The sequence below is a fragment of the Rhinolophus sinicus genome, chromosome 11 (genome assembly GCF_057876585.1).
Source record: "Rhinolophus sinicus isolate RSI-liver-muscle chromosome 11, RSI-T2T, whole genome shotgun sequence".
Classification (NCBI taxonomy): Eukaryota; Metazoa; Chordata; class Mammalia; order Chiroptera; family Rhinolophidae; genus Rhinolophus; species Rhinolophus sinicus.
In genome coordinates this window covers 2,773,476-2,888,992 of record NC_142511.1, presented here as the reverse complement: position 1 = coordinate 2,888,992, position 115,517 = coordinate 2,773,476, and the positions used below count along the sequence as shown (strand labels likewise).

The window sequence follows — 115,517 nt, the reverse complement described above, 5'->3', positions numbered from 1 at the left end:
TGTAACCTGCTCTTGAAAACGCTTATCCTTTACCAGTGACAGAACAGACAGCATCTAAGTGTCATCTGAACTCAAATAAGCTGTACTGGTTAGAAAGGGAAATAAAGAAAAGAATTTGACTGCTATCTTTTGCCCTCCCCCCAATTTCCCAGCAATTCCGAGCACATCACCGCTACACCGCGTAACTCTGTCCTTACACAGCCAGCAGAGTGAAACTAAATGAATCTCTCTTCCAAAGCCAGGACAACCAACAAGACTTCCTTCAGAAAAGGGGGAAGGTCAGAGGGAGGGAAGGGGGCAAGAGAAAAGGGACAAAGGTAAAGCTTTTCCAAATTGCAGCTTTTTGCTCCTGTTCAGAAAACAGGAGGACAAACAGTGACACAGCAGTGTCTTTGGTACCCAAACCAAATCCCACTTACGCCCTGTGAGGCGGCTCGCTTATTTGAAAACAGCCTTTCTGGAGATGGAGCCTATTTCAGAACTCAGGGAACCGCAAAGGCCTGCCCACGACGAGGGCATGAAGGGCTCTTCACTTCTCCTGAACAAGCGTCACTTCTCAGTCACACTCCCCTCCTCAATGTCACCAGCCAACCAGTCCCCACAGGTCACACCTCACCACAGGTGTGAGCGAGGCAAGCAGGTCGGCTCTCAACTTCTTGGTTTGGTTTTTCTTCTGTTGCATTTTTGGTCTGGACAGAAGTAGCCTCGGTAGGAGAAAAGCAAGTCAGGGTTTAAAATGCTGTGTTACTAGCACAACATTCAACAACATGACAGGGGGCAACAGGAGAACTGTTTGACTTTAGTTTTCCTAGATTGCGATGCATCAATCACACATCCCCCTTTCCTGTCCGAATTAAACGCTGCGTGTCTAGTTCTGCCTCTATTTCTCAATCACGCATCCAGACATCGCACATTCATTCTTTGCCTAAGCAGAAGCTCTTGCTACGTAAGAGGTAACAATCGTTAGGAGAGGCTGGCGGGTCTGGACAACCCATGTGTCTGTCGCCTGCGTGCCACCACACACTGCACTGCAGGGCAGAACACAGAGAGGCGAGCAAACCCAACCCAATCACAGGGACAATCAAGTTTCCTTTGGCAAGACAGATATAAGGAAAAACAAACACACACGGGCAACGATTTCCTTTTAACATAATCAATCACCTGTCCTCTTCCCTCACCCCAACCCTCCCTAACCCTATAAACTATCACCTATGAACAGGGTCCCAAATACAGCATGTCACGTTCATCAGTCATAATAAACATCAGTTCAACTAAGTGCTACAGCTAGAATTATTTCCACTATTTATAAAGTTTTCTCCTTTATTTATTTGGTTTTCAGTTTAAAACCAGTTCTGCAACAATGCTAAGCTATGCTGAGGTATTTTATGAAGGTGCCAGAAACTAGCTGTTACCCACCAGCGTTATTTATCCTCACGGATTAAGGAAGAGAGGAAAGGAGATCCAGATTATAGACTCAACGTAAGATTTGATCAAGGTCATTGCTTTTAGCAAACGTCACGGGTGGAAGAGCACAGACAAGGAAGTGCTTCATGACGATGACGACCAAGGAAAGCAAGTCACAACCCTCATGGAAATGTGGCTGTGAAGAGGGCAACTCTGAGAACCCCTGGCAACTCCTCCCTCCTGGCAGGAGCCTTTCAAACAGCTCACTGGGATCTCAGGGGTCCCACGGCCTCTCTTCGGATGAAGAAAGGACCGAGGCTGCACAGGAGCAGCGTCAGCCACGCAGGATGGACGCACCCTCTGCCCCACTGCTGGCCCGTGCACACCTGACCTCTGTACGCCTCTACGCAAACCTGTACACAACAGCGGGCCTCAGCGCTGCCTCTTACAGGAATGGCAAAGGAGTTTCTTCCTTCTCAAAAATGAAGGTAAATGCTAAGAAAGATTTACCACTTGATAAAGTGTCACCCTCAAAATGTTTTCAGACTGAAAATGACTTCAAAATGGCCCGGGCTACCTAGCATCACACCAACAATGACACACACTGAACGCTTTTCACACACGGATAAAAAGGAACTCCTAATGGTTAGGATCAAATTCACCCATTGATTTGCTCCCATTTGAATAATTTCAAATTTCAGGTCTTTGGTCTTTTCAAGTTTTTGGCTCTAATCAAATATGGTTTGAAAAATAAAACTTCAGATGCTGCCTCAGGGTGAAACTATGTGACCAACCTCTCACAACGGATGGCTCAGCAGGCACTCGGTTCCCATGAAACGGTGGGCTCTGCAGGTGCAGACCGACCCCTGGGCCGCGGCCGCAGCAGCCTGGAGGACCACACGGGTGGGGGGCACCCCGCCTTCTCTCACCCCCACCGGATGCTCAGGGCCCGCTGACTTCTCCCTGTCAACACTTCTCCCTTTTCTGCCTATCTCAACGATTTCACTTTTTTCTTGGGAAAGAAAGTTCTGCGAGGATGGCGTGCCTTGGGATGACACTGCACGGTGAAGTACGAAGAGTTTCTTCTGTAAGTCGTGTGTTTCTTACACACTAATTGCAATGCCGACTATCAGGATTTAGAACTTTGAAAAAAATCTACATGAATTTCCCATATTTGCAAATGCATCCAGCTTTCCCAGCAATTTAAATAGAAAATGTAATGTGAAAGATTGGACTGAATTTAAGTATTGTATCAAGCAAATATCTGTGCTTCTGGATAATACAGGCAAGGTTTCCCCTACCTTCCTTCCCAAAGAAATGAGGGATAACAGGACAAAATAACATTTAAAAAGGAGGTATAATTGTGCTTTTTTTCCCACGACAATGAATTATGTAGAACAAATTGGCAAGATAATCCCACTAAAAATATTTTAATTAGTCTTATTTTCCCTTTAAAAAAATTATTAATTTCTAATAATGCTACCATGAAGTACAAACAGGTAAGGTCCTACACAAAATGACAGCTGGATTCCTTTGGTTCCATTTCTCTAACAATAAGCTGAGTAAATTGGGATGGTACTGACCTTTCTTATCAAATAAATAAAAGGGAGTGTGTAATGGATATGAACAATCTATATAATTCTAAAGAGCTGCCTATATACCTTCAGAAACATTTAAACTAATACAGCACTCAACTTATTTCTTACATCAGGAACAATTACGGTTCCTGCGAGAAGCCCTTCCCTAGGTCTTTTTGCTCTGTCCTTCAGATTTACACAGGGCACAAGTCGAGTTCATGACCAAACCCACTGCCTGTGACAGCAGGATTCAAACATTACATTCACCACTCCCTAGGGAGGGCCCATCACCATGGGCAAATATAGTATGCTACAAATGCATTTAGGATTAGTCTTTGGTTTAATGTGTTAACCAAATTCAGGGATGAAATAAAACTTGCATAAACACACAGGGGGGGAAAAAAGAACGATACAATGAAATGTGATGACCTATCTGGCCCTTCTTCTTAGAAATGCAGAAAGCCTACCAAACGTCTCTTTTTGGTCAAATGGCCCCCCTTAACTTCCAGACTCCCACATGCATGTCTAAAAGCTAAGTCTGAGTGCCTAGCTTAGAAGATTCATTCGATTTAGAAAGCATTTCTTGAGATGATAAAAAAGATGACAGAAAGTAACAAAGGACTAAAGGCTGAGTCATGAGACCAGTAGAATGTCTAGGGATGGTGCCTGGGAGTCGATTTCCAGCTCCACACCATCAACAAGCTGTTTTAGTGTTTTGCGTGTACTTGTATGGATGTACCTTTCATTTCACAACTTGTTTTTAAGTAAGAGGAAAAAACGAAAAAAAAAAAAAATTAAAAGTTACCTTTGTCTAAGATTTATTTCTTTTAAATATAGGGTTTTTGTTTTATTTGTTTGTTTTGCTGGTTTCAGGTTTATCCTCATCAAGTGATCCCCAGGCAGAATCCCCTTATCCCAACTCGACAGGCAGGCTGGGAACAGAGGACCGAAGCACTGGCATTTAGGTTTAGTATCGTTTTAAACACTAAAGTCATTGGTGAATCTTACTTGGGAGAAGGAGCAACTTTTGAACCACACAGGGAAACAAACAAACTCAGCCTTTCCTCGCCCTTCCTCTTAATCCACTGGGTTTGAGTCCTTGGGACTCGACACTTCCTTTGGTAGCAATTTTGGGAAATTCATGCTAGAACCTCTAACCCAGTACGGTGGGTCTCAGCATTTCCCTCCCTGAATCCTGCCTCCGAACTCACCGCTCCCAAGGGAGGGACTCCTAACCGTGGGCAGCTGCAGTATGATTGACAGTCCTAAAACCATTCGCACAGACTCAAGTTAGAGATGTCAAGTCAGGATAAAAGATTAAATTCAACTACATCAAACAGCGGGATGGAGAAAAGTTAATAACTGACACTGCCATTCTATTTACACACCAAACTAAATAAACTACTTAAAATCAAGTTAATGTCTGCCCAGAGGATAGTACAATTTACCAACACAAAAGAGTAAAACAAGCAGCAACTTTTATATAAAATTAATAAAGACAATGAGAAAAGAAATTGTCAGTAGCATCTAACTCCTCAATGTGTCTGAACCGCACGTTATAAACTAGTCCATTAGTACAGCAGCTTGCTAGAAATTGACTTTGGTTCAAGCTTAGTTAAAAAAACAACATAAAAAAACACACCACACATTAAAAAGGTGGATGGACATTTGTTAGTCTCCCTGCTTGCAGTTCACTGATTTTGGAGGATTTGGGGGAAGGTGAAGAGTGAGAAGAGGACATTTAGGGTGGTAATTAAATACTCGGTCAAATAAAAGGGGAGGACAGAAGAAACACCAGAAACACCAAGGAGGGGACTAACGGCTTCTGGCCTTGGGACATGAATGGGCCTGTCTCCCGGTGGACGCCCACACACAGGTGCTCCCCCGCTGTGAAGACACACAACAGCACAGAACCAGCCGAGCCCCTGCAGCCGCCGCAGAGCAGTGAGAAAAGCAGGACCTGCGCTCTGGCAGCCCCCCCAGCACTCAGAGGGGAAGTGCAGCCTTGTGACCACCAGGGGGAGACAGGGAGACAGGGAGACGAGAGCAGGCACCCCCCACACCCAACCCGACAGGAACCTTCGACTCCAGATGGAAGGGGCTCAGAGGAGCTGCACTGCGGCGAGCCAGTCTTTGGGGACATTTTTGGTACAGAGACTATAATAATAGTCCATTGGCAAACGGGGATCTAATTTCCAAGTTACCCTCATTCTTCTTCTACTTTCATCAACTCTTCCTTCTCTGGGGCTCATTTACATGGTCTAGAAACGCCCTGGAAATAATCACAGAAGCTCCTCACGCTCTACTCTGACTGGAGATGCCCCACGTTCGGCCGACCTCACTAGCAGGAGCACCTCTCACAACCAAGGAGACACGTGAGGTGCGTGCCAACGTCCGGCTCCAAGGCTCTCCACACCCCTGGCCCCTAGTGAGGACCAGGGGCCTCAGGGCAAGAGGGGTGCAGAGGCCGCCTGGCGAAAAGGAAGTCTGTGGCCAGAGGGACAGGTAGGAACCGCAGACTCTTCGCATCACACCGCTTTTGGTGGTCAGGAACCCATGGGACAGCCCAGGGGAGTTCCTTTAGAAAACAAAGAAGGGAACCGTTTCCCAACTTCAACGAGTCGATTTGTTCTTTGTTCTTTGCCAAGTAAGTTATGGGAAGTCTGGATGAGAAACTTCCACCAAATGGAACAGACACACACACACACACCAACAGTAGGAGCATTTCTCAGGGTAAGAAGTAAGGAGAGCCACCAGGCAGGTGTCTGCAGTAGTCTTTGCTCTTCGGAGCCAAGCCCGGCCCACGGCGCGCAGGCCGGGGCCCAGGCCGGGCCGCAGGCCAGTCAGGGGTTAGGGTGAGACCTAGTTCAGCAGGGACTCCTCCCTACACAGAAGCGCTCTGAAGGCACCGCCTGATGGGGCGTGTGTGGAGTAGGGCTGTTTGCACACACTGCCTTCAGCTTCTGCAGCGAGCCTCTTGCATAAGTGGCAAAAGAAACTAATTTTCTAGCACCTCTGTAAGAGTCGTCGAGGATACGGAAACCAGCAAGAACATTCCCGCAGTTAAGAAGTTCAGTTCCCCCCATCCCCAAACCCCCCTCCCCACAGCGTGGGAGCTCACTGAAATAGGATCCAGGAGCAAGAGATAAACATGTCCAAACTCTCTCTATAAAAACAATAACAACAACAACAATAACAGAGATACAGTAATATGGGCCTGCCTACATTGTACCAGTTAAGAAAGGAACCCCCAACACAATTGAAACGATTATAAACACCTTCTTAGGACTTAATGGCCTGTACAACAGACCCATAAAAATGATTTTTTTAAGAAAAAAGGAATTGAGACAAACAAGAAATCCCCTTCCTATGTCAGAATTGGTAACCCACCTTGACTTGTCATCATGACTGCTGGAAATGATAAGTAGTCCTTTCACTTATTTTTTTGTTTTTGATTTTTTTGTTTCTGCTTTTTTTTTTTTTTTTAATTTTTGGTTAGAAAGTTCTCCAATCCATGAAGCAATCCTGAAAAGACAGTGTTTTATTACAAAATTAGGCAAACGTTGTCCCGTCTCCATCCTTCCTCTCGGCACGTGTCTGCCTTCTCTCCTGGTCTCCCTTGCTCCATGGCAAGAGGCAGCCAATGGCATCTTCAGTCTCGGCTCGGCCGGCCGCCAGCCCAGCCCTGCTCATTGTGCCTTGGAGGCGGTGGTGGTGGTGGAAGCCGCCCCGCTGGCAGAAGCCACCGTGAACAGAGAGTTCTGCATGGACTCTGTGGACGTGGAGCTGGCGTGAAGGCTGGCCACAGGCCCAGAGCTCCCCGCGGCGGCAGAGACCAAGCTGACCGGGTTGCTGGTGAGCAGAGAGAGGTTCTGAGGGTTCAGGAACAGAGGGGCAGTCACGATGTTGGGGGCTCCTCCCGCATTGGCAAATACCAGGTTCCCAGTTGCATCCAGTGATGTTATTGGAAGAGAGCCACCAGAAGCCAGAGCTACAGACAAAACCCCCAAAACAGGCAAGAAGAACATTAATATCATCCTGGAGAGGCCCCAAAACACATCTAATGTACCGAGTTTCCTACCGCCCAGCTGGAAAAAGGGCAGCCCCTCGTTCATTTTTCCCCCTTTATCACAGGACTGTACTGTCACCAACTGAAGTTGATTCATACATTTGAAAGAGCCTCAAGGACTGAAAAATATAACTAATGAGCATGAGCAGGATGGGGAGAGGGGAGTTAAGAACTAGCTAATGAATCGGTCACATTTCTATCTGAAATCTCAGTTTTATTTCGTTTACTCAGAAGTATTTGTTAAATTCATTAATTTTGTTTTTAATGAAGATTGCACATTTTCAACTTCATTCAAAAGACAAACTAGCTACATTGATTAAAGCACTAAGATGTGGTTAGCTTTTATCAAACCAATTGGCATAATTGAAAATTGGAGCACTTTATAGTATGATACACAGGATGAAAACTCTTGTCTTTCAAAAGGCTTTGGTTCTAAAATAATGTTACCAAATAAAGTATAAGGTGGGATTAATTTTTCACTTCCTGAGGCAAAACGCTCGATTTCCATGACATGTCCAGATGAGAGTGGCGAGTCTACAGTAGGAGAGCAGACGTGTGGTGATACAGGTGGCCCCAGGGGGGTTACCTCAGCTAGGACCTGCTTTAATGTGTGACAGTTTTTCTAAGACACTGTTGCTTCTCCACGGAAGGCATAACCAAATTGTCTTTAAAATAACTGGGCACTCTCCCATTATCTGACAACCCCCAACACCTCCCCACTCATATACAAGGTCAGACAATTAAGTTTGCGAACTTGTTACAATGATGTTGCTAACCATTTTTGATATCAGAGGGATTATTCATTATGAATTTGTACCAACTGGACAAACAGTTCACCAAGTTTACTATTTGGAAGTGCTGAAAATGCTGCATGACAAACTTAGACGACCTGAACTTTTCCCCAACAATTCATGGCTCTTGCATCACGACAATGCACCAGCTCACACGGCACTGTCTGTGAGGGAGTTTTTAGCCAGTAAATAAATAACTGTATTGGAACACCCTCCTTACTCATCTGATCTGACCTCCAATGACTTCTTTCTTTACCCGAAGATCAAGGAAATATTGAAAGGAAGACATTCTGTTGACATTGAGGACATTAGGGTAATATGACGACAGCTCTGATGGCCATTCCAGAAAAAGAGTTCCAAAATTGCTTTGAAGGGTGGACTAGGCACTGGGATCAGTGCATAGCTTCCCAAGGGGAGTGCTTTGAAGGTGACCATAGTGATAGTCAGCAATGAGGTAGGTAGCACTTTTTCTAGGATGAGTTTGCGAATTTAATTGTCAGACCTCGTAACCACACTCCTACACATAGATTTGAGGGTTTATCTAAATGGCTTAAAAAATTCGGTTGATTTCTTACATCAAAACCTAGATGAACCAAAGGGAATGGCCCTGACTTTGGACCCAATTTTACTGAGTACACAGCGGTGAGACGCGGTGCAGTCTGAGATTCTGAGCTTCTGGGCTGAGGGTCACAGCCGTTCTAGACCTGCCCTGAATTCCTGCACGACACCCAGTGGTGCCCTGGGCAAAGCATTTCGCCTTTGCTGCATTACTACAGCCCAGGACACACCCTACTGCAAGAGAAAAGTGATTTGCTGGTAACTGATATTCTCTGTAGCATGCTGTAGAAATACCATCCATGGACCATTAATCTTAACTTGGTTAACAGCTTACTTTTGGCCCCAAGAACTGTCACTTAAGAACGGACTATTTTAATTTTAAGAAAAAGCATTCTCTGATTGATACAGGCATGTCCCCCAGATCGCTTCCCAGCACCACACCACGGCACCTTCCGGCACAGATTCTGGAAGGGCACAGCCTTCTGTACCCGGAACGCATGGATTCAGACTCACTGCAGACGGGGGAGCATGCCAAGGCCAGAAGAGCCCATCGCGCTTGGACAGACATTAGAACCCAAAAGATGGGCTCTGCAATGACGGGGATACATCAAGGGCAGACCCGATGGGAATTAGAAATGCTCTGGAAGTCTGCGTGACGTGCTCTAATTCATTACAGGACCTTCTCATAGGTGGTTCCCAGGGTGGAGCTGTGATTAGGGAACTTTACTTGGTCAAGTGTCCCTAGTGGTGGGTCTTGGATGACTACTGGGACAAACTCAGCCGGGGGAGGAAATTCTGCCCCTAAGTGTAATCACATAAGACAGTCCCGGCTCCTTACAATACACCAACCACGGATACTTCCTGTTCTAACTCACAGACTCACACCTACACTGGTCTAGAAAGCTTTTTCACATGGACATTTTCTTGGTCCTCAAGTTACTCAGCATTATCAGTTCAACTATCTCTCCCCATCACCTTCACCTTGGGCAAAGCAGACTTCCTCTATTAAAAAACAAGAAAAGAGGAAAGTAAGGAAAATAATCCTACTGACCTTGAATGGTTGCCAGTGTACTGTTGCTCATCAGAGCTGGGCTCAGAGCACCGCCCAGGGTCCCTGGACTGAGACTGAGTAAGGCACCTCTGCAAAAGAGTGTCACCTTATTACCATGGGGACACATCTGTCGGTGTGACAACATACGCAAGAGATAAGAAAAAGGACAACACAGCTGTGGACGCAGAAGGAAACGTCCGCTCTCCTTATCCTCTTAACAGGGTTGGATGAGAGCCTCTGAGTTACTGCTTTCCCTGAAGGTCCCTGTACAGAGCCAGACAATGCTGCGCCCTGCACGTGCAGTCATTTCTGACTCTTTCTTGAGTTATTTCATTCTCTTTTTTTCAAAACAAAAGAAAAATGCCAGAGAAAGGAATAGATTTACAAAGTAATTCTTACATGTTTGATAATCCAAAATTGTGACTCTTATTACTGTCTCTCTCATTTATCCCTGAGAATGAGAAAGCAGTCAGCTGAGAGAGCTTAATGGGGGAAGTGTAACAAGAGCCAGGAATTCTGGGCTTTCTCCTGGCCCCATCCCTCAGGTATGATCAGTGTCTGGTGCTCGGTTTCTTCACCTGGAAATAAAGGTACGACTCACTGCCCTACTGGGGTGTTAAGACACTTACGTCCACTGTAACCAAGGTTCTTGAGCTACCAGAGAGCAACTCATTTCAAAGAGATTAAGGCTTGAAAGAGTTTGGTTTTATTTTTCACATTTAAGATGGTGACCCCAGGGATGCCCTCCCAGTGGTCTCTCGGGTGAACGAGATGAGAAGGCCCCTTACCCAGCGGCAAACTGTGAGGGCGCCATTAGGCCTGGGTTGAGTCCTGCGGCGGCGGCCATGGCAGCAAGACTGGCATTTGCTGGCAACTGGGCAGCTCCCTGGAGGGCGGCAGCTGCTGCTGTTTGCAACCCTGATGCTGTCACCATCACCTGGCTGGTCCCAAGAGCAGAGGGCAGAGGAGTGGAGGTGGTCTGTGTTGTGCTGGTCTCACTGGCACTCGATGCCTCGGAGGTCGAGGCCGAGGCAGAAGGGGAGGGACTCAGAGACGGGGACGTGACCGCTGAGGAAGCGGGCGGCGCTGTGGAAATCACGGTCGCAGTGTTGTTGGAGGTGGTGTCTGTAGTGCCTGCAATGGGACCGGATGAGAAAGGAGCTCCTGCAAAGGCGTTGGGAGAGATGGTGGCGCGGTTCACGGAATTAACGGACCAATGACTCCACCACCCAGTGCCCTCTAAATGGGCCCTTCTTTATTAACTTCGCTGTGTATTTCTATGGAATTAACCACAAAAACAAAGAGTTTAGAACCAAAGCTTAGAAAAGAATGAACTATAGTGTGTTGGGTTAGAATCGGAGATATCACTATGAACTCATGACTTTTAATAAAAGTAGACAGCTACCTAAAAACAATGTATACAGATGTGCTTGCATGTATACATGTGAACACACAAGTGTGTGTCTTACACACGTACCCACGTATGTACATGTGTATATGCACTGATTTCTGCTGCGATGCCCTACAAGCAACACATTGCCAAGAAGTAGGGCTAATGCCCGGACCTGGGTTCCGAAGGACCTGTCCTCACTGACAGGAGCTGGGGATCCTGGGAAACGGCTGCTTCCAGGCCCGAGGCAGAGAAATATTACATGAGCCTGAACGGCATGTGCCAAAAGATAAGGAACCGCTCAAAGAATGATAGGGGCATGTCAAAAGGGCACAGGAGCCAGCCTGAAGGGACTCTCACTGGCCAAATCTGGGACAGTTTGAACATTAAAATAAAAAATTATAGGATTCTAACTTGTTGAATGCAAAAGAATGTCTGAATTCATACTGATACAAATAGATAAAAGGAAAAGCTCAACCTTAAATTTAATAACTGTATATAAACATTTATTCACGTTTTATATCCTGGTTAGGTCACACAGCTGAAGACGTGTGGTGAATTTAAACATGGGTGCAGAAAATCCAATGCCCCAACTCTCGGTTAAATTCTGGCTTGACTGTGAACTATCACAAGTCCATCCAATGACTTACGAGCACATAATCAACCTGGTGAAGAATTTCAGAACGCCTCACACATTATGCGTCACTCAAACACTTATGATGACAATGCTCAATTATTTTAAGTGTACTTGGCAAATCTGCTATTTAAAGGAGGCCATGGGGGAAAACTTTATTCATTCATTTTACAATGAGTATGTCTGGCACGAGGCTAGGCATAGAGATTTCAAGAAGAATCTCTAAATCTCATGAAAAGTGCGAACTTTACCGGCAAAGACAGACGGTAAAAATCACGTCATTTATAACTCAGGGAGGTGGACATGAATAGTCTCCTGGGGAAGCTAAAGAATAATCCCAGGGAGGACGGATACCCGAGCAGGAGCAGCTCCATCTCTATCAGAAAGACACGCAGGCTGGAGTGGGGAGCTCTGAGGCTGTGCGGACGTTTACAAAGGTATGTCTGCCGAGGATGGGATACAGAAAGGCTAGTGGCAGACAGGGTCCAGGATGGAAACAATCTTCTATGAATTGAAGAGGAATTTAGATGTTTTCCCAAATGCAAAAAAGCTGTAGCTATTCAAGATTTTTAAGAAGAGGAGCTACTTGAAGAAACAGGTAACTGGGAATAATGGAGAACACAGGGTGAGGTGAGAAAGAACAAAAAGGCAAGAAAACCCTTATGTGAAAGTTTTCCTGGCAAAATTAATCATGCCTGATTTTTCCGGAGTTCAGGTTTTCACATGTAACTTTCAAACAAGCAATACCTCTTTACAGCTTGCATTCACAGTTCAGTGGCAGATCACCCAGGGCCCGCTCCTGGGCCTACCACGTGCCCACGAGCTGCCCAGCCGCCAGCTGCCTCTCACCTGTAACAGCGAGGTTGGTCACCGCAGCACTGGTCAGGGGCAGGACCGGGTTCACTGTGAGGGTAGTTGCTGCACTGCTCGTAACAAGGCTTGGCGTGGTCGCCACCTAGAGGTCAGAAATGAAAATATGCAAAAGCATTTAAAAACCAAAATTTAAAAATTGAAGTCCATATTGTAGATTTACTAGGCCTATAAAAATTTTAAATTCCAGAATAAAATTTAAATAGAATAAAAAACACAATAAAATAAATGGGCCTAAGACGAAAGGGTTTTAAAATTACTTTTGGATCTCGGAATTGAAAAAAATGGCATATGTTGAAAGGCTGCTATCAGAAAATTCTTTTTCACTAATATGACACAAGGCTTTGCCCAGGTTTTAAAAAGAAACAATTTAAAAATACCTGAATTGCAATAATGTTGAGTCAGATGTACTCTAAGGCCGTAAGAAATACTATACTATCAACTTAACCTAAACAAGAAAACTACTCAACAGGGTCAGCGAACCTCGATTCCTGTACTGTTTTATTTCTGTGGGTGCAAGATTGTCCTGGTTTTGTTTTTAATGAAATGATATAATGGAAAGAATGTAAAACAAATTTTTAAAAAAACTGACAGTTTCTCTTTGAAATAACAAAATATTTGTACAGTTTTGTAAGAAATACTGTCTTCTTTCTGCACAAAGAAATCCAAAACACAAGTCGGTTACCTCCACAGAACCACCACCGTTTTCCTAAAGACCATCGTGACTTTCATGACGAAAGACCCTCGTGTAGCCACCATCCCTTCCCTTAGCCTGGTACATGCTCTGACTGTTGACTTTCATTTGAAAAGCCTCCCAGTACAGAATGATATTAAAATAAAATAAAAACAAATTAACCAGAAAGGACCAGAAATGCAAACTCAACAATATTCCATCTCTGGCGTCCTGGTGGGAAACGTGGAGTCACATTTACCATCACCCTGAAGATCAAAGGGGTCACACAGCTCTCTGTCCATTCAGTCCAGGAGCACGATTCTAAGCAGACAGTGAGGTTCGAAGTGAAAGGCCACATGTCTGACAGTGAAGATCTGAGATGACCGTTTTAATACAAGTTCAGAGCCAGAGGTTGCCTGGGAATTGACTGTCACTTCTTCATGTAAGTGTAAGTTTGATCAATTGAGCTTTAGGACCCAATGTGAATAAAAAGCAACTACAGACTTTTTAGATAACTAGAACCAGCAAGTGTACTCCCACGGTTACAGAGTAACCGAATAAACTACCCCATAGAAGAGAACAATGGAAATGCCATGAAATGAGAAAGAATTTCAATTGTTCACTTTAAAAAAGAAAGATTGATCCGTTCTTGAGTTAACAACATGAGATTTAATTACTTTGGTAACATTTAAAACATAAATTTGTATTCAACATGAATGTATACGCAATAAAGTCTATTATGAAATAAACTGATTTAATAGGTCATCTGTAAAATTGCAAAAGCTTGCCCTTGAGCTTGCACCCCTACTTTTCGTCCTTACCAGTGAGGTTGGGCTGGGGAAAATTGCTTTGATAGGTGAGCTGCTGGTCCCTCCACTGCTGGGCGGGTTGATTCTTTTTTCCTTCTGCCGGCGGTTACAAAACCAAACGCGGATCACCTCCTTTTCCATACTGAGCTGATCAGCAATCATGGTGATCTCTTCCGAGGTAGGCTTTTGATTCTGAAGGGAAAATTGTCCTTCAGAATAATGTCTTGAAATATTGGCATACCCATGTCATTATATATATATATATATATATATATATATATATATATATATATATATATATATATATAAAATGGGGAGAGACAAGTCAGAGGATGAAGCTGGATGTAGACGACCATACTGTGTTTCCCCGAAAATAACACCCAGCCAATCAACTCTAATGCATCTTGTGGAGCAAAAATTAATGTAAGACCCAGAATTATATTACATTTTATTGTATTGCATTATATTATATTATACCCAGTCTTATATTACATAAGACCCGGTCTTATATTATATTATCTAAGACCTGGTATTGTATCGTATTATATTATATTATATATTATAGTATACTATACTATACTATATTATATTATGTTATGTTAAAGACTTGGTCTTATAATAAGACCGGGTTTTACATTAATTTTTGCTCCAAAAGACGCATTAGAGCTGATTGTCTGGCTAGGTCTTATTTTGGGGGGAACACGGTATTAGTCCACCTTTAACAAAGAACTTCCATAAACTGACATTCTAGTGAACACATGTGCATTAAATTTATTCATAGTAGCTTAGAATAAGTCATTCTTGAATATTTATATTTTTTCATTTAAGGGCTATTAATCTTGAGTAAAATGAACAATCAATACAGCCCTTGCAAGTCACTGGGAATTTAAGAGTTTCCTCCGGGTTTCAACGCACATGATCTCACTTGGACCATGTGAGGCCGGCATTAGGCCTGTGAGACAGGAAAGAAGGCATTTCCCAGGTAAAGGGACTTTAGCTTAAGAAATCAAGTTCATGAGTGGCAGAGCTGATAGATTCCTGATTCACTGCTCCTTCCACTGTGCTCAAGCCTTTTCTGAATCAGGTAAGTCAAAATATGTTGGAAGCTTTGATTATGATGTGCCCCGGTACGAACAAACAAACAGCCAAACATCCGTTGAATTAACTTGAACTTGACAGCCGAGTATTCTGGTCGCAGACGACCCTCTTAAGCACAGACACCACAACACAGCCAAAGCTAACTCCTGTGTGTGCCTGACGCACCTCACGGCCCTTCTCCCCGGATGCCTTTGCTCACGAGCCCTCCCCCCTATCCCCCCATCTTGGAAGTCCTGTGTCCTGTGGCAGCTGCCGCCTCTGTCACACTGAGTGCCCACATGCATGTGAGCCTGGCTTCTCCTGAACCCTCACGCACTCTCGTTCTCTTTCCTACGTTGTCTTATTTTCTCCACCTTGTTCTAAGCACCCAGAAGGGCTGAGATTGACCTGAGTAGCACACAAACAATCCCAAGGACATGAAAAGTGAAAACCTCACTGACCTCCAAGAAACTCTTCTCTAAGGCCACACGGATGTTGGTCTCTATGCTGGTGCGTTTCTTCCTCCTACGGTTCAAGCCCTCAGTTACCAGCCCTGGAGAATTCAGGGCACTTGGGCTGGAGAGAGACGAATCAGATGAGAGGTTCTCTGCAGAAGGAAGAAAACAAGGAATCAGAGTAACTGAGCCTGACTCATGCATGTAATACATATCTTAACAACAATGACAACAAAACTGACCCAAATATTTCAAGCTACAAGCAAGCATAAACAGGTTTTCATAACCTCCATTAAAATACTGTTTGCCATCACGGTCTCTCTACTGCTCTTACTGACGTTCTGTCTCAGGGTGGTTGGCTATACTGTCACCATTGCTCTTTGATTTCTGTTTCTGAGACTGCGTAAGTTTACTATTCCTCCCTTTAGACAGCTCCACCTCTTCTGAGTTCTGTTCTTATGTTTGGGTTTTGTTTGCCTATTTATTTATTAGCTCTAGGGATAAAAGGAAGAAAGCTTCATAGAAATTATTGAACGTTTAATATTTATCTTGCAAATGACCTCTCATTTTATTTATTATAATCCAGGGAAGCACCCCACCCCCAAAAAAACCCAAAGAAACAATGAAATACTTCTAAATTCTTTGAGGTTTAAACAGAGTTCTGTCACTCCACAGTGCCATGGCCCTGGCATCTCACTGCCACCTCGGAGCTTTGTTCCGCCAGGGAGCAGAGCAGAGCTTCTCACAGTGGAGCTTGGTCAGGGGGCAGGTGCCGAGCCCTCACAGAGTCACGGAATCAGACCGCCCAGGGCTGGGTGTTCAGGTTTGTCTTTTACAAAGGCCCGAGTCTTGCTCACGTCTACAATGAGAGCCACAGTCTAGGGCTTCCCCACAGTCCCTTGCAGCTCTCACAGTCTGTGATTCTGTGACGCCAAATCCAAATTTTCCAAAAGGAAACCTCAGCACAAAACGCGTAATTTCAAACTAGCCACTCAACTTTTTATGTATGAAATATGTGGTCATTTTTAGAAACAAAAGCAGAAATATTATCAAGAACAAATTTATGACAGTTCATCGAGGAAGAACCAATAAACTTCCGTTGCGACTTTATCTAAATACATAGGCTTTCTTATCCCCTCCCTTCAACAAGAAATATTTCAAGCCTAAAAATTACTGCTGACTGTGTGCACTGTAATTACTAGTTAAATAAACTAGTTCTCCGAGGTATGTAGCCACAATTTATGCACATCCTTCCAAGACAGGCGAGCCTCAATGTTCTGTAGTGCCAATAATGTGACAAGAAATATAAACCGCCATTTATACAACAGTCCTCCTGTACGATTCCCACGGCAATGAAGACACTTCTCACATATTCACCCACCGGCATCATTCAGCCACTTCTCCAAAAGTGGCTTCAACTTGCACATGTTCTTAAAGCTGAGGTTCAAGGCTTCAAAGCGAGAGATGGTGGTTTGGCTGAAGTCATTTCCATATAGTTTGCCCATCGCGAGCCCAACGTCGCCCTGCAGGGTAACAGGGGGGGTGAGAGAGAAGAGTCATCCGACTACTACTGCTCACCGCTGTCACGTGATGAGAGAAGAGTCATCTGACCACTACTGTTCACCGCTGTCACTCTACGGTGCCCCTCCAATAACCGCCCTTCACAAGGAATCAACAGTTACCCATTTGTAGGACCTCACAGAACACCCACCCCTACGCTGAGTACAGGATCCAGTGAGGAGTTAGGCTTTGACTGTAACAACACTCAGAACTGCCACACTCTCTCCATTTTGAATCTTTCCTTGCTTTATGTAATGATCAAGATATTATATATTTCTGTAAGTCTCAAAAGATGGTGCTGATATTCTAATAAGCCCCTGAACTGATGCAACCAAAATCATTTAAGACACCTTTAAAAATCAGTTTACCTGCTGTGCAGTTACCGTGTTTCCCCGAAAATAAGACCTAGCTGGACCATCAGCTCTAATGCATCTTTTGGAGCAAAGATTAATATAAGATCTGGTCTTATTTTAATATAATATAAGACTGGGTATAATATAATATAATACAATACAATATAATACCGGGTCTTATATTAATTTTTGCTCCAATCACCTATAGGCGTTAACAGATGTAACTGTAACCAAACTTCCCATAAATCACTTTGAAATTTTGAAATGATGCCTAGTTCTTTTTTTTTTTTCCTGTAAGGTATTTCTGGAAGCACTGAAAAAATCTATTTTCCACCCTTAGTTTGGATTTCAAAGTTGGTTACAAAAAACAGGTATTCTAAAAAGACTACTTTTGTAACCATTATAGAGGCAGAAATTCACAGTAGAGAGGTTTGACCCATTTAGTCAAACCTTCATGGCCACTGGAGTCTTGCTAACCTGAGAGCAATAGAACAATGATCCCCTGAATATATTACAAAAGACGTCTTTCTCCAGAAGCCTCTACTCTTTGAATGTATACAGTGCTTTCTTTCAGCCGAATCTCTCTTGTTAAAAGCTGGAAAAAGCCACCTCTTGGTAGTTATTTTATATACACGTAACAGAAGCTCAGAGTTTCAGTGATTCATCCCTCATTTCTATTAGTTTAGTGACAGGGCAGAACAGCACCATCCCTGGGCCCAAGTACTCACTGCCCAGCTGACTGTACCACGGGCCGGCTGGCCCGGCCTCCCTGGCAACACTTGTCCTTTGATGCCCCCAATCCACCTTCTGGACCCTAATCGTTTACTAGCACCCGCATTAGATGGTAGTCAGGGAAACGAAAGGGCATTTGCTTTGAAACTCCATTCTCTCCCTGGTAAGCAACTTCTGATAAAACGTGTAACACAGGGGAAACGTTGGAGCCGTAGACGAATGAGGCATTGAGCATCCCAGACTTGCAACTGGTCTGCACTCTGTGCCGTCCCTTCGGTCAGCCGCCAGCCATACGTGGCTGTGTAAATTTAAATGAACTCAAATCAAATGCATTAAGAATTCCGTTCCTCAGCACCACTAGCCACCTGTCCAGTGCTCAGCACTACTGTGTGGGACGGCACAAATACAAAATGTTCCCATTGTCACAGAAAGCGGCACAGACAGCTCTGGACTTGCTAGCTCTAGGACAGAACGCTTATCATTGATTTCCTTCCAGTTACAGTCCACCTGGAAGAAGCAGGACGGTGTGAGCGGGGCATAAACACTGCCCAGCACATCTACAGGCAGTTTATCTACATCGGGACCTCTGCACATTTAGTCCCTCACCAAATGGTCACCAAGTGCCTACTGCATGTCAGACACTAGATACGCTTTGTGTTTCACATATATTCATGTCTTGGTCTCTTTGTTTGCATACAGCTTTCTAGAAAACTGGGGCCAACTAAACCTTGCAATTGTTTAAATGTAAGACCTGCTGCGCAGTTACCGTGTTTCCCTGAAAATAAAACCTAGTGGACCATCAGCTCTAATGCGTCTTTTGGAGCAAAGATTAACATAAGACTTGGTCTTATTTTAATATAATGTAAGACTGGGTATAATGTAATCTGATATAATATAATATAATATAATATAATATAATATAATATAATATAATATAATATAATACCGGATCTTATATTACTTTTTGCTCCAAAAGACACATTAGAACTGGTGGTCTGGCTAGGTCTTATTTTTGGGGACACACGGTAGATGGTAATAAATGTTTTCTAACATTTACTACGTAAGTCACTAAAAATTTTTCCACAAACTTCTGTAATATCTTTCCATGAAAAGTAACAATATTGACAAGTAAAAACTAAAATGCCTATTCAAAAATCACATCATAAGAATAATAAATAAGAATAAAAAATGCCTTAAGTTGGTGGCTATGCCATAAATTAACTAAAACTATGGCAATAAATGACAGGCCCACTTAAAACTGAGATTTATAACACAAATTTTAATTCACATTTAAATTATTTAACTGAATAAAAAGCAACAGGTCCTCCGTTAAAACGCTAACTTTCATTAATTTAATATATGTGTGGGTTAGTGCTTTTGTAACTCACACTATGGATTCTCCCTTACAGAAGTAAATGTTTGAACCAGTTGACTCATACATAGTCTGAACTATATTTACATCCCTTCAATCGTCTGTTAAAAAGCAAAAGAAAAACAGGAACAAAGATTGGGATTAGGAAATAATGACTGTGTCCATTGGATGCAAGTATTATACTATGGCCTTCTCAGTACGTTCTGCCATCCACAGTAACCCTTTAATAACTAATTGTGTAGTTAGAAAATACTGTGTAAAACATCTCATAACATGTACTTACTCAGGGAACAGGGATTTTTTTTTTCAACTAGTAACGTGAATGTTGTGTGTGTGTGTGTGTGTGTGTGTGTGTGTGTGTGTATGTATATACATTGGATACAAATTTATATACTAATTACAATTGACTGATTACAATTGAGGTATATGACTTAAAAACAAATGTTATTTTCCCATTCTGAACCATTATTATTTGCTTTAATCCACGTGGTTAAGGTTTGTGAAATGTTGCCACTGCTATGTCAAACTCGTTTTGAAAAATAAGGAACAGTAGTGCCAAATAATAAGATAAAACCATAAAGCAGAACACCAGACCATAGGAAGTTCCTACATATGAGAGAGAGAGAGAGAGAGAGAGAGAGAGAGAGAGAGAGAGAGAGAGGGAGGGAGGGAGGGAGGGAGGGAGGGAGGGAGGGAGGGAGGGAGGGAGGACAAGGGGGAAACAACACTGGCAAAATGTCGCATCAAATGCCACAGAAAGGTAAGCCACTCTTCAGGTAAAAGTGAAAGATGTTCAAAGCCTCACGCCCTTGGCACATCGCTTAGGAACCGCCTGCTGTGCCAACCTCCCACTTATTCGGGCTCGCTCAGGTACGCCTATCAATCTATCTGTGGCTTTAGCTTTCTTTTGAAGAACAAGCCAGATCATTCAGGTGTTTCAAAAGTACTAAAATCTTTCTGAATTGTAATCTGTTTCTTCACAACTGAAACTCATTTTTTCCAAAATTAGATCTACTTTAAAAATCATTTTAAGTTCCTAATATATAATTAGTTTTAAGCAAAAATAAACTACCAAAGAAATATAAGGAATAAAAGTCTGTTCTTAAGAACACCCAGGACATATGCAGGATGTCACCCCTAATTTTTGATCTACCGAAGCAGGCAGTGCATTACTGTACTTTGAACATAAAATAATTCGGACAGTATTTAGGTGGTGGCTTAAATTACAAACAGTAATTATGTTCTCTGGAAAGCAAACATCAGGTATTTCCTGATTCCATGAAAACACCTACGCTAATCTATACATCAGTAACTTTTTTCACCGAATGATCATATTTCACTTTACATAAATGTCATTCAGTTTAATTCTTTTCCTGCTTTAGAGGTATTATTCATGACAGGTTAATCAGAGTAATTAATTAAGTCAGTGGCAGTGCTTTGAACAAAAATACTACATACCCAGACGCCTGTTTAAACCATTAAACTTATTCCACTTTAAAAGCCCTCTGTTAGGTAACATTAAAAAAATTTATTCAGATTTTAATAAATTTGGATTTTTCATCTTCAACAGATTTTTATTTGATTAATTAGTTTCAGTTTGTACTTACTGTATGTGTGCACGTGTGTGTCTCCACTCCCTCCCTACGGGCCCCCAAAACTATTTTAAACAAGTTGTTCCAACTTTTCCCCGTTCAGCTACTATAAAAAACCTTAGAATCTTTACTCTCTCAATCTAACACATACAGCACTAAGGTCTAGAACAAGGTGTTCTTCAAATAATGAAACCTTCAGTATAGTTATATCATCCCTAACATAATCCTTAAAATTCTCACCACTTATTGGTATCATGACAATTTCAGAGGTCTGTGTTGTGAGACAAATCTTCAAGGTTTTAACCTAACATTAAGTCATAAATTTATAACTGAATATATACAATAGTCTAAACTTCTAAATGCAGGAAATGGCTAAGAAAAGTTACAATCTGAAAAACAAGGCTAAGAAATATACTGTTCTTTGGACATGGAAAGCAAAGATTTGGACCCAGCCGCAGAGAGAAATCGCCGCGAAGGGAAGGGAGGGTTCACCCTACCTGAGTGAATCCGAGTTTGATCCGTCTTTGTTTGAAGGTCTTGGCAAACTGCTCAAGCTCCTCCAGGTCACTGGGCTCCTCCAAGCTGGGGGTGTCGATGCGCTTTGGTGTTGACTGGCTCTGCGGGAGCGTCTGAATGGGGGTGGCTGCTATTGTGCGTGTTGGGGTTGCTGGCTGTTACAGAAGGAACAGAGGGTAAGCAGAAACATACAAAAAGGGCATTTCAGCTTACAACGGAATGTACACGACTGAAGGAAACAGCCTTATTTGGAGGGCTCTGAAGAGCATGGGATGTTGTAGAGGGCATAACACAGTGTTCACTGAGCAAAGCAGAACGTGAAGTTAAACACACCGTAACCACAGTTAAGGTGAAAACGTACGTCTACGGGAAAAACCTGGACGGAAAAATGAAACCCAGCATAACTGGGTTTTCCAACGGTCTGAATACATGTATGTATTTCCTGCCTTTTAATCGATTAGTCTTCATTTTTTAAGAATCTATTTCATAAACATACCACTTAGACTACAAGTTTCAAAACAGCAGGGACCATATCTGTCTTGTTTACCACTATCGTATCTCCAACTTGTGACACATTATAAAAATAGTAAGATTATTAATTTATATAATTTGGAAATGGAAATGTTTCTGACAAAGTATATGTAATTTTCAAATCTTCAATAACAAGGCACATGCATCCCACCAATCAGAGTAATTTTTATGGTATGGTTAAGACATGGGAAGGGACCATAAGGCACAAAATCAAAGCAGCAAACTTTTTTAATTGAGGTATTACTGACATATGAAACAGCTACCTGTTTAAGGCACGAGTCTGCAGGGAAGCAGACACCCATCACCGCGACACCACCCTAAACTTACTCATCACCTCTAGAGTATTCCTCCTGCCCTCACCCTACATTCTTAATGTTAACCATAAAGAAAATACGCATAATTTTATAGTCTGCTTTCCTCAACATATGTCTTAGCTTTTATTCCTATGGTGTTTCAGTCTTCATAATTACCATTTCAAAGGCTGATTAAGGAAATATTATCATAATTTCTTCATTGCTAGACACTTGTTATTTATGCCTTCACTAATACAGGTAACACCACAATGAAAAAGTCTGTGCATGCAGGTTTTTTTCCCACCTTTGTAATTAGTTCTTTAGGATAAATTCACAAAGGGCTTTCTGTAACTATCCAGTTACAGGTGCACCATAAACAATTCCACAGCTTCTGAGCCACTGCATGTTGGTTCTCACCATCCAATGCTCTCTACATGATTTGTTAGTTTTAAAAAAATATTTTGCTAACCCAGGAAGTAAACGGTACTTCACTGGGTCTTAATTCGCATTTCTCTTATTATTCAAAATAATAATTTTCCATGTGTGAATTATTATCCGTATTTCCTTTCATGTGAATTTGATTTACATCGAACCCGTTTATTATTAATGATACCCTTATTCTCATCCTTAGCCGTAAAGAGCTCATCAAATGTTATAGATTAAGCCTTTGTCTGTTGTATTCATGCAAATAATTTCCCCAGTCTGCCTTTTTCCTTTTAGTTTTCAGTGTAAGATTTAAATTACTACTGGGTAAACCTTTCTCCCCTTTCTAATATCATCAATCTGAGAAAGCTTTCACATATTTCTAACTCGGATAAAATTTCTTTTAACATTCTGCTAGCTTCTTCTATGTATTTTAAATAACTACTGAAATCCATCTCAAGTTTATTTGGGGACATGAGAGTGTAATCTTTTTCTGTAAAAGGAAATATTCCATTTCCTCATCACACAACGCAGGGCCTGGTAGCCGCCTTCTGAGTGACATGGCGGGTGCTGTTCTGACCGCAGCTTCACTGCTCAGCTGGCCCTTCCTGGAAACAGGCCCCTCCCCCCCCCAAGGGATCACACACCAGTCTGCCACTGAGCTTTCTTCCGGTCATTCAAACGGGCCATACATGCCTGACTTGGACCTCGTCAGTAACATGCTCTCTCCAACTGCACCACCTGGCCCAGAACAGGCATTCCGCAGTCACACCTGGGGCAGCGCTACCGTCCTGCTTCAATGAAGACAACAAAGTTCGTCTCTGTGACATGGTGACACTAATTTTTAATGGCGCCATCGTGGAGGAGCCCCAAACAGCACCAACCGTATCAGACTCCTATGCAGCTGTACACTTCCCAGTGGAACTGGCTGACAGGGGTGAGTCTCAACTATCAGATTGTGCCTTCATCTCCAGGCCTGAAGTGCCCTATTCTCAAATAACAAAGGACTAAAAATAGCGCGGATACCTTCAGGCAGGGAGCTTACAGATAAGCTACCCCGCTCCAGAAACCTCAGGCTGGACTGGGCCAGACCTTGAGATGGCAGAGTGGAACTCGGTGAGCAGGAGGCAGGATGAGGCTAAGTGCCTGTGTGCAGAGCACACGGCCCAGGAAGAGACAGACTATTGGTATAGGCTCTTTTCAAAACTCCAGCCTCATTTTCCACAGTTAGCACATTCACATTTAAAGGCACCATGTAAGTGTTCTGACAACTGCATCGAGTCACATAACTGCTGCCACAACGGAGACTCAGAACGTTCCCAAAAGTTTCCTGTACCCTGTCTGCTGTCCGTCCCCTGCCCCAGCCCCCTGGCAATCACTGCTAGGATTTCTGTCCCTATGGCTCTCTGTTCTAAAATGCCAAGTGGAAGCATGCCACAGGCAGTCTTTTCTGCTTGGCTCTTTCCCTTAGCACAACCCTTTCAAATTCACACGTGCTGCTCAACACTCCAGAGTGCATTTCTCGCTCCTGAATCGTAGCATCCCGTCATAAGGACATGCCACATTTTATGGCATCTATTCACCAGCTTATGGACTGCACGTGTAGGCTGTTTCCAGTTTGGGGTGACTATGAATAAAACTGCTATGAACATTCAGATACAGGTCTTGGTGTGGACATATGCTTTCATTTCTAAGAGTAGAAGCGCTGGGTCATAAGGCACACATATATTTAACTTGATAAGAAACCGGCAAGCTGTCTCCTGCAGTGTCTGTGCCATTTGCAGCCCCATGAGCGGTGCGTGAGGTCTAGTCACTTCTCGCCAGCTGGGGTCCCGTCACTGCCTTTTTAATTTTGCCTGTTCTAGGTGGGTGCGCAGTGACATTTCACGTGCATTTCCCTGATGACTAACGATTTTGAGTATTTTTTCATGTCCTTACTGGGTGCTCACTCACCTTCCTTGGTGAAGTACCTTCAAAAATTTTGCACATCCTCCCTTTAAAAAAAAATCTGATTGTCTTATTATTGAGTTGTATGAGTTCTTTACATATTTTGGATACAAATCTTTTATCAGGTACAAGTTTGAAGAATATTTTCTTCCAGCCTGTGGTTTTTCTTTTTATTCTTTTAACAGAAGCTTTTAATTTTTATGAAATTAAATTTATCAAATTTTTCTTTTATGGTTAGTGCTTTTGGAGTCCCATTTAAGAAATCATTACCTTATACTCAAGGACACAAAGACGTTCCCTAAGTTTTCTTCTAGAAGCGTAAGTAAGTCTACAACCCATTTCAAATTAATCTCCGCATATCGTGAGATGGGAGCAAGGCTCACGTCTTTGCCTATGGCTAGTCGGTTGTCTCCCATCCAAGTACTAACCAGGCCCGCCCCTGCTTAGCTTCCAGATCAGACGAGATTGGGCGCGTCAGGCGGTGTGGCCGCAGACCAGCCGGTTGCTCCAGTGCTACCTGTTGAGAAGACTTTTCTTTTCCCACTGAAATCCTATGGCACCTTCATGGACAATCACTTGGCCACAGATGTGTGGGCCCATTGGACCTTTATTCTGTCCCACTGCTACCCGTATGTCAGTGTCACACTGTCTTCATTACTGTAGTTTATAATAATTCTTGATATCAAGTAGTCCTTCAACTTTCTTACTTTTCAAAATTGTCTGGCTATCCTACGTCCTCCACAATTCCATGTGGATGTTAAAAACAACATGCAAATTTCTAAGAAAGAAAACCAGGCGGAACTGATTGGAACTGTGCAGACTCTGTCAGTCTGGAGAGAACTCACATCTTAAGAACCTACGTCTTCTGATTCGTGAGCACACTGCACCTCTCCATCAATTTAGGTCTTCAGTTTCAGCAATATTTTATAGTTTCCAATATACAGCTCTTACAAATGTTGTATTCAATTTATCCCGAAATACTGTAAACATTTTTAAAATTTCAATTTCCAAATGATTGCTATGACTGACTTTGTGTCCTACGTACTTGCTAAAATCACCTATTTATTCCAGCAGCATTTTTGTAGCTTCCTTGGGATTTTCTACATACACAATCAATTAAGCCAGTTTTACTTCCTCTTCCTAATTTGCGTGTCCTTTAGCTCTTTTTCTTGAAATCTGTACTTCTAGGAGCTTCGCTACAATGCTGGGTAATGGTAACAGTACACGATCTCGCCTTGGTTCACATGTAAGGGGGAAAGTATTCAGTCTTTATGATGCTGGGTTCTTTTGGTAGATGCCTTTTTCCAGGTTAAGAAAGTTAGCTTCTATTCCTAGTTTGCAAGTTTTTATCATAAACAGATGTTGCATTCTATCAAATCTGGTAACGTGCTAGTATGAAGTGAAAACTTCCATTATGACAGACAGAGAGGGCTGGAGGGGGAATCCAGGACCAGCCAGCTCAGTCGCCTAATTTACAGATGAGGAAATGCAGATCCAGAAGTGAAATGATATGCTCAAAGTCACAGCTAGATGAGAAGCAGAACAAGGTCTAACGCTTAAACCTCTAGATGCCTAGACCGGTGCTTTTTTACAGTTAAACTCTGGCAGAAATGAGCTAAAACACCATCTGAAAGTTGAGAGGGAAGAAAACACAGAGATCGGAGCTTCTCTGCAGCTTCTGAGAAAGGGAAAGGACGATACGGGCTTTAACTGAGGCAACAGGTTTCTAGTCCAAGTGGCAATCCCCACTGCCAGTGCCGGGGGATGTCAAGGAGCCGGAATTTATCACTTGCCGCCAACACTGTTATTCTTCATGAACATACAAGCAAATGGGGGTTGGGGGGAGAGCTCCACAGAGTCCATCAATTTGGGAGCGTCGCTGTATCAAGCTGATAAAGCCAGCTCTGAATTTTTGGTCAATGTTTGAATATTACTTGGATTAGTTTTGTGTTTTCCTTTAACAAAGTCCAAAAAAGTCCCTTAAACAAGATGAAAAAGCAACTCCCACAGAAGAAAACTGACCTGGGAGGCGAGGGTGATGCTTGGCTGCGACTGTAGGAGGCTGGCTTGGCTTTGCTGAGGTAGTTGCGTTAAAAGATTTTGCGCTTGCAGGAGACCTGGAAACACGAGATACCAGGAGCATTAAAGATTACTTTGAACAGATGGTAAAACAAAAACAAAAAAAGAAAAGAAAGTGAAGTGACAATTTCCAACTCATCCCCCAATGGATTTGTTGGTCTTAAGACTCTCAATGTCTTATTTGCCTAAAATTCAATCTTGTTAATAAATACAACTAAGGCAAGAAGACATGAACATTCAACTAAGACTAGCATGTCTCTGGTATTCCCAGAATGCCTTTCGTGGTTGGCCAGTTATTTTAGGAAGCAATGGATGAAGGTGAACAAGTACTCTAAACGGAAGCAGTTGGACATTCCTCTTCACTTTGAACTATTAGGAACGGCCAGTATGTGGGACCGGAGAACGGCCTCCCTCATGAAAGGAGCAGGCGATCCTTTAAGTGGAACAACAGGTATTTACACAACCAGAGTTTGGAATGAATGATCAGGAAAAAGGCCAAAAAACAGAAACGAGGAGGAATCGGCTGAGGCCTTGACACCCTGAAACCCTCTGCACGGATTCCATTAACCAACCTTAAACACAGGACTGAGCTTTATTGTTGATACGACAATAGTCACCACTAAAAGACCACAAATGCTTTTTATAATTCACAAAATGTGCACAATATCTAACATAACACCCTCTCCTGAAACTTTAAAACAAATGATTGTTAGAAGTATATACTTTCAACACTCAGCCCACCTCCTTTGAATACATTTCCATGAAAAACTATCGAAACACTAGAAGTAATTTATCTAATTTATGTTCAGCAAGTTGAAGGATTTCATTTAGACTCTTGGCCAAACTCTTGGTTCCTCCTTGGTGACTAAACAGATGAATGGCAGTGAAGGAGGACCTTCAATATGCTGGTACGCATGACAAAAAGTATTTTTCTAAACACAAACATGAAGTTTAAGGCAGGTATCATGCAGGAAAAGCACTGCTCCGCTGGGCAGTTTCCGAACCCTACGAGCAGCCCCTGTGCCCCGAGGCGGCCGGCTCACCCTGCTGGCCCTGGGGCGTCTGGGAGATGATGAACTGCGCTGGCTGCAGGCTGGTGGTCGGGTGGACCAACACGAACTGTTGCAGGTTGAGATTCTGCTGTTGCAGTTGTTGCAGTTGTTGCAGATCCTAAAAAATTAGAATGAGAACATGGACTAGAGGCCCTGAGATAAAATGTCGCTTCATCGTAAGGTTCCCAGATGAGGAATTCGGTCATATCCAAAGAAAGAAGGGTCGGTGCTTTACACTCTTACACACTCTGAACAGGATGTGTGCTGGTGTGTTTCATGCCGCCTGTGATGAAACCTGGAGCTGCTACAGATTGTGTCATGACTTACTGAGCTAAATTTTCAATAGTTACTTAAAACTCCCACAGAATAAATGACTATAGTTGTGGTTTTTAACACATAGAGACTAGTATGGACTTTTTTAAAAAATCAAGTGAGAAAAGAATGTTGAGTTTTTAAATAATTGATTGATTTTTTCAATCAATTATTGACTGAGAGTGCTGTCTGAATTTGCATGAATAAATTAAAATATCTATAATCATTCATGAAATTTGGCACCAGCCTATCTAACTCAACTGAGAAATCAGTGTAAAGATTTTTTAAACTTATCCATATAAAGATCTGATCCACAACTTATAAACAGCACCTTGCACTGGCCTAGTGTTTTATAATTTTCAGTGTGCTTTCATGTATATTATTTTATTAAAGTAATATCAACAAGGGTGTAATGCAGGGTCTCTGGTCCTGCTCCCCGCACAAGAACGCAGGACATACTGAGGCCAAAAAGGGACACCCACGGAGCCATGGATAGGGGAGTCATACCACTCACTATATTCTTGATGGCGGCTCGTCGAGACACAAAAGCAAACACCCCCAGTACCCCAACCAGGGGTCTTCCTGCACCCGAGTCTCACTGGCCGCTGGGCGAGACACAGTAGGATCCACACGATCCGCAATCCGCTTGCTAACCACACTTGCTAGCCGCAATCCGCACTTGCTAACTACGCTAGCTAACTGTGTCATCTGCCGTCCGCTTCTCTGTCAACCAACCCACCCCCTAGCGTAGCCACGGTCGTTATATTAGTGGCTAATGGCTAACCGGTAACAGCTGATGGCCACCCAGCCACAGCGGATGGGCATCTGATTATGGCGGATGGCCATCTACTACCCGAGCCAGCACCTTTCCACGTGAGGCCGAGAGCCTGGAAACTGCTCTCTGGGACTCTGTCCCCACAAAGGGTTTCATAGCTGAGGCACTAAAAACATTTATTTGGTGATGAAGAAAATGGATGAAATAAAAACATTCTCTTGATATGGACGGTATGTAATAATCATAAAGATCAGTCTGACATCTATTCCTTACGCTGATAGTTAATTGGCTCTTTTCTAACGTCTCGTCAGACGCCAGCTGCCATTGAAGTCCGTTTCTGAGTCCTCTCGGGGGATGAGAACAACTGTCTGCACTCGACTCAGAATAACTCTCCACAGATTGACTGACGTGACTCCTTATCGGCGTTCCTGTCCTGGGGATGACGGGTTTCACGTACTTTTCTTCCTTGGTGGCATTGTCTATGCCTCTTATATAAATTGTCATTATCTCCAGATACTTTGCCATAAAAGTGGAAACTGTAACCAAACAACATTCAAATGCAGTTCTGCTCAAAACGAATCACTGTGCAGCGGAGATGACTCGCCGCCTCTCACATGGGTGACAACATTCATGCAGGGCCCATGAAAGAGCCCATGCCTGCCGTAATTAGCTAATTACAATAAATACAGTAATCTCCCGCTTCAGAAATATGCCAGCTAATTATTCAAGAATTGTCACTAATATAAACAGTCAGTTCTTCAAATAATCACTTATGTGTTCATAACATCAACTGAAATATGCAAACAGATGTGTTCTCTCCAGTTCAGTGGTAAGAAAGGCACCGCTTACCTCACTGATCCACAGCTGCTCAGCCCTCTAAGGGCCTGCGCTGACAATCAGAAAGTGGGTTTACTATTAAGGAGAAGCTGCCGTCTCCTCCTCACTTCCTGCCCCAGCTCTGAGTTACTCACTCACCTGTGCGATCTGTATGGGCTGAGACAGGGGGATCTGCGTCATGGGCGTGGCGGCGGAGGCTGAGATGGTGGCCCCGGCGGCGCTGTGTTGCTGGCTGGCGGAATGCTGCTGCACCGCGGCGGCCAGCAGCTGTGCCTGCGCCTGCGCCTGCTGCAGCAGCAACTGTTGCTGGGCTGGCGTCAAAGTGAGCTACACAAAATTAGGACAAACAGTTGGAAAGGATTAAAGGAGAAGGGCCCGGACGCAAGCAGGCAACTCAAGTGGTGGTAGACCTGGGCTACCACCTTCACGTGCTTCGCAGGAGGCTCAGTGTTCAGGGCAATCAAGCTACCATCACCAGCAGAACATTTAAATGAAAATGGCGGCCCTCACGTTGGACTTAATCATTCAAGCTTGTCCAGGGCCTTAAGGCTCAGGCAAAAAAGTAATTAACTAGTGCGTAAGAAGAAGAATCAATGCGACAGGATATGAAGAGAAATGTACACCCAACAGAACAGCAAGTGATTAGGCAGAGGGATGAGGACCTTGGGTGCTGGCCCCGCCCACAAAAGGATGGAGCACGAATCCCTGCCCTATGCCCTCCCTCCCTCAGTCCCATTATGCTGTAAGATATGACCACAGAATCTGAGCTCCACTTGTTCCCTTTCCAGGTCTCCCTACAGCCCCCTCCCCAACGGTCTTTTCCTGCTATTGGAAGTATTGAGTCTCTGCAACTTCACATCCTCTTTCAGACACATTATCTAAGTGAAAACGGTGGTGACAGCCCCTCTCTTTACATGCGAATGTTTCCTAATGCCCAGGTTTAATAAAAGCTCCAGCCACAAAAACCTGGGATCCCAAGTGTCTTGCTCACTATTGTAGACACTTGTCACTCAAAACAAAACTCAAACAGTAACATAGGAAACGTATTTAGAGGAGACTGAAACTTGCTTTCATAATGCGATTTATTTAAAACACACTTAGTATAAGTGTATTCTACCTTCCTTTTGGTGACATGTTCTGAACAAACAACAAGGAATCCTGTAATATTCTGAAGTGCAAGTACACTCAGTGAGTGGCACACTCTCCATCTAAAGGGTCCAATACAAGTTGTGTCATGGAGACATAAGAATCAAAATCAAAGCATTCAAAAACAATACCCTTCAGATATGTTTATAAATCTTTTATGAATATATAAACGTATATTAATCTCTACTAATGGGATTTTGTAATAACTCTTAAAAGAGCATTCGACTGCTAAAACGTACTCAACTGAAATGAAGGATATAAAAAATGTTGTGGGTTGATGTGATGTTAATTAATTAATAAATAACTCTTTCTTACCACTCCCCAATTCTCCCCAAAAAGGTAATTTACTAGACAAATTTTCAGTGTTGGAAAAATATTTTGAATGGGTCTTAGAGCAAAAAAGGTTAAGTTAACTTTTTAACAGCTGAAAAGTTAAAAGCTCAATATATTCACATAGGCCAATTTATTGCCAATGAAAAGTAAATGACATTTATAGACTGCTATGTGCCAAGCACTGTTCTGTGAGTTCCACATATAACATTAGTACTCAGAATCTTTATAACAACACTGTGGCACAAGTATTATTGACATCTCCATGGAAATGAAGGGACACAGGGAGATGAATGAACCCAGACAGTAAACGGCAGGGTCAGGGTGTGAGAAGAGAAGTTTCACTTTGGCACATCACACAGTAACTTAAAATGTTTTCCTTCTGTCGGCATAACCCATTCTTTAAGTTGCGCTCTGCAGTGATGCTGTAACTGCAAACCGACAAGCACAGTTTCATCAGTGCAGGGATCTGAGCCAGGGGATGATGGCTCCACCGCGTGGCCAGGCAACAGCTGCAACGGGGCCTTACACAACTCTGCAGTTTACCCTGCGCGTCTGCAGTTGTAAGAAAAGGTACCCGAAACTCAAGACAAAGACAGTTCCTTTTGCAGAGCTGCCTGCAGTGTGGAAAGTTCCTTAAAGACAAAACAGTGCCAGGTATGCCAGTTAGTGTCGGCAACAGCAGAGTTCTAATCAGATACTGGCCGACGGCAGTTGGGACACAGAAAGTTCATTACAATTGTCTCAGTAAAAACTTACCCCGGTTATCTGTCCTCCAGCCAGCATAAGCTGGGTCTGGGGGATGGCTGCCTGCACTGAAGGCTGCTGGGAAGGCTGGCTTGGCTGCTGTAAATCCCCCGGTTCTTCATTAGACTTAGACTGAGGTGTGTGGGGGGAGGGGTATAAAGAGATTTCAAATAGTTGATTAAAAGAAATGTACTTATAACTCCATATTTCAAGAATCATTTAAAATATGAACTTATTCAGTCGTGAGCTTTCTGATTTCACTCTTTTCCTTATAAATCTTAGTATTTTCCTAACTCTACAATTTAAGTTTTCAGTTATTTTGTTTCAACACCAGCAAAGCTGCAATTATCATTTTTAAGAAGAAAAAATAACTTGGTCCTCCACAAATCACCGGAATGAATCCAAACGCTCAACTCTGGGAATCAGAAGTCAGGAAACAGCACACACTCAATTCCTCTCCACATCAGGCCTCCACCCAGCCCAGGATTCTACAGGCTTTGGTGGTAGGTGTGAAACTTACATACCCTCTCAGAGAGGGGGTTACTGGACTATAAGATGTATCATCTAATGTTTTAAAAACTTGTTAATTTAGCATCTTCCATCAAGTAACACACAAGCTTAGAGGGAAAATGCTGCAGTCAAGAGGGAAAGAGAACTCACTCCTGGAAGGCACACTGAGAGAAAATTTTATGGTAATTAACACTGGTTATGCAGAGCATAAATGTTCTGCATAGATTTGCATATTTCCCACCACCTGTTTTGGGGACTGCAGCAAGGCTAATTAACATAAAGGCTCTGATTAACTCTGCCAGTCAGTGAGAGGTAATCACAGGGCAGGACTGTAAACACTCTGCACTGGGGATACAGCCTGTTTGCCAACATCTCTCTAAGGGATGAAAGGTTACCATGGCAACCAAGGCAATTTTCCGCCTCCTCTCCCTCAGAAAGGAAGGTCACATTATCTCCTTTTCTTTTCTCTTCTTGTTTCCATGTGTTACTAGGTCCATATTCCACTGGGTTTCATGGAATGCTCAACCCAGGTCTTTAGTCATTAGCAACTCTGCAATCAATCTTCCAGAATACTGTTTTTCCCTCTGGACTGCTAGTTACCTAAACACTCTAATGAAAGGAAGCAGCAGGTGGACTGAAATATGAAGGAGTCACGCACGATACTTGAACTTGGCATGTTTTGCCACATGGCTCGTAGAAACAATGGAGCCAGATTTAAGTTTTGTTTTAGAATTTTGACTGTCTGAAGCCCATCGATATCTATAAACAGGTTTCATTACAATCCTTACAATCTTAACCTTTTAGAGCAGAGAAGAGCCCTGGCGATCCTCTAAACGTCCCACTTAAACACAGATAGGAACACGTGAGCCCCAGGAGGTTAACTGACTTGCCAAAGGTCACACAGCTAGTTAGCGCAGAAGACAACTCAGACCTACAACCTGTCTCAGTCCAGGCTCGCTCCTCGGCACTACGTTTCTCTAAGACATGGAAATGAGAAATAAGACACTGGGAAACGAAAGGGCATTTAAGACATTATTTGGCTTCGTGTTTAGGTGTCTGTCACAGCTGTGTGACTTAGAAACATTTTTCCTGGAGTTACATGTAAAACTTGGGAAGCAGATCTTCCTTGGTTCACCTTTGACCATTCCCAGCAGCATAATATAAAATTCATCTTCATTAATGGCAACGGTGACCATTATTTGGATCTTCATGAGAATCAGTAATAAAAAAGGTAATACTCCTAAGTGTTTCCAATTATAAAATTATTGCATGCTCATTAGAGAAAATGAGAACAATATGGGAAAAATAAACAGAAAAACCACTTCTGAGCACCACGCCCACTCACCTGTGCATTTAGAGACTGCGTGGCAGCCTGCACACTGGTCCCAGCGAGCTGGACCTGTAAGCGATGAGGGCAGTTACAGTCTAGCACTGCTGACACCCAGCAGCAGGGCTGTCTGTCACCAGCAAGTGCTGCAAATGCCTCTAAGTGGACATCACTGCACTAGAACTGAAAACCCAGAGAGCTTTATCTTGTGGGGTCAAACGTTACAGACAAGCTCGTAGTCCCTCCGGAAAATTTTAACATTTCTTTTTCAAGATGTTTTCCTACACGAAATCAGCGTCATTGGGCATGCCACACTTGCTCAGACTTTCCTCCTTGTATTCACAGGATACTTAGATGATAAAAACTTAATTCATCTTCCACATTGTGCTAAAGAACACATAAAAACAAGCTACTTACATTTTTATCACTATAAACTATCAGAATTATCTCATTCTAATTTCAAAATGTCCATGTATACACCAGAGTAAAAATTTTACATATATACACACCTACGTAGTCAAGTCCTAAGTTATAATCATAACTCAAAACTCCTGGCTGAAATAAAGACTGTCCAATAAACCACACATGAAAAGTGTGTCAAAATATTTAATACATTTCATACATTCAGAAAGTTGAAAACACGGTTATATTCAAATAAGGATCACCATTTGGCAACCATGGCAAGAACTGATTCAGGCAAGTGTCACCAACAGGCACTCTAGCTCATGGTGCAACGTGAGGAGTCACATGATATTTACATATTCTCAACGATCTCTCTATAGATACTTATTCACTACAGAGGGTAAAACAGTCACTTTATTCTAGGAAACCTGGAAGACAAACCTACAAGTTAAAGTCACCAGTAGGACACAAGTGCCTACTTGTCTGAGGCACTAAGAAGACATCAGCATGAATCATGCTGTTTTCCTATCAAAAGAAACCTGGATCTGCTTGGGACAGAACATCAGACAAACCTGAACTGAGTGACACTTTACAAAATAACTGGTTTGTACTCTTCAAATATGTCAATGTCCTGAAAACAAAGGAAGACTGAGTAGGGTGAGAGAGAATACAAGCTGGGGTAGAGTAAGTGGCAGCCTAAACTCGAATGGCAGCAGTGGGAAAAGAAAGTCGGAAACATGAAAGGTACTGCAAGGTATTACATCCACCCTGAGAACTGATTGAATATAGATAAAGAAAAAAAGAGTCATGAATTACTCCAGGGTTCAAATCTGGAAGACTGGAAAATGGTAGCGTCATTAACAGGAAGGCAGGAGTTCCATTTCGGATATATCACAAAGCATCAAGACTTCCTGAAGTTAACCATTAGTATTGCTATGGAGCTCAGAACAAAGTTCAGAGCTAATATTTAACTGATTGCTAATGTCCTCTATTTAAAAGTGACAGTCCTCCAAACAAACTCATAGATACAGAGAACAGACTGGTGGTTACCAGAGGGGAAGGGGGTCAACCGTGGTGAGAGACGCTAACTAGACTTTGGTGTTGATCCTTTGCAGTGCACACAGATGTTGAATTACAATGGTGTACACCTGAAACTATATCATGTTATACCAATTCTACCTCAATTAAACAACACCTCGATAGCTCTGTTAGTAGATAAGAACCCTCAAAAATGAAAACCCAAAACAAAAAAAGCCAGAGACCTAGGGGGAACATTTCAGATGCAGTGTAATCAGGGAGGGCTATCTGGAAAGCTTATGTCTGAGACCTGAAAGCTAAGAAGTCACCAGAGCCAGAGGGAAGAGTTTCAGGCCCAAAGACGGAAAGGAGGTAAGTTGCTAATTTTTTCTGATCCACAATCCAGTCCACACGTTGCATTTAGCTGTCATGTCTATTTAATCTTCTTCATTCCGGAGCAATTCCTCAGCTGTCTTTGTCTTAAATGATATTGACATTTTTGAAGAGTAGAGACCAGCTGTTTTATAGAAGGCCCCTCATTGAGTTCGTTTGATTTTGTTCTCATGATTGAGGTTACATCTTTTTGACAGGATATATACATCACCTTGTCCCATTACCGGGATATTAAATTTGATCATTTGATTAAGGTAGTATTTCAGATTTGCCCACTGCAAAGGCAGCTTTCTTCCTCTTTTAATTAGTGAGTAATCTGTGAGGAGATACTTTAAGGCTTGTAAACATCCTGCTCCTCAATAAACTTTTAACCAGAAACATCATGATTTAAGTAAAATCACATAGAAACAGTCAAGCAAAGGCTCTGACCATTTTGCCCACGTCGAAATGGTTTGCAACTGTTGTAAAGGAGGGATATGAGACTGAGCTGAGAGCCTTACGAGGCAGGTCTCAGGCGGTGGTGGCTACATCATTTGGGGGATTTTGTAATTTCCGACCATAGACACACACTTACAGAAACAGCAACCCCGTTGTTACACACATTCCATCCAATCCAGAACCTGTTCATGTTCACGTAGCTGTGGGTGAAAGCTCCCCAGCCAACTAAGCGACAGGAGTCTATACTAGCCATTCAGAATGACATACTGCGATGCGCTTAGCACCAGGCTTCATCAGCTTAGAAAGCCCCACATTCGGAGGACAGCTCCCCAGCCCCGGCCCCACGCCTCCACTGTTCACTTGCACTCATGGCCGAGCGGAACGCTACCTGGTGGAGATGTCCAAAGAAAGCCTGGGCCTGGGCTGTTGAGATAGCTCCTCCAACGGGCACAGGTTGCTTCTGAAAGTCCAGACCATTGGTTTGTGTGCCTGCAAAGCAAGCAAAATAACCCACCTCTTAAAAACACAAATGCAACTGAAATGAAGCCCGAGACGTCAGTTACCAATATTTATCGGGCACTAGTTTTGTATAAGCACTTTTGTAGGTACCTCCAAGGAGGAGAAGGGATTCAAAAGAAAGAGGAAATACAGCAAAATGACTTCTCTTCTAAAGGCAGGGCTGCAGGACTAGTACACAAACTTGTTAATTAAGCTTAGACCCAGAGACAAAAATATAAGTCGGGAAGTACAGTCAGAGGACAGTGCTAGAGAACTCAACAGTGACTGCAGTGCCTGGAAGGGCGGGTCAGGCGAGCCTGACACTTCAGGTGGCTCCAGGAAGGAAGAGACCGTCATCATGTCCCGGCTGCTCAGAACAGAGACGCGGTGCTCCAGGTGGCCCCGAGGTTCTCTAGCCTGGCCCTTCTCGACATTTGGTTGGGACAGAAGCCAGTCACTGGCAACTTCGACAAGAGTAAGACAGACTTACTCTTAAATGAAATGCTTTAATAAATGACAACCTGCTGGCAAAAGCAACCGTTTACATGATAAACAAAATCATTTTACTAATTTCTTCAATCCTAAACATAGATTGCTTCATATTTCTACCTAGCAAGGGCTCTGCTATAATTATAATTTTCTAAACGTTAAAGCCAGTGCTTTTTAACCACTTATGCTATGATCTGAGGTTAGAATAGGACTAACTTATGGGAAGACATACCACCCTAATACCCAGAAATACATTATTCTAAGGTATATAACACGTTATTCTCAAATTATCACACCCAGCTATTATTTAGAAACAACCCAAATACTTTCTACAAGAAGTGCGAGAATCATCGTGACACAGGTCTGTGGTACCGCCCTTCCATTTCCTCTCACTCTTTATCAAGTTAAGGAAGTTTCTCTTTATTTCGCAACCTACAATTTTTATCATACATGGATATTGAATTTTATCTGGGGCTTTTTCTGCATCCTTTGAGATGATTATATGATTTTTTCCTCTTTAACATACATGGCAAATCATATTAATTGACTTTTTTTTAAAACTCCAAACCAACCTTGCATTCCTGGAGTGAGTCCAATATTTTATCTTATTAGATTATTTTTGCTATTATTACTTAGAATATTTCCATATATGTTTATGAATAAAACTGGCTTGTGTTTTCTTCCTTTTTCATACTTTGTTAGGTTTGGTTTTGCTGGCCTCGTAGAAAGAATGATGTGTTCTCCCACCACCCTAAACTCTGGAAAAAGTTGTACAATAATTGGAATTATTTTTCCTTAGATTTTGGGGAGTGAACCAGGTAAAATTGTCTAGGCTTTTCACTTTGGGGAGGATTTTTACTTATTAATTCAATTTCTTCAAATGCTATGGGACTCTTTGGGTTTTCTGTTTCTTCTTGAGTCAGTCTTGGTAAGTTATATTTTCTAGAGTTATCTATTTCTAAGTTTTAATTTTATTGGTATGAATTTTATTGGTTCACAGTGTATTCCCTTTTTAGTACCTGTAGCACTTTTCAATTATGCCTTTTTTGTTATCCTCAAATTATTTGTTCCATCTCTTATTTTCCATTTTAACATAGGTTTGTAAGTTATATGATTCTTTTGAAAGAACCAAGTTGGTGTTTCTATTATGTATTTTGTTCCTGTTTATTAATTTTCGGTCTTATGTTTAGTATTGCCTTTCCTCTACTCTCTTTGGGTTCATTTCTTTCTCAGACCTTCCTTCTCTTTTCTGCACCGTGGACAGGACTAAACTAGCCCGCCCTGTAGCTTTCTCTTCGCCGGCTCCTGAGGCGCACTAGTTGTGAGGGACTTTTTTCTACTTTTCTAACTGCCTCTCTAGCTCCCGACTTGACATCTGTTGGTGCCCTCTTATCTTCAACCTTCTTTTCTCTTATAGCCATTCTTAGTTGATAACACATTTTTGCTCTCCTAATTTTACCTCTCTCTGCTGTAAGTGATTAGACAGAACCAGGGGATCCATTCCTCGTCCTGGCTCTTCTAGTCTGACACCTTGAGCAATTCATTTAAGATTCCTTAATCTCTGTCTCTTCACCAATGACATCAGGGGGTTCACGTCTGTAATACGGTTTTAGTGACCCCAAATTCTTGTTCCCGCCCGTGTGTGCGCACACACAGCGCACAAGCTAGAACCTTAACGCAGTATTTCTAAAAGGTGCTGACTCCTGCCATTACACCTCCTCACTAATTTCTAGCAAATACATCACTTTTCCTTGAGCTAATTATACAAGGAGCGCGTATACATATTTCAGCTCCTTAAAATCTCATGGTGATGGTTCTCTTCCATTTTTTCCCTAAAGTTTCCCATAAACAGGAAACTATAGAACTATTTAGACATACAGTTAATGAAATTAAAAGAGTACGTGCTTGTGTCAAGTAGTGAGAAACTAGTATGAAGTAAAAGGTCATCAGGGTCACTTCTAGAAGCCACATACAGAGGTTTCACTATCTTACAGTCACACAGTTTGTCTCTATGTCTATGCAAGGAATCATTAAGTGAGGAGAAGACAATGGAAATGGCATTTCTTTCTTAGATGCAAAAGAAAAGGAGAAGGTGGGTAAAAAGAGAGAAAAAAGGGAAAGTGACAAGGAGGGAAGAGGAGGGGCTCAAATCAGACATCAGACAGCTACAACGGTGCTGCTAGAAAAAGGAGGAGGGATTCCGTTTCTAGCATTATTTCCTGAGGAAAAATGGGTAGAGCTGCTACTTTAAAAGTCTGTATTATTCAACCCATTAGAATGGCTGTTAACGGGGGGGGGGGGGGGGAATCACAAGTTTTGACAAGGCTGTAGGGAAACTGGACCCCTTGGCCACTGTACGATGGTCCGTCCTGCTGCTGTGGCTGGTTCCTCAAAGCATCAAACGCAGCTGTGACCCGAGTCCACTGCGAGGCAAACTCCCACAGGAGCTGAAATCAGGTTCACAAATCCTTGGCCGTGACTCACGGTGGCACTGGTCATAAGAGCCCCGATGTGGAAACAACCCAAATGCCCCCCGACACAGGGCCGGATAAACACATGGGACACAAGACGCCATGGAGTGTCATTCAGCCACAGAAAGGCAGGCAGCGCGGACATGGGCTACAACAGACGCGAGCCTCACGAACTTAGACTAAGTGATGAAGTCAGACATGAAAGCCCACACGCTGTTATGACTCCATCTAGATGAAATGTCCACAGAAACAACAGACAGGCGGCTGCTGGGGCCTGCAGAGGGGAAAACGGACAGCAACTGCTTCGTGGGTGCGAGGTTTCCTTTCGGGATGCTGAAAACATTTTAGAAGTGGTGGTTGCACAACACTGAATGTACCAAACGCCACTGAACTATTCACATGGTTAGTTTTACATTATATGCATTTCAACTCAACTAAAACAAAACCAAAAACGAATCTGCAGCTCCAGGATAAATCTGACAGCACCAGTCCTGCCGCCCCATTGGTTCACTTGCCAGTAGTAGCGGGCCTCGCCTGTCTGATTGGCCACTTAAAATCTGCTACAGGCCAAGTCGTGTGAGACTCACCGCAGTGGAACTGTGTGAAAATAAAAATCACAGTTCCCTGAATGAGAGGTTCTGGGACACGGAGTTTGTGAAGAGCTATCATTCATCACTCAGCAGCTGTATACTGGATTGTACTGTCCCCTTTATAATGAAAATCATAGTATATACTTCTACTTCAATTAAACCTATCTAATAAAGAAAAAATGGTTTTTCCCCACACATTTCTAGTTGTCTGTAAATTTAAGGCAAAGTGAAGTTTACCAAGACTAGCCTAAATTTCAGGCGCCCTCAGTAAATAATGACAATATCTGGGCCTGTCACTACATTACCTTGATAAGCAAGCACAAATTCCACATGAATTTGTGGAAGTTCCCAGAGTCAAGCAACCATAACAAATAACAGCAAAAAGATCTCCCAGGAACACTTAGCCCATGTGTGTGTGGGCACGTGCGCACATGACCCTTTTTCAAGTGAGCCATCGTAAAATGGGAGGAACCTGGGATAATGGCGCTCCAGAAGGAGAACCACTTAAAAAGCTCGTTACTACAAAAGCAAGTTTAATAAAAACGGAGGCTGCAGATCATCTACAAGGTGGATGAGGATGCCATGTGCTAAAACTGTCCACAGCTGTTGTACTGCACGGTCTTCATGTCCTCAGGAAGCGTTTATGTTGTAGAAATGCTCTGCCGTTCCCCTGTGGATGACAGCACGTCAGTGACGCACGGCAAGAGCTCTATGAATGGTTAATGTCTATTGAAGTATTAAGTCTACCTGGATGCAAGGTGCTATTAAAACAGATTTTTATGAACTTCACTCTCAACTATAGAAAAACGGATGACTCGTGACCTAGCAGCTATTGAGGCCAAGTCTTTTTCAAATAACTTAAACATGTCACCTAAAGGGAATACTTTGAGGACCACGAAAAGCAGCAAATCCCTATGCTAAAATTCTAATGTCGTAGTAACATTTTTGTTGGCAAAAAACAAACACACACACACACACACACACACACACACACACACAAACAAACAAAAAGCAAAACACCAAACATTTACTCTGCTCCATCTTTCTCGGGCCTCCTAACCTAGTCAAATACTCCTTACTCATCCTTACCTTTAAAATGTCAGCAGACTAAGGGGGCAGTTCCCAGCCTTCTTTAGAAACACGGAGAAGCCCCTGCAAAGCTCAGGTGAAACTCTTTACCCCCTGTTTCATCTGGTGTCCGGGCTCCTTTGCGCCCAACCCCTCTTACACCGCTTATTTATCCGGACGAACAATCCAGTGCAGACTTGACTGCACTCTATTCCCCGGCTCCCTTTTCCCGCCATCACAGGAGATTTCTAATGGCTGCTGGTCCTAACCCTGTCCAGAGCGCTTCCTTCCCTTCCCTTCTACCCGAAAGCTTCTTTATCTATATTCATTACCTACATCGATCTTTACCTCCTTCACGCTCCCATTTCTCTAACGTAAAAACAAGGGGCGGGTACCCTGTGCTCTAAGTCGCTACTTCATCTAGCAGTGCTCCGAAGGCAACAGCTTCCTTCTCCTTGGGGACCGTGGTGCCCTTCTCTAGCCGTCCTCTCCTTAGCATATAAACACACTTGACCTCCTCCCCCACCGACCTCCCCTTTGTTTACTATCTCCCCCAATAATAAACAGGTACAGAGCACTCATCTCCTTGCTGTCACGTACACATCAAGTCTACGCAATGGATTAGTATTACCTCCACTGTACACCCACGAAGACTGTGGCACGGAAGGGAAATAATTCGCCCCAGGTACAACCACGACGTGAAAGCACGAGGATCTGAAGGCAGGCGGTCTGAGCTCTTAACCACCACGCTCACAGCTCCCGTCACATGCGTCACCTGCGTTTGTCGTTCCCCTTCCTCCACCATCCGTTTCTCTATCCACAGCCACTTCTTTCCCTGTCACTGACCTAAAATCTTTCCACAGGTAAGTCCTGTCACATCCACAAGTCACATTTTAAGCTTCCCATGTCTGGACCTCCCTGCAGGACCTGAGGAATTGAACACCAACACCGTAAACTTGCTGTCTGCTTCACTCTGACCTCCGTGGTTGCCCTTTCGTGTGTCCAGTGGCAATTCCTGTGCTGGCGGGAATGTTCCACACGTGTGCTTCCCAATACGGTATCCACTCGCCACCTGTGGCTGCTGAGCACTAGCAGGGTGGCTCGTGTGACAGCACGTTTCCTTTCACTTGAACAGCCCCTGGGCAGGGCAGGGCCACAGGCAGGCTGGCCGGGCTCCCCCTGGGCAGGGCAGGGCCACAGGCAGGCTGGCCGGGCTCCCCCTGGGCAGGGCAGGGCCACAGGCAGGCTGGCCAGGCTCCCCCTGGGCAGGGCAGGGCCACAGGCAGGCTGGCCGGGCTCCCCCTGGGCAGGGCAGGGCCACTGCTGCCGCCTGCAATGGTGAGCAGAGCTGTCCATGGTACCCCTGCGGCTCACTGCACTCTCTGGCAGCCTCTGCCCGCTACAGGCTTCACAGCCATGGAGCAGCCCGGAGCTTTCCTCAGGAACATCTCTCTATCTTCAATGGATCACTTCGTCACCTGCAAGCACCCAAGGTACCCCAAATTCAACATCCAGAGCTGAACGCATCACCTCACTGTGGAGTCTGCTCCCTCCTCAGAGAAGGCACCACACCTGTCCTGGGCCCACGCCACACACAGGCATTCACTTCAGATCACGCCTTTCCTTCTTTCCTGTTTTACTCCCTCTCAATCGCCTCTCCCCTTCCGCAATGCTCATTAAATCTGACCCTGAGCTTTCACTGCCACTGCTCTAAGCCAGGAGGCTGTAATACTAGACCTAATTTAAAGATTAATGACGTCTAGTATTTTTGCTTTCAAGCAAGATGTAAAGTATAACATGGCGGGGAAATTCTTTTATGCCTGTTAGGAAAAAAAAATCACAAAAAAGTGACACGACAGGAAACTAAGCTGCCCTCTAAGGGAGAGGGGAAAAAATTATAGACCATCTCATACTCTGTGCCTAAAGCGGCCTTTTAGATACAAATCCTCTTATCAGTGTCCCAAATTTCTACTGGCTATAAATAAAATCAAAATTAATACGATCTTTAAAATTCTAAATTTGTTATTAGGTTATCTCTTGGTGAAAGGATCAATTCTCATTCATTCAACAAAAGTATACTCTTGATTCAAATGCCACTTAGTATTCTTGCTGCTTTAGTAATTACAGTTCCCCATCCCAAACACCTGAAAAACAAAATCCCCAGATGCCTGAATGGGCAGAATCAGGCAAGTTTCTCCCCTCATGGTGATCAGAATCTCCTAGAGGCCAGATCCTGTAACAGACATCTGCCAGACCCCCGAGAACAGTCATGTGCCGCCCACCGTCCCCCTGAGGCTGTCTGCGGGCTCTGCCAGTGTCAGCGTCCCCTGGGACCACTCACTATTTAACACTGGACTCCGAAGGAACTCTAAGGGAACTTGGGAGTGGTGTTTCCACCCTCAGGCTTGTAAGAGCCCTTTGGCCAGCTCAGAATACAGTCCACACAATCAAATATGTAATAAACTTACAATGATAATCATAATAAAAGCAATAAGAGCGTTAGAAATGGCCCTTGGATAAACCCAAGTTCAAAGGGAAAACAGCTCTCCTGAGTCTGGAGTCTCAATTGCTCCACTGTTTTGATGAGACCGTTATGTGAGGTCTGCTCCTCAGTGAAATTCTGAGGCTTCTGCTGAAAACACTGGTGTCATATCTGGAAACATTTTCTCACACTCGTGCTGGGTTACAACACCCAGGGTCTTCACTCAGTATGAAGAAGAGCAAGTTCGCTGGAGCCTGGTCTTTGAGGCTCCTTTCTCTCACCTTGGAGAAAACCCTGTCTGACTGTGCTCTCCGATGAGTGTGATTTCCTCAGCCGGCCACGGCACAAATAAACCCCTCAGAACACTACACCACTGGTTGCTGGGAACTTCTGATAGCATTATTGGAATGTAGTTCATAAATGTGTATTAGGTTGCAGTAATAAATTGCTTTGACCTTTTCTATTGCCGAAAAGATCTTGATATTATCCTGAGGGAAAAAATCATCTGAATGAAAAATCAAGTGAACAAGGAAAGGACAGGGTGTCTAACTCTATCATAATTCACGTGAAAAGAGTTACATTTAATTTACCTCACGCTCAATGAATCAACAGGTGAGTCAGCTGCTTTAAAGTATGTTTTAATATTTCAAAACAACGAATTATCAGGAAAAAATATCACTTTACATTAAAAATTTTTAATCTAATGTCATTTTACTTTCATTAGTTATAAAAAATAATTATAATAGGCTGATGGTAAGTTTTCAAAACTAACAATAATGAGCTGATGGTAGTGGGATGCTACATTGAACTCTCTTGAAGAACTGAAATACTGTCTCATTCTGAGGGTGAGTAAATGATGCAAGACCTAGAAATGCCAGGACATGATGGAAAAACCCTGAAGGAGTTAGAGGGCATTAGGACAGCTTTCTTCCTCCCACCGCAGCTCCTCCTGGTTCTTCATGCTGAACATACGGGTGTATTACCTACCACCATCGCCTTTACGTCCCACCCGACCTGCAAGGTCCAGCTTAAACGCCACCTTTTCCAACGCCTTCCCAGAACCTCCCAGCTGGAACAACTTCTGCCACACTCAGCTCTCATGCACTCATGCATTCTTCCCATGAATCTTCTAGTACATTTTCCACACAGGTGTGCTCCATAAGATAAATTTCTTGAGAACAAAACTAGTATTTTATTCCACTTTAGTGATCCTACTGAGTATAGCGCAGTACCTTACACATTAGAAGCAAACCTAAGAGACAGCATAGCTCAAAGGATAGGAGAATGGCTCGGCTCCCTCTACAGACCTGTGTGACTTTTGTCAAGTGACTAAACATCTCTGAGCCTCAATTCTCTGATCTATAAAAAGAGAAAAATAGTGCCTCACATGGTTGTTATAAGGATAAAGTGAGATAATCTATACAAAATGCTTAACATATCTAGTAAATACTTAATGACAAACAGCCACTATTATAGTATGAATCATTACTTTAGAATCAGTTATATTTATAATTATTATTTTATAATAAATGTCAAATAAATGGAGAAGACTTCAAATTGGGAATGGCTCCCAGAAGAGCTTTCATTTAAAACATGAGGAAAATCATTTTAATCTGTGTTGCTCCTAAGGGCAGATTTCAAAAGAACAGCTAACAGAGCTGTATAACAGAACAGGCTGTATCAAAAACTACTGTTCGCTCTCAGTGGATGAGCCCTGGCACACACAGGTAGATGACCATTCGTCAGGAGTACCGATGAAAGAAATGTGCCTTTTGATTAAAAGTGAACAAGGCTTTCAAACTTGTCCAATATTTCTTTACATCAAAAAAAATGCTTTGGTTTTTCCTACGGACGTTTATAAAACATGAAACAACTTTTTCACTTTTCCAGCTGCCATCTACAATACGGTTGATCAGATTTACCTTAGGATAAAGTGCTATGATAGGCAGAACAACGGCCACTCAAAGATGTCCACATCCTAATCCCGGAAGCAGGGACAGTGGCGCTCCATGGCGAGCAAGGATTCTGCAGGTGTGATTAAGTTAAGGGCTTGAGATGGGGAGTTTATGCTCAATGATCTGGGTGGGCCCAGTGTAACCACAGTGGTTCTTATGAGAGAAAGAGGGAGGCAGGATTGTCAGAAAGCATGTGATAATGGCAGCAGGGTGTGCGTGTGTGTGTGTGTGTGTGTGTGTGTGTGTGAAAGAGACAGAGAGAGAGACAGACAGACAGAGAGACAGAGAGAGAGAGAGACAGAGACAGAGACAGAGACAGAGAGAGACACTTGAAGATGCTGTATTTCTGGCTTTGAAGATAAGAGGCCATAAACCAAGGAATGCAGGGGGCCTAAAGAAGCGAGAAAAGGGAAGGAAACAGATTCTCCACCAATCCTCCAGAAAGAACACAGCCTTTCCGACACCCTGATTTTAAACTTCTGATCTCCAGAACTGTAAGATAATTCATTTGTGGTTTACCCAGCAATTTCACTACTAGTTACATACCCCAAAAAACTGAAATGAAGAATTCCAAGATACTGTATGTCAATGTTCACTATAGCATTTCCACAATAGCTAAAAGGTAGACATAACCCAAGTGTCCATCAACAACAGATGAATGGATAAACCAAATGTGGTATTTATACACAACAGAGTACCATTCAGCTGTACACGCTACAACATAAATGAACCGCCGAAATAGTACGCTAAGTAAAATAATTCTGACACAAAAGGACAAATACTGTATGATCCCACTCCTGTGAAATCTCTAGAACAGGCAAATTCATCGAGACAGGAAGTAGGCTAGAGGTCACGGAGCGCTGGGAGGAGGAAGAAATGGAGTTACTGCTCCTCCAGGGGCAGCCCAGCCTAGTGCAAAGAACTGTGTTATGAGAAACACCATGACTAGTCCCGCTTATCCAGATGGGGTTTCTGTTGAGACGATATTATTTTGGCAAAATCATCCAATCTTCCATTTTCTTCACTCCTGATCTTGGACGGCCTGAGCTGCTTTGTGAAGGGTCACGTAACCTGTTGGCTCCGTAAGCTCCACTTGCTGTTCTTTAACCTGGGCCTGTCGCTCAACAAGCCCATTGATCCCTTATCTATTTATTTATTTTAATCAGTTCCTTGAAAGCAACTACGTGAAACTCACTCGCTCTAGTCAAACCGTCCACTCCACTTCGCTCGCTCTCCGAGGCAAGGTAATGAAAGGCGCGTGGCCTGTGCGACCACAAGTACCGAACAGCGCTGAGCTCATGTCCCTTATCTGTGCAGCACCAGTGCTTACCTTACAGGAGTCTGAACAATTAGGATACGAAGCACATGTGGGAAGTGGTCAGCCACGCACGTTAGCAGGACTCAACGAACAGTAAGCACTGCCGTCAGGAAGCACTCCCCCCCTGCCTGCCCCCGAGGACCCCCTCAACCACCGTACTGAGAAACGGGACCTCTGAGGCCAGCTCATGCGAACAGTCCTCCTTTTCCTTCCCCCTTCCACCTCCGTTTTCTGACATTGTTTAATCTTCCCTTTTCCTCCCCAATTTTAGAAAAAGGGGCCTACCTTTGTCTATTTCAAAGTTAACCCTCCATTGTCACTACAGCCCTTCTCGGTTGTTTTCCCTTCTTCAGTCTCTTTCTCTCCGGTGGCTCCTTCCACCTGGGCTATACACAGTCAGTCAACTTGCTCAAAGGAACACCACTATGGCCCTTTCCTATCCCTCCTTTTTAATTACTATTATCTACCTTGAATCCATCACCTGTATATGGGTCTTACCTCTTCACAGATTGCTAACTCTTCAGATACTAAGAGCATCTCATAATTCGCACTAGCGTCTTCTAATAACACCAACTGCAATATTTTACATGTAGGACAAACACTTACAGAATAAGTAAATTAACAAACCTAAACTATAGATTTTCTGTGAACACATAAGGACTATTTGACAAAAGCACATTGTCAGACTGAGCTGTGCCACTTGAATCACTCTGGCAGGAGAAAGGCAAAGAAGCAAGACAACACAATCTTAATTTCCTAATATCATTCTCCTTAAAATATCACAAATCAAAATTATTTTTTTCTAGAAATGTTTAAAATTGTAGTAGTCTACACAAAAGTATTCATATATTCATTACAACAAAACAATCTGCAGGTTTGTTAATGTTTAAATAAAAATCAATTTGTAAGCATGTAATTATCTGAATCAAATGTAATTTTATACCTAACATATCAAATATGGTAATTTAATATGGAAACTGGAACTCAAATGCATTTTGATGTTCTTAAGCTAATAAACTGCCATCAGTGGGAGATGCTAAGAACAGCTGACAAATCAACATCCAAGGTTTCAGTTATTCTCAAGGGAATGTAAAGGTCCACACCACAGAAGGAATCTGGAATTTCATACAGGCATCCAATGCTACAGTTGACAGACAGGGAGTGAGTCGCTTTGTTCCAGAGTTAGGATGGCTCACCATCTCACATTTGATCCAACTTCTATATATTATTGTATTAGCAGTAACGCTTGTGAAAAACCAATACCATTCTTCTCTGTAGGACAAAGAGAAAATCAACCGCTACTATCGGCGATGGAAGCAAAGAAGCCTAAGAAAGTCCCAGTTCTTAGCCACAAAGTCAGAGTTTTAGACATTAAACAGCAAAATACCAAGTTGAGAGAGCTGAGCTCTGCGGTGGGAACGAACTCGCCACACAGGCCAGGCCGCATTAAAACTGAAACTGCGAGGACAGTGCTGGGGTCCCAAGAAGTCTGATGGAATGGACGTCAGCATTCTCCAGGGGATCTCTGAGTCTGTTTCTCTTCCCGTAGGAATGCAGGCCTCTTCCGGGGAGGTGATTTTTAGGTGGGTGTCCTACTCACTCTCCGTGAGCATACGAATGGGATCGACTGTAAACAAGTCCCACAGCTAAGCTGGGTGGTCAAGGCACCTACACTTCAGAGACCAGCCAATGAAAGATGGGGCTCAAACCGGGAGCAGAGAAACAGCAGGAAGGAGGCTGCTGCCGATAGTTCCGACAACGGAAGCAGCCCTTGCCCTTCCGGGAGGCACTACAGCAGTCTACATGGCTGGCCCTTGAGGGACATGCTGAATGCAACAGGGAGCCCCACAGCACGGTCTCACCCAGAGGGGCAGCTATGCATCAGGAGTGAAAGGTTAACGAGTAGCTGCAGGTACAGAACAGTTCAGAAGGAAAGTTATGCAGGCAGGGAGCTGCTCTATTGGTTCAACTCATCTGCTTCACGTTAAAGCTTGTGTGGTCAGAGGGTGGAAAACAAAGAGCGTTTCCAAGAGTGACGCTCATTCTTAGCATCTCCCAGTTAGGCATTCTCTAAGTGACAGGTCAAGGAGGCAAAGCTTCAGAAACTCATGTACTTTAGAAACCGTTACTATCTGTGTATTCCTGCCCATAATTCCCTTCATGTGCTTGAGTAGTTTAATTTCTGCCTTTCCCGGAAACTGGGGAAGCCCCTGTGCCATCTCAGCAGATGATAAAGACACGAGTCACATGTCTTCTGAGCCATGTGCTAAGTGTGGGCTGTGGGCAAGCCACCCTTTAGGGACTTACCTTTCCTCTCAGGGTGCCTTACTTTTCTCACTGATATACTAATTTTCTCCTGATAGAAGCTTTAATCAAGGCAATTTTAAAAAGTCACCAAATAACAGGATGCACTAGAAACAGGTGTGTTTTGAACTGTCTGCAGACACTGCCATGACTGCCCTATCCTTCACGGTGAATGTGGGCTGAGGCAGGTTTCTGTTCTGTTAACACCTGTGCCAGGTGCATCTTTGTACTGAACGTGCAGTGCATAGCCTGCTCTGTGCCCCACGTCTCCCTAATGCTCACGGGGACCTACAAAATGTTCCCCCCATCTTACAGCTGAGTACATTAAGTCTCAAAACGATTGGGGACCTGCCTGACGTCACACGAACCCCTAATTCCTGCCCAGAACTCCGGCACCCATGGGACCCCTGTCTCAGCTACTCTGCAGTTGCTGCCGGCAGGAGAAGTTATGTGTCTTCAGCAAACACAGTCCCAGTTCCTTCAGGTACTAAACTGTATCTGACAACTCAATACTCAAATGGGTCTTTATTTGCCAAATATGAGTCACAGTTAAATGGCAGGATTCTTCCTTCAGCTGTAGGAAAGCTAATCAAAGAGATGGATCTCAGAAGGCTCTTACCAGTGCTGCCATCTCCACTCTCCATAGGCGATTTACTGGTTTCTGACGGATTGTTCATTCTTGAGTCTGCAATAAATCAGAGGTGAATTAGGTTTTGAAAAAAGTGGGGATGTGGTTAGGGAGGCAAAACTGTGGCAGAGGAAAGGGGTGAGGATATTGACTAATGTCCCACAGTTGGAGGATGTAGCATCAACGCTAAAACACTGGAAACTGCAGTCAAGTTTATTTGAAAGAAACTAAAGGTTCCCTTAACCCTGACAAGATCCATAAACAGTCTTTCTAAAGAATTTTAAGATTCTTCCAAGAAAAATAACAGAAATCTACCCTAAAAAATTATAACACAGAGTCTGATATTTAAAAGGAGTACATGCTCTATAATGTAAAGCATAAAATACGTTAAAGAAACAAAGCTGGGAGGAAGCCCCTCACACAGGAAAGAACGCTACTCCCAATCAAGTGTCTTTTCTCCTAAGCCAAGATATCGGTGCATTATGACCAAAACAATACACTGGTAATCTTGATAACAGACTGGACAGTAATTCAACCTAACAAAATAAAAGAAAGCATAGCTAACAAAAATATCTCCATGTTCACTCCTCCCTCCAACAAACTAAACGTGTGTCAAAATGAGAAACCAGTTCAAGGAGTTGCCCACGACACACGACAGCTCCATCGAACAATTGCAAGAGTGAATCACAAGCACATTCACTTACAAACTACACTACCTGATACCCCAAAGGAACCTGAGGCTGTGGGTTGATATTTTTTAGGGTTGTCTGCTTAATGGAGATTTTCACAGCAAAAAGTTTTCATCAAGCTTATTAGGTATCTCAGAAGATATGTAAGAGAATAGACAAGAGCAAGTCTGCTTTTCTTCTACCTCTTTACGGGTAAAAATTAAATATACATTAAATAGATCTTATTTTACTTCTACTGCAAACTCAAACTTAGCATATTTATAAATCAAACAAGTTCATTATCAAACAAGTTCTGCCTTTCCCCCCACCGGTTAAGAAGAATTTAACTACTGGTTAAATGGTTAGCGGAGAATAAATACTTTAACCGTATTACATTTGATCTTTGACCAAAGAGCACATTTTGTCATTTGTTTAAACAAGAAATCAAAACGATCACGAGGAGTCCCGGCCATGTTGCCACAGTGGCATCTTCCTCACGCCCAAGGGATGAGAAAGTGTCAGGAGTCCTTGCCCCATGGATTCCACTTCCCACCCGGAAGTGTGGAATAGCTGTTGTAACAATGTTGTAAAGAGACACCCGTCTTATGTGCTTATGCAGTTCCATCCCATCTTTGGTTTGTTCAAACACTTTGGTCAAAGTGTTCAAACTCTGCGTCTCTGGTCATAAATGACGGTAGTTCTACCACTTCCTTTCCCCCACTGTCCAGAAAAATTTACATATCATCTGAAAGCATACTAAGGTTTGAAAGGAACAGGTGTACAACTTAGTGAGAATCAGCTTTCTGAATGACTTAACCAAAATCTTACGAAAGTCAACAAAGATCGCAACAGGTGGAACAGAACAAACTATTAGGCACACACCCCGCTCAACCCTTCCTTTAGAATGTGTTTTAAAAGAAAGTAGGAAAAATAACGAACCAGTTAACATTCATAAAAAGTGATAATCTTCCACATACCATAAAAATAAAGTAGGTATAATTCTTACCGAGTCCTAAGCCTGACCTTGTTTTATCCCACTCATATCCCAATTTCCACAACCATAAATGAAAGATTTTGTCACAGGTATTCTATGTGAATCCTCTAAGGATTTTCTACTGAATTGTCAAGAGCTTCAAAGACTTTTAACAAAATTACTTCACATACAAAATAACAAAAAAATAAAACAAGATCCTGATTAACTGTACAAGGAGAAGACTTTAAAACCTGTTAACTGAAAAGAGAGATATAATTTCTAATTCTAAAATATAATGCTAAGAATATTTTAAAGAGGCCTTCTCCTTTCCTTTCTGGAGTTCCCAACTTAGTAAGAGTAACTGTACGTAATTTCTTTTTTGATATTTGAAGCGTTTCCTCTCTGAGCATCTTGACCTGAGTGCATAGAATGAGTCGGAGCTGCCCTTGACATGTTTGTTGTTCAGTCACTCGCCCTTTCGCACGTGGCTTGGACCGTGCTATGCAGATATCGTTACCACCTTGGGGTTAGGTCCTGCCTTCTGCGCACAAATTCAAACATTTTCAGAACGACTGTTTTATTCTGTCCTTGGCAACTGTGAAGGTGATGAGGGCAGCCTCAATTTTTTCAAATGGGAAAAATGACTTACAGGAAAAACATTATTTGCAAAGGTTTGTAAGATGTCAAAGTCCTAGAGGTCACAGCATCTGACCCTCCAGGTGACCAGAGTAACCTAAAGAGGCCTCAATAATATTGCATACAGACAGACAAAACTCAACACAAAACATGGCGCTATGAGCCACCGTGTGTCTACAAACCAAAGCCCCTGAATCTTTAAATCTTAGTCACTAAAGACAGTTTCTATATGAAAAGCAGACAGCCCCCCGCCCCAAAAGGCTTGTTGTTCTATAGGAAAAACTCTAAAAATTGGCTTTCCAGCACTTAAAATTGTTTTCTGAAGAAGTTAATTTTTAAAAATAAAAAAGGCTAATATTAGCCAAAATTTGACATGAGTTTATAGTTCCTAAAATGTGGAAACTGATCACCAGTCCGATGGCAGTAACACTCATACTTATGGGAGCAATTCTGCACTCTGGCTCCACCTTATTTTTCACTAAGTACTTCTGGTTTTTATATAAGACCTTCGAATTGAGTATGCAAAACATTTTTATTAATATGCACATATTATTTAGGTACACTGTAGACCTTGTTTCAGATATAGTGTTTCTGGAACTACATGAAATGCTCTCAACAGAAATTTCCAAAAAGCAAAACTCCTCCACTCAAGTTGAAATGTAAATCCACACTATTTACTGAAAATATCCTCTGAAGCAGAAGAGCTAGCGGTCGGGAGGGAGGGACCTCCTGCAAAGGCAATGCTTGTGCTGTGCCCGTCCTCCCCAGTGCCCCGCACCTCGCCCCTCCCCCAAGCTGGATGCATATGGATTAAGCACGTCTGCGGAGTCAGCCCACACACTATTTCCACATTAAAGCTCATAAGGAAGAGCCGTGCTGGTACCCACCTGGGACATAGTCGCTGCAGTCCAGCATTGATGTGAAATCTTCTAGAGGCGCAGACAGTCCAAAGCAAGGAAGAAACAGGTAGCGGTGGGGAGGGGGCGGAGGGGGGGGACAGAAGGTACTACTGTTTCTGACAAATCTAAGAGAACGAGGGTGGGAGGTGGCAAGTGGATCAGGGAGGGGGAGACGCAAAACACAACTTCAGTTACACCATAGCAATCTTCAACTGAATAAGGAAACTTCAGTTGCTCAGAGGAGTTTTAGTCTCTGCTACCAGCTAGGACTGACATTGTCAAGGCAACTGAAGCATGAAAAGTTCCCCTTTTTGTAATAAAATAGAAACAAAGATTGCAGCTGGCAGTTTCCATAATGAAGCTTAATCAGTATGCGCGTGATTAGGGCCTTATGCAAATCTCTCCTCGTTAGCACAGCAGCCCGCACTTTGAAGTCCACGAACAATTCATTTACAGAATACACTGAAAGCACTCCCTGCATAATTTAAATCACTGCATAAATATGTATCATCCATTTGCATATTAATTGGCAGTGCATGAAGGGAAAAATTATCTCCTGAGTGCCAGCATAATAATTAGGAGGATAAAATGAGATTTCTTCCAATGGCCTGGCTCCTCGGACCTAACTTGAGATAGTGCTGGGGGAGAAGGGAGAGGAAGGAGACAGAGTTCTGTTAAAATGCCACTGAAATGACATGTACAAATTAGAAACAACTCTACAGACTTAAGCACCTTTAATCTCATTCCTGCTGGCAACAATGACTTCAGTAATAAGAGGATTTGCAAAACCCTTTCTACACAATCCAAACAATCCCAAGGAAATAATTAGCATGGTAGAAGCCGAACCCAGGGCTGTGGAGATGGTGCCAGCCCAGTGGCAGGGAATTTTCCCCATGTTAACGTCCGCGTCGGGGAAAGCCCTCCCCCACAAGCGGCCGTGTAACCCAGAAGCACGCAGGGTCTATAAAATGATCTTCCAGAGTGTGGAAAGCCCTGTGGAAAGTGCACAACTCTTTCTACACTACCAAGCTCACGGACTAGATTAGCCGGACGTCACATACTCTGATATACTTCCCTCATCAAACTCAATCTGAAGTAGAAGACGGTTTGTCACAACACCATCATCAGAAAATGAGCCATGTAAATTGTGGGATTACGTAGTATTTTAAGTAAATTTTACATTATTAAGGGATATGAATATGTGTGTATAAAATCCTTATTAAACAATAGTCACTTTAGAGTGATTTTACAAGTCAAAACATCAACCCCAAACGTTTAGGCATTACAATATGACAACATTCCATTCTAATCATTACAGGCAATTCAGGAGATTTATAAACACCACATGAAGTAGGCATTATTACCCTTTTTAGAAAATAAGGAGACAGAGGAACAGAGAGCTCAAGTACTTAACCCACTGTCACACTAATCATTACTAGTGGGGTCAGGATTGAAAACCATGTTCTGTTGACATAAAAATCTGAGCTCTTGGCTATTATACATTATGGACAAGCTGTACCGTTAGGAAATTGGTTGGGCATGTGGACTTGACTAAAGCAGCAGACTAAAATAGCTTGTTTGCAGTGACTGAGGAGAGCAGCAACTGGTGATAAAGGTTCTGTGTTTAAAAGTCAAGTGTGTACAGACACACAGAAGAGGACCCTGGGCGGCAGGAGCGTGCCCAAGGCTATCGCCCCATCGGTAAGTGCTTTCATTGAGAACCAGTCTCGAGCACGTCAAGTGTCGGATTTTTAAAAATATGTAACTTTGGCCAACACTACGGTTCAAATTAAACTCAAAATGCATTATGAGGGCCCGGCCCGGTGGCTCAGGCGGTGAGAGCTCCATGCTCCTAACTCCGAAGGCTGCCAGTTCGATTCCCACATGGGCCAGTGGGCTCTCAACCACAAGGCTGCCAGTTCAATTCTTTGAGTCCCACAAGGGATGGTGGGCTCCGCCCCCTGCAACTAAGATTGAACATGGCACCTCGAGCTGAGCTGCCACTGAGCAGCCGGATGGCTCAGTTGGTTGGAGCACGTCCTCTCAACCACAAGGTTGCCAGTTCAATTCCTCGACTCCCGCAAGGGATGGTGGGCTGCACCCCCTGCAACTAGAAAATGGCAACTGGACCTGGAGCTGAGCTGCGCCCTCCACAACTAAGATTGAAAGGACAACAACTTGACTTGGAAGAAAGGCCTGGAAGCACACGCTGTTCCCCAATAAAGTCCTGTTCCCCTATCGCCCCCCCAAAAAAATGCATTATGAGGAAATGAACGATAAGATTTCTATAAAGAACCTTAAAAAGATGTCCTTGCAAGTGAGTAACAGGCAGGAAGAGAATCAAAACCCTCTCTTAACTTTCAGATCAGCACTCTATTTGCACTGCGGGTATTTCTATGCTTTAGAGAATCACTTCTTTCGTGAACATGAGTTGAGGGCTTGGGGGAGAAAGTGACGCTGCCATTGAGCACCTGCGACACTCAGGCTTCTTCCCTCTTTGAACCTTTATTTTCTCATCTGCCAAATGACAATGTCTTCATGAGGTGGCTGTCAGGGTAAGAATGCTATCCTGACAGTCCTCTCAGGCCACCAGGAGCTGGAGCAGGTGGCCGCTGTGCCAGGGGAGACACGACCCAGGATTGACATTAGTTTTATTCAATCATAATTCGTAACATAAAACGAGCAAGAATATATACTGAAACAGGATGCCAAATTCAAATGACTGTACAAGTTCTAACCTATGGGAAAAGACGAGAAGCAACGATGAATGTGACCAGAATATAACAGATGTCAATAAACGTCTCCCTCCCTCCTCTCTGCCTTCACACAGTTTGACGCGTATTATCACACCACAGAATCCCTCTGCACCTCAGCACCTAGCCTTCTGTCCTGCGCAGCAGCACCTCTGAACTGCTCTTCTTAGGCCAAGCTGGCCCTTCACATATCAGCTCCGACGTCTTGAAGCTACAGCCACACAACCACGGCCACCCGGGGTGCCTGCTGGAGGTCTGGTGCAGTCACCTGGGGCCTCTGCACAGCAGGGAGCCCATTACGCACCAGCTCACACAGGCCACGGTGGAGAAGGACCCCTCCGCCCTTCACTGCAAAATGCACCATCTTCACTCCAAGGAGGGGAAGGGGCAAAGAAGGAAGCAGCCCTGAGGTGGCGCTCTCCAGGGTGCAGGAGGCCTCGCCTTGTTACAACGAAGGGCAAGAAACGCCCTCCTGCCACTCTTGCTCTCGGTGCTGTGTGCAGTGTAGAGGGCAGGCCCAACACCGGGGGTTGCCCGGACCTCTACAGACAGATCGAGGGAGGGATGGCCGCTGTCTCTGGCCTGCACCCCCCAGCCAGGGCACAGTAAGACTAAAAGAAGGGAACACACGGCTTTCCTCACAGCTGTGAATGGTCACTACATTTGGTGCTCTGTCTGAAACAGCAGAGTAAAACTTAACCTAAAAAGAACACTCTTAAAAAAAAACCAAAAATCATTTCTGGGAGGTTTGTGGGATTGTCAATCATTCACGCTTCAGCATGAATGAATCCAAGTTAACTGCTTTCATTTTACTTCTAGTTTAGGAGTTGACGTGACGTAATGGTAGTTTACATTAGGAAAGAGGGCAATAAATACTCATAATCTTATTTCATTAAAAGTAAACTGGGGCCTAGACAATGTCTCGTAGGTAGCTATTAAGTGACAGAAAGGGGGGAATGGGGACAGGGACAAAACAAGGAGGCATGAGAGGAAAATAAGTAAAATAAAATATGCCGAAACTCTTCCCCATGACACTGAGACCTGTAGTTAGATAGTCAATCAAAAAGGTCAATTTGAAATAAATACCATAAAAACATTATGTACACATCTTACACATTTCATTTTAATGCATTTTAATGCATCTTAATAAATATACATTCATTCACCAATCTTTTGATGTTGGACCAAAGCCTTTGCTTTCAGTTTGGACTCACTAATTGAGTTTCCTCTTCTTCCTTGGATAAAGACCTTAATACATACTTATCTAATATTTCTAAAGTCAATTTCTTTATTTTTGTTTTACAAGCTTTTCTCATTTTCACATTGTACATAATATGCACAGAACAGATATGAAAAACTCAAGGAAAGTCTCATGAAACACCGATCCTTCCTAGATTCATGCACTCTGATACATGGCTCTTCTTTCTAATGCTGATTTCAACCCACTGAATTGACTAACGGAGCCACAGACTGAAAAATTGCTTTAAAAGTAAGGCAAGAACTTACTTAAAAGACACATCAAGCAATCTGACTGCAGAATCATTTTCTTTTAGAACAATTTACCCCTAATATTTTACAGCTCTTTTGTTCAACTCTTATTCAATAGCCTTTTTAGTAATTACACTTTATCAAACCTTTTCAAAGGTTCAAGTTAAGTTTTCACAAAACATCGTCTTTCTTTTCCTGCCCTTCTGCTTCGCTCATGTAATAATTATATAAATTGTATAATTAAAATAAGTATTGCAGCCAGCACGAACAGGCTTGGGAACACAAACTAGTAAGTGACTCCTGGTAAGACACAGCCCATTGGCTGGAGCAGACGTGCAGACATATGAGGAATCAGCATGGGCGAGCTGCCGGGCAGGACACGGGCTTCCAGCAGGAGTCCTGGGGACAGCAGTCAACGGACTGGGACTCTGCTTTACAGAGAAAGCTACGCTAGAAGCCACACTAGAAGGCACCTAGCATTACACGGCACCTGCTCCGGGCTCCTCTTTGACCTGTGCTATCTGGTATTTCTACAGCCATGTACACAGCACAATCTAACACTCTGGCGTCCGTTAGTAAACATATCTTCATTACAAAACCCAATCTTGAAATGTCTTAGTGGTGAAAGCTTCAGTCTCATATGGCTTTCCGCAAGTTTTACCATCACACTGACTGTCTGTCTAGCAAGCTGCTCACGCTGTGTCTTCACATCTCTAACTGTCCAGAGTTTTGCTAAGTCATTGGTTTCATGCTTTAATGCAGTCAACAAGTACTCGCTGAGTGCTGCCAGAAATTGGGGACACAACTGCTGAGCGACAGAATGCTTACAACTGGCTGGCAGAGAGAAGTATGACACAATCACCCAAATATGTAATTACTGAGTGTGAAATCCCGTGGAGTAAACGAATACCTGACTCCAGGGCTTTCCCACAGGCCCACAATTTGTCTTGACGTCCTTGGCTAAAACTAGAGTTGTCCTGCTTTAACAACTGGATTGTGGCTTCTTCTGATTTCCATTTCTTAAACCCATGAAAAACAGGTTTGTTGTATTTAAAACCACGTGCTGCTTTGATTATTCCCATGCATTTTTGAACTATTCCGTTTTACTTGATATTGGTAAGTTACGTCTTCCCTCTTACTCTCAGGTTTCATGAATTTGTGACAATAAGGGTGACAGGTGCCTCAGAGTTCTATGTGAGATCCTCCACTCAACTGGTTCAAATGTTCTTCAGACTAAGCAGACGTGACGAAGGTGTCACAGTAACATGAACAGGACAGTGGCACGCGCCCCACACACAGGCCTCTCAGCCTGTCCACAAGACCCCCCCACCCCCCACCCCGTATCAATCCGTGAAAAGTCTACAGTCCTGTAAAGACAGGTTCCCAAGTCAGGACCTCAGCTCTTCCTTCTCCTTGTTGGCAAGTCACTATTTGTTCCTCTGAGATCCCACAGCAATTCTAATATCCCTCTTATTGTTTAACTTTCTGTTTAAAATAGAAACTCATAAGAATCAGTAAGACAGGTCCCATGGACCCATCGCCCAGTTTCCCCCACTGGTTGACTCTTCCAAAGCTAGGAAATAGACGTTGGTAGAAAGTGCATGTCATAAAGTATAGTTCTAAGTCATTTTACTGCCACGTGTAACCACCACTGCGATCCAAACGCAGAACTGTTTCAGCACAGACTTGTCTCCTGCTGCCCCACTACAGGCATGTCTACTCCTCTCCCTCAGCTAGTCCTGATTCTTGACAACCACTAACCTGTCAACCATTTTTGCAACTGTATCACTTTGAGAATGTTACACAAATGGAATCATATAGCATATGACCATCTGAGGTTGGCATTTTTTATTCAGCATAATGCCCGTAAGATCCATCCCAGCTGTCGTATGTATCAATAGTTTACTCCTTTCTATTGAGGAACAGGATTCCGTGACGTGTTTATCAGTTTGTTAACCACTCGGCTACTGAGGGAGTTTCTGGTTGTGTCCACTTCGGGTCATTACAAATAAAGCTGCTATAAACATTCATAAAGTGGGATGTACATAGGATCGCAGGCTCCCCTGTGGGAGAAAATATTTGCAAAGCACATATTTAATGAAGTACTTACATCTGGAATATGCAAAAAGCACATTCATGTACATATTTTGATTTCTCTGGGATAAATGCACAGAAATGAAGGTTGCTGGGTCATATGGTAAGCGCATGTTTCGTTTTTAAAGAGATTTCCAAGTATTTTCCAGGGTGGCCGGGCCATTTTACATGCCCCCAAACGACGGATGAGACCTGTTTCCCCTAATCCACAGCAGCATGTGGTACCCTCACCGCCCTTCACTGAGCTGTTCTCCTAGGTGTGCGGTGACATCGCACGGTTCTCCGTAATGGCTAGTACTACTCAACACCCCTTTACATGTCTATTTGCCATCCACGTCTTCTTCAGTGAGATGTCTATTCTTTACTTTTGGAGTTTTCGAAAAAGCCTCATTTTCTAATAGATTGTTTGTTGCACTAGGGTTGAGCTTTAAGAGTTCTTCATATATTGTACATAAGTGTCCTTTATCTGATACGTGCTTTGCAAATATTTTCTCCCAGTGTGAAGCTTGTTTTTTCATTCTCTTAACAGAGTTTTGATAAAGTCTAATTTACCAATTTTTAATTTGTAAAATTAAAACTTACTGTCATGTTTCAAAACTGTTCACCAAGCTCTATGTCCTGAAGATTGTCTTCTATGTCTTTTCCCTAAGGTGTGAGGTTTAGGTTTAGGGTTTTATTTTTATATCATTTGTCAAAAAGGCTCCTTCTTCCACTGAATTGCTTTCATTCTTTACTCACAAATCAGTTGGCTGTACTTGTTTAGATCTATTTCTAGGTTTTCTACTGTTCCACAGAACAATGTGTCAATCACGCCACCAAAACCCACAGGCTTGATTCCTGCAGCTATGTAACAAGTCTTGAAACTACAGAGATTGATTCCGCCTACTTCATTCTTCTATTTCAAAATTTTGTTAGCTAGTTTCTTTGCATTCCCATATTAATTTTAGAAAAATCTTATCCTTTAAAAATCTCGTGGGGATTTTGATAAGAATTGCATTAAACCTGTCTACCAATTTGGGGAGAACTGATATTTTCTATGTTGAGTGTTCTAATCTGCAGACACAGTATATTTCTCCATTTCTCTATAACTTCCTTCATTTCTCCCATCAGCATTTTGTAGTTTTCAGCAGACAAGTCCTGAACATGTTCTGTTGGATTTTAAACTAAGTAGTTCATTTTTTTAGCCCTTCCTTTAGGGTAGGTCTGCTGGAGATTAATTTTCTTTGTTTTCCTTCATCTAAGAATGTGTTGATTTCACCTTCATTCCTGAAGGATATTTTTGCTGGATATAGAATTTGGGATTTTGAGCTCTTTTCTGTACTTGAAAAATGTTATGCCGATGCCTCCTGGGTTTCTGATGAGAAATCCACTATCACTGAAACTGTTTTTCCCATAGGTGAGGTATCATTTCTCTTTCACTATTTTCAAGATTTTTCCTTTGTCTTTAGTGTACAGAAGTTTTATTATGATGTGTCTTACAGATTTCTTTGGGTTTAACTTGTTTGGAACTTGCTCAGCTACTTGAATCTGTAGGTTTCCAACTTCCGCCAAGTGTGGGAAGTTTTCAGCCCTTATTTCTTCAAGAACTTTTCAGCCCCACCCTCTCGCTCCTCCTCCTCCTCCTGTTGTAGACTTTTCTATATAGTCTTATAAGTCCCTGAGGCTCTGTTCACTTATTTGTTCTATCTTCTGCTGGTTCGGATTGGGTAATGTCTAGTGTTCTCTCTTCCAGTTCACTCTATCTGCTCCGTTCTGCTGTGAGCCCATCCAGTGAGTTTTTTATTTCAGTTATTATAGTTTTCAGTTCTAGAATATCCATTTAGTAGTTTCTATTTTCTATTTTTTTACTGAGGCTTTATGTTTCTTTGCTGAAACTTCATATTTTATCTCCTTCCTTTTTACTGTTTGGATGAAGAAATTACTAATGGAAGTATTTTATTTTTTAATTATGGGAATATGTGAAAAAGTCACAAGAGCCAGATTGGAGGGTCTCCCATTGGTCCCATTTTGGACAAAATAAAAAGAATGAATTACAACAATGACTCATAGGAATTCATGAGTCCATGCTAATATAAATAAATAAACAGATAAATAAATAAGAAAGTATTTCCTTTACTACAATGCCAAATAATAAATACAGAAAGAATAATATAATTAGAAAAAAATATTTGGAAACCATCATGGTAATAATTTCAGTCAAGAAATAACAGATGCAAAATCTAGTGAGTGAAAAATATGATACCAAAAATAGTTTCCCCACAAAATATTCATGAATTACAAAGGGAAGACGTGTAACTTTATCACTGGAGAAGCCTGGTAACCATCCCCTTAATCAAGAGATCACAGTTACCACGACTCGTCAAAGGACAAATCACACCGCACCACCAGAAGGATGAAACGAGAGTATATTCCTCTTGTGATATTCCTGCCGAAGATGCATCCTGAATCTGACCATGACAACTATTGATAAACCCCAATTCAAAAACATTCTACAAAATGCAGTCTTCCAAAGTGTCAGTCCTGAAAATCAAAGGAAGACTAAGGAACTCTTCCAGATTGACAAATACTAGAGAGAGATGGAAACTAAATGCAATGCATGCTCCTGGATTGGACTCTTTTGCTGTGAAGGACAGTTTGGGATAACTAGCAAAATCTGAACAGGGTCTATGTGTGCCGACAACATGTAACACTGTTAACTCGCCGAGCTTGTTTGGGCTGTGGCTACGTAGAAGAATATCCTTATTTGTTGGAATGACAACTACACACTCAAGTATTGGGAGTGATGGAGCATCAAGTCGGCGACTTACTCTCAAAAAGTTCAGAGAAAAAGAATATTGCAAGAATATTGCAACTTTTCTGAAGGTTTGGAATTATTTTAAATAAAAAGAAAAAACAGCAAAGAAAGAAAGGAAAAAAAAATCAACAAACTACCATCCACCATCCGGTGTGGTTTTTGTTGTTGTTACCCTGGTGGAGTCTTGCTCTCCCTACCCCTCGGAAACCTCTGATCACCAATGTGTATTAATACTAGCAACACTATTATTATCATCTCTTGATAAATATTTAATAAATACTTCCAAGATTTTTCTCCTGTGATAATAAAAAATTGTAAGTAACACTCTTAAATATTCCCATTTTTAACTGACTATTAATCCATAGGCCAGCAAGTCCCCTGTACGTACGTGAGACCAGAACATGCACAACATTGGGTCTATCTGGACATGGCTGAAGTACACACTGGTTTTATTTTTCTTCTTCTTTCTCATGTTTTAGTCTTTAAATTACATTTCTTAAGAAGTATACATTTTCTCTTTTGAAAACTTTAAAAAAAACCACTCTATGGAGATATGATTGATATACAAAAAGCTGTACATATATATACACACACACACACACACACACACACACACACACACAACGTTTTAAGTTTGGAGATAAGTGTACACCCATGAGACCACTCTCATGGCCATAAATGTATCCATCGCTTCCAGGTTTTCTGTCACCACCCCTTTTTTTAATTAAACAAAATCTGTGTGTGTGGTAAGAGCACTTAAGACCCACCCTCTTAGCAAATGTTTATGTCTATAATACAGTATGGTTAACTATAGACTTCCGAAAACTTAACATGTGACCCCCTCCCAAAAAAATACCAAAACACGGATGCCCTCTGCCCCGCCGCATGAGTATTCTAGAGCAATCCAGACAGCGGCAGTCAGGCACTGGGCACCGTCCACAGCACTGGTGCTGCCAAAGCAGATGGCACAACAACATGGAGGGTCAACAAGGTGACCATACAAAAAGCAAGGCATAATTCCGTACGTAACGCTTCCTTCTCTTTGCTCTTCTGCCTGGACTGCTACGCACATTACCACGGACGCGGGGGTGGCTGGCATGTGCCCAACAGAGTGGGAGTTCAGCAACTGCTAGCTGCCCAGCCCTGCCCCTTCCCTTCTCTTCAGATGACGCGAAACTACACGGAATACTGAGAGTAGTTAAGCAACTTGTAATCTTACTGTAATGCCAGATGCACGAATACACTTCATGTCATGTTTGCAAGCTCCCATTAGTCAGAAAGCATTTCACCAGAAAAACAATAAAATCTGTCAATGTATCTCACCTTTTGTAAGTCCTAACATATGACTCCCCCAAACAGAGGTACCAGATGCTCTACCGTACATTATTCCGCATTCTGAATAGTATGTATAGCTTAAAAACGCACTGCATTACAGTTCTGTGCTCCAAGTTCTCCACACTGCTAGGAATAAAACAGCTACGTGACTGACACGAGCTACCATAAAATGTATTTTTAACACCTCATGCCTACACTCTGTGCGGCCCTGCCCTCTTTTGGCCAGCCAGGTAGTGGTGGGAATTTAATGAAAGATTCCTGGGGAAAGGTGAATTTCAGGCGACAACTCAGGTTTTAAAGCAAAGATTCTCCTGGTTTGGGCAAACTCAGGTATTCTGAATATTTAACAGAAGAAACAATTTCCTTTATACTTTCAACATTTTCACTTAAGATAATAAGCTTTTATTTATCCCCCAGCCAGTCAGACACTTGAAATGTCGTATTCGTTTTTAATACTATTCTTTGTTGTATCAATGTTTTTCACTAAAAATTGTCTTAACTAATTTTGAAAGGTCTGTTTAAAAAATATTTTAGGAAACCAATTGTTGCTTGATCAAGTGTAAAAATGTTCAGTTATAAAAAATATACCTTTGGACTTGCTCAAATCAGTTTAGTTTAAGTATGTTTATAATGTACAAATACTTATAAACACCTTTTTTTAAGGGTATATTATTTCCTATGCCTTTAACTACATTGTAAAGACAGTGAGTATGATTCCTATCGTTAAATCATGACAGAGGAAGATATGGTGTCTTTGTACTTCCTCGACGTCTCTAAATGCTCAGTTCTGAACAGGTGAATTCAGGGAGGAAATGATTCCATAATCAGGGTCAGTTTATCAGTTAGCATGGGATGGGTTGGACTTACAATTGAATTTTAATTCCAAAAATAAACTGGCTTCATGGCTTAGTAATGGGCTATGAAATCAGAGAAAATGGGGTTAAACTCCAATTCTCCCATCTTGGACTATAGGACTCACTCTACACCCAGATCTCCTCATCTGTAAATCAAGTACAATGTATCTAAGCCCAGGATTCCCCTCAGGCTTAGATACAACATATCTGAAAGCTTCCACTGCACTTAGTAGTTAATTAATGGTTGTTACACCGCTGTTAGAAGAGAAAATACTGTCTGTAAAATAAACAAAACCTTTGCCTTCTCTGTTCCCACATTAACATTTTAAGTTAAGCGAAAGGAAAATCCACAAGAACTGTCACTGCGGTTTGTTTATTCTCTTAGGCATGTTAATTTATATTTAAGGTACTTAGAAGAATTTCTAAAAGGCACTTTAGAAGTCAAAATATGTAGATCCTGATCTGGTTTCTAATCTCCTGTCTACACCGGCTGAACTTCCACAAGCAAGTCATCTGATCTCTCTATTCTTTGCTGAGGTCAATCTGTAAAATGGCTAAGACGTAGGCTGCAATATTATTGCTAACATCATACTGTCACAGAATAAAGATGATAGTTAACATAAAATATAGTTATGTAGCATATGCGCAGCGATTTCACAACTTTTTCGAAAGAAACCAGAGCTTGATGTAACACGAGGACCAATCCTAACTGCTTTCCATGGCTGGCTAGGGCACAGGCATTCTAAGCACCACTCCATCACAGCAATGCATATAAAATCCAATAAATTTCAGAGTTAAGAATGAAATATATATATATACATAAATGGTAAGTCATTTTCATAGTCATCCACAAAATTCAAGGCAATCATCACAACACCTGGATTTATCAGAGGCTACTAAATCAATAGCTTTTATTAGCAGAAAATATTTACCAGGTATAGAAAGACTGCATTCTTTCTTTGAATTGATTCATTGAAAACTGAGAGTAGTTTGGGAATTAAAAAGGCAGGAAAGCTCTTCTTACTTTTCCAGTCTATGAATACAAAAAGAGAAAAAGGCAAGACTGAGTAAGCTGTATAAAATCGCCTAACAATTTATGGGGGGGACAAGTAAACACAGTGGGGAACACCGGACTGCCCATCAAGGTATGTTTATGAGAGAAGGGGATCATAGTAGCTTATACCATGGAAAACTAAAGATCAACACAAAATTCTGTCACAATTCTCCAAGAGTGGTCAAAAATTTGCTAAGACATTTTATTACATTCTACAACTGAAAAGAAAGAAATTGACTTTGCTCTCTCGGGAAAAAATTTATTACATTCTACAACTGGAAAGAAACTGCATTTGTTCTCTCTTGGGAAAAAAGTGTCTGATCTGTATGCATTTTAAGTTCTTTAAGAGAATTTTTTTAAAAATCACTAAATTGTAAGAGGATATACCTAAAACAAAACAAAAAATGCATTGAGACAAATAGATATGCAAAACAAATATAAACTTTAGTACACACACACCCCCCCAAGCACTCCAGAGCAGAAATTGTAACAAATTAGAGAAATCCACCCAAGCTTTCTCCTTTAGATCAATTTGATGGTTACAGACGGGCTCTTTCTGGCTGTCCACTGGTGCATCTCCAGACCTTTCTATCGAAATTTCCTTTGAAATTTCCCCAACTTAAATTGGATGCAAATAAGCCAGGTGTGGTCCTCACAACAGTAATCCAGCTAGACCCTACTGCGTTTCCACAGAAACGCGCACAGCTGGCAGTGGCAACGAGGTGGTGCTGGCCTCCGATTGGGTGAGAAAGTTTCAATACTCATTGACTGATACAATTCTGGTATCTTCCTGAAGAACAAATACAAAACAAAACAAAACAAAACTCGCATCTTTGCTTGAAACATCAAGCAAAATGACGCAAAGTATTGTCCTCTACTCCAAAAGTGGCTTTGTCTAGCAGCAGTAATTAATGTGTGTGTGAAAAGTTACAAGATGCCAATTACCAAATGGTAACCATTCTTTTATTAAAGAAATACAGTATTTTAAGAGTATTCCCTGTCGGTCACTTAATGTGATAACCAACATCCAGAGAGTGAGAAACTATCTCAAGTCCCATCTAAGTAGTAATAAGTGCCGTGCATCTTTTCCTTACATAATTCAATATGACCGCTTGCTGTCTTTATTAAAAGTGATGTGTTCACAGCAGCGATTCCCAAAGGGCAGTACCTGGCTCAGGCCGTCAGCATCACCCGGGAACTTCCCGGAAGTGTAAATTCTCGGGCCCCACCCCAGACCTACTGAAGCAGAAAACTCTGGGTGGGAGGCCCAGCAATCTGGGTTTTCACAAAGATTCTGACGCACACTGAAGTTAGAGAACCAGGATTTACAGGGTCAAACTTCAGAGGAGACTGAAATATGGACTAGAAAATGCGATGCCTCATCTCACACTCGGACCTAAGCGAGGCCCAGCCACAAAACAAAGTGTAAAGGAGAACACACTGGTCTCTCGCATGGAGTCTGCTGGCGAGTGTCCCATCGTCTAAAGGACACGCAGAGATGAGCAGATCATCGTGTCCGTCTTTCCCACACGTGTCAAGCACGAAGAGAAATCACGTGTCCGTTCATAATTATTCAAGGTGAGGACGGTCCTTGCACTCAACACACTCGGTCCACTACCACTCACAACCCATTTCCAGTCACTGAGCTCTTCAGACACAGGGCAGCAAACCTAACCATTTATTCCTCGATAACAAAGAAAATCATAATTTTTCCGAGATGTCACATGTATATGTAGGGATGAGTCTGAAGTCTGAGTGAGTCATAAATGTTAACATTCCTCCCTACTTATCAGAACTTTTTAAAAACATACAAGGATGCACTTCTTCCTTGTATGCTGCCTTCATATATTACAGATACACTTCTCATTTTTCCTATAACTTTGGAACACCCATTTACAATTCCTTCCCTATTTCCTTTAAGACAAAGGGTAGCACTTCAAAGAACAGCTAAACTAGTGACATGTAAGTGACCAGAGATGAACACAGACCTAAGAGAGAAAAAACACTGGGCAAATCAAACATATCATATGTGATAGAATTGATGGACTTAAGCCAACTGAATAGTTTTCTGCAGCTCGTAATTAAAGATAAATTGCTAAATACCTTCAGTGTTATACCTGCAAAATGTACTTTTAAAACTGCATTTTAAGTGAATTGAAGACCAGTCACAATAGTTTTTTAAATCCATTAATTCAAATAAGTTTGTTTACTTATTCCCAGGATTATTTTGTAATGTTTTATAAGAAATATGATGAAACTTATTCAAAGGTCAGATTCCGGACATTACATATGAGGCAGGAAACAGAACATACATTTGACTTTTCTTCTGCTTGTCATTTTCTTTTCTTAAATATACTTGCATATGTGCAAGTATAGAACTAGCTTATAATTTTCCAAAAAATGTTTACACCATCATCCAACTGAAATGAATGTCCACAAAACGTCACGCATGGCAGACCTCAGGTAACCTAACACACTCGCTGGCCCTGCCGTTCGGCCCCCAGGAACGGGCACGATGGTCACCTGGGCAGGCAGCCTTGGGAATTTGGGTTCCTCCAACCAGGAGGCGTCTTCCCGGGGGACTTCTCTCTATGCCAGTCTCTGTCTTCCCGTCATCTTATCTCCTCAGAAAGCCATTCCCTGACCATTGAATGGAAAAAGCATCCCCCTTCCCAAGTTACTGTCATGGCACTGGATTTTACTCTCTCTGTCCTCATCAATTTACAACTTATGTACCTGCCCCTGGAGGCACGTTCCCTGTGCGCAGGTCCCCTACCTATTGGTGCTGTCCACAGCAGCCACCTTGGTGCATGGCAGAACCTGACAGGCGCCCAAAACTATCTGTTAAAGGAATGAATGGTGCCTAGAAAGTCAGTCAAGACTGGCTCAGGGATGTGGGCTTAAGTCTACAGTGAAACTCCGTGAAAGAAGCCACTTCCAGAAGGGAAAGGGCTGCACGCTGAGGGAGCTCATCTTTGATTTGGAACGGAGGCGGACCTCTTAGCAAAATCCTGCTATAGTCCTGCTAGCACACAGTGACATTGTTTTTGTCTAGCAAATACTTGTTTTTTTAAAAAAAACAACAACATCAGGGCCCTAAGGAATAAGAGCAGCTTCTGGTTTGTGATGTTCTTGGCCATTTAGAGTACCAAGTTCTATGTTACTCATTGTTAATGTTTCCCCTAGATTAGTATGGGTTCTCAGAAACAATAAAATCAGAACTGCCGTCAAGTTAACTGATGTGAAATCTCAGAACATTATGAGCAGAAATTCTAGATTCCAACTCTAAATCAATATTGACATTTAGGATCCTGGTAAATGGGGTAAACCTACTTAATGCCTAAGTTAAAATTTGCTCAGAAGCCTAAATAGACTTTTGAGAAACTCAGCCATTTCAAATCACATCCTAGGGACTCAATGTGCCATTGAACTTTGCAAAATAACACGAACATGTTGGGCGTCCTGTTGAGACCCCAACTCCTCGGAAAAATTCTGAGTAAGAAGTCAATTCCCCTATCTGCCATCGTTGAACAAGAAAGCACACTATTTCAGGAGAACTGACGAATCGATGATCTGTCTGTGAGCCAAGCACTTACTATGTGCTAAGGTCTTAGAGGTTACTCAGATCTACCCACATGTCCCGTTTCTTCGCTCACCATTTTCTCCTGCACCCTCGTCTTCCTTCTGAGTTCAATTTCCTTCTTTCCTTAAAATGTTCTTTCTTTAAAAGTTCCTTTAGTGAAGGTAAGATGGATGCCTATTCAATTTTCATTTGTCCAAAACTGTCATTTCATCTTTATTCTTGAATACAAGTTTAGCTGGGTAAAAATTTTAAGGCTGGTAGTTAATTTTTTTCTCAGTATTTTATAATCTCATTGTCTACAGGCTTCCATTGTTGCTACTGAGTATGGGGAAATGTCGCTCCTTTATGGGCAATTATCTACCTCTCCTGTCCCCTATTATCTTCTTTGTATTTGATTTTCTGCACTTTCACTATAATGTACCCAGGGATAGAATTTTTATCCAGCTTGGGGTTTCATTGTGCTTCCTGAAGCTGAGAATTCACGCCTTTCATCAATTCTAGAAAACCCTCATCCAGTATGAGAACTATCTCTGTTCTCTCTGGAACTCCAATTAGATTCATTTTAAGCCTTCTCATCTGTCCTTGATATCGCAGCTCCTCTTTCATATCTTTCATCTGTACCCACTGTTACTACTGCATCTGGTTAATTTCCTGAGATAGACCATCAAGTCACTCTTCAAAAAGTGTCTACGCCTGGCCGGCCCGGTGGCTCAGGCGGTTGGAGCTCCGTGCTCCTAACTCTGAAGGCTGCCGGTTCGATTCCCACATGTGCCAGTGGGCTCTCAACCACAAGGTTGCCAGTTCGATTCCTCAAGTCCCACAAGGGATGGTGGGCAGCGCCCCCTGCAACTAAGATTCAACACGGCACCTTGAGCTGAGCTGCCGCTGAGCTCCCGGATGGCTCAGTTGGTTGGAGCGCGTCCTCTCAACCACAAGGTTGCCGCTTCAACTCCCGCAACGGATGGCGGGCTGCGCCCCCTGCAACTAAAAAACGGCAACTGGACCTGGAGCTGAGCTGCGCCCTCCACAGCTAAGACTGAAAGGACAACTTGACTTGGAAAAAAGGCCTGGAAGTACACACTGTTCCCCAATAAAGTCCTGTTCCCCTTCCCCAATAAAATCTTAAAAAAAAAAAGTGTCTACTACTTAACTTGTTCACTGAGTTACTAAATTTCAATGACTATTTCTTTCCTTTCTAGAGATTGCCGTCCAGCTGGACGGGAAGCCTCTTCTCTCTCCTGATTCCTGGCTGCTCGTCCACACTCAGCATTCCGGCAACTCTTACGTCCCCCTCGTTACAGGTCACGTCAGGACGCTAAACGCACGAGTATTTACATGCTACTGAGAGCCCTTCTCCACGGGGCCGACCGTCAGTTTGCCAGGGACTTCGCCTGACAACATGCGGGTGAATCGCAGAGGTGCCTTCACCTTTTCCATCTGTCCGATGTCTAGTTCTCCAGGTCTTTACGAAGCCTCGTGTTATCCAGCTTAACAACTGCCATTCATTGAGCCTCACGGTGGCTCAGTAACTGTTCTAGCACTTTGCATACATTATCCTCAAAACAGCCCAATTTACAGATGAAGCAACTAAGACAGAGAGGCAGGGAAGCCCAGGACGCAGTCACAGGCAGTCTGGCTCTGGGGAATGACAATCCCTACACTACCCTACCTCCCAAATGTTGAAAACTAACTGCATCTTCTCCACCTATTCAACATTTTATGGCCTGGGATTATATACAACGTCAAGGTTTTCTTTGCATTTCTTGTCCTACTGTTTTTCCTATAAGAGCGTAAGAAAAACTAGTGAGCCGTACAGTTGGCTGGCACAGGCCCATAAGTCCTGCCTGCCAGAGGCACTGAAGCACGTTTTGTGAGGCCAGCACGTGGAAAAACAGCTGTTCCTCAGTAAGTAACTGGTTGAGTAAGTGCCTACAATGTCCTACGTTTTTATAATAATTCAGACTAAAGCACTTCCATTATTTTGTTTTTCTGGTCTTTAATCATCGCTGCTCTGGACCGTCTCCACTGAAGCACGTGTCCAAACCTGTATACTTACTAGACATGGAGGTCACTTCGTACAAGAGTAGAAATTGCTTTGCTATGTTTCCAATAGGGTTTCCAGGCGGGAATTCCCGCCCGTTCTCAGGAATTTTTTTCGCTTCCCTGTTTCCGAATCCCGAGATATAAACTGTTTTCTGTTCTCCACAATGAATCGTTTCCACAAAGTGATGGCCGATATTACCAACCAGCTGGATTCAAGGAGCTGATTTTCCCAATTTGCTGACCAACTTTTCTTGGGATTCAGGAAAGGGAAAGCGGAAAAAAAAAATCCTGAGGATAGGTGGGAATTTCCGCCTGGAAACCCTAGTTTCCAATAAACTTCCTTTTAAAATCCAGAGCTAGTCTTTTGGCCATAGTATGTCAATCTGTGATCTTCAAATAACAAACAACAATAACTTTTAAATTCTCCTTGCTATTAATAGCTTGAAAACCATAATCCTTAAAATGTAGACTGGACTATTTTCCTCAAACACATTATTTTAGACTTGTACACCATAGCTCTTTTGCCATTTTTCCTCACTCAGACAATCGCAATCAGAGACGTTTTGCTAGTGGTATAGCACTCCCAAATGCTTTATGTAAATTCTGAGTAAGACCAGTCTACAGATGGACCCCTGGAGAACGATGTAACTTACTTTCTCCCTCTCAACCAGACTCAAATGAAGATAAACACTCTGCGCTTCTCCTGTGGGATGCGACCTTAAGGGATTCAAGGCACTTAGCTCAGTGGGATGGGGGGGCACTAGTTACAAGAATGTCCCTGACACCTGATTGCATTAGTGGTAGCCGGCACTTTAGAAGCACTTAGTAGAGGTGAGTCCCGTGTGTTCCTACTTTATTGCTCCAACAGCAGCACAGCAGCCAGCACATATGGACCCTCAGTAAATGCCTCTGACATTGGGAATGCTTGAACTCTCAGAGGCTGACAATTGAGCACAGTTAATTTCAGGGAAGGGGTGAGGAAGAAGGAAGCTCTTCCTTTGTATGCTAAATCGGGACTGGAAAAAAAATGGTCGAGACTGGAAAGAACATGCCAAAGAAACCATCTGAATGACATAGGAAGGTCAAGTGTTCACAAAAGCCTCGATTAAAATAATTTCAAAGAAAAGAAAAGCATTATTGGTTTGTAACACACCTTGACCCTCACCCTAATAAAAAACTAAGGGTCCTGTGCAAACCTAACGTCACCTATCTTTTCAAAGGTAACAATCACAGCCCTGTTCATCCCTCATAGTAATTTCAGCTGACCCGGCACAGACCTGAGTGGAGACACAGTTGTGTTCGGAACCTGACAACAGGCTCACCTCTGGGCAGCGCTCAGCTATTTTCCCACACTCTCTGAATAAACAAACTAAAAACAAACAAAAACTCCCTAAGTAACAGTAATAGCTACAAAATCTCTTTTCTACAAAAACCAAGCTCAAATACTATACATCGCTGCTACCTGTCACATTCACTTTTATTTTTATAAGACCAGCACATAAAAGTTTTATTACTTTAAATTTATGCTATGTTTTTAAACACAAATCATTTAACCAAGTCAGGATTCTTGGCCTGTGTTTCCAAACATAGTCTCCACTGAGCACCCCCTTTTCCCTCACTGCGGAGAGCGAACGAGCTTGCGCAGCCTTCCCTTCACTCCCACGTGTCACGCCACCCTCATCACTGTTGGCTCCCTTTGGGACATCTACGCCGCCGTTCCCGCTCCTAAAAAGTGCATGTCTCCCCCACTCTAAGTTGCACCTCTTCTCAGCTTGTAAGTATTCCTCCAGCTCTTAAAACTAACTTAGCAAGTATTTCTGTGTGTATCTGGGTTGCAAGAGTAGGTCACAGGTTATTCCCTTAACTCTGGTACCTGTCCTGTCATGGCGGGGAGAACACCTGCAAGAAAAAGGAATGGTTCTCAGAAACCTACATTTGAACATTACAACAGCTCTCGGTTCATATCTAAAGGCAGAAGTTAGTTGTATTATATTTGTAAAACAAAAGACTGAATTTCTTCATCAATATCAGAGAACATGCCAGAGAACATTCCATCATGTTTGCTAAGTGTCGTCCATTAATGATTTGTTACATACCAGCACCTCCACCTAACATCCGGGAAGTACTCTCCGTACTGTGCAGGCTTGTTAACTATTCTCAAGCTGATGCTATGAGCCATCGTGTTCTGTTTTGGTCAGGGGGAGACAGACATGGGGCACTAATCTTGTTCCAATAGCATTGAATACCTATAACACACGTCATTATGTATCAGTTAAAGAGAATTTATCTAACCTATTACAGTCAGGTGGAAAAAGTGAATAACTTATTTATAAAGCGTTTGTTTAAAGAATCACACTCAAAGACACAATAGATACCCACGTGAAACAGAGGTCCTGAAAACCAAATCTAGGTTTAACATTAAATTCAATTATCACAGAAGACCAATGAAAGGGGGTGGCCAATTAAAGTCTGCAAAGTGTCTGGCATATTATAGGTTCCCCAATGCTTGCGGAATTAAAGCAAATCCCTACGTCAGCATGTCTTCTTCTTGGAAATAGTCAAGACAGGTAAAAGCGGAGTTCCCACACAATCTAAACAGACTCAATTCCCGCCGGAAATTGGCTGATTTTACTGATCTTTAGTTTCTAAACTACGTTGAATGGCATTATGTAACCTCAGACACAATGTTATCCTTATCTTTTTTTAAGAAAGTGTTTCCTTTGATTAGCCATCTACAGCGGTCTCTAGACCACCACAGCTTACTTAACACAATCACTACCCTTCTCCGCTGCTCAGAGCAATGGATAAAATCCAGCCAAGTCAGAGAAGTTCACGGTGCTATCAATTCAGACCGTCTGATTCACCAAGCTGTCAGATTCAGTCATAAGAATGATGAGAAATAAAACATCACGAGCAGGTTTTAGTCGTCACCGTGAAAAGTCTGAATTTTAAACAGGTTCTGGGACCGGGGGCTCATACCCATCAGCTGGTTCACCCTGAGCCCCCGCCTCACCCCCAGGAGCTTTCCCAGAACTGCGACCTTCACCATGAAGCTCCAGGAGGAGCTTTCCCAGAACTGCGACCTTCACCATGAAGCTCCAGGAGGAGCTTTCCCAGAACTGCGACCTTCACCATGAAGCTCCAGGAGGCGCTTTCCCAGTTCAGACATGGGCTTCTTCAGCACTGGCTTTTCTCAGCAACCTCATGGGCGGATAAACGGCCTGGCAAGCCTTTTCTGCTTCTTCCCCAGTGCTCTCCAGAATTAGTGTACTGACCACTTCTTTCAAGCCATCTGTCTGCACCGCTCGGGTCACGATCTACATCATCCCCTTCCGGACATGGCCGACCAGCTGAAGCTGAGCATAAGGGGTCTTCCCAGTCTGATTGTTGTGATTTTTGTAAAGCCAATGCAGAACAGACAAAGCAAACAGCCATCGGTAGTCTTGACATCAGCATGAGCGTCAATCACAGTTGGCCATTTTTTGACCATAGAGCACTTTGTCACAGGTGCGACCCACGCCATGGGAACTGGGCAGGCAGCCTGTACCCTGAAGCTCCTCAGTCATTAGCCTGAGTTTTCTAAACGCAGCTCCGTCATTCTGCAGATCAGCCAGGCTCATTCCAAACATGACCCTGAGACCATGAGGTGCAATTCTGGTTCCCTGAGTTCTCGTGACTAGTTTTCCCAGTGTTTCTTATACTGAACACAGCTGGTGCTTTCACACCACCCCAGTCTGACTTAGCAATGCACCCACCGCTTTCTGCTTGGCTCCCTTTGGCTGCCTGTCGTAAGGTGCTTGATCCCGCCCACTGCCCTGGTGCTGCTCAGAGAGGCAAAAGGCAGTATTATCCTTCTTTTTGAGGCATAAACAGATGATGCTGTGCCCTCAGATTTCTTGAAAGTGAAACTCAGAACCGGTGAGGGACACCCTGCCTCCAGAGAAGACAGGCTCTTGTCACGTAACCACAGTTTATTACCTGCCTCCCATGTGCTGTGTGCTGTGCACACGGGGTTTCTGTGCTGAGTAACACAGACAAGCTTCCATCCCTCAAGAGTTTTCCGTCTCATCACAGAGATAATGACAAATTATGATAAGTGCTATAAAGGCAAAGAACAGACCACCATGAGGCCATATATCAAGCAGCCGTTTTTCTGTGGCCGCTGTCCTTCTGTTGAGAGCTGAGGAATGCAGTGGGAATTGAGCCGGCAAAGGGAGATGTGCACGGTCAGAGCCTGGAACCTGTGGGTCTCAAGAAGGCCCGGGCAGCTCAAAGGCCCCGAGGGAGAGTCGGAGGTGAGGCTGGACAGTGAGACTTCACCTACAAGCAGGGGAATCATTTGAAGCACAAGAACAACATGACCGGATTTGTGTTTTCCAAAGACTACCCTTACTTCGGTGTAGAGAGCAAACTAAAGGGGGGTTCGGGGAGACCATGATTACGCTGCCTGACAGACGATGACCAGTAAGACGAAGGGAGCAGAGACTACGGACTGAGAAATGGGCAGACTGGGAATTACTGCAGGATGTCAAACACACAGGCCTTGGGACACGAGCAGAGGGGGTGCCGGGAATGTCCTCTGGGTCTGGGGCAGGTGTTCCAGTCACTGCAAACAGGGCACGAGGCGGCGTGAGCATCCACAGGAGTCGAGGGCAGAGCGTTCAGAAACTCCAGCACCTAAGGACAGCAAAGACGACAAAACGAGCTACGAGAGAGATGAGAGGAAAACCAAGAGAACACGAGCTCACAGCTTCCAGGGGGGCAAGGTTTCCAGAAACAAAGATGGTCAACAATGTCAAATGCTGTTGAAAGGCCAATTAAGAAAAGGCCTGAGGAAATGTCCATGGGATTTCATGGCCTGGGGGTCACTGATGATGAAGCAAGAATATTTCAAAGAACGAAGAATTGTTCTCTAGTTTACACCAGCAGCAGAATATGACAGGAAGGTATCTACTCACCTATTAAACCAGTATTTAACACTGCTTTCTCTCCTAATTCCTCACCCAACCCACTTACCTGATATCCTGTCCTATCCCCTTGCCTCTTACATGATTTCTACCTGGTGTTAGGGGTGTGTCACTGAACACACCCCTTCTTCCAAGGCAAAGGCACAGCTCACCTCAATGGCCTCTGATGTGGCTACACGGCTACACTTATTCAACAAGTATTCTGAGTATCTACTATGTGCTGTTTACTGTTCAGGTGCTGGGGACAGAGCAGAGAACAAGCCAACACCTGGGCTCTCATGGAGCACAGTTTCCAGTGGGACAAACCATATTTTTTTTTAAAGACATACACATAAAAATAAATACTAAATAGAAAAATTAATCAGACTAAAGGAAATGAAGCTATGAAATAATGACACTGGATTTCTTGTGTGGTTTACTCAGTCTTGTTACTTCATAAAAGAAAGTTACTAGACAGTAAAATGAAACCCCTAATTTGTGATGGTGGTGGTGGTAGTGGGGGAACCAAGACAATCACTACAAGAATAACAAAATAAAATTCAATTAACATTAAACCACTCTCTAGGCGCTTTGCAAACATATTTCACCCCGTTAGGTAAAAACTGACAATGTCCTTATCTCCACGCACCTCACTTTTCCTGCTGCAATGTACGTCAGTACTTTTAAAGGAACAACAACCACAAAATGCTACTAGTCTCATCACACTCCTTCCACCACTATTAATTACTCCACTCACTTGAGTAAGGTTTGCTCTGGAATTGATCCGCTGCAAATCTCAGCACTAAAAACAGATGTTCCAGAAGAAGATCGTCAGAAAGACAAGGAACAGGATGGAAAACAAGAAAGGACCACACACACACACACACATACACACACACACACACACACACAGGGAGAGGACTGCGAGGATCCTTAGATGGAGATGCAGCATTAACGAAAAGCAACACGAATTCTTGCGAGAACTGGATTGATAAGAAAGCATAACTTTACCAAAATTCAGACACTGAACTTATGAACAAATAAGAACTAAAGTACTTTAACCCCCCAAATCTGCTGGTAACACAGCTGAGTCTGCAGAGAAGTAAGCCTATTAACTACGTTAATATTCAGAGTAGTGGGTAGACTTCTGGTTTCTAAGACAGAGTATAACACCAAATTAAATAGCAAACTCATCTAAAAGCCACGCCAGTAAAATAACAGGAATAGGTAACCTTATTTAAAATCAAATGTGCCTCTTGAAAATTCCCAGGTCTCCTTTGCTGGTGAATTTCACGCACTCCTCAAAGATTTGAAAGGAAAGAAATTCGGGGAAGGAATTATCTGAAACCATCAAAGTGAGCACTACTGGTAGTTCTACAGCCACATGGATTTCGAGCTCCATTCTCTACGTAGGCACATTATAATAAACCTCCTTGAACTTGACTTGAAGGGCTTGGTGGGGAGGGCTAGGAGACACAAGCAATGCAAAATATTACGTGCTACAGAATACAGCTCCATTGAATGAGGAAAAAGATGTGTGTATAACTGATAAAAAGTATTTTTTAAAATCTGCACATGGTAATACAATTTGAAAAAAAAAAAGTTAAGGAAAATATCAACCTTATCATTGCTTGGATATGATTCAGAATAAGAAAACCTAGCTGGGGAGGAGGAGTTACTCTTAATTTACAGCTGGTGGGTGGATTACAAATTACGGCCCACACCCCACCCCTCCATCCAGGCAAATCGGGACATCTTAGCATGGGTCACGCTGGCTTTTCCTGCAGCAGCCCACGAGAGCTCCCAGTGGCTGTACCACAAACACTACACCTCTACTAGGTACAACAGGGGAAGGACAGAAGCTACTTGCCCTGCGGCCAAGAGAAAGAAATCAATGTTTTAAAGAACAAGCCTAGAATGCAATCCTCTTAATGTATCTTAAAATGCTTGATTTACAAATCTGGGAAGACCAAATGTTTTCAAGATTGACTGCCCATTGCATTGTGCTTGACACAAGTGGGGCCGTGTAATGTAAACCTAAGCACTGAGCCTTTCCCACAGCAGTAAACAGCCCTCCTGATGTTCGAACAACAGAATCTTAGCTCTCAGCAGACTTGAAAGTTAGACTGAGTTCTGAATATGGTTTGATTTGTGAAATCTTAATGAGCGGGTAATCTGCTTAAGGAGCCAGAATGGGGCATCTCCCCTCTCCAAAGCAGGCAGTGTTATCAAGCCAAAAAAAAAAAAAAAAAAAAAGAGTAACACTTACTGTTTTGGCATTTTGCAGAATTAATGGAACAATTCACTAGAAAAAGTATTGATTCCTGATGAATAAATACAACAACACGAAAAACAAACTTATTAATGGCAAATGGCCCTAGTCTTAGGAAAAAACCTAAACCGATTTTATTATGCCATTCCTTCTAACATACTGCAGGCGGCCCTTGGTTACTGCAGGCTTGTTCTGTGAAGGGCCAGTGAGTAAACACTTTCATCTTCATGAGCCATTCAGTCTTGTCACCAGTCCACTGCCACCGCAAACAGGTGCAGACACAGATGTGACCCGGATGATACAGAATATGACCTGGACAATCCATGAACAAGCAGCTGTGGATGTGTCCCAATAAAACTTTACCTATGGACACAGAAAGTTCAATTTCATGTAATTTTCATGTGTAACGAAATACTATATTTCTTTTTATTTTTTTCCATTTAAAAATGTAAAAATCATTCTTAGCTCATGGACCATTCAAAAACAGAAAGCACGCCAGATTTGGCTGGAGGACCACTGTACGCCTCTCCCTGCATTGTTTTCATCACTGTCTGTAGAAATCAAAGCTACAAATGTCTGTAATGTCTTGATGTTTCCTTAACTTCCTTTCTCCATTCACAGAAACCTCTGAGTCGTCAGCTCACCAAACTCCTTCCCTACCGGCACATCCCTCTGCCCGGGCACAGCTTGCCCGTCCCTTGGATGTTTCTAAATCAAAATCTACCCACGTCAGGAAAAAAAGCCACCCATTGTAAATTTTTATAAATCCTACTTCCTTGAACTAGTGTAAAGCTCCCAGTCTTTTCAGGCTCAGTCTCTCAGTAAATAGAGGCTTGGCCGATTTTATTATGCCCTTTCTCTTTCAGCCATGATTTAAGTCTAATTCTATACAGTGAGAGCTTGTGAGGTCGAGCAGTTAGGCTGCAGTATTGAGGAGGCAGGTTTTAGTCACAAACACATTTAATGTTTAAAATCTTGCCAGTAACTGTTCAAATGGCTTCTCAGGAAACTCAGGAACAGAGCTGACCTATTACATTAAACTGCCTCTCTCTCCACTTTCTCAGTTACGAATTCTTTTTTATTAATTTATTATTTGTTATTTCTCTAATTCCTATTATTATTGTTATAATAATAGTATTAAGACAGTGTTTCAAAATGTTTTTAAAACTCACATCTCTAAATTTAAAGCCACAAGGTCCTAAAATGGTAAATTACCTAAATAATTACAACAATATAAGTCTACATTCAATTCATCAGAGTACATCGTTTGAAATACATTAAAAGCAATACTAACTTGGAAAGGTACAATCAGAAACCTGGCAAGTGTCAAGACATCATTTATTTCATCGTGTGCGTCTAGGTGGGACTGGGGCTGTGGAGTGTCCAGTGGGGGGACCGTTCAGATTGGTAGAAAAAGCCCCGGAGTCAGTGCAAGGCAGCGTGGTGGGGGCAGGCTTGCTCCCGAGGGCTTAAGGGGCTCTCAGTAAGGCCGCTTTGCTCTCCTCTCCCACCATAAATAATGAGGCTAAAGGCACCTACAGGAAAACCATTCCCAGTGAATTCAGCATAACAGGAACAGCAGGAAGCCACAGTTCAGCAATCAGTGTCTGACTGTGAAGCGATTTCTCCCGAAGACAGATGCCACCCCAAGGAACAAAAGCAGAAAAACAATCCGGTGTATGTATGGCCAGAGGCATAAGCAAGAAAAGATAAGAATTGCGCGGTTCCCCGAGACCCTGCTGTATCTTTAAAACACCCTGCGGACAACAGAAACGCTCGTTTCCTACACGACACCAACCAAGAAGCCATGTGCCTTTCATTTTGCTGCCAAGTATACAACCCGAAGGATTTCTGGCAAACTACTGTACCCCAAACACCAGAAAGCAAAGGTCACGGTTCCTGAAAAGCGACATCCAGGGTCCATTAAAAGTCAAGACATTTCCTCAAGTAGTCAACATATTTATTTTTATTATTTTTTCACTTCAAGTACATTAGCCAGGTTTTAATATTAAAAAAAAAAAATCTTAAGACACCAAAAAAAAGGGATTGAATATACTGCTATTTTTTAAGATACTGTGTTATTTTTGCCATGTGGGGAAAAAAAACAGAAATACTAAAAATCTCATGAAATTTTCAGAATAAAATGTTACTTCTGCTCCTACAAAGGAATTATTTCTTCACTTCTTTTAATACTCTTTTTAATCCCACTGAATCACTTCTATAACCCTAACAAGGCAGACCACTCACTATACATTTAGGTCACAAATTGCCTACCATGAGGTTCAACATCGGGTAAAAAGAAAACGTGTGGTCGTAAGTTCAAAGCTTGCTCTTCGTTACATTAACAAAGTTTTGATTTAAAAAACGCTAAGAGGAAACAGTGTTCCTTCCTTCCGCTTCATCACTCTCCCTCCCTCTCCATCTCTTCTGCCATCTCCCACATCCTACCACAAACCATTTACTGACTATCCAGTTTCTTTCAAAGGATAAAAATAAATAAAACTATACACCAAACCTCCAATCATCAGATATTTCATCTCTGTAGTCACTAAGGTCTCTGGCTATTTCAACAGACTTGCTAACCTGATGTTTTTTTCTCCGTGATTAACTGTAGCTCAACAGCTAGAACCAAACACTCCCATGCAAAAGTCTCTGCTGTTTGTCAGCAACGTTCCCACAATTTTACCATAAATAAGTTTCAAGTGTGTAGAACATGCAACTTCAGTAGTTTCTCTCTCAAATTTTAAGTGGTTCTGCACCGGTTAACCCTTTTCTTATTTACCATTTTCAGTTTTTTCTCTGTTATTTCTCAGTTCCGTCCCAATGAAAAGGAATGTCAGACAACAAACCTACAGCTGAGGCATCCACACCACCCAAGGAGCAAACATTCAAAGAGCATAGGAGATCAGCAAGCGTCTCTCATCCTTACAACTGTTCTCAGCAATTTATTTAACTGATTCCCATATGTCTGTGTTGTTACCTAGACAGAGAGAAGAAACTAATGCCCCAATGGATAGTGAATGTAAACCAGTTATTATTTTGAAAACTTGGGGTATTAAAAGGCACAGAGAAGAACAGCGGCAGTCTGGTTCTTCCAGCTGCCCTGGATTCTTAGGTTGCAGCTTCTCAGACAGCTCATTTTCTCTCCTTGTGGGGTTTTACTTGGTGTGCCTTGCTCTCACTGCCATTTCTACCCCTGCAGTTTTCTAAAAGCACATAAAGCAGCCGTATAAGAATGCCTGAAGACCTCAAAGCCCTACCGCTTGGCCGGCTGTGTGTGGCCCGAGAGGACGAGGAGGGAAGCGAAGGCAGTGAGGGCCGCGGTATTTACCTTATGTGCAGGGCATGTGGGCGACAAGAGGAACCGGGTAGGGTGCACGTTTGGTCAAAAAAGAACATGGCAGCCTAATGGGAGGCCTTTGTTCTTCAAAAGGGCCTCCTTTCCCCTTTTTGTGCTTCACTTAATTCATGGCATCTGAGCTGCTCTTGAACTTGACAGACTGGGAGAGAGAGAGAAGAGAGGGAGAGTCGGACACACAAAGAGAAGGGAAAAGGGAGGACTTCAAAGAGAATTCATTTGAAAAAATTAGTTCTGCCAGTTTTGATGAAGTTTTGGAACTTTAAAGGAATTACAGAGTATCATTCAGTGTTGACATAAATTCAATTTCTCCATTGATTGTAACAAGCAATAAAGTAGATAAATAAGAAACAAAACGTCCTAAGAACTTGTTACATATTTTTCCTGCTACACTGTATTTCTTGGTAAGAAAACATTTGTATTTCTTGGTAAGAAAACATCTTACAGGCAGGACCGGTAATTAAATGATTTCCCAGTTTAGGGGAACTTAACTTGGTAAACATGCCAAGAACACCACAAACCCACCGGCGCCACCTGCAGGGTAAATATAGAAGCGCATTCCACAACATAGTTCAAGCCGAAGCCATTTTCAATGAAACATTCACAGCTAACCTTTGGCACTTTCCCTTTAAAGTCAAGAATTAAAACATGTTTAAAGCAGTTAGTAACTTTACATGAAGAACAGAGCTCTAGAAACCTTTGGACAATTTAAGTCTTCCAAAATATAAACAAAGCACTGTTGAAAGATCCTTTGTTATGTTATGCATTAATACAAAAGGCTGCTTCAACACAGTAAAAGATCTGGTTATAAAGTAAGAGAAATGTCCCATGGCTTCAGAATAGATTTATCTTTTTTTTCTGACTGTAAAACATACATTCATTTAAAAGAATCAAACATGTCTGAAATGCAGGAAGGCACCATAGCCCCTGCTGTTAGATTTAGTATTTTTCTTCCCAGTCTTTCCTCTATGCACAGCTGACATATATAATTTTGTACTGAATGCCATCATGTACTATAGTTCTTGGGGTTTTTGGTTTTTTTAGAATGCCTCCATGGCATATGTTTTACACCTCCTTTCAGGTCAGCCCGCATCACGTTTTCGGTGGCGTATAGTATCCCACTGTCAGGCTATACTAACAATTAGTGACCAAAAGGCTGCTGGGAGGTATTTGGAGTGTTTCTATGTTTTTCCCCTTTACAAACACAGCTTTAAGAACCCGCACTACATACAATGTGCATCTCTGCTTACTGGTATTAATGTTTCTGTAAATTAATGGCTACAGGTAGAATTCCTAAATGAAAGGGTACAAACATTTAAAAATTTAACATTATCAAGTTGCTCTCCAAACATTGTGCCAAGTTACCTTCCCAATATTATGTCAGTGTCAGTTTCCTCTCGTCCTAGGGAACAACAATCTCATTAACATGTGACTCTGATAAACACCGCTTTTGTTTTATATCATTTTAGAACCCTCACACATATTCTCCTTCAAATTGAGAATATAATACATTTATTCCCAATATTTACTGATGAAAACATTTTGTAGAAGCAGCATTACTTTTAAACTACCTTTAGAGCCAATTATTACATTATAGTCATATTTCAATTTCATCTTACAATAGAATTACTACCGAACCTCACTTCTCATCACGATGGACTCAGAAAGCACTGGATGTATCCAAATCTGCCCTCAGAATAAGACGTGGCACCAATAAGGAGATTTAAAGAACTCAATGCGGGTCTCAAAAGCAACTGTGAAAAAGGTAGATCACATCAGCAAATGAATAACCTTTCCAAAGGGACAATTTTGAAGCTACTGCTTCCAACTGGATTCACGTACATGAGCACGCATGTGTGTCAGTTATAGTGTACTTGTTTAAAAGTAAGTGCAACCACTCTAATCACACCTGCACAGACGAGAAGTGTGCACGTCTGTGGATGTAGCGGCGTAACTGAGTCGGAGCTAGAATCCCTGAGGCAGGGCAGGGTTTCTCACACGCGGCCCTGCTGCCGTTCTAGACGGGACGGCTGTTGGGGAGGAGGCCTGACCTACGCCTTGTAGTGTTCTCTCCTGGCTAACGCCGTTCCCAGCACCCTACAAGTTGTGACGGCCAAAAATGTCTTCAGACATTGCAAATGTTCCCTGGGGGGCACAATCAGCCCCAGTTGAGAACCACTGCACGGAATTAACTCAAAGAACAGTCACATATATTTTACTACTACTTGTACTGCCTCGGAAGTTCCGTTTTAAAAGTACACAAATATTTTAAATCTTTAAAATATCTATCCAATTCTCATTAACATTCAGCACACTGCACCACCGGTGAATAGGCAGCACCAGGAGACACAGATTTAAAAAACCAATGACTCATCGAATTACTAGCATATCGCTAACAATGATGTTTCATAGTGGTTTGTAAACCTGTGAGATAAAACCTCGGTTATTTTCATCATCGTGAACTATCCTGTTGATTCTATCTCATATGTCTTGAATCCATCATTCTCTGCATCTTCCACAACTTTCATTTCAGTCAACATCATCTTTCATCCAAACAACCTTTAACTGTCCTCTCAGCTTCCACTCTAGACTCCTCTCCAAGCCACTCTCCATGGATTCATTCATTCATTCATTCATTCATTCAACTAACATTTACCGGAAGTCTGCTACATGCCAGACACTAGGCACTGAGAACACATCCGTGCACAGAAGTTTCTTACAAAATCCCTTACCCACAGAAACTTAAATTCTAGTGTGAAACATGTCAGAAGGCAGCAAGTGCTCTGATGAAAAAGTAGGGAAGGACGGGCGGCTGGGCCTGGAGTTAAACACAGAGGCCAGGGACGGGTTCACTGCTGTATGAAGACCCAGAGAAGGTTAGGAAGTGGGCCACGTGGATATGCCCCCTGGCTAGAGCAGAGCAAGTATAAGGCCCAGGAGGGAGGGAGCAGCCTGTGCCGGTCACTCGGTGTGAAATGGGAACCCCGCAGACCAGTATGTCAGGGACGGGCTGCAGGACCGCAAAGACCAGTTCATTCAGAGGTAGTGGACGTCAGAGGGGTTGGATTTGGGATGTATTACTAATCACGGTGATATTTTTAACACATACATTGGATTGCGTCATTCTTCCATTCAAAAGAGCCCCTCAACTGACACTTTCTTCCCATTGCACTTTATAGAAAATGAAAAACCCTTAAAATGGCCTCCAAGGATCTAAGACATGATGTGGTCTCAGCCTATCTCGCAGCCTCGTCTTCCTGCTCAGCAATCACACTATGCGCTGCCCACACGCCCTGTCGGGTGCTCTGGGCCAGGCTCCCCTCCACAGCGGGTCTGGCGCACACTGCTCTGTGTCTGCCTGCAATGAAGGGCCTGTCATTCCTCGTCCTGTCTACATGTTCTCGCTCTCCCATTTCAGTTCTCAACTTGAAATTCACTTCCTTCAAGAGACCTTCCCTGATCGCCACTCTGAATTAGCTTCACTCCCTTCCTGTTACGTTCTCTGTAAGTACATTGAAGTACTTCCCTGGATAGGACCGAGTCACTCCAGTTAGTAACTGTCACTCTGGTTTAATTCCACCTCATGATCACTGTTTGTCTCTGGAGACTGTCAGCCATAAAGAGTAGGGACCACATCTGTCTCACTCACCATGACACCCTCGGGACGTGGCAGCGTATAGTACCTAGCACGTACAAAAAATACTTTTCGAACAAATGACAGAGCTTTCATCCCAGTTCTGCCAGATAGGAGCTGGTCACTTAAGTTCTCAAGACCTTAACATACCCCCTCGCCCCCGCCACCCTGTAGTCTTATGACTCCAAGAAAGGTCACAGAAACTGGAGTAAATGAGAGAAAGAGGAAATCACCAGGCGTCTGAGGACAGCGTTGCTGAGGCAGCCGGCAAGCGGTGGGAGCGGCAGACATAACGAAGAAGCAAGGCTTTGACTGCCGGGCTATGACGTCTGGCCGCTACTTAGCAGCCAGCAGGAGGGGTGGTGAAGGCTTTCTGAGCAATACCACATCGCAACCAACTGAGTCTTTGGAAGATTAATCCATCTGGAGTGTACATCCAAATGAAGAAGAATCTGAATGCAAAAATTTAATTAGAATCTAACAGGTGAATTGGGCCTTGATTAGTTTTGAAAGGTTATTGGTTAAGAGAACACCAGCATATATTTTTCTTACATACAAGAATGTTTAAGTAAAAAATGTATTACAGTAAAAGATACGTTGCCATTAATCCCCCTCAAAATACCTCCCCTCGCTTCGAACATACTTACCCCATGGTTCTTACCACTTTCTGAAGCAGTTCTGGAGTCCTCTTTCATGAGTGTCTTTAGTTGTGCTGTCGTGGCTGCCTCGATGTCTTGAATCAATTCAAAACATTTTCCTTTCATGGTCATTTTGATTTTGGGGAACAGCCAGAAGTCGCACGGTGCCAGATTTGGTGAATAAGGTAGATGAGGACACGCCGTAATGTTTTTATTTGACAGAAATTGCTGTACCAGAAGCGACGTGTGACACGGAGCATTGTCATGATGGAGGATAAAGTAAGAACACTCACGAAAGAGGATTTCCAGAACTGCTTCAGAAAGTGGCAAAAACAATAGGGTAAGTGTATTCGAAGCAAGGGGAGGGTATTTTGAGGGGGATTAACGGCAATGTGTCTTTTACTGTAATAAACTTAAAAAAAATATTCACCATATCTTTTGATCACACCTTGTATTAATTAGTGAAGATTCTTAGTGTTATTATTTAATAACTAAGTTAAGCTTACATTTGTCAGTTATGTTTATACAGAAAAATAATGATCCAACAATGGAAAATACTTTCATTTTTCCCATTCATTCATTACTCACAATTCAACTGGATTAATCTCCAAAAGCATGACTCAGATCATATTACTCAAAACACTTCAGTGGCTCCCCACTGTCTACTGAACTAAGTCCAGACACCTTAGCCTGATACTTAAGACCCTACACAAACTGGCCCCAACGTACTTACTTTCACTCCCCTATATTCTAGCCAAACTGAACTGCTCTTGCCCCAAACACAGCCAGCTTTTTCTGACTCCAGCAGCCCAGGTTCACACCGTCTCCTCTCTCTGAATTCCACCCTCCAGTCCTAATCCACCTGTCAGATCCTACTTTCCTTAGTCAGGACCCAGCTCATACATGCAGTTTCTGCGGCCAGCTCACCTCATTCTAACAATTACATCCTTAAACATCAGTAATTGGACAAACTTTCAATAGGTTATATAACTGACTAGAAACCTCTCCTGTTCAAATGTTTTAAGTTAGAAAAGTCGCTTATAAACTCATTCAAATGAAAGCACAGTGATTTAAAGCTGACACCCTGAAGCCACCTGGCATGGGTGCATAATCCCAGCAAAGTAGGCTTCCTCTGTGCCTCAGTTTACTCATGTCTAAAGTGAGAACAAAAACAGCTAACTCATCGTATTGCCATGAGGCCCAAATGAGTGAGTGCGCTAACGCACTGCGTCTACCCATCCAGCTGCCCCACGGTAATTCTCTCCCCAGTAGACCTGTATTACAAAATACTACACTCAATTATTACTGTATTTTGAATTTCATCTATTAAAAATGTATGGCAATTTCTTTGCTCTCTGGTTATGTAAGTATCTACATCATTCTCTGATTCTGCCTCTTACCTACAAAGCCTGAAATATTTACCATCTGGCTCTTTCCAGAAAAGGTTTGCCAGCCTCTCATTAAAAGCGACAGCTCTAGACGTGAAATCCTGCATACATTTAGGTCTCAGTTTCCTCCTGGGTGTCCACCTGAAAGAGGCGTGGTTAGAAACAATAGAAGTAAGACGTAGAGAACACGCCTGGCCGCCAGGAAGAGCTGAACGAATACTAGACATTATTATTAGGGAAGAAGAAACCAAATGAAAATTAATACAATTATACAATTTTTGCCCTTTATACTAAGTGCTATGACGGAAATGAAGGCCTGGGATAGACAGTCGCCAGGAAGTGAGAAAATGCGCAGGAATCACACACGGGGTGGCACATTCAGAAAAGGGAGACAGATGAAGGCGATATCAGGGGTGGGGGGCTGTCCATTGTTGTCCTCTTCCGTCACCTCCCAGAAAAGACAGGCGCCCAGCTCTGAGCAGCACCTCAGCTCGGACGGACGCTCGGAGCTTAGCTCTGACACCTTGGGCAAATCTCCAGACTCCTCGTCTGTGCAGTGGCCATGGAGACTCCTCCGCCTGCTGAGACCCCGAATATAAAAAAGGCGAGACATGCAGTGAAGCCGAGTGGCCATGGCCAGCACAGCATCAGCGCTCAGAAAACGGGGGCTGTGACCGTCACCACCAGTTGCCCAAGTCTTGTCTAAATAGGCCCCTTCATATTTCCTACAAAGCCGATCGTTTATGCTTTCCATTTTCTCCAATACTCTTCTGCCTCAAAGAGTGTTTAATAAAGCTTTTATTTCACTCTTAGCAAGTTTCTTTAGATTTGAAGCTACTATATATTCTCAGCCCTGTATATTTCTAACATCTTCAACTGAAAATCGAGGTTGGGGCTCAAAAAGAAAGGTATTATTCTAGGGGAAAGAATTATAGTAAATGACATTAGACCAAAGCGCCCTCCACTTCTCACCATTTGGACACAGGTATACATGATGCTACTTGAGTGTTCTTCCCCGTTTTTATTTTCCATAGAGGAAATAAAATGAAGCCCATGCCTCAAAGAAGTTGTTTTAAGTTATCTTCCTCACGCTCATATGAGCACTTGCTGGTTTTTCTGTTTAAATCAAAGAAAAAGTAGTGCCAATGTCAGATTTTAAAGTGAGAGACCATTTGATGCTCAAAATGAGACACGATCCGTCAGCGCTACCTATTCTTGTACAGAACAATAAATGGTTCCCCGCAGGGCACAGGCTACAGCTCACCTTCCCAACTTAATAACAATCTTATCACCAAAAGTACCCTGAGCGATAGATAGCATCGAGAAGCGGCCCTGTTATAAATTTAGGAACAAAATTAAAGGTCCTAGGGAGACATTTGCACAAGCACGTCCAGACAGTGAAAAGGGACTGCCGCATTCAAACGGGACTTTACTGCTTTGTAAGTATCTCTCTCCCTGAAGCAACTCGAAATTATGACTGCCTCCAAATAAAGATTTGTGTAGCTATAACCAGTGTACCCAGACCCTAATAGATCAATAAATATTCACTGAGGCTCTTCAGGGCAGGAAAGTCATTGCGCTGCTATATCCCAAAGAGTTTTTCAAACACAACAACCAAAAAAAAAAAAAAAAATCATCTTTCCCTTTGTCCACAGGCAGCTCCTCCAAAGACGATCATGTCGTCCCTTTTCTGTCAGCATAAGTGAGATAATATGGTATAAACATCACTGAGCTAGAAGTGCAAGCTCTGAATTCTAGTCTCAGCTAAGACTTATTGGACACTTGACCTTCACTTAGCCTCAGTTGTTTCCAACTTGACTCGGGAACTCAGGGTTATTTGCTGTGAATATCCTCATCAATTCTTCATCTCAAAATTCATGTTATTGCTACCATCTATTCTCCCGTCTCAACAACAAAATCATTATTTTCTACCAGTTAGGACCCTATCGATTTCAAGGGAGAGGAAACCTAACAAACTTGAGATAAATAAAAGGGGGGTGGGGGTTATTGGCTCAAGCAACTGGAATAGCCAGAAGGAAAGACCCATTGTTTTCCGCTATCTCCCCTCTCTCTCTGCTTGTCTCCTTAGTTGGACTTTATTCTCAGCCCTCACATGGAAGCCAGGTAACTGCAGGCCATTCTTGCCTCTCATCAGCCTAGTGTTAGGTTCTGCAAGGATGTTTCCTCCCGTAACTCAAACAAAACCAAAAGCTGTGACTGGCTTCACCTGAGAATTGAGAAACTGCCCGCCACCCAGAGCCAAGCACTGGGCTGGTGGCACACACTCCGCAATGTCAGGGCAGGGTTAGCACCACCCACGAGGCACAGACTGAGGCACAGACTGAACGTGTGCTTCACACCTTCTCCTCCCCAGGGTCAATCCCTCCCCTGAGGCCCCTATTCCCATCCCCCCCTTCATCCACTATCCCGACCCCGTTATCTTCTTCCAAAACCTAATCATCCCCTTCAAACCTGAAGTCTGGGCCATCATCCACTCCGTCACGTTAGAAATCACGTTCTCCTCCTCGCTCCTCAATCCAACCGGCCAGTCACCTGTTCTTGGTTTCGGCCTTGGTTTCGGCACTCTGGCCTGGTCACTGTCACTGTATCCAACTGACCGCCCTGCCTCCCGTCTCACACCACTCAATCCAGGCTCCAAATGTCACCTGTGATTCTTCTAAGGTTCAAGTCTAACCTTATGCTCCTTTCTTTACACTTTTTAATGTCTCCTTGTTCTCTGCAACATAAAAACTATCTTCTTTCTGACCATCTTCACCTTACAGTTTAATCATGCCAACTACTTCCCTGTTTCCCCGAAAATAAGACCTAGCCAGACAATCAGATCTAATGTGCCTTTTGAAGCAAAAATTAATATAAGACCCGGTATTATATATTATATTATATTATGTTATGTTATATTATATTATATTAGACCCAGTCTTATATTATAGCAAAAAAGATTGGGTCTTATATTAATTTTTGCTCCAAAAGACGCATTAGAGCTGATTGTCTGCCTAGGTCTTATTTTCGGGGAAACACAGTTGCAATTTCCAAAACGCAGTAAGCTGTTTGTTAGCCGTTCTTTTGTTCAAGTTGCTGTCCAGACTGGAGTGCTGCTCTGTGGATTCAGGGCTTCTCCCTACTCAAAAACCCCTGGGAAAACAAGAGTCGGCTAGGGTGTGTCTTCTTTTATGAAACCTTTGCCGCGGTGCCCACTAGGGCTTCTTTCTTTACGCCCTCACTAGACACAGTACACTTAGTTCTCTCTCACAGCACCTAGAACACTTTGTTGCACTTACCTATTTACAGACTTGTCCCATTCTTACGGTTCTCAAAAGCAAACATGCTTGGGACCATTTAAAAAACCGTGAAGAAATGCCACTGCCTGAACCTACACCACACAGGACACACCAACCCAGACTTAGGGCCCAGGCACGACGTACATCGTGAAAAAGCTTCAAGGGGATCAACGCTATGCGCCCCCATCTCTCTGCATGAAAACCAGCGACAGATCTGCTTAAAGACAACAATTCCTACTAAATACATCCAGGTCTTCACATGGTGCCTGGCAGTAGGGAAGAACAAATGTTATGGCGTGTAGGTAAGTCGTACACAGTGCTGTGATTATAGAAAAATCACCAATGGAAGAAAATGAACCACAGCATACCATTTTCAGGGATTCCAATTTAAAAACAAAACAAACAAATTCTCCTCCACTGGGTAGGGGGTGGGAAAAGGGACAGATGAAGAAATGACCTGCACCCCATTTTCTCTATCAAATCACTGAAGCCGAAGATAAGTGTTTCTGCTCTGAGTTTCAGGTCTCTGTCATGATGAATCAGGCTCCAAATAGTACTTCTGCTTTTTAACAATGAATACAACTAATTCTGCCTTCTGCACAAGCTTTCTATGTGGCAAGACTGCAGACACACGTGGCACACATGTGCCATAAAACAAGGCCTTTTTAAGAACAACTCAAAGGCCTGATTCGATTATGTAAATTTGAATTAAGTGGACACATAAATCAGCCAATACCGAAAGCTCCTGGTAAAATGCCAGCCTGCACAGTCTGGCATAAGAAGCATTAGGAATGCCATGCCACATGCACACATGCTTCCTTTTTTAGCGTCATCACACATCAGACTGAAAGCTACAGACTAGTCATCCATGTTAACTGGGCTCTTCTATGAGCAAGAAACTATCGAGTTCAGTTACATTTTAAAAGAATTCTTTAAGCTCTTCTATTGGCTGGAAATACTGATTCATTTTGCCATTTGTGGCTCAGTTATGAACATTCTTTGGTTTGGAGTTTGCAAAAAAAGTAAAAAGATGTAATAAAACTGTAATTTAACTACACAATTATACAGAATATAGATAATAATCTGGTTTGTCCTCTTAAATTACCAACAATGGAATTTATTTTGGTTCTGGTTCCTCTTCACAGTGAGAAAAAAATTCACCCTGAAAACAGATTTGGGGATCATAGATCCCCCTTCAAAACTTCCTCTTAGTGATTCCTGCTGGCGTTTCTTCCACAGGGAAAACTATGTCGGAGTAAGTTTGGATAGTTCTTGGGGAAAGCACACTTCAATTTCTCAAACAACTCTCTGGGAGAAATTAGTGGGGACTACTGTTTGGTAAGTATATTCTAGAAAGAAAGACATCTGTGCTTCTCATTTGCAAAGATGTAACACATGAAACGTGGACTGCTGGTTCTAAATACACTCTCCACGGGGGCCTTCCCGGTAGTCCTAACAGCAATAGGATGGCCTTCACTTGTAGAAGCGTCTAAAGGGATCCTGTTATGAAAGAATATACATTTTAAAACATGGGGAAAACTGCCAACCCTTAGGAAAAAAATACGTTTGATTTACATGATCAACATGTAAAGAAGAAATAGGAAAAAATGGTAATATTATCTTATATCATATCTATTTTCTCTTAATTCTTAATAAAATACAGATAATTATTTTACATTATCCACTGTGAAGTCTATAATATCAGTTTCCAAGAAATATGACTTTTTAATGGAAAAACGTCATTTTCCTAGTACCGAATACTAAGAGAAAATTAAAGAAAATCATACCAAAAATGTCCCACTAATATATTGAAACTCTTTCTCCAAACTCTATTTCTCTCTACACTGAGCAAAATATCGATAAATATTGGCCCTAATTTACTAAGGTACAAATGAATTCAAGATTAGTTTTAAAGCTGAAAACCTTGTAGTCTGGCTCATGAGATTTTCTCATAACACATCTCTCACATACACTGCGTGTGTACAAAGTCTCACTATTATTATCTGAAATGGTTGTTAGTTAAGTCGTTACTGATCTCTTGAGGAACACAATTATGAAACTACTAAGACAACATATGAATTTGCTTTTAGAACCCCAGCAAAATAAACCGAAGTCTGTGTATGCATGTTCATTTTTAATCTAGCCTAAACTGCACCTAATTAGGAAACATAACAAAATTTGAAGAAATAAAATAACTCACAATACAGAAGACAGGGTGTGATTAAGATACATTTTTAATAATGCACCGAAAACTTAAGAATGTAATATATTCTGGATCCTCTGCTTATGAGATTACTATTATAAAAACCATTTTTTAGAGTCAGTTTGATCCACTCTGTCGATTTAAAAAAAGGCTTCCAGAGCCTACTAAAGGTAAGTATGCCCACGTCCATAGGAAACCAACAGACTGTAGTCCTACCCTCGTTACTTGCTTACATCAGTGTTCAGCCCCAGGTAGGGTCCTCTCAGAGGGGTGCTAACAATAAACTAATTCTCTCAAACATAAATTTACATTTTTTCCTGAGGCTCCTGTGGTGACATCCTCGAGAATAAAACTACGATTAAGCATCATTTTTCCCTTCTTACCTAAAATTTAAACACCCTAATTTAAATTCTGAGAAGCACCTACAACATTCTAAATATACACAATTAAAACAAACAAGCACAAAGGAAACAGTGTTTCCCAAGCCACAATTACTGCTTTCTTTCTACCTGATCCATGGTGGACAGTCCCTCAAAACTATCAGCATAACGCAAACACCCTGAACATATCCTTTGCTTCTCTTCTTTGTTTCTGTTAAGAAAATGCCAGACGAGATTGCCCAGAATGACAGATGGGGTCAAAATCCTGCTAACGTAAGTAGTTATGCTAGGAAATATACCAAAAAGATGACACACACGAGACTGTGATCATAGAAGTAACGCCCCTTTTCACTGAAGGCTTTGCATTCGTCTAGGAAAACAAGAACACGATGTCAGTCACAGGGGGTGACCACAGCCTTATGTGAATGAGTGTCTCCATCTGACAGCCAGCCAGGGGCCAAGGTAGCAACCCCCAGCACCCTGGGCCCATGGCGGGGCCCACCGCACACACAAGACCGCCTCACCCTAGGGGAGGCAGCGTCCTCAACTGTAATGACTGTCACTGCAGCCACTCACACAAATGGCCACATCCTGGACCCCCTCACCACTCAGAACTGTTCCTCCTCTAATACTCTGAACTCGCAGTGCAAGCTCTGCTCTTCCTGGATCTCTCACCCCCTTGCGCCCATCGGTTAAAGACCGACCCTCCAGCTCGTGCAGACTGCCTGTCCCTCATCCCTCCATTGCGCCCACCACTGACTCGCTCCTGCCTGCACTTCCTCCTCAGTCCCACTGAGACCACAGGGTCTTTCTCGTCAACACTTCCCACCCCCGTGCTTCCTTGTGCTTCGGCTATACAGCCCGACAAAGGCCGCCACCTGGGGCCTTCCATCTGACCGCCTTCTCCACCCACCCCTGGGCTGCCAAGCGCTGAACAATGCGAAGCACAGCCCCCGGGACGGTCCTCCATGGCCCAGCCGGTTTCCCATACCTCTCTCTTTAGAACCCCGATTTCAATGGCTGGGGGAGGGAGGCAGAGGCCTATAGCAGAGGAGGGAGTACAGGAGCTTACATTAAGTTCAGAGCAGCTGGAGTAAGAGGAAGGAGAAGGCCGGTCCACAGAGGGACTGGAGACAAAGCAGAACTGTCACCTGCTGATCCTTAAGGGGCTGGGAACCAGGGCCGGCCTGGAGGCCCGGAGATGAAGGCGGTCCAACCTCCCTCCACAGCAGAGAGAAGTGGGCAGGATCCACTGCTTCACGTTTTCTGGAAGTAAGCTATTTGCTTCAGTGGCACAAGATCATTGAAAAGGGTTTACCGCCAATGCAACCCAGAGTTTTTAACTTCTTACTAAGTAAAAGCCCACACCCTGAAACCAGACAGCTTGGGTTTGAATCCCAGCTTTTCCTCTTCCTAGTTTGTTATTTCCTAGATAAATTAGTTCATTTTTCTGTGCCTCAGTTTCCTCATCTGTAAAATGAGGATAATTATAATACCTACATAATAAGGTGGTTGTAAGAATTAAAGGAGTTAATACACAGAACATACAAAGTGCTTGGAAGAGTGGCTGGCAAATAAGAACTATGTTAAATGTTAGTTATTATTCTCGCTAAACACCTAAAACGCTCTTTACATACTCTTGTGTTCCTTCAGTGCCACAAAGAGTGTACTGGACTCCCCCGCCCCTCCCTCACACCCCAACCTAACTCCTGCTCTCCTTCAGCTCTGGGTCTTCCCTGAACCTTCCCTCCCCCCCAAACTGAGCTAAGGGACCCTCTTCTTCCACAACATACGAGGCTTGTATCCTTCACAACACACATCACAGGGTGTTATAATTGTCAGCGGGTTCATCTGCCATTCCCCCACCCCCACCCCCACCCCAATGAACAGTGAGTTCTTCCAGGATGGGAGCTACCATTTCTGATTCAAGTTCAGAGGGTTAAGAGTAATGTGTGTGAAACAGTATAACATGGTACCTGGAGGGTATTAGACAGTAAGTGCTTAATAAATGAATAAAGCAGTCACTCTAGCCTTAGATGACTGCATTATGCAAGAGAAAACAAGTTCATTACTAACTTTATTACTAAAGAAGATGACTGCTTTATGCAAGAGAAAACAAGTTCATTACTAACTTAAAGTCTATCATTTATAAACGTGCTGCAGTCAAACACAAGGTAAGAAACATAACTACCCCAAGTTCATGAAGAGCACTAAACTGAAAGGAATTACCAAACCCGTGTCTCGCAATGTTTTCTAAATTCAGCATATATGCCCATTATTCACACAACTAAGTCTTTCCAAAATAAACCTGAGAAGAAGTTAAAAGAAGTAAAACTGCATATGCTCTGTGAAGAACATGTAACTTCCAACTACACGTGTCTCTTCATAAACCACAAGTCATTCTAGTACCGGAAATTGACACTTCCCCCTCCCTGGTGATCAGAGACTAGCGTCCACTGGAGCTCGCTCTCTGCACACACTCTTAAAAGAAATTAATGACAGCAAAGTTTAAACAACTTTCAAAATTTGGACGATTTGACTGTGTGATATAATTATTCTACCTGGATTTTTAAGCACATCTTTTCAAATATATGTATGTAAATGTGTGTCAAAGTTATTTTTCCTTTTCCAGTAAGTTGTAAAGACATGTTTTACTTACATACTAACCCACAACAGAATTCCCACCCAAAAGTTAAGAGGATGGCACAGTACGTATACTGGATCATTGTATTATGAACAGGAAAAAAGAGAACTTAGAAACAGTTCGAGGTGCCAACTACGGGACTGCTATCTGCAATTTCGGTATCTTCCAATCCTCCCTTTTGATCCTGACAGACCAGGCATGGAAGGCGGGATCAAACTGCGACAGGCTCATCTGCGTGTGTGAGGCCGACTCCTGGCGACTCTGAGTGAGTGACGTGCACAGTGTCCCGTCCTCACAGCCCTGCTCCGCTCCTGCACTCAGCCTACGGCCTCTTTTCTGGAGCCAGTGCACCTCATATCTGGTCTTCTCTTTTCCTGCTGCCTTCCCATTTTCCCAACATTACTGTAATTTCCAAAGAACCCTGCCTTCTCCCGATGTGCCCAAGGCTTCCGTTTTGTCATTTCTGCCTCCAGCACTGTTTGAGACTTCATTTGCTCTGGAACCCACTTGTTGGTCTTCCTGGCGGTCCAGGGTCTCTGTAGGAGGTCTGACAATGAAGTTCGCAGACTTCTCCTAGAAAAAGTGCTACGTACCTCAGTGCTGAATATCACTACGGTCACCTTCGAAGTACTCCCCTGGGGAAGCTCTGCACCGATGCCAGCGCTGAGGTGAGGATTAAATGAGATGATGCCTGTAAAACACTTAGAACAGTGTCTGGTACGTGGGCTAGAAACAAAATTGATGCCTTGTTCTTTTGAGGTACCCAGCATCGTTCCATCTTAAGCGAATACCGCCAACTGAGGTTGTCTTTAATTAACTTTTCAGCTCAAGCAACAAACCTTGCTGCCAACTTCTTTATCCATAGCAAATTCTGCTTTCAAATTCTTGTAACAACATCACTTCGTCTGCATAGGTAACTTTTGGCTGCCATCACTATGCTTATAGCACAGCAGTAGCTAAAAGCAAGGAGATTTGTGATTCCTTCTTTTTAAGCAAAATACTTAAGCTATTTCACTGGCACCAGAAGAAAGATTCTGCAGGCCATTTGGAGTCATGCCTGTAAGAAGACGAATGGGTTATTACAGAAGCGATGGCTCTGCTACGGTTACTGCTCTCCACTGGCCAACGAGACGCAGGAGTCAAACAGGAGAGGAGGAGGAGAGGTGCTCAACTGCTTACCTCCCGGGTGACAATTTCCTGACAAAACAAGGAGTCCCTACCGAAAAAGTTCCAGAAGCTGAATTCTGAATCAGAATGGATATTCCCATAAACTTAATGTTGAAAAACTCTAGGAAAGGGCTTCCAACCCCTGCGGAAAAGGACCTTCATCGGGACACCGAAAGCATTTATCAAAGACGTTTGTGCAAGAGCACAAGAAAATGTGAGTTAGAACGACAGCTGACTTTCAATAATTACCTGAGACACTTATCTTGGAACAAGTTAATAAGCACGAGTCAGGCTTAGGCGAGGCATAAACTCAAATCATTTACCTGCTGTCCTGCATATTAAATCAGGGATCCCGGCTCAATTTAACTATCTCATGATTTTAAATGTTTTTTCCTCCTTTAAAGCAATAAAATTACCAAGTATATAAAAAACACTCCTAAATTACCTCTAAATCATTTCAACTCGATTATTTTCCCTAACATGCTAATTTCCCCACTACCCCACCAAAAGTACACATTTTCCAATTTCTTCATCCTTCCTTTTTTTATCTTTTTGACTTAAAGAGGATTCTGTCTTTATAGCTGAGGCTCTGATCAGGGCTCATGTTTACATTTCTATTCTACATGAATTGCTTATTCATACACTTTGACCATTTTTTTATTGGGGTGTATGTCATTTATTATTGGTGTCTAACAGTACTTAACATATTAAGAAAAATTACCTTTCATATGGGCTATTAACATTTTCTCCCATAGAGTATACGACTTACTTATATTTAGAGCCTTTCGGAAGGTAGAACCTTATGTATTTTACATATTGAAATCTATCAATCTTTTCCTTTTATGGCATCTGAGTTGTGTGTCATGTCAAAAAGCCTTTCCATCTCTAAAACTAAGTAAAAAGTATCTCTACTTTTGTCCTAGTACTTTTCTGAGTTTGTTTTTAAACATTCAAACCTTTAATCTCTCCAGAACTCATTTTTGTATGACCCTGAGACACAACAGTTTTCCAAATGGACAGCCCACCTCCCAGCCATCTGGTCCCTGGACCTAACGCAACCACAACCGTTCCCGGCCGACCTCTGGTTTCATGCTGACCGGAAACTTCCATGTCTACACTGACATGATCGCTTTTCAAAGCATATTGTTGTTCAAGGGGCTACGTACCCTGCTTCTAACACTCCCAGCACCTTCCAGAATGAAAACTAAAAGGGAAGGGTGGGAGGACCACATGTGACAACAATGCCAAAACGTGGCCATGAAGCCACAGGGCAGTTTACTGTGCGTCGGTACACCTGGGTGTACACGCGCTAGAACCACCACCTGAGCAGTTGCCTATGGAAGCCCTGTGAGGCACGTCCTTTTCCTCTGGCTAAAGTGACGAGGCCACAAGACCAGCATCGTGCCCACCCCAGCAGCGCCGTGCCCACCCCAGCAGCGCCGTGCCCACCCCAGCAGCGCCGTGCCCACCCCAGCAGCGCCGTGCCCACCCCAGCAGCGCCGTGCCCACCCCAGCAGCGCCATGCCCGCCCCAGCAGCGCCGTGCCCGCCCCACCAGCGTCGTGCTCGCACCACCAGCACCGTGCCCGCACCAGCAGCACCGTGCCCACACCATCAGCGCCGTGCCCACACCACCAACACGGCAAACAGGACCCCTGGGGAATTGAATCACAAACCCAAACCCCGAACTGCACCCTCTTCCCCTCTTTAAAACACTTTTTAAGTAGACTAACCTCGTGTTCGCCTCCCGTCAGTGGCAACCCGTGTTTTTAGAGGACAGTGTGGCTGGGTTAAGACTAGGAAAGGGAAGCCCAGAGAACAAAAATCTGCAGATGTGCCCAGCACTGCTGAGGGCAAAACAGACCCGAGCAGCGCAGAAGGTATGTCCCGCCCATTAACATAGTTCCTTCATTTCCGTGGCCTTGGCCGAGGAAGTCACGAAGGAACCCCTCCGATTAGGACCTGGCTTCTCGTCAAGCGAGGGACCGGACTGCCGACTGACCACGAATCGCACCCGCCCCGCAATCCCATCTCCCATAACAGGTCGGTGGAGTAACAACAGGCATTGTTTCTATTTCTGTCCGTCCTGGATTTGGTTAGCGAGTCACTTCCCTGGAACTCGATGACAGGCAGTAGAGTGACGAAATCGAGCTGCTGAGCCCCAGGGCTGCCGTGAACCTGCCAAGGTGGTGCTGTTACCTTTGAGGTGCCGCCTGAGTCGCTGACCAGCCTCCCCGAACCACAAGACCAAATTCTTTCTCTACCTTCAATGATAAGCACCGACAAATGTCATTTCAAACCCAGTGCAGCCCAATCTCTATTCTGAAGACTTCTTACTGGGAGCCCTGTATGACTGGGGACAGAACAGCTACGCTTCCTGTCCTCGTGGGGCTTATCATCTAGAAAAAGCTGATGAAAGATACTGACGGAAGATTGCCTAAACGACGTGCAGTACTTTCCTCCCTTGAATTTTCCCCAAAGCTCGTCCCCCTCTAAGCAGACGCTGCTCTGAATGGCACTCACCGGCCTCCGTGTGGCCTTCCCGCCGCCACGTGGCCTTCGGGGAGGCGCTCAGCATGGTGCCCCCGGGCCAGTGGGGGAGCTGGGAAGGCTGCCGGGCATCCCAGGAGGACGGCAGCGAGGCCCCTGCTCGGTCCACAGGTGTTCACAGGCCTCCAGGGACAGCTCCCTTCTGAACTCAGTCAGCATTTGTCCTTTTCTTAAAACAAAAGCTTGCTTGCTCTCAAATGTTATGACATAAACTGACGAGGTTGCGTTTTTGCACCATCTACTATGAAGCTTAGAGAAATATTTGTGCCCCACTGAAAGTAAAGATTAGATTTTTATAGTAGGCCTTTTATTTTACGTATTTATTTTCTATTTCTTGCTATAGTTTATGAATCTCCATAAACCACCTTAATTTTGGGAGGGGCACAAAAATGAAACAAATGGATAAAGTTTGCATTAATTCATCATAAGGAAAGTTTTCGTCTTTAAATTTAAGGAGCCAGGAAAAAACGTCACATGAGAAGTCAAGGGAGAAGAAGGGTTTCAAGAATATGATATATGGGATTTAAAAAATAACCACCAGTCAACTCTCAATTAACTGGGGAAACGGGCGGGAAATGAGGAAGAGAAGGGGAGCAAAGAGCAGAGAACTTCCCAAATAACTTTATGCATAGAATTAGACAAACGGTAGGAAAAAATGGCTGTGTAAACTTAAACTTATTGTATGGTTCAAGTTACACACACTATGAAGAAATATTTATTACTCCGCAGCATCACTCAAAAGGATAACACACAGTTGATAAAGGAAACATAAAAACTGCTTTCTGAAAAGGGCCAAAAGGGCACTACCTGGAAAAACAAGCCACCAGGCGAACAAACAGGTCGTCGCTGGGAGCTGCTCCTTATCTGAGCGCCTTCGCGGGACCCGGGAGGCCCAGCATGCACCGCGGCGGGCCGCCTGGGCGCCGCTCGGAACCGCCCGGCACAGCCCGGCAGGCGTTTCAACTCCGCCACCTGCGTCACCGCGCTCCTGCCAGGCAGCCGCTCTCCTTCAAAGCCACTGTCGTCCTTCCTAGTCACCAAGGACTTCTCAAGGCTGTCTCTGCTGTACGTCAACCCTGGTTCACACATGACACTGTTGAACCCTCTCCACGCAGGGGTTAAATTACCTCCCCCCAACTGCCAGCTTCCTTAAACTTCCCGTTCGCCATGCTCCCAGAGAACCCCAAGCTTGCGGGGGGTTGACCCCAGTCCAACCCAGCACTGAAAAGCCTTGGGGCTGCGCCCTGTGGTCTCCAAGTCCGTAGGTAGTAAGCACGCTCCAAACGCCCAAACGCATTACCCTTCCAGCCCCCCTTCACCCCCCACCACTTATTTCATTAAAAAACGACAGCGTCTTAAGAGCAGGCAGACTAAAAGTTAAGCTCACTCTCGTTCCCCTCAGCTGAAGGAGACGCTTGTGTGCGAGGGTGAGGCTCGGCTCTGCTCTCGGGGACCACAGCGCCACAGCTCACCTGTCCCCACCCCCTCTGCGACTCTCCTCTCTACGAATGAACAGATCCCAGAGTTGCCAGCAAAGCGTGTGCCTGCCAACGGGGACATGCAGGTGGCACCCACCGGTTACCATGCGGGATCGATGGCAGACCATTCACAACACGCACATGTTTTTGCTCTTTTAAATAAAAATGCACCATTTCTTTTAAACTACAGGTAGTCAGCACACCAGGTGGTCCCGGACAAACAAGAGTTGGCTGTGGTTGAAGCTGCGCTAAGTGGACAGGAAATCAGGTACAGATCCAGGAGGAGGGCAAAGGTGTCCAGTCCCAGGGAAAAGAACCTTGGCACCCAGGACACTCCATAAGGCAACCACGGTGCCTGCTCCTGGCACACTCAGGACATACGCAGCAGGGCCCTGCAGACTGGAGGCATTCAATAAATACCCACTCTGAATAAACTTGTTAAAGGAAACAGATTATTCCGTAAGTACTACAAAGAAGCTAAGGAACAAGCCGACTGGCCCACAGCCAGTAAGTGGCAAAGTTGGGACTCAAACCCAGGTCTGTCTGGTCCCAGAGCCGGTGCTTTCACTTCATACTGGGAGATGGATACGCCACGGATCTCTGGTAGAGTTCCCAAAGCCACAAGAAAAACACGCTCCTTCTTTCTAGAAAGTAAATGTTACCCAATACTTGATACACAAAACCACCACCAATATATTCTGACAGAGAATAAAGAATTTGTAATTAGCAATATGAGATTATCTGGGTCATCACATTGTTTCATTTTATGATAGCCCCAGACTCTCTTAGGGGTGCACTGTCCCCTGCCACTAGGGGTAGATTCACAGAAGAGAATCAGAATCAGAAAAGCACTCAATGCTGTTTGAGCATCAAATGCACAGCAAGCATATGTTAAATGACAGGGATACAATGTAGCCCTGACCTCATGGACCCTAAACTATTCTGAAAAAGAGAAACAAGTTAACTAATAATTGAAAGTGCTAAGATAGACGCCAGCCCAGGAGTTACAGACCCCAGGGAAGGCCGCTGACTCCCACTCTGCCATGTTTGGGAGACTATGGGGGAGGCTGTGGGGAATGTTTAAGAATTCCCAGGGGAATGACCCAACTCCACTCTCATTCCTCCGCTGCTTCTTGAAAGAAATATAGGAATTAATTAGTTGGGGGAAAGGGAAGTGGGAGAAAGTAGTCATGGAAAGAGAATATTTAAGTTATAAATTTTCAGGAAAACTACAGTATTCTGAAAGGGCCAGAACCAGTGCCATACAAGAGAAGATATCATTACATTGGAAAAATACACAGAAGAAATAAAAATTTAACAAGATGCCCAACTTGTAGTGAAAAGGTAGAAATTGAAGCAATGAGATATTTTTCATCTATCAATACAGTTAAAAGAGATTACAGGGAAACTGACACTATTAAATGCCACAGATAAAATATATACTATAGATAAAAAATATAGAATGTATGTCTCTCACAGGCAATCTGGCAACATGTATAAAACGTTCAAATGTCGATGGATATTTGTAACTAAGGAAAAGCCTAACAGACATCGAAAATCGCAAGAATCAAGTAAATAGATTGGCCCATCAATACCACAAACACTGTGCACCCAGGACAAAAGATGAGGTAGGATAGGGAAGGGTATTGGTGGAAAACTGTTCGGTAGAAAAGGCAAGCTAGTTAGTCTGTGAAGAACTGGAACCTGCAGACACGTCAATATAGTCGTTTTATGAGCCGAAACAAGGTGAAAACTGCCCTCTGCTCACCTCTCTCATTAACCTAAGAATCATCCACGGTCAACTGTGGCCACCGTGAGTAACTAGTCAACAATCGGTTTACCATTTGTTACTTATGCCTCTAGAAGTCATTCAACTAAATAAAGTTCAGAGATTTTTAAAAAAAGGTCAGCCTTGAAATTACCCAGAGATTACCTAGCAAATAGAAAAGATTTTATTTACCTGGGTCAGTCCCAAAGAACAGGGAGCCATGCAAAACCCGCGAGAGGCTGGCGTACACAACAGGACGGCGCTAAGACGCCTTCTCTAAGTCATGTGCGCGCACACGCGGGCTCCGGCGCACATGTGGTGCGGCGTGGTGCGCGTGCGCCGTGCGGCCGAGGGCGGCGCGAGGCTCTGCGCATGCCCAGGAGCGCATTCCAGTCACTGAGCCCATGGCACGGCCGTCCTCACGGCAGCAGGAGTCGGAATGGCTCCGTCACTGGCCACTGCAGTCCAATCCGCTGAAACCGCACCGCCACCTCCTCCAGCAACACTGGAAATGGTTAGCCCACTTCTCAGGCCGGATGACGGCGGTCACAAGGCCCAGGCCATCCGAGAATGTCCACAGTCCCCGGCTCGCCGTGGCCGGCATCCGAGGGCGCACGTACATATGCCCCAGGCCGCCGAAGAGCACGCCCGGCTGGCGGCGTGAGGCAGCGCTGGGCGGGGGCTCGGCAGGGCAGTGCAAGGAAGACCATGTCAGACACACAGCGTGACAACTAAGCAGGGACACAGGGCACGACTGCACTGGGTGTCAGGACTGGGAACACCGACGCTGTGAGATGCCTGGCTTCTCATCAGAAACAATCATCAGCTACCGTGTTCCCTCAACTACAAGCTACACCCCTGGTTTAGTGACAGTTTGGTTAGGGGAAGGGGAGGGGTAAACAAACCCATGGTACCCGCCTGTGTATCAATTTTAAGTCACAACTCATTGGAGAAACATAAAAATGCTTTAAACACGTGTGACTCAAAATAACATATAACCACAATAAGTCCTAAGTTATCTAGCCCAGCGGAGCACAAAAATATATACATGATGCCCCCACGAAAATGACCTGGATGGTAATGTCTGCAAGTAGCTTCAGTTTAAAATGGGATTCTTAAGAGAAATCCAAACCGAGCAGCACCGCTGGGCACGTGCACACGAACAGCTTCCAAACATTCTGACAACGAACACGTGGAGACGACCGGCCGCAAGCCAGGTAGGAGCCCTGTAAGGCGGCGCATCTCTCCAGGGCGCAGGTGGAGACGAAGCGTGCACGGGGATTATGCGCCCCACGATCTGGACCTGGGAACCGTGGAAGAGCACGAAGGACAAGCTCAGAAATACCAGGTGTAAACACTTGAAGGCGAAGCTAATGGTTAAGAGCCTGACAATCGTCCCCACTGTCCACTGCCATGATGGAAACAGGTCCGAGACCTACGGGTGTCACTTAGCCTCCTTCCACTGCAGTTTTCTCACCTGAAAGATGAGGGTGACAACTGTACACACCTCATGGGTCACTGTGAAGATTAATATGAAAATGCACGTAAACCTTTAGTACAGTAACTAGCACAAAGGCTCGGTAAGTGTTAGACATTGGGTGGAAGGTATAGATCCTCTTCCACAAATTCTGCCAGTGTATTTGGCCACTAAAAAGATAAAGATCTTGAAAAATCATCTTTAGCTCTCTCACTAAATCTTGCTCCTCCTGGACCAGCCAGGCCAAACTTCAGTTCCTTGAAAGTGCTGTGTTTTCACTAGTTTCCAGAACATGTAGATATCGTCCCTTTGCTTCACACACTTTCAATCCCACTTCCTACTTTCAGCCATGGACAGATTACCCTGCAGCCCCCCCACATCTGTGCAAACAGCACTTCCTCGGGGAGCCGGTCCCAAACCCTCCTGTCCATGCTATGTCTCTGTCTTATTAAGAGTATTCTGAAGCTCCCATATTTTACTCAGTTAACTACGATCGGTGGTATTTAATGTATGACTTGCCCAACAAATTGTAAGCTTTGAGAAGGCAGCATCTGTCTTAGTCACACTACTCTATGTCCAGTGCTGGGGGCACAGCAAGGAACAGAGAACGCTCTACAAACAGTGAATTAAATGAACGCAGGACCAGTCAGGATAGTTAATTCTAACCTCGCTCGTGTCCACACTGAGAACTACCACCTTTCCTGATAAGCCTACTGTCCCTGTTCCCTCGTTCTAATAAGACGTTTCAAGTGTAAATGTAAAGCCCACAAAGACTTAGCTCTGTTGCTAAGACAGGATCAAGCCTATCGTTTTATATTCTTAATACGTCTATTAAATGATATCAGATGAAAGTTGACCTACTCAAAGTGTCTGTTGTTTACTGGGCTTCACCCAGAAGACGTTTTTGAAGAATTCCACAGCTTAAAAAGAAAAAAAAAGGTATGAAAACGATCCACAATGTATCAGTGAGAATTCCATGGGCCAGAAAGGTGAAGTGATTTGTTCGGCACTGGAAAAACAGTGCTGCACACAGAACAAAGACCCAGGTTTCCCAGTTCTGTTTGTCTTTCCTCTGCAAAGCCTGTTGGTGCCCTGAGAACCAGAGTGCAAGACATTTGAAGCGATGCTCTTGCAGTGCAGCAAGTACTCATTCAGTGCTGCGGAACATTCGTCAAGCTCTGACAACCACGGGTGGCGGCGCCTGCTGTGGCAGCAACTCAGGAGGGAGGCCTGGGCCTGGGCCTGGTGAGAAAGTTCCATGGGTGACTCTCATGCCAGCCAAGACTGAGAAGCCCTCGTTTCATCCATCAAGCAGTATTTGCTAAATGTCTCCTCTGTCCCTAGCAGTGTGTTTCTGCCCTCAAGGCTCTTAGGAGGAGACAAGATTTATGTATATAAACTCAATTAGAGGAAAAAATTAGACTGCGTATAATGAAGTGCTGAATTAGCTAAATGCTGAGAAAGTAGGACAGGAGCACAGGCGTGGACGTGAGCTATTTGTGGAGACAGAACAATGGATAGATGGCTCCCTTATGATAAACAAGGATGAGGTTTTCAACCAGTGCCACCAGCAGGAGTCCCACGGATCCGTGAAAGTGCCCGAAAGGCCACTGGAGAACAGCAGGAGGAAGCCTCCCGCTGCGGCACCATTTCCATCAGAATAGCTCCACGCTTACCTTTCATACATTCAATTTCTGCCTCAAATTCATTTGAAAAGGAAGTCCGCTGGCTTTTAAAAGTTTGAGAACTCTCTCCTTCACAAGTGAAAAAGCAAAGGAATCAGTGGTGCAGGAACTTGTCCCAAAGTCCCAAAGCTAAGTGATGTGGAGCCCAGGGCCCTTTCATGAGGTCACCCCACGCCCACCTGACATTCCAGGGGAGGGCACGTGTGAGCCTGTGAGCAGAGGGGCTCACACAGCATCCCGACACGCCTGACCAAAACTGAGGCTGTCCTTCAGATCACGTGTGTGACCTTGGGATGGGAGTAGGGAAGGGGCGGGAGGGGAGCCAAGCAAGCCACAGAGAAAACACAGCCCCCTGCCCAGAGCGGCTCTTCAACACAGTTGGAGGGGGATGTTTTTTTAAAAAGTTAAAACCTGATAAAGAAGCTGTGCTTGTGGGACTTCCTGGGTGGAATTGTTGAGTCGTGTGCTTTCAGGAAGTAGTGCGAGATAAGAATGCAGGGCGGCAGGCGCGGGCTGGAGAACAGCACGGCTGGAAGGCAAGGGCACGCTTGCTGGCACCAGCGGCCCTTCCGTGTACTCCGTTTTGGGACGAGCACCGAGGAGAAGCTCTGTCTCCCCAGTGCTGGCCGCACAGGGAAACGCTCAGCCTGCAGTCAGATGCCCCCAGGCTCGCGCTCTGGCCGCAGCTGCTTCTCCAGGGCGGCACCTGACGCTGGCGCTCAGGTAAGAACTACTACAGTCCTTCCGGAATGCTTCCGCTGTCAATTTGTTCCTCCCACAGCACCCCTCCAACACTGGTATTATCACCATCGTCTTGTTGAAAGGAACGAGCCAAAAGGAGACGTCTAGAATTTAGCTCAGCCTGTGCTCAGTGCACACGGTGGCATGAGCATAAATCTCAATCCTAATATTCAAGTGTTTATCACACATTTAGTTCAGTAAAACTTTTTTCATTTTTGCAATGAGTTTATACCCTAATAGGATCCATCCAATCATGTGTCAAACGACATGTCTAAAACTGAACTGACTGCCTATTCTCCAAACGGCTCCCTTTCCCAGCTTCCTACTTCGGCTCATGGCGCTACTCTTGATAACCTAAGCTCAAAACTGTGGTATCTCCTTTGACTCTAATTCGCTGTTAACCACTTTAAATTGAGGGCTTTGATCATTACGGGAAACAAAAACATTCAATGGCTCCCTCCTGCCAAGCAAACGAAACCCAAACTCTTGTACCAGCAACACAGAACTGGGCGCTCAGAGCCCCACCTGCCCTCCAGCGCTTCCTAGGGCATCGCTCACCTCCAAGTTTTGCTATTGCCCACAAATGTACTTAGTGTTTATTAAGCACATGACCTTGGGAAAGTCACCTAATCTGGGCTTTATGTTACTCAACTATAAAATGGGTATAATAATACTTGCCTGAAAGGACCAACTGAGGTAGTAAAAATGAGAAAGCTGCTATAAATTTTAAGGTACTATAAAAATCGAGACGTTATCATTATGTCATTGCTATGGTAATTGTATTGTATTTTATAACTGCCTTGCTCCAGAAGGATGTAAGGTAGCCCACATAAAACACAAAGTAACCAGAATGTAAGATGGAAGCAATACAAGAAATACAAAACAAAGGTGAGGACATAAAGTGGAAGCGAGAAGGAAACTAAGGAAAATGCACACGTCACTGCCTATCGGACCTTCCGGGTTCATCGTGGCCTGAACACTGCAGTTCGATTTGAAAAGAAAATTAAGTCAGTTGGACAATTCAGTGTCCAGAAGGCTAACAACCAAGCCATCGGTCAGACGTAACACGGTGCCTGCGGTAAAGAGCAGAAGACTTTCTCCCACAGGCCGCTGGGCTGTGACGTCAGCACCCCCACCCCGACTGGCTGTCACCCCATCACTATCAGACTGCAGCCTCCTGAGGTCAGGTAACCAACCACCTTATCACGTTTGTGTCTAACAGCACGTAGTCAACAACCCACCTGCCTCAATTCTTAGGCCCCGGTCTCCATGGACCCCATCTCTGCCTCCTATTTCAAACCACCTTGCACCCCCCCCTGCTAATCCTAATACTTCTGGTTAGCACAGGATTCCTTACTTCAGAACCCTCCGCCAGCCTCCCTGCCCACAGAGCAAATGCCTCGTCCTTCAGCCTCACAGCTGTCTTGACCAGCGAGCGCCTCCCCTGCGATGCCTTCCGTCTTCCCACTCCTCTGAAGTCTTTTTCCCCTTACGCTCAGCTTTAAAGCCTCACCGTCCACTTACAGACTTCCCTGACTCGGGAGCAATGTCGGAGGGGGTGAGACTGGGGAGGAGGAGACTGGAAAGTCAGAAGCCCACGTTCCCATCCGTTATTCAGCGGGTCAGAGACTGTGGGCAAGTCACTCAGCCACCGTGAGGATATTTCCTTATCTGCCGAGTCATGGTTTTAGGACACAGTGCACCGCAATTACCCTCCAGGTAACGGTTCCGACAAACTCAGGATGCTTTGGTTCTTACAAGCCCAGACACACCTTCGTCTCTACTCTGACCATTATTACCTCTGACATATTTTAATATGTAATTACATACATTATCTTTTAACTTTCCAGCACCTCCACGGCAGGAGTTAACATACAAGTCATCTGTTCCCTTGTTATCCCAAACATAGTTGGCATAGGACCAGGTACGTAGCAGATACTGTTTGTAAGCGAAGAAATGTTTAAATAACGTTTTAAAAGATCAATTACAATATACTTGCTTGCTGCAGTATGAATCAGCAAAAAAATAAAAAAATAAAAAGAAAGGCTTTTTTCCCCATGAAGCAGACCATTAAAATAAGTGTACTAAAACAAGAAAATCGCTAAGCCACTTTTCTCTGCAAACGTATATTCCCTCTGCAGGTTACAGAGCTTGTCAGGGCAGCTCCCTTACTAAGGTGAGTGCGCGCTAAACACAAGACTTAACACACAGCATATGTTCACTTTCCAGAACGCTCTGGTTAGATCTTCTGTTGCTCACTAGCAAAGCAAACAAACAAACAAAAAACCTACCATGATTTTTATTTTATTATTTTACTGATTTTACTTTACACACTATTGCTATGATTCCAACATAAAAACCAATAGTTACACAGAGAATTATGAAATAAACCATGTGGCAAGTTAAACTGAACTTGCAATGACTTTGAATATTGCAGGTTAAGTAAAGCCACTACCACCAACACTCCTGTTGAGCCTAGTTTTGTGCTTTTCACATTGTCCTCTTTGTTGATTAATATTATCTGTCTTTTTCTGGATGAATGTCCAGGTTCCTGCATAGTCCTTTAAAAAAGAATCTGACAAATCTAGTGGCTTGCTGATTCTTCCTTTGCTCATTACTAGTCCTGTCAGCAAAATCTAGGTAGCACTGAAAATGTGAGTATTGGTTTAACTGTAAAAACTAAATTAAAAAGAAAAAACAAAAGAGCTATGGCACTCACCGACTACAAAGAAGATATACTATCAATGCTCAGTAAATTAACATCCTATAGTAAAAACGCACAGAACTTTAAACTACGGGCATTAGATGTAAAGCGCTTCTTCAGACCAGAGGTTCAGAAACTCAAGACAATTCTCATATTCCAAATTCTAAATATACTGTAAATGGATCAGTAAGTCAGGCAATGACCCCACTCATGCTATTTCGGTTCCCATTGCTGTGACTGCCGGGAGAGTTTACAAGGGCTCACTGCCAGTTTAGAACATGGTTAGAGATATTTCAATACAAAATAAAAGCGATCTATTCCTCAGAAGAAACATAAATCTACAAAGTTATCCAATTATCTTTATTCACACAATGTCACTAATGTACAAAAACGTTCAGCAAAAGAAGATGAAGAAGGAAACTGCTCTTCTCTGTGAACTGTGATCGTTACCTCTTTCAACCCTGATTCCACTCAAAAAGACACTTCTCTTACTTAAGCAATACAAAAAGATAAGAATAAAGCAAACCTCTGGCCCAAAGAGTTTCCTAAAATAAATAAATAAATAAATAAATAAAGAGGAAAAAATTCATCCGGGAGGGATACAGAAACGCAAGTACGGCAGGTGTGTAACAATCCACGCACACGCCAAGGCCCAATATCAGATTTCCTTGAAGAAATAAATAATAAGCATTTATTTGCTCGGGCCATTTCACATTAAAAGAGGCAACAGCGACAAGAACATGGTGACCAAAAAGGGGATGTTTTGTCTGTGACTTGTTCTGTTGTGTAAACAGCAATTATCTGAATAGTTCTCAATGCAATCACTTCCATTAGGAAAACACATCCCTGTTTAAAAATTAGGCTTCATAGTCTTTACAAATTACAAAACTGTGTGACTGAACCAGTATTGTTGTATAAAAGCACACTAATGACAGTCACACACCAGAACTTTAAAAGAAAATGAGTTTGCATAGTGCCTGAAAGAAGCCTCTATGCCAAGCCTGGAGCTGTGGGCTTTCAATATTAAACACAAAACAAAAATAACCAGTAACAATAAGGCAATCGTGACTACATAATATTAGTCTTCCTGGTGCAAAGGAAACAGAGAGTCATGACAATGAGTGACCAATTTTCAAAACAACCAAATTCAAAATCAAGCAACACAGATTTAAGAAACTTCAAATGCTTCATTTTTAATGGAAAACATGAAAGATAACATTTAAATTTCCAGTTCTGTCATTTTAGAACCACCTGCTTAAGATATTCAAGACTCCTTTAAACGTGGTGGCTTAATAAGGCAATTTAATTTAACATTCTGAGACTTAAACTTATTTCAAAATCCACTAACTGGGTGAATAACAGATTAACAATTACTTCTCCTGAGGCAGCAATGAAACACATTTCATTTCTGCTGCTGTATACTGCCCTTCGATGCAGAGAAGTCAATTAAAAATATGGCAGAATACTACACCATTTAAATCTGAAAAATAGTTGCTGTTTGTCTTTTCCTTGACTGGGATTTCTGACAATGACAAAATGAAAAAATTGGAAATTAGTTTGTGAGAGAGGTTAAAAATTACTTCTACAGTAATGGCTTAGAAGCCATTAGAATGGTCCTTTTAGAAATTAAAAATATTGGGCCAGCTGTCACAAGAATTTTCAGGGCCCAAATTCAGAAGTACCATTATAATAAATAGGTGGGGCAAGTTAAAAAGGAAGTGACAATGGGTTTTCTGAAAACTTGTGGGAAGCCACCTGACAGAGTGAAAAGGAGATGGGCAGGTTAAAACTTAGGAAGGCTCGAACGTAACGTAAAATATTCTGTCTAGTTTGGCTCACAAGTCAGAGTTAGGGATAAAGCACAGCGATTCTACCACATCCCCAGGGCATTTTAATAATCACTTTAAGATACATTAGTTTAAAATATGATTTTAAAAAGTGTAACAGGAGAATCTACTGATATGTCAAAAATCATATGGGGAATCCCTACTTCACAATGGAAAAATTGTTAAAATCGCTAATCGAGCAAAATAAAATGCACAAGTTTGTCCAGATTCATTTGAGACAAATCCAAAAAGAATTCCGAATTGTATTTTTAAAAACTGCAAAGCACATGCTTTCCTGGAAGTATTCTACCTTATTTTGAACACTGTAATTTCAACCTAAAAGAACATAAAGCTCATTCTCTTCAACGTCACTTTATTCATCGAATTAGGTCCTAAGGTAAACGCTCTCTCCTTTAGCCTGGACTGTGCTCCAATGAGGTCAAGAAAGGCAGCTTCTTATTGGAGTTTGGGGGTCACGGAGAACCTAACATGAGCAAACATATGGATCATCTCTAGGATACTTAAAGCCCAGAGTCTCGATGTGAGAATTTGAGGAAATCAACTTTTGCAATAGCATGGAAAGCCAATCAAAATAGAAGGCCAGTTAATAATACCCTTTTCTGTATTACAAAAATTCTCACAGTGAAATTTTGTTTGTAAAATGCAATGTACATTTTATCCTCTTGGATAAAATACTACAGCCTGGGTGGTGGTTAAATTGCAGCTATAAAGGAAATTGTCCTGAGATAAATGGTTTCCCTATGAGAAGGTTTCACTGCCATACTTCACCTCAGGACAATAAATCAAATTAACTGCACCTTGTCCTCTGTCCAATGACATCATCAGTTTGACCACATCTTGGGAATCGGGTGCAAAAACACACAGTTTACGGCAGGAAATCATATTCCTGATTTTGTCCACCCGACCTCACATCGGGTCTCTGAAGCCGTCATTCATTCACCTAAACATTGTCCTGGAAGCTACAGCTGTTTTTCCTGCTGCATTCAGGGCCTGCGTACTGGAGGTAAAGAAGCAAAATGGGGGGACTGGGTATTTGAAATTGGCTTGCTTTTAGCCCATTAAATCTAGAATTTTGTTACGAATTAAAGACTGATGTCTCACAAAATACATAGCTAGCAACTGACCATAAAGTGCCTTCACATAATTTCTGAGGTTTAACATATCAGTGGTAAACACTTGTGAGAGTCCCCTCTGCTAGCAGGGGTGAAAAAAACACCCAGTGAGAAGCAACACTATGATTTTTAAAAACACACGACAACCATACAAAATAAAACGGAAAGAAAACTTTACCAAGGGAAAGACCAAACATCAAAATCATTGTTTCTTCTAAATAGCACAAGTGAATCTGCCTTTCCCAGGCCAACTGTCCTAAACTACACAAAACAGTCAATTCTGACAACTTAAAGAAGAGAGGCGGGTGTGCTACCGTGTTTTCTGGAAGGTAAGACCTAACCGGAAAATAAGCCCCAGCATGATTTTTCAGGATGACATCCCCTGAACACAAGCCTTAATGTGTCTTTTGGAGCAAAAATTAATATAAGACCCCGTCATATTTTCAGGGAAACATGGTAGGAGGGGAGTAAGTACCACGACCAATGCACACACAATGCCCGTGTTTATTCTGTTTTCACTCATTTAACCAGGACACAAACACTCAAAGAAAACAACCTCATTTCTGTTTTCAGGAGTGCTACAATGAAAATAAGCAAAGCTATGATAATGACAGCACAAAATTAATATCAACCCCATTTTAAATTCGAATCAAGAGATTGAAAAAGGAGCACAGCCCTGAGAAATTTTTAAAGTGCTGTCAATTGGAATTTCTAAAATACTTAGCTACTCCATAACTCCTGGGGGGGGGGGGGGAAGAAAAAAAAACCTATTGATTTTACAAAACTGCAGACCTTCACAAAGCTTGAAAGTGTTTAATTTAGGGGTAGAAGCCAAGGAGCAGGGGGCAACTAGCACAACAACGTGATTTACCTGTTTCAAACCCAAATAGGCTTCCTTGGCCTCTGAAAATAAGACAGACTTTTTTCCCCCTTAGGCCCAATATTACTGCAAACTGTAAGAAAGTCTTTTTAAAACAAAATTAGACAGAGCTGATGCTCAGCTAGGAGCTGTCGTGACGCTGGTGAGGCCCCAGCAGGGTCTGCTGTGCCCGCGGAGGAGGGGGTGTGTGGAATTGGTGGGGGGAGTCATTTTGGTTATTAGTAAATAAATCAAGCGGCAGAGAACCTGAGGCCTAGGCAACTGCTGGAGGAGCCCAGGCCTCGCTCTCCCCCTTCTCTTCCCAGCACAGCCTGGGTTTGATCTCAGAGCCCTGTGGATTGCCAAGGAAAAAAAAAAAAAGAATCATATCGAACCACAAAAGCACATGGGGCGAATGTAAAATATAAACACGGCGTTGGGCTGTGAGTGGCTGTTATTAAAGGTCTGAATTACTAAACATGAGAGGCGGGGAAAGCCAGGCGGCCATTTCAATAATATAAACCTCCCCGAATTAGACATTATTCAAATGAGAGAGGTTCGGCTAAGCGGCGAGCAGGGAGGACCCAGCCCCCCGCAAGAAAACGCCGCTGCAGCCCGCGGAGGGGATCCCCGCCTCCCCAACTCCCCGCAGGAGGGAAACCGGGAATATTATCAACTTGTCAGGTCGGCGGTCCTGGGGCCGGGTCAGCCTCACCGCCGCGTCCTGCGGGCCTCGGGGGGCTTTGGGGCCTGGGAGCGAGAGGCCCGACCCCCGGCCCGCCCGTGCGGGTCAGGGAGACCGTCAGACCACGCCGGGCACCTCCGACCCCCGGAACCGCGGCCGACGGGGACAGGCTTTTCCAGGACCCACGGGACTGCGGACCGCCGGCCCGAGCACATGGGGCGGCCCGGAGGACATCCCCTGCGAGGGGAACTTCCCCAAGGGTCCTCCCGAGGGGGCAAAGCGGCCCCGCGCGGCGGCCACCCACCGCCTCGCGCACCCCGACCGCGGGCCTGCTCGGGTCAGGCCGCCACCCGGGGGACAAGCGGGGTGCGGCCGAGGTGCCGGGGCCGTGACCCCGGCTCGGACCCCCCGGCTCCCGGGCGGCGGCGTGGACTCCCCCCGTGCGCCCCCCGCCGCTCCGCCCGCGCCCGCTCCCGGGGGCACGCGTGCGGCGGTCCGGCCGCCGGGGCTCGCTCCGGGCCCGCCGCCTCCCGGCATTGTGCCGCCGCCACCTCCGTCCTCCACGCCCCCCCACCCGCCCGCCCGTCCGGCCCGGCCGCCCGCCGCTATGAATATGTAAAACGTCTTTATTGTCCTCCTCGGCCCCGGCCCCGCCGCGGACCCGCTCGGGCTCGGGCACGGCGGCCAGGCGGCGGCGGAGGGCCGGTGCCGGCGGGCGGCTGTGGGCCGGGCCGGGGCCGGCCGGGCAGCCGGCGGGCCGGGCCGCAGCCCCCTCTGCCCCGGGTCTTCCCCCTCCGCCCGGCCGCTCCGAGCCTCTCTCCCCCTCCGCTCGGCGCCCGGCGGGGGCTCCGCGCTCCCCGGCCCCCCAGCTCCCCGCCGTTAATTATAATAATCCTGAGTACTAATAAATTATGCTAAGTCGCGGGGGAGGCCGCGGAGCCGGGGTTGAGTATGAATATGAATATGTAAAATGCTGTAATGATTACCTGCTGCTGCTGCCGCCGCGGCTGAACTCTCATCTTGACTCGCTGCTCCTCCGTCCGCCATTTTGAATATTTTAACCAAAATCGCCGGGTCGATAAGCCCTCCCTCGCTCCGGCTCCCCTCCCCCCGCCCGCCCTCCACACCGCCTCCCTCCTCTCCGCCCCTCCCGCGCCTTCCTCTCCCCGGGCGCGCGCCAGGGGGCGCGCGAGGCCGCCCCCGTGGAGGAGCCCCACCCCTTCGGGCGCTCTGCGCACGCGCCTCCCAGCCGTGGCGGCTTTTCAGTCGCTAAAGCGCCCTCAACCTGCCAGTCACCCCTGCGCTCCATGTTTTTCCGTCTTGGCTCTGCACATGCGCGACTTACTCCAGGCGCCTGAAGTTCAGTCTGCGCACGCGCGACCTCCACGGGACTCGCTCCTCCAGCGTAACCTGTACAGTATGGTACGTGGGGTGCTCGGGGCTCCTACAGTCCTCCCTCCTCTCCGCCCGCTCCCCTCCCGGCGTGCTGCGGTTTCCCCAGGGGCCAGGGGCGTTGTAAAGGAAGGGCAGGGGGCCCGCGCCCCGGAGCGTGCAGACGTGTGCAATGTCCGTGGGCGGACCAGGCCCGCGTCCCCGCCGCCGCGCACTTTTGCAGGATTTCCGCGCGGCTGCATCGCCGACAGCCAGGCGGGGCCGCGCCCCCC

At 43.6% G+C, this 115,517-nt stretch overlaps 1 protein-coding gene across 8 annotated transcripts; it reads right to left on the bottom strand.

The window, feature by feature from the left end:
* Positions 1-6,421: 6,421 nt before the first annotated feature.
* POU2F1 (POU class 2 homeobox 1) lies at positions 6,422-114,979 on the bottom strand. Of its 8 annotated transcripts, XM_074322344.2 has the most exons (17): positions 114,840-114,878; positions 65,272-65,372; positions 49,837-49,902; positions 36,431-36,531; positions 33,811-33,864; positions 31,968-32,087; positions 29,871-30,059; positions 27,800-27,926; positions 26,700-26,794; positions 21,465-21,638; positions 16,740-16,881; positions 15,365-15,510; positions 13,839-14,018; positions 12,324-12,429; positions 10,239-10,614; positions 9,451-9,539; positions 6,524-6,972 (listed from the first exon to the last, which is right to left on the bottom strand). In XM_074322344.2, exons 3-17 carry the CDS (start codon positions 49,892-49,894, stop codon positions 6,671-6,673), a joined length of 2,259 nt encoding a protein of 752 aa, XP_074178445.1. In that variant the 5' UTR covers positions 49,895-49,902; positions 65,272-65,372; positions 114,840-114,878; the 3' UTR covers positions 6,524-6,670. The 8 variants fall into 8 exon arrangements, with proteins under 8 accessions (XP_074178443.1, XP_019602965.2, XP_074178447.1 ...); XM_074322342.2 differs by lacking the exon at positions 65,272-65,372 and having other exon boundaries at positions 6,422-6,972; positions 10,239-10,584; positions 114,840-114,961; XM_019747406.3 differs by lacking the exons at positions 65,272-65,372; positions 114,840-114,878 and adding an exon at positions 53,010-53,265 and having other exon boundaries at positions 6,422-6,972; positions 10,239-10,584.
* Between the last annotated feature and the right edge of the window lie 538 nt (positions 114,980-115,517).

What these genes read in the sequence shown, in the direction of transcription:
- POU2F1 (XM_074322341.2), bottom strand. Translation starts at nt 114,900, where the DNA reads ATGGCGGACGGAGGAGCAGCGAGTCAAGATGAGAGTTCAGCCGCGGCG. An exon ending in GACGCCCCAGGGCCAGCAGG is followed by an intron (nt 26,795 to 27,799) that starts GTGAGCCGGCCG and finishes TCGTGTTTCCAG; the next exon opens with GTCTCCTGCAAGCGCAAAAT. An exon ending in CCCTCACAGTTTGCCGCTGG is followed by an intron (nt 9,540 to 10,238) that starts GTAAGGGGCCTT and finishes ACTCTTTTGCAG; the next exon opens with AGGTGCCTTACTCAGTCTCA.